The 141,941-nt window shown below is 54.3% G+C and overlaps 1 protein-coding gene across 6 annotated transcripts; it reads right to left on the reverse strand.

The window, feature by feature from the left end:
• Positions 1 to 2,267: 2,267 nt before the first annotated feature.
• DLGAP4 (DLG associated protein 4) lies at positions 2,268 to 70,956 on the reverse strand. 6 transcript variants are annotated; one of them, XM_086622656.1, is made up of 13 exons: positions 70,006 to 70,956; positions 68,534 to 68,704; positions 62,610 to 62,827; positions 59,409 to 59,523; positions 56,424 to 56,474; positions 55,027 to 55,270; positions 52,141 to 52,143; positions 9,202 to 9,563; positions 7,683 to 7,774; positions 6,838 to 7,247; positions 5,039 to 5,130; positions 3,277 to 3,429; positions 2,268 to 2,526 (listed from the first exon to the last, which is right to left on the reverse strand). In XM_086622656.1, the coding sequence occupies exons 1-13, from the start codon at positions 70,954 to 70,956 to the stop codon at positions 2,311 to 2,313; spliced, it is 3,078 nt and encodes a 1,025-aa protein (XP_086478782.1). In that variant the 3' UTR covers positions 2,268 to 2,310. The 6 variants fall into 6 exon arrangements, with proteins under 6 accessions (XP_086478782.1, XP_086478783.1, XP_086478784.1 ...); XM_086622657.1 differs by lacking the exon at positions 56,424 to 56,474; XM_086622658.1 differs by lacking the exons at positions 52,141 to 52,143; positions 68,534 to 68,704 and adding an exon at positions 69,402 to 69,455.
• Positions 70,957 to 141,941: the final 70,985 nt, after the last annotated feature.

Below are 141,941 nucleotides of genomic sequence, written 5' to 3' on the forward strand. Positions count from 1 at the left end.
AGATATATGCTTCTATATTTGCATATCTCTGTACATGTTTTAATATATGTGTGTGTACACGTATCAAAACGTAGGGATTACACACACAGAACCATAAAACTTTGGGTATGAACCAGACAAAAGGCAGGGGAAGGGCCCGCTGCCCCCATGTGCTGCCAGGTGACGCCCTGGGGGAGGCGGAGCTCCCGCCAGCCAATCGCCACAAACCACACACCCAAAGAGGGCGTGACTTCCTGCGCCAGCAGCCTATGAGGTCGCAGCAGGGAGCAGGACTGCCCCCAGCATGCCCTGTCCCACCCTGCGGCCATCTTGCCGAGGTACCAGTGGCCGGCACTGCCGCACGGCACAGCTTCGCGTTCAGCCCAGTACAAACCAGTCCCAGACACCGCCGCCGCGAACAGACAGGCAGAGAGACAGCGGGCGGCCATGACCCCAGACCACGTTTGCTTTATCTGTTATTTCTCACGGGAAGGCAGCCCGCTGTGCGCGCTGCTGTAAGTTCTTCTCCTCTGAGGGGGCAGGAAGGACTCAAGCCCAATGCTGGATTCCAGTTACATCACAGCCAAACTTTGATGGGAACCCAATTCCATGTTTGGGAGTTGACGGTAGGTGGGCAACAACCGCAAAGCGCCTGTGCATGGACAACACGGGACAGCAGACAATGGCCACTCAGACATCATTCAAGATTTCACTTTTATTTGTTTTTTTTTTTGCCTTCTGGATCACCAACACCCTTTTGCTGAAACCTCTCTGGGATTCCACCCCCACGCAAGTAGCACACAATCTCCCAACTCGTCCAAGCAAGTGAAGAAAAAAAACCCAAAACAAACCCCGGTTCAGATCACTCGGGACAGGGCCAAATGCTTATTTTGAGGGGGTGACAAAGAATTCAGTGGTGGCAGTTCTGGCTTCAGGAAGCCAGACTGAAAAGGAGACCTACAAAGGGGAAAATGGGCTAAAAAATATTTAGCGATCCTTCCTCTACCAAGAGAGCAGGGAGATAAGGAAAAAATAAGTCATCTGATTACACACAGGGTATATATTTTTACACACACTTTTACACACATCTAGATATAGTACATGTAAAATATATGCTATACATATGCCCGTTCTCACCCAGGTGCTTTTCATACACCAGCTGCACTGTGCGCACGGGCATGTATACGTGTGTGTGAGTTAAATGTACAGGTACTACTAAGTGTATATGTGCATATGTACACATACATACAGGCAGGCAGCCGACCACCAGCCACCTGTGCCCTCCTCTTTGTACAAAACCCAGTCCTCCCACCCTGCAACACCATTAGTGCTCTCCCCAGCCCTCCCCTTCCCCAGCCCACTTTGAAACAGGTCCCCCAGTGTAGCAGCTTCTTTCTCAACAAGCAAGTCAAGGAAAATAATTTTGTAAAGGGAAGAGGAGAAAAATCAAAGTGAAGCATGTGTGGATCGTGCCCGTAGTTGCTCTGCGGTTCTTCGGCTCCCCTCCTGTGCCTGGAGTAGGGTGCTGCTCCCTCGGGATCAGCCAGCCAAGCGCTGTCCCCTTCCCCCTCTGCCAAATTATTGCACGTTTGCTTCTGGGCTGCGTTTCGACAACTCTGCATTACATTCCACAGACCCTCTCATCCTCTCACTTCGATAAAACAGAGGAATACAAACCCACGGCCCTGCACCCATGCCCACCCATCCTCCCCCCACCCCAGTATCCCCCATCAAAAGGAAAATAAAACAAAAAAAAACCCAAGAAAGGCTGCTTGCTAGCAGAGTGCAACAGTAGTACACGCTGAATGGGTGTTCTCTTCAGGAGCTCTGTGGAAGAGAGGTTATTTCTAACACGGTAAACGAAGCCATGCAAAGGGTGGGAGAAAGGAAGCAGGAGGAAAAAATAAAGGATGAGAAGGAAGAACAGAACTGAGGAGGAGGAAGAACACAGCATGGCAAGTGCTCAAGGCTTCATGTTTTCTTGTCCTCTTCTTGTAAACAAGCTAATAATTCTCATTAGATAGAACAAGTAAAAAGACTGAAGTTCCAAGTCAAGGGGCTGGAGTTTCCAGGAGTCTGTTCAGTCCGTTCAGCAACACCGCAGCCAGTGAGAAAACAAGGGGTATTTTTTCTTTTTTTTTTGTTTGTTTTTTTTTTTAAAATCTTCATTACTTAAAGCTGAGAGAAAAAAACCCAACTCAGGAGCCCTTTTCAAAGATGGCTCATTGTCTCTAGACTGAATAAATCACACTAGTTTAGAGAGAACCTTTTTTTTTTTTTCCTTTTTAATGACTTATAAAAACCACGCGGTTCCTTCCTCTGCCCCTTTGCTCAAAGGCGGGTCTGTGCCTCGGGTACGTAGATCTCGATGCTATCCGCGCTCTCCGTGGCCGAGTTCTGCCGGACAGAGGCAGCCCGCTTGGCTGCCATGAGACGCTTGCGAGCTTCCTGGCGCTGCTTGTCGGAATCAGAGGCTTTGTCCCGGTTCAGTTGGGATTTGGACTTGGCTGGCTTCTTTGGCACTGGAGGGGGTGGTTTCTTCTCTTCCTTTAGGGAGACAGTAAGGAAAAACCCAAACATAAAATAAAAATGCACATACAGGAGCTTGCTCTCTGATATGGTGGGGACTCTTATGGCACGGGGGACTAAGCAATGAGATGGAGTGTCAGGTTCTTTAGCAAGACACTCCTCAAAATCAGCTTCCCCAACTTCTAGAAACGTGCCATTTTGCATTTCATGGTACAGAGGCCTTCTGTGGACTACAGCTTGCAGACTATGTCTGGCCCAGCAATAGGTCAGAGCACAGCACAGGCAGCATGAAGACTGAACTTGATCCAGAACCGCAAGATTTTAATACACCACCCTGCCCAGAGCCATAGTCCTCCTCCCTACCCTCATGTCTAGTCAAGGCAGTGTGGCCTCGGGACACAGCCTGTGCTGCATTTTCTAAAGGTTCCAGTAGGTGTTTTTTGTGCTGCTCAGACACCAAGAACAGTTAAAACCTATTCATACAGTGCTTGTAACACTAGAGGCCTCTGTATGACTGCTTTAAGCATACCCCACTGCTCATCGCTCTGGTCTCTCTCCATCTTCACGCTTTTTCCCCTCGTACAAAATTGTTTCCACTATTTACTCAAGAGGAACAGCCTCAGGGCACTGCAAGGCTGGGAGATTACACTGCACAAGTGCGAGACGGTAGAAGCCCTGGAGATCTTCTGTTTGCAGACAGAAATAGACCTCAGACACCCAAAACATCTGTGAGGTGCTCTGGCCACTCTCAACTTGCCCCACGCTCACCTTTCTCTCCGGTGTCTCTGCCAATTGCCAGCTGTTAGCTTTCAGGTGGTACAGCTCATCAAACTTCATGCTGATGTCTTCAATGGACAGCTGCAGGAGATCCCAAAACCCAGCTAGGTCCTGAGCTGTGGGTCTGGGATTGGCATTAGGGTTCTAGAAAGGAAAGCATGAAAAAAAAACAAACAACCTTTCATAAATAATATACCCTCCTGACAAGCAAAGCAGTCCACACAGCTTTTTTTTTGTTCACCCCTTTTAAGTCTACCTGCCTGATGACTGAACCTTCAAGAACCCACAGGAGACACCAGCCCCAAATACGCAGAGACACAATGCCATAATTTACAGTCAAAATTATTTCTGCAAAGATCAGGAAGCAGAGATCCTGACTGTATCACTCCTAGAAGAGCCTGAAGAAGAATCCTGAAAGATGCTCTCCGTAGCAGAAAGCAATAGCTCCCATTCTCCCCAAAGCTGCCCCTGCTAGGGCTGATCCCACAGCAGTAACCTCCAACTAACAGTCCCCAGCATGTGACTGAGCTAGAACAGTGGTTTCTTACACAGAGATCATGATTTCAGGGTAGGTAATCATGGAAATGGACACTACATGATGCTTTGACCTGGAGAACTTGCACGTCAGCAAACAGTAATCCTCAGAAGCCAATATAGCTTTCGCAAGCAAAATTACTTTGCTACATCCCCCGCAAACAACATGAAAGTACCTGTAATTCTCAGGCTAGGTTGAAACATTTTAAGTAGCTTAAGTTTCTTCCAAGAACAGAATTTTCCCACTTTTGAGACACTGAACTGCCATCATAGGCCTGGCTTGTCTCAGGAAAGCAGGGGATTAGATCTGAGCAAGCCAGCACGAAGCCAAAGGGAGACCTCGGCACAAAGCTCTGTTGAAAGCCTGGCAGCTCGTGGTGCTGCTGCTCATCTCTCAGCTGTGATCCGCCAGAGATCAGCAAGCAGATGCTCAGCACTTCACCCTCTCCTCCTCCTTCCTGAGTTTCACTAAGTTTTTTTTTTTTTTGCAAGTAAAGGGGAATTCACCTCTGAGGAAGTTTGCAAAATCTGTACCACGATAAAGCTTGAGGGGGGAAAATGAAACAGACTCCCATCCATCCCCACGTTAGCCCTGTTCAGCTCTCAGCAAGGCCAAACCCCAGCAGTACATTTTGAAGAGATCCGATTCAACCAGTGCTCTGTGACCAACAAGGGACAACCCTACTGGGACAGTTTCACCATCCACATCATCTACACACAAAGCAAGCATGTTTGGAGACGAACAGTAGACTATTCAAACATGCCCCCCTATTTGGCAAAACCTCAGTGGTTCACCTCAAAAAGCCCTTTAGAAGTAACAAAAAAGGCAGTTTCCAGGACACACAGCAGCACGGCTAATTGGCAACTCAGACCCATAGAGAGACTCAGTGTATTCAGCATGCCCTGATCAGCAGTTCCAGAAAATTCCCCTGTGCTCACGTAAGCACCGAAAGGAATTGCAAACACTCATCCCTGAGCAGAGCACAGCCCAACAACTGCCTGTTCGGACAGGCGGTTGAGGGGATCAGCTTCCCACTGCTCAGCTCCTGTTTTAAATCAGCATTCCTCCATGGAGTGGTGGTCAGGCTGTAGGCTACAGCTGCATTCTCTTTGTTTTTACAGTGATGGTAGCCTGTTAATATCTGATCACATTCCTGTAGTGCTGCTGAAACAGATACATCACTCACTCAGAAACCAGGAGAGAGAGATCCAGACTCACCAAGTTTTGTTCACAGAGGCCGTGGAATTGCTGGAACTTCTGTGACATAAGTAACTGTGCACTGCCCACTGCACTCAGGACTTTTCCTAAGACTATAGGGGAGGAAAAAAGAAAAAAAAACGAAATACCTCAGTTGAACAGATTATTAAATGCAGCAATGAACTTGAGTGTTCCTGGAGCAAAGAAACACTCTTGATTCATTAGAAAAGGAGTTTCAGAGCTCCCCAAGGAATTAACTGCTCTCAGGGAAAGAAGATGTATTGAAACTATAATCGACTTCTCTCCTTACCATCTATTATTGCTCCTTTTAGAGCAGGTCAAAAGCAGGCCAGACTGAACAAATTACATCGGAGCTGGCAGGAAGTCCCTCAACCTGCCTTCAGCCCCTCAGACAAGCCACCAGCACCACCTCAGTGAGCAGATCTGCTGGCACCTGCGTGCAGATCACAACCTGCTCTTCCACTCATGCACGAGGTGAAGGTAGCAAGAGGCAGGAGAACTGTCTCCAATCTCCATTTACCAGAAGGGATTAAAATACCAGCAGCAGGCTAGGGCTTTTAATACCCAGGACATTACGCTGCTCTGAGTGGGTTTTCCAAGAAGCCTCTGGGCATGGCAACATTCCTGCACTCATTAATGGAAAAACACTGTATGGGCTTTTCCCTTCCAACGGCACGGTTGAGAGACCCGCAGTGCACACAACTGCACCCTGAACAGGGACGAACCGATGCCCCTTCTCCTCCCTGGTCTGTTGCTGCGCTTACTGAATCGGTTCCGAATATTTATGGATCTTGGTGGGACAAGTGTAAGCTGGGCTCTCTCCGTACCCATCACGTTCTCGGTTACACAATCTCCTAGGATATCACTCTTAGAGGTCACAGATATAATGCTACACTGGGCTCGGTGCCTTTTCTTGCCAGAGCACTCTTGCTGCAGGCAAAACAAGGGCATCCCCTGGGGCAGGGAGAGCCCTGGCACTGCCTGCCCAGCTTGGCAGCCAGAGCAGCATCTTAGTGCAATGGGATTAGAGATTAGCTCCCCCAAGCCCTAGCAGCGACAGTGAGCTATAACTGAGTCTCACCGTTACTTCACCTTTCTCAGGTATTAAAAAAAAATAAAAATCAGACTCAAAACAAAGATCCTGCCCTCTGCAGCCTTGTCACCCACTTCTGTCACTCTGTACACACCATAGGCCTGATTTTCACTGCAAGAAGCACAGGTTTTGCCAACTCGTTTGAAAATAACGGAACAAGCCCAGTTGGGACCAAACCCAGTAAAACTGAGTGGCCTTGTTTTGCATGTGCTTCTGGTGTATTTAGCACAAATTCAGCGAAGCTTTCCCATATGAAGAAATCTCCTCTTTGCTGTGAAGACAAGCCCACTGGTTCAACAGCTTGAACGAGCTCAGAAGTCAGGTTCGTTCTGCCCCGCTGCCAACTAAACTTTCACCTGCTCACTTGAATGCAAGGGGTGAGGCAGGGAGAAAGCTCCCACAGCCTCCCTGAAAGCAATCCATTTCAGCTTTTAGCAGTTTGGAATGGTCAGAAGCTGCACCATCCCCTGCAAGTCTCATAGGCTGCATCACAGTATTATTTCTTACCCCATCTGCTAGAGGAAGTTACCTTCTCCTTTCCAAAGAAAACACATTCCTTATCCCATAGTCATTTCCATGTTCTGTCTCTGTGGGCTATCAGCAACTTAGCTGCAGAAAGCTGATCCAACACTCAGTTACAGCACTTTCTCGAGGGAGGAGCTGCTGGGCTGCTCCAGTCTAGTGTCCGGAGGCTGACAGCACCTACCTTCTTCAGAGAGATTGTTCTCTTTGGTCTCCTGGTCCATCTGGCGGCACCAGCCTTCTAACCGCTCCGTTTCTGCCTGCAGCAGCTTCAGAAACCAGTACCCGTCCCGCCGGCAGGCTCCTGGCTGCGTGGGCTCTGATGGAGAGGTGGAGGACGTCTCAAGCCAGGGGTCAGGAGGAGGGAGAGAGGAAGGCTCCAGGGCTGGGTCATTGTTTTCTCCATAGGAGAGGTTTCTCTTAATCTGCGAGGGCTTGGCTGGTTGCCTGGTAGTGGCATCAACACCAACAGAGTTGTTGTGCTGGGGGCACTCAGCGAGGCTTCTCTCAGATGATTTACAGCTAGAGTTATTAGGTTCCTGCGTGTCAGAGTCTGTGTCCTGTTTGGAGGACATGCTGCGAGAGTGGCTGTTTCTAGAGAGACCAGAAGCCAACGTTAAACAGCAGAACTCAACCTGGCTGAGGAGTGGAACGCATCTGTTGGTTACAGCCTCCCCCTGCCCACCCGGCCCCTCCTCACACACAAACCCACCCCACGCACTCAGACAGACACGATGAGGCTGCCCGCTTACCGCAACAGGCCGTTCAGACGAGAGGACTGACGCACATCTACAATTACATCTTGTACTTTTTTTAAATTATTTTTTAAATTTCAAACTCCCATTGATTTGGCTGCTTACAGAACAAGTCCTTTCTGCAGCGGGGGTGTGCTGTGGAGGAAGAGCTCTCCATGGGCCCCCATTCAACACCACTCATATTGGAACAAAGACCGGGAGAAGGTCTAAGCGGAAGTGAGGGAAGCACAATTTAAAAGAAATGAAGCTACAAAAGCTTGTGTCATTCACTTACCGCCACTCGTCCTCTACCTGCACCCCGATGGACTGGAATTTGGTGGCTGGTGGAGGAGGCTCCTCTTTTGCCACTGGCTGAAGGCAGTCAACCTTATTAAACAACAAAAATACAGACAAAAACAGACTCAAGAACTTGCTGCTGGAATTCACATTAGTAGACCAGGAGCGCTGCGCACACACGGCATGCCGACACCGTGTGCCAACCGGAGGGTCATCTCAGGGGAGGCACCAGGCCACCGCTCAGGTCTGCCTCCACTCGAGCACCAGGACTGCATCCTGCCGGGCTGCTGCCACGTGTCTGCTCCGAGAGCACTGGGCTCTGCCATCCACCGCTCTGCATGGCTGTGGCACACTGGGAAGGGCAGTGGCCCCAAAGGAGCAGCTGTGCGTGTGGCATCCGACACGGGCAAAGGCCCAGAGATTCAAGAGAGGGCAGTGATTAAGACTGACAGCAAAACCCAGCTTCCTCTCTCCCAGGGACTGACACCCTCCATAACTCTGGATAAGAGGGTTAGAAGGTTTTAGGCAGGAAATCCAGGTCATAGGCAGGTGGCTTGGGAACCAGCTCAGAAATGGAAGGGGAGAGGAAGGCAGCCAGCCTCTCCAATGAGAGTTCTCTTGCCTTGCTGTCCTTTCAGCAGGTGTTTTGCCCCACTAGCCCTGCAGAAAAGCCTTCACTATTATCATGTGTACCTAACTGGGCAGCCAGCCTTACTGTAAAGCCCATGGAGAACTTACTCAGCACACACACACGTGGTGGCTCAAAGCCCAGATCCTGCATTTGGACTTGCCCAAGGGCTCGAATGCCCTGCACCACTGAACCAGCACTTTGGGACAGAACAAGTGCTCGCAGCACTCAGCAGAAACTGGGAAATCTCTCCACAAGAAGAGTGTACAATTGCAGATGACTTAAGCTTTGCTGAAGAAAGCACGGATTTATGGTACTCAATGGGTTCTCATTTGACTATGTAATCAACATCTCATTTCCATCGATTTCCACAGAGTTAAACACTTCCAGCAAGAGACACAGCAACCTGCTGGGAATGGTGGACAGCAAGGAATCGCTCCCTCCTGCCTACAGCCCTGGGACCATTTCGCACCGCAGCAGCCCGTACTACATGGGTGTCAGGTAGTGCCTACCTCTCAGAAGCAAGACCACTTGGCCTCTAGAACCATGACAGACAAGGAGCAGACTGATGTGAAGTAATATATAGCACAGGCTCAGCATACTAGCAGCAGAAGGCCTCTTTAGAGGGACTCACCCAGTTAACATGGTCCCACTGCTTTATGAAACGTTTTAATTTTGTACTAAAAGAACTTAGTCTTTTCTGGTGTGTTATGGAAAGCTTCTGCTGTATTTCACCCCTGGGAACACAGGAAGTTACTCTGACAAGGCAGTTAGTTTCTCTTGCTATTCTAAGGGAGTTCAGAGGCACACCTGGTCACACAAAATGCACACGCTAAACAGATGGGTTAAGGACATTCCTTAGGACAAAGGAGGACAAACTATTCCGTACTTGTATTCCTATAGACGACAGCTTTCTTTTGGGGATATTCTCCACTTTAGGCTCTTCGCTAGTCAGAGTCCCTTTGTCACTTTTCAAAGTTGCATTTTTCTGGGGTAACTCTGGAGTCTCTCTTGCTGGAGTCACGACGCTTCCCCTTGTCACGCTGGGTGTCCTGGTGCTGTCCAAGCTGTCCGAAGAATTGCTGAGTCCCGACTGGCTGGTCACCTCGCTCTTGTGGTCCTGGCTGTCCAGGTAGGTGTCCTGCGCCGATTCAGTGCTGCTCTGCACAGTGACAGAGATGAACGGCTTTGATGTGGTCCGCGGTGGGACAGGAGGTGGAGTCTTTTTATATGCCACTAGGCATGATGAACCTGCAGTAATGGAGGTGGGAAGAATGGAGAATGCAAAAGACAGATTGGGGGGGAGAGAGAGAGATACAGTAAAAGAGAAAGAAAAAGCAGGTCAGTCACAACATCCAAGAGGAGCCTCCAAGTAGAAGCTGGAGGCAGAAATGCAGAAACAGCCTACAGCCAGCAGCTCACACTGCATAACCCAAACCAAAGCATAAGGGGAAGCGGAAGGCAGAGCCAGAGCTAGCTTGCAAAAGAAGTCAAAAGGAATACCATGATATGTGAAAGGCTGGAAATGGAGAAGAGGTATAGAAAAGCCTCCCAAGAATGCTACAGGGTTTGGCAGGTGTAAGCCTCCACGTTGGGGAAATTTTCTTTGGCTAAACCCTATGTTTTAGTGTCCTAGTACAGCCAAGTGTCTCAGCTCTTTGTCCCATCAGTTGACAAGTTTCAGTGTCTGGACCAGGGTGGTGTTTTTTCCTATAAAAACGGAAAGAAGTCATAAAGTTTGTTAGACGCTGATGGTAGGAACAAACATTTGTGAAGTACCTTACAAACCTAGAGCAACATACATCTGGATGGAACAGCCCAAGAGTGGAGAGTGCTGCTCCATGTCCCTAGATCCAACCAGTAGTGAGGCTGACGATGTGTTCCCAGCAGGCACACAGAGCACACGTATCCACACATGTACATATGTGTGGCTGGCCACACGGATCACAGACGAGTACCTGGACACAGACAGCAGCAATGGCCTCACCCTGCTCCCATCTCTGGCTTGACAGGATGGAAGTCCATAAGTGACTATATACGTACATGGAGAATCCTGCAGCAACTGCTCTTCGGCACTCAGACTGCCCAGTTCTTGGCCCCTGGACATACAAGCCCCTGAGGCCAAAGTCCTATTCCAGCTGCTGTTCAGACAGGACAGGCTACGCTGGGCAGGGCATGGCCAGACAAGCACACTGACCAGCTACCTACCTACACACAACTGACCCCATTTACCCCTTACCCCTGTATTCCTCACTCTTGTTCATCCCCAGACCACCAAACCCCCTTTCTTTTCCCACCTTTGGTTCCACCTCTAATATCTCATTAAGTCCTGTGCAATCCTAAACTGCTTTCCCCCTGCACCCCATAACATCTCCCAGCCCTTGCAGCAACCTCCTTAGTCCAAAAGGTGATCTGGAGAGCTGCTCCCCATGGCTTGTGGTGATGGGTGTCACACCTGGACACCAGGGCTGAGGCTCTGCTGGGACAACTCCAGGAGGAGCCTGGACAGGGTGTTCAGTGCTCAGGGGTCCTTGGCTTGGGGTCCCACCCACCACTGTGTGTCCCTGCTTGTCCCCGCTCTGGGCCTGCGATGGGCTGATGGCCTCTGGGATGGACCTGGGAGTAGCCCAGCAGGGCATGATTTGGGTTCCCCCTCCTGCTATTGTCTCTGAGCCCCTTCATGTGCGTACAGAGGAGCTTTATCACACATAACACCACCCCACTCCAAGGCACAGAGAGGCTCACACCACCCTCTCTCCTTGCACAGCACTGCCCAGCCACCCATTTCACCTTCTGGGAAGGCCACACTCCTGGAGTGGGAAAATTAGTGCTGCTGCCAGGTTCCTCCCAAGGGGCTCGCAGGTCTGCGTGGCTGCAGTGTGCTGTGCCCTACAGTCCCACTCCCTGGGAGGGAGCTGCAGGGTCAGGGCTGTTGCAGGGTAACCCTGTGCTGGCCGGGCAGTGCCTGCAGCGATCCCCCTGCTCTCACCTTGGTGTCTGGGCAGTAGTGCACAGTTGTGCTCTGGTGCTGCAGGCTGTGTAGAGAGCTTTGCTGCTCCAGGCTGTGAGCAGATCAGTGCCATCACCATCCCAGGTCACGGAGGGCCAAGGTCAGCCTGCCCAAACTGTACTTTACAAATTAAAAGGAAATGTTTCCCTGCTCCTGGGCTTGCTGAGTCAGCATGTTACCGAAGCATGTTTGCAGGGCAGTCTCTTTCCCACATCATCAATGACAAACCAAGTCCCTGTGAAGTCACTACAGTACAAGGGTGTGGGAAGCTCCGGTGGTGGCAGGGCTGTCACTCTCCTTGGTCTTTGGTCTCCTGCAAAGGGGTTCTCTCCTTCAAACTGAAACCCCATGGACCAGCCTGATCTATGCACCCCTTTCCCCTAGCCCTTGACATGCAGATGTTGACACCAGCACAGACCCCTACACCTCCCAGGCCACCCAACTAACACCACAGAGGACTGTACAAACCTAAACGTGGTTTCTAAGTGTTGTCCTAGTACAGCTCTGATGGCTGCAGGGGCTGTCATTCCCTTGGCTTCCCTGCTCCAGCTTGTATTCTCTGAGTAAAGTTTTGCACCTCGAATTGCAAGCTCCTACCTCCCACTGCACTGCCCAGTCCCACACATCACCTCCCCAAAACGTGCTAGCACAGTGATAAACATATATGCAGATACAGATACAGACCATTTTCATTGAAAAAATACAGATAGACTGTTAACTTCATCATTTCCATCCCCAAAATAGCCACGAGTGTACTAACAAATTTAGCACCGGATTAGAGACCAGTCCTCTTCTGTCAGGAACCCTTTGAGTACTTAGGGACCGCAAGGGCAGCCAGAGGTACCTGCTGCTTCCCAGCAGATGTTTAGATCATTCAGGGCAATCAGACACAACCACTCCTGGCACAGCCCATCACAGGGTGCCTTCCATTCCCTGCAGAACTTTAGCACAATTAACTGAGAAGCATCAAATGGACCCGATCCGAATTGATTACAGGCATGGGCAGGGGTGTTTCAGGTGACACGGGCCTCCTGGCAGCTCCTTTTCCTCCCCAGACAGGTCCCTCTGCTGGCAGCAGAGACTGACAACACTGCCAGGGCACCCAGGACGAGCGTCCCAGCTGCTCCCCAGTCTCTGCTGGGGTCAGAGCCCGTCCTGCACACCCCTGGGAGCTCAGCCGTATTCCCTGTGGGGAAACTGCACAGCTACACCATGTGCCTTACTGACAGTATTTACACGTGTCTCTACTTACACATCCCGATAGTCACCACGTTAACAGGTAAAGTGCCACTTCAGAGAAGGAACTGAAAGGGAGGGGTCACAGGAGGAGGAGATCTGTTTCCAAAAGCGTTTACACGCCCAAAGACACCAAGCAGCACTGTAATGGTGCTGCTGCTACTGGAGAAGTAGGGAGTATGCGCCAAGGTTACCAACCGAGCTGCCTTTCAGCGTGAGTCTGGACAGGAGCTCAGGAAGGCATAAAACCCACCCCAGTTCCCCCAGCCCCCCAGTACACCAAGTCCAGCACAAACTGAGTAGTGTCCTGATGGCCATGAGAGCGGGACCTGTCCTGACCGCTCACCCCAGACCCTTACGCCCCACTTGGAGTGGGGAACTACATAGCTGAAAAATAACCGTGACAGGCTGCTGTATCTGGGGACTGGGTTATTTTTCAGCTTTATCAGTCCCAAGCACTGGCACGTGCCATGTAAACCACTCGGGGCAGCCTGAGCCCACCACTGCCGTGTCTCCAGCCAGGGACAGAACTTATTATGCACTTTAAAATCCACCTACGATAATTTCCTAGAAGGTCAGACACAGGTGCTTCAACTTGTCAGATTTACATGCCAAAACACAGCTGCACATATCCTTTAGCCAATACTTATTCAGTCGTGTAAACAGTGTGCAACTGCACTGCAAGCTCATCACTAACGGATGACTAAAAGGGCACTGGCACTCCCTTCCCACCCAGCAGTCCCACTTCATCACCTTTCTCAGGCAGGGTGGAAGCCCCTGTGCCCAGGACAGCAGCAGGACCTGCTGCAGATGCTCGAGCAGCACCAGCTCAGAAGCGTTCAGCATCTCCAAGCAAGTCAAGCTCACCACTGGGATGTCTCTTTCAGAGGTACCAGATTAGATGGCATCGCACTGCACGATCGCTCTGTCCCCTTCCCTGTGCTCTCTTCTGCTGGACATCCCCAAAAGCCTCCTTAGGTGTAGTGTAGATTTGGTCAAGTTAAAAACTCACCTTCTTACAGATCTTTACCTACTCTTACAGCAGAAATCTTGACTATTGCCTACCCAACACAACATGCTAGATGGGGAAAGCATTGCTCATGTGAGCACAGCTACGAGAGCTTTGCCCCATCACAGAAGACTCCCCCAGCCATACAGCTGAACAGCCTCTTGGCTGTGTGCTGCAACAGCTCATCGGCCACCCGCGCGGGTTCGTGGAGGACGCCGCCAAAGACGGAGGCAGAAGTTCAACCATAGACATCTTTGGCTGTGCATGCACTCATCGCTGCCCTCTGGAGCGAAGCCAGAGATGCAGGCGGCCGGAGCCCTGACAGCCGCAGAGAGAGAAGCCATCGAGCACCCCACGGATGAGGAATGCCCACACAGTCACTCTGCCAGGGCTGTCTGACCAGAAAGCACCATCTCAAACCGCTACAGCAATTTCTAGGCCGAGTCCCACACCCTGTCTTGCACAGCCCATCCCACCAGAGCGGTGTAGGAGCAGCCCGGACAGAGCAATCACAGAAGTACCCCTTGATAAGCTGTGGCTACGCCACCAAAACACAGGACGCTCACGCTGTCTTGTGTTACTGTACCAGGACACTACAGCAGCTATTATCTACGACAAGCAAGAGCCACTCAAATTGGCAGTGCAGAAAGCATGTCTGTACAGCCTTCCAATTAAATACCTTGTGTCCCCACTCCACATGGCCTCTGTTCTTCCCAGGGAGAGTGCCCAGGGCCAGTGCACCAGCTGCCCAGGGTCCCCTGCCACCCAACAGTGGCACCGTCCCCCCAGAGGGCACAGACGGGAGGGGTGCGGTGGTTTTGCTGGCGTGTTTACCAGGAGCACAGCTCAAGTTTCCCAGCTGCTGTTTACACCCCCAGGGCTGTAATGTAATTGGGGAAAGTAAATCAATTGCTATCTGATATCGAACACGGCAGCCAGGCAAAACAAGGGGAGGGCAGCACATCAGCACAGAAAGGCAGTTGTTTCCTGGGGAAGATCAGTGGTGTTCAGGGTCAGTAAGCTAGATCCAAATGCATCCTAACACCCAGCAGCAGACAGCATGAATACTGTTTGTGGTGCTCTGTATACAGGGGGTAACTGCAGCTTCCCCTTGTCTTGTACCTGGGGACCCCTTTGTGCCATCAGCTCAGCCGAAGAGCATCACAGATTTTGCTAGAAGGGAATCACATAATACCAACAAAAAACCACTCCTGTTAATGTACATGTGGTCAAAGGGTTGACTGTGAGCTATAAAAACAAGTTTATGGCTCTAAGAAACACTGCAAATGAAAGAAACAAAGATCAGGACCCTTGAAGAACCAGGGATGCTTTGAGTAGTGTAATTGCAAATTAACCCCACTGAAGCCCTCTGCAACCATAAAACAGGGACTTGTAACAGTGCAGCAAACCCAGAAGCTACACCTTACCTAAAAAGGGTTTCAAAAGCCAAAGTCAGAGCAAGCCCAACTAGAACAGTCTGCCCTTCCCCCTCAACACAACTCTGAACTAAGTTTCAGGCTTTCTTGCATCTGTGGGAAGAGAGAAGACATTGTGGAAGCCAAGAGCATCCCAGTATTTCTGTAGGAGAGGTATGTTAGTGGACCGACCCAGCAGGCAGCATGCCCTCTCAGCTCAGAGGTAACCCCACCAGTTAGGAGCGTTCTAGTTGCTGACTTACCCTCTCCAAAGGGCTACAGCTCAACAGGGTATGAATCTGCTCCCGAGTTGCTGCAGGTCATAGCTTACTGTATTTTAAAATCAGCTTGTGCTATCATGGGGAACTGACAATCCATGTGGGCACTGGAGCAGGTACACATTTGATTCTGCAGCACCATCAGCTAAGTCTGCTTGTGAACATCAGCCACACTCCAAAAAGGTGCAGGAAGAACACGAAAATGTGGAAGTTTTGCTTAAGCTTCCAGCTTTGCAGCACTAGACTCATCCTGCTCATAGGATCTTCCAAGACTTATTTAGGCAAGCTGTTACAATTCACAACTGTGCTGTGGGTGATTGATTTTTGGGGGGAGCGATGCTTGTTTATAGTCCTCCTTGCATAATTATTTTTAGAAAGCAGCATGTTTCCAAATTAGCATCTTCCACATGACATTACCTGCTGCTCTCAGGGTCTTGGGCAATACTCACTAATGTAGCCTTGAGCAGAAGACCTGCGTTTTCAGAGCCTTAGCCTGGAGAGCCCTCCTGACCCCCAAACCAGTTGGGCATGCTGTGATCCTCTCCTTCCAGAGAACTAGGCATTTGCTTCTTGAAACACTAAGTGAAAGCGTCATAAAATAATATTAAATCCAGTGCTGCCTTAAGAGGCCCCTGTTCCAACACCGCCAGGCTGTGCTGACCTGCTCAGCACCTGGCAGCACCGCCAAGATCACAGCCAAGGTATTTGGTTTTAGATTTAAATATCTTAATTGCCCTCAAGTATGCGTCTGGCATGAAGTGCCTGGTTATTTTGCTGCTATTGCTGATTCAATACAGCCTGGTGCTATTTCTAATCACCCCAGTGACTTCGAGGACCCATTCAAGCCATCCTCATTTTTGCTAAATTATCTCAAAGGCTCCAAGCCACAGTCAGTTGTGAAGGCAAGTTAGACCGGCCTCAAACATATTAGGCAGGGCTCAGGCTGCTATCACTTTCCTGCTCCATGCATCCTCCCTTTCTCCATGGGAAGATCTGAAGAAATGACCTCATTTCACCGTGCATAAACCAACATGCTCTGAAATCATCGTTCCTACCAGAAGACAAGCTCGTTTGTCTTTTAAATGAAGCAACCTCATCATCTTGCAGCAAATCAGAACCACCATCAGTTGCATTATCCCCTCGGAGATTTTGGTCGCATGTCTTTGGGCTTGTGTTTGCCACAGGGTCTCACACATGGAAGGAGCTGCATTTAGAGGCAGTTTTCAATAGCAAAGGGAACTGGAACAGCCACATTCCAAGCAGCCTGACCTCTGATTTTCATAAGCTCAAGGAACACTTCAAGGTTGAAACCGTAATGAACTGCAGGATGTTTTATTTGTAGAGTCCAAGTGAAAACGATCCCCAGTTACAATCGCTACTGAAGACAACACAGACCTTTAGTGATTTTTACAGTTCACAGCAATCATTTCAGACCCTATTTTTCTGCTAAAACATAATGCTTCTGTGGCCACAGCACACGGGCCTCCTCAAAGCTGTACTTGACCTGTATAGCAGCTGTTTGAGTACTCTGTAGTTTGAAGGTTAAGATACCTACAGTAGGTAGAGGCATAGATGAAAAACCTCCCCAAATTTTGTTAGTCTATAGGAAAATATTTCCATCCAGACAAGACAGGGAATCCATGTGAAGATGCTGTCTCTTGCTCTGAAAGAATGACTGTCTTCACACTGGAGAAATTTTAAAAGAATTCTTACACTGGTTAAACAAAACCACACTCCTGGAAAGCAGAGTTAAGTAACTGCATTTGTTTAAAGAGACTGTTCATGGATTTGCTATAAACACCTACTCCCTCAGCGCCTTCCCTTCGTTCATCTTAGCAGTACAGAAACATCTCACCTCGATACTATGCAGAAGATGCCAGGCACCCAACAAGGAAATATGCTGCTGACCATGACCAAGCCGGGGAGTCAGGCATGGGCTGCAGACCCTCCTGCCACGCTCCTCACTCCGCCAAGCTGCAGCCTAAACCCCCAACAGCAGCAGGGTCCCCGAGTGAGCAGCTCACCCACCTTACAGTCCAGACTGTGCACAGCCTCCACGGAGGCTGAACGTGCCCATAGAGACCTACAGAGCAACCAGCCCAGTAAAGCCCTTGTGAAGGTCTCAGATAACCAAGAGGAACATTGTCAGCACTTCACCAGCTCCCCACAGCTTTGCTTACTGTACCTCCTGTTTCGTTATAATCACGGAGTCGATACACAAGTCAGGTTGTGCTTGTAAGTCAGACAACAGAGCGTGCTCCAGGCACTCCTCCCAGGCAGCAGCACCAGGGGAAAAGCACCACCACGTTACAGCCCACACAACAGCCCGGCTCCTGCTCCACACATCCAAATCACCTCGAGTAGTTCTGAAGGAGGTCAGTGAAGAAATCCAACCTTACTTTCCCCTTGTTATTGCCCTACTCATCCTCAGCGTTTGGCCCCAGCACAGCTCAGCAGTAGAGCAGCAAGCCCTGCAGTCTGCTTGGGCACGGCTGGAGTGACAGCTGGGACACGGGGACCACCGGCACACCGCTGCCTGTGGGCTGATGCTTCTCCCATCACACAACCAGCTGAAGACAGACGCTTGTTTCCAGGGCAGACAAGAGGCCTTGGGCTCTCTGCTTCCATCCCTCTCCACAGGTGATAGGGCACCCCCTCACACCAGCCTCCTGGACTCCCAACCAGATGCAAGAACATCACAGCAACATCAGAGAGCAGCCAAGGAGGCCATACTGAGGAAAGGTGGGTCTGCAGCAGAGACCAGGAGAGATGAGGGCAGCAGGCTCATCTCTCCCACTGAAGCACCTTGGGGTTATACCCTGAAACCCCATCAAACTGCAGCTGTTCCTACCAGCAGCTATGGAAGATGACCAGACCTCACTTGGAGTTATACCCAAGTCACCTTTCCTGACCCAAACAGCTATAGGAAGTGGGTATTTCCACTTGAAGTGAAGAGCATCAACTCATCTGTGACAGAAGCACATAGAGGGGAGATGTCCTTACTAAGGAGCACCATTCTCCCCATGCAGGCGTACTGGCTTCCTCTGGGAGCACCCACTGTCTGACCCACATTCCTGCTTGACCCATACTCCAGCTCCCTGTTGGTACAGCCTGTAGCAGGTTTGTAGACTACATTTCAGCTATCTGGCCTTTTGTCACAAAAGAAGAAAAGAAGCAACTTCTTAGCTTTAAGAGAAAGACCTGCTTCCCTAAAGCCCCACCACAATCCAGCCAGAGAAGCTAACACAGCCACCACCTCCTCACCACCGACCAGCAAGTGCTTCCATGTTTGCAAGGGCTACAGTATGAAACAAAGATCCCCATGAAGAGGTCTTTGCTTCCCAGCTGGGAAACCACTTGCAAGTGCTGGTCAAGCAAGCACACAGATTAATGTGTTAAAGATTTGTCACCCGTTGGCCCTGTTTGGGTTCAGTACCCACCGTGGTCACTGCACTCTCGCAGCTCTCTAAGGCTGTGCTGGCAGGACAGTGTTTATCACCTATGTACCCATCTGCTACCTGTTAGTAAGAAACAGGGGACTGCCCTGCACTCGCTCGACCACTGCCAAGTACCGTAAGTTCCTGGATATTATTGAAACAAAAGAACTGGACATATCTGCAGGAAAAGGACCTCAAACTCAACGGAGCATCTCAAATGTTACAGTCAGAGAACCCCCCACGATGCAAGTGCAGAAGCAAAGGGCTCTCCTTGAGTATGAGCTGTGAGTTTTTTAGACTAACAATACAGCTTTCATCCAGAAACACACCACAGAATACTCTGTACAACCCTCTGTGTTCTCTGGTCACTCAAGATGGAGATGCCTTTAGGGTGAGCTGTGGTGTTAGTTATCAGCATTGAGTAACTACGCCGGTGAGCAGAGGCCTGCACAGGGCAGGCGAGAGGGCACGGGTGGCACCCGGGACTGCACGGGATTTACCAGCCACTTCTGATGACAGACCATGGCCCTGTACTTGGCGGGGAGTAGAAATGTTTAACCAGTGGAGGAAGGGCTAAGATGGTTGTGATCTCTTTACATGAGGGACTTTGGATTTTCCAATGTAACAGAAGTTTGAGCTTCTTGGAGATGCTCTGATTTGGAATTCGTAGCAATGTTTGAGCAGAGAAATTATAATAAGCACTTACACCCCAAAAACAATTACACTGGGAAGGGCAAGGCAGCTTGGTGATTCTCTTTCCCCCAACCACCCCCCAAAAGCCACTTGTAGGTCACAAATTTAAGAGGCACGAAGCAGAATGCTGAGGTTCAAAAATACGGTATCTTGCGCTGCCAGCCCTCTGACCGATGTGGTCATCTCCCCCTCACCCATGCAGCCGGGAGCACCAGCCTCAGGCACTCCCAAACCCATCTGCAGCAACTATTCCTGGGGTTTCTATTTGTATTAGAAGAGACATCGTAACTTCTCCCCACCCTTTCCAAAGTAATTTTAGGCACAGGTTTTAAAGCAAGTTGGAGCAGTGATAGACAACTCCACCCTGCTCCACAGACACATATCCAGCAAGCTGTCCAACTGTCCTTGGGGACTCGGGCAGGTCTCCAATCCAGCTAGCACAGGGCAGTAGCTTAAAGGAGCATTCCCTTCCTCTCCCTGCCCAAGATGTTAATTCATTAGCAAGAACCAAGATCCCAAACATCAACTGTCCTGCCTCAAGAAGCCACTGGGAAGAGAAAAGCCACGAGCATGGTCCCAGGAGAAGCAGAACTGCAGCCCTGATGGGGTGGAGGTGCCCAATCCCCAGGGCCAGGGCCCCTTGCCTCTTGCCTGTCAGCTCATTGCCCATTTAGTGGTGGCACGCACGTTTTCCCACAAAGGGGATGAAGTGAAGGGAATGGTCCATCAGTTCAGTGTGCCTTTGCTCTTACAGAGTCAAGTTGTGCTTATCCCCTCAACACCCTCACTAACGAGGACTAATGATTAATGAGCTTAACACACCAAGAGATGTGAAGCCATGTGAAGCCGCATAGCTAAAGGGAAGCCAAGCCCACAGAGCCCTGGGATCTCTGCTCATCAGCCATGCTCCTGCAGTCTCCACCGAGACCAGGACCCAGCTCCAGGAGTTAAACTATTGCAGCAGCAGAGTCCCAGCATGTACGTGTCCAGCCAGCTTGTCTTACCCAGGTTGGGCAGCAATGGAGACACTGACCGATTCCTTCTGCCGCTGGATCTTGCCTTGGCCCCAGCAGACCCTGTTGACACAGCTACACTAGCACAACCAAGGCTGCAGAGCCATAAAACCAGCCAAGTCCACTTCCAAGAGCCTACCCAGGGAGGCCTGAAGACAGAGCTGCCTCCTCCCCATGACCACGCACAACCATTCCCCAGCCAAACCCCCAGCAGCACGGAGCAGCGAGCAGAGGCTATTGGAGAAGGGCCAGCATAATCCTAACCCCATGGCAGGTTTTTCCAAGTGTGGAAAGGTCTCGGTGACAGAAGTCCAGCTTGGCTTAGAAGCCTCAGAGACACCATTTCTTCCCATTTGCCTTTGTCCAGGGGATGCAGAAGTAGCAGGTGAGCAAACCCAAGTGTGGGTACCAGTGGTGCCAAGGAGCACCTGTACCAAGCTGAGGGCAGACCCGGCAGGACTCACTGCATCACCCAGCAGCCTGTTCACTGCATGGCTGCACTGACAGCTCCCCCCGAGTCCCCTCCTCACCTTGGCACCCTTTCATCCTCACAGCACCACGCTGGCTCTGATCCAGGCATGAGTCATGGTGGGCACAAGGGGAGGACACAAGTCCCTGGCTGCAGCAGAGTGAGGATCTCCAGGGAGAGCCTGAAGCCTTTCTGTGCTGTACTGGTTTTGACTGGGACAGAGTTAGTTTGTCTTTTGAGCAGCCACAAGAGCTGTGGTTTGGGTTTAGTCTGGGATTTGTTGTGAGCAGAATGTCGATAGTGCACTGATGGTTACAGCTGGTGCTGGGACATCAAGGACTTTTCAGCTTCCCATGTTTTTGCCGGTGTGCAGGAGCACAACAGGCTGGGGGGGCATGGCTGGGGCAAAGGGCCCACAACTGCCCTTATGGTTTGAATTTAGATTTAGGATTGAGGGCCAGATTGGCATTATCATGTAATGTTGTGCCCAGGATATAGACGAGGGTTTGCTGGGAATTTTGACTCTCAAGATTCTCGAGTCCTATCTCCCTCTTGCTCTCTTCTCAGGCCTTTCACTCTTCTGGGATTGCAGTTTTGGGATTTTCTGTTTTTGGGATCACTTGCCAGGACAGGATGGGTGTTGGTCACCAGGTGGTGAGCAATTACACTGTGCTTCACTTGTTTGTATATATTATTATAATTTTATATATAATCATTATTATTACTTTTAATTTTATTTTACTTATTAAATTGTTATCTCAACCCACAAGTCTCCTTCCCTTTTCCCCTTTAATTCTCTTCCCCATTCCCAGGGGGGTGTGCATGGTGTGAGCGAGCAGCTGCACGGTGTTCTGTGGCCAGCTGGGTTAAACCCACATGTGCATACAGCAACATTCCCAGGGGACCCACACTGCTGCCTTTCCTGCCCCTGGAGAAGGCAGGGAAGCCCTGCTGATACATTGCCTACACATCTGGGCCACACAGCAGCCAGTCCTCTCCAGAGGGTCATCAGGAAGGGGCTCTGAACCATCTGTGCCACAGAGGATTTAAAGACAGCAGAGATCTCCATCAGGCCTTGCCATCGGAAGCGAGACGCGACAGACTGGAGCATATGCCACCTCTCAGAGCCCACCCAGGGCACAGCCTTTCCTTCCAGCAGAGCTGGTGTGCAGCTTAGCACACCATTGCTCACAAGGCTCCAGGAGATACGAGGACCACTTCAGCAGTGTATGGACCACAGCTTAGTGATCACATCAGCCAAAAGCTCCTCGGACAGTGAGATAAGCTGCACTGAAAGATGCTGCCACAACAGGAGAGCAACAACCCCTTCTGCTAATGCACCAAAGCATCATCCACTTCATTCGTCCGATCCAGAGAGCTGTGACCAGAGCAGTCTCACCCTGGTGGGGCAAACAAAGCTCAGCTGGCAGCAGCAGCAGCCCCAATCCCCAGCACAAGGGGCTGTCTACTGGACTTTGACCATGCACCAGCTGTCAGTGCAGCACCACGAACACGCAGCGCTCAGGGTAGCTCTAACACCATCGGCCAGGAGACTGGAGAGACAAGACGGATCTGCTAGCAGAACAGGAGAGAGACAGAGCAATCTAGAGATGTGCATTCCAGAGAGTATTTTTCAGGAATAGCCCTTCTTGCAGGCCACGTCCCTCCTTGCTTTTAAATACATACTGTGGCAGTCTCGAAATAACGATTCCTTCACTAAGGGGCGGGGGAGTCCGTTACTGCCGACCGCACACTGCAGCTTTTTGTCCAGGCCAGTTTTGGCTCTGCAGCCCCAAGTGTCTGTATTAGAAAGGCCTTGTGAGGAGCAAGAACTGCACAGGACATCCAAGACCATGGATAACACACAGAGGCAGTGAAGGGAGCACTGGTCTGAACTGGCTGCCCCAGTATTACTGTCACACAGTAGTGACCAGTCTCTCTACTCCTCTCTCTGTTTAAGGCCACTCTTCCTGCAAGTTTATTTTGGGATTATGGCAGCATATGTGAGTTTAGGGCATAGACATAAACCAGACATGAATTAGCCAGTGCCACCAGGTCACAGGCTGCTTCCCTCTCCCTTCCCCACCATGGGTGTTATCCTGCTGCTCTGCAAAGCAGCAAGCTGCACGGACCAGGGTCAGGTGTTTAGAAAAGGGACAACAGAATTCCCGATTTATCCACTACTTTGGCCACTTTTAAGTGCAGTGAGGGTATTAGCGTTAATCTTCAAAGTGTTTAGGAAAGCTAGTTTAATTAGGCAGGCCTTATTAGTTTTTCTCGAAGCTAGCAGCTTCTAGAATATCCTGCAGAAGTAAGTTCCACCAGCTAATTATGCACTGCCTGAAATATCCTTTCCATTTGCCATCACTTTACGCAATGCCACATCACTCGGAGGATGGCACACGCAGATGCTTTTAACTCACTTCTCTGCCACTGCAGAAGTCCAGGGAATCTTCACACACCTCCTCAAAGTCACACCCAGTCAAAAAACACATGGCTAGAAACCCGTAGCACCGCTTGGTAAACCAAGTCTGTTCTTGTCTGTGTCAAAGCCTGACAGCTCAGACTTACTAGTTTAGGATATGCTGACCACCGAAGCCCAAAATCAAGTCATTCCCAAGCATTTCCTCACATGTCAAATGAGACATTGCAAGCTTTCCAGGTACAGGCACCAAGCTGCATCTTGAACACAAAATAAGGGCAAAAACCCCACTACCTCCCCTCTCAGAAAGGGGAATTTGTCCATCCAGCATGGTACAAACAGCACAGTTATTCTGCACCGCTCCCCACACACCTCCCTTTCAGCTCAGTGACCATCCTCTAAGCCCACCAGTATACCCATCCCACTTTTTGTCCAGGACCTTTTTACCATTGCAGGAACACAAAGAGCTCCAGTAGAATCTCACCTGAAGCTTTTGGACAACCAAGTCCACTGACACTAGTTTGGTCCATGGTGCTCGGGGAAGAGCAGGAAGGTGCTGCAAAAACCGCACAGTTGCTGAAGCAATATTTGCATGTTCCCACCAACAGACAGTCCTGGAAGCAGTGTGGATGGGTTACCATTATTTTAAGTGCACCATTTAAACACTGTTCGCAGAAGAGCTGGCCAAGAGGGTGCTGAAAACCCTGATGGCAGCCAGCAGCTTGTCAGCACAGGCTGTGATAACAGGAACAGGGCTGCACTGGTGTGAGCAACAGCCGAGTTCCCCCTAGTATAAGTGGGGTTCCTAGGGGATTGCTTCATCCCCAAGAACAGCAGCAGCCAGCAATTCTCTAGCCTCCAAGATCTAGAAATTGCCACCATTGCTGCTGGAAAACCTCGAGAATTAATTTCTCCATCACTTTATTCAGCATTGAAATTTTCATCATAGTTTTCACTTACTGTATCCAAGTTTTCCCTGATCTACACAGGGAATTGCTGGCATCTACTGTTCTCACTTGCTCACAGGACGAGATTCCAGCTGTTTTAGGCAAGGGCAAGCATTCAGTGATGCCACCAGGAGCAGAGGTGGTTTTGCCAGAACACTCTGAAAAATCCTCCCCACACCCAGATGACTAGGAATTCTTTGTAAGCTAAAAACAAACCACACCCTGTACCCACAGGGCCAGAGAAAGCACATGTGTCAGCAGATGAGGAGACAACAATGCAACGCAGCCTCTGCGCAAGGGAGATGGAGACGCATCCGGCTGCACACACATCTCCCTGCGCTTACCCAGCCTAGGGAAAAAAAACGTAACCTTTAGTCAAGACTGTCTTTCCACTTGGACATTTGCTGTCAGGCAGCCAGCACCCAAGGTCTACATCTTCAAAGGTACAATCATCAAGAGGTTTTAATAGTTAGATGCAATTGAAGCCGTTTCCTCTCTTCAGTATGTGCAAACCAAGATGTGGCAACGTTATGCTAATACTGAAAAATCAAAGTCAAAATTGCTGGGAAACTTCTGTTTGCTGAGGCACAGGACAGGTTTTGCATGTTAGAGAGAGCTATTCCATATTCTAATTCACAATTTAACATGGCATTAGTTGTAAGATTAAAAAAACATCACATGAACAAACACTGAAGAGGCTATAGCAGGTTGGCAGGTTGCTCCCTCTCTTCATTAGCATTAAATTTGACAGTGATTAGCTGCTGCACCAACCAGAACAGGCAACGCTGCAAACCTGTCTGATCCGAAGAGGCAAGGTAAGTCCTTAAGAGCCAGAGCAGGCAATTAAGCAAATATTCCAACCTTCTAATCCTCTTTGGTAGGGTACTAGAAAGCTTTTGAAAGCATAGCTGTTATGGCTGCTTGGATTTCTGAATGCTCCCACACGAACTAACCTACGTACAGCGCAGAGCTGGGCTGACTGTGACTTTCTTCAAGCCAAGCACAGAGTCACGGAGAGAAACGTTGGCGTACGTCCTCGGTGACGCGGCTCACACTGCCCTCCCAGAGACCAAGAGTCCCCAGCTTTGATTTCTTAAGAATTCCAAGTATCACAAGCACGTCCAGAACAATGGTCCCTTCTGCCATCCTCCCAAGGGAGGGGGTATCCGGAGTAAACCCAGCACGTTCTGGAATACTTCATTTCGGGACTCAAGCAGGCTGTTTGACAAAGGAGCCACTGTGCAGGCTCCAGCTCTGGAATGAAAGAGCACAAATCCCAAGGGTGAACTGAGGGCCTTCTCCAAGCACATGTGCGGCTCCAATATCTGTGACCTAAATAGCTTCGAGTCACCAATGAATCTTTAACTTCACAGCTCAGTCTGCTTTTAACTGGAAGCTCCAAAACACCGAGTTCCTGGTTCACAATCCTGAAGAGTCCCTGTAGTCTTTCAAGTTAGGAGCCCAGACCACCACTTTTCAGCCACAACACGGGTAGCAGAAGGTCTGGATTCACACATGCAGTACCTGTTCGCCCACACCCACGGTTGTCTGGTCCTCCAGCTTGCAGAACCTGCTGTAAAGGTACTTTGAAGATCTAAGACTACTAACGAGAAAAGGGACACAAGGGAGAGGCTAGTGAAGAGCCCTGCCACATCCATTTAACAGATTCAGTTTCTAGGCAACAAAACTAAAGGCACTCTTAGTTATGCTGTTCTCATGCCATTTCGTCTGCCACAGCACTCTCAGGACCTGCTCCCTTCTGTCCTCCTGTCTGGAATTCGGTATTTGACATGATGACTCCCTGGCCTTCCAAGGAGGGTTAACAGTAAAACTCAGTCTCCAGCAAAAGCATTAAAAGTTACTGGAGCATCCCCTGCTGCTTTCAGGAACCTGCTCAACTACAGAACAGACTACTTTCCTGCCTTGAAAGCTACGTGCCAGAAGATTTCTTGGCTTCATTTCCCACCTTGCTTATATTTATTCCTGTTTCCAAATGAGTGATCTCCTCTCCCTCCACTCCTTTCAACTTAGCAGTTGTGTGGCTCCAACTACAAAATAAACACCATCCAAATCAACCTCAGAAACCCTAGGTTGTTCTGCAGGACATTCCAAAAAGCTTCCTCCCAGGACTCCACCTGTAAACACTAAATACCAACAAGCAGATGAAGCAGAGCATTCAGCACTGTCACTTTTGCTTCTCCTCATCTGTTGCCCAACACTAAACACAAGAGGTTAGTCTGACGGTGTGGGAAGGAGGTAACAACTACTGATTTAGAGTGGCTTGAGGAAGGTGATGAGAATGAACTTGAGTCAGACTGTTTTGAAGTTATTCCAGCAAGAGACAGTTTACCATAGGCATTTTTGGGAGAAATCACTCCTTGCTGAAGCACAGCTATCCGACCTTCCTGAAAAACAGTGTTCACTTGATCTCCCAGACCTGAATGAGCCTCCAGGAGAGACTGCTGAAAGACACCACTCCAGATATTGTTATAGAATAACCTAAACAGTAAAGTGATGCCATGAAAAAAAAGGAGAATCTGCTGCACACCTAGTTTGACAGAAAACATCAGTCAAGTACAAAAACTAACATAACAGCTACAGTGGGAACAGCCCTGCTCCTTGTATCAGAAGCTTACCAAGTCTGAGGTTCCAAAAAGGAAGTTATGGGGCTGGAGTCACAATCCTACTAAACAGCAGTGCTACAAATGCTTTGCAGAACATGATCAGAGGTTTCAGGAAGCAGGTGTCAGGACTCTTGCTAACCATGTCCATACCCATCTCTTCCCTCCTCCTCCCACCCCTGCCCAAAGCCCGAGCATTCAGGCAGCTGCCACAGCACAGAGGTAAAGACAACTCTAAAGCACACGGACCAACAAGTCCTTCCTGCAAGGGCAGGATGGAGCAAACAAGCTAAAACTGCTCCTTGCAGAGACTTCTTCATGCAACCAAGGACATTGGGGTTTTGGAGAGAACCAGCTCGGACCTTCCAAGTAGCTCCTGGGAGTAAGGAGCTGACCTCGCAGTGGTGTTTGGAGGTGGCCTGACCTCGCTCCCAATGCATACACCGAGGCGAGTACGCCGCCATCAGTTCCTAGTGAAAAAAATCCCACCTCTATGTTTCTCTGAAAATCCCAGCCAAACCAGACACTTTGAAGATTGCCCAAGGCTGGAGTTATTTCTCCACTCGGTCATCTCCCCACAGTTGGCCGGGGAACAATTTTAGGCTTGGAAAGAATTATTGAATTCAAGCAGCCGCTCCCTGTCATGCCAGTTGTCCAACACCAAGACCAGCTGTAGGATGAAATTCATAGTAACAGCAGCTTACGCTTCCGAACGAAATGCCACTCTTTCGATGCGGTGCTTTCCAGGGCAGTCACCAACACAGCTTTTGCCGTGCTGAGCTCAAAGGGATTGCTGAGATCATAGCTCCACTGGCCACCCAGAACTGACTAACACCATGTCAGCTACTCGGGGCTTAGTCCAGCAAGTGCTTTCACCTTAAGTGGCCTTGCAGAACAAGAACCATCAGACAAAAATAACCAAACTGTGATTGTGTAGACACAAACCTAGGGCAGCACTTGGTTTGTGGGGCACAGTAAGTTTGGGGGCAAGGAGAGCTTATGCAGCAGGTCTCCAGCTATCTGTTCCAGGGGTTCATTTGCCAGAAGGACCCTCCATCAGTCAGAGTATGGTGAGATACACCAGGAAACAGTGCATCCAAGAGAGGGGCACTGCTGGGAGTGAGATTGCTCTTGTCACTTCAGTCTGAACCACAGAACTGCACCCAAGTACGGACCCTCAGCACACATGGGCTGCAGTGGTCCCAGCAACACCTGTAAGGGGACAGTGCACTTGAGAGGCTCAGGGTCACTGCTGATGTCTGTGACACCATACTGGAAAACAAACCAATCCAATCCCTTTTTTTGTGTTTTCCTAGAAAGCACTTGCAAGAAAACATTCAGGTTGTTTATGTACCAAAGCCACACTTTCAGAGGAACAGATACCCAGTCAAGTTTTTTGGATCTAGGTCATGCCAGAAGAGTTAAAACAGACATACTAGATACTGATTGAAGATATTTTGTAATCATAGTAAACCACCAAACACCACAAAAGTCCATCCCTCAAGAGAAGAAAGCTGCTCTGAAGTCTCAGCCAGGGTTTAGATAGGTCAGTGGAACAGGATGACTCTACCAGAGGTCTCTTCTGTATGGCTTCTGGCAGCCAGGCAGGAGAAGCACTGTGAACTTGCTGTCAGCAAGAGAATGATGCAGCAGGAACAAGTGCTGTCAAGAAGCTGAAAATGAAGTGCTGAAACTGCTCCCGTCACAGCACAGGTTAAGGGACACCGACAGCACCCGCTGCAGAAATTAAATTGTCCTCCTCAATATACGTAAAGAAACAACTATGTTCTCAGCACAGTATGACAGCAAGAGAAAAAACCTCCTTTATGTCCTCACAGCCTTTCAAAGGGCAAAACCAAGCAGAAGTGCTTTGGAAGACAAATTGATGGTCCTGTGGCAAGCGAAGAGGTGGGACACCACCAAATAAGTGCCTTTAATTTTTCAAGTGTCTGATTTCTATTGTCTTCCAATCACACAAACCAGGTGAAGAGCTGGAAGCTCTCCTGCTTGCTCCAGCTCCGACTATGCGCTAACTTGGTACCTTCTTGGAAACAAGAGGGGCCCAAACGGATGCTGTCTCGCAGCAAACCGTGCCCCGGGCTGCCTCTGGGCCCGCTCCCCAACACGCTGCCTGCAGAGCTGCTGCTCTGCCTGCTCCAACAAGCACCTGAGCACCCGGCTGGACGTGGCCAGCCAACAAGGCTTATCCTCTTGCTGACTTCCAGGGAGGCAAGCGGAGTGTGACCGGGACAGTCCATCCGACACAAGCTGCTGTTCCCCACATGCCAGGGCTAGCGGCTTCACCACGATCATCAGATCAAGAATGAATCCCATCTTCAGACAGGGATGTAAAGCCACTCTGTTTCTATTGCTGTCCCAGACATCCAGAAGGCAGAGGATGCCTAGGAGATGACAGTGCTCAAGCTTCACACCAACAAGCCGAAGTCCGGAGGCAGTGAAAACAACTTTGCATTAAAGCAGTGATAGGAAAAAAAAGTCCAACCCCCTTTCAGCAACAGATTCAGTTCTTCTATTTTTTCTAGCTGTAACCAAGATGCACAGTACAGCTGAGGAAACAAAACAGCAACAAGTTATTTTGGATACTGTTTTGTAAACAGATGCATGGCCAGTTATCTAACCATGGGAACATTAATATGAGTAGGCTCCGAGAGGGAGCTGCAGAGCACTTGCAGGTTATTTAACTGCAAGCTCTGAGCAGCTTGCATCATCTCCATCAGTACATTTCCATGAGTTTGCAACATCAGCAGCTTGTGCTGCAAGGCACCTGGAAGAAGAATTTGTGAAGTGCCATCTCCCTTGGGTACCACGGGACTGTCCCCTCCTGCTCTCTCCACTAACAGACATAACCATGAGGACAGTTAGAGGAGGCATTTCTCCAGCTAACTGCTAACGACATTAATTGAGAAGAGATCTGACTCAACTGCTATAGAGCCTAGTGCAAGCTGGGCCACCTACTCCCTGTAGCAGGGATGCCTTATCCTTGGGGAAAGGGTGTAACAACACAAGTGAGTCACCTTACACATGCAGAGCACGCCACCACTTTGACATAATTTATGCCAGGACAGCCTACTGATTTCAGTATCATCTGTCTGCCCTGGCAGGCTCCATACCAGGGGATCATTACTTTGAGAGCTTTAAAAAGCTGCATACAGCTCGCTCGGGCACCAAAAAGCAGGACATGAAAATAAGGAGTTTGAGCAACATTAAAATTAGAGTCTTCTGTGCAAGTTACCATAGCAAGCACTAGTGTGTACGTGATCCATGGACCAAAGACCACCATGGACACCTGTGAGATGAAAGGAAACTCTGACTACAGGAGCACAGTATTAGATGGGCAGCAACTCAAACTGTGGTCACGCTCCCCACCACAACACGAGTGTTACAGCCAAGGGCCAGCAGCGGAGCTCGGAGCTGGGAACAGAAAAAGCCAGGCTACAGAAGCAGGCCAGAGAGCCAAAGCCCTTCTCCTGCCCCCTTCGCCCTACAGCAGTTCACTGCTCCCCACCACGCTCCGTGCTGAGCAGCTGCAACTCCAGTTATTGCCCATGACCATGCACCAGGGGGTCCCACACAGCCGTGGGACAGCAGCGGCGCAGGGTGCAGGGGGCTGAGGTTCAGTAACATTCAAATAATGAAACAGAGGACAGAAGATCCACATAATTTGTGGTTTCTCTAGGTCAGGAAATCAAGCATGTGGCAATCTGTAGTACAAGTACTAGTATTCTGTTAAATTAAGTACCACCTTTCCCGAGAGCCAGGATTGCATCTAACTGAAATACAGCACACCCTCCAAAACTGCTGTTCAACAGGACACACGTCTCTGGGCCAGCACAGCCTCTCCCCCAGGACTATTCAGTTTGAGTGCCAGTTTTGGAAGTGGTCCCTGTTCAAAATTAAGGGAGAGAGTTCATATGCCATGGCAGTGCAGAAGGAAATGCCTAGACAGGACCATTTCAGGTGTTTTGAATGAGCTGGTAAATTTTGCACAAGAGCATCACTACATCCAAGTTCTGCAGACACTTCAATGTGTATGCACATACACAATTTCAGAAGTAGTCAAGAATGCATTGGGAAGTTGAGTAGTACCACCCAAAAACAACCCTTTGGTTTATTGTCTTAAGGACTCCAGCCTGATTGTCCTCTTTGCTTGCTTCCGCAGTGATCTTGAAGTATGAGCATGATTTAACGGAGATTTTAGCACATATGAATTCACACAATCACTGAAAGCCTCCTGTTCCCAGACTGCTACATTTTTCATCAGGAAGTTACATTCTAGGATGTTCTGTCCTTTGCCTGTCCAGCCAGATTGCAGTAGTAGCCCTCTTCATTACTCCATGTAGCACTCCGAACAGGCAAAAGCAACAACAGCATTTAAAGCTAGAGATGAGTTCTGGCAAATGATCTTGCAGTTCCCAAGTCCAGGATGTTATCAGAGGATGCTCTCAGGAATCTAAGGGGAGAACTGCTTTATGGTTTAACTCAGCAGCCCCTGCCAGAACGAACAAATTTGCCTTAGGCTTTGGTTCTTGCACATGACATGCCAGAAGTTCCAAAACATTAAAGTTTCAGTTATTTAAGACTGCTTTCAGATCTCACATATGCAATGTACATCCTCTGTGCATTAGTATCAGAACAGTCATTAATTTCCTTTAGATACGTATGTGTGAGAGCAATACAGTGCAAAGAGCAATGGCATGGAAAAACAATTGCTTCTGAAGTTTTAAAGCTATCAGTCTGGTTATGGTAGGTGGTAAGTCAGACTCCATGCTGCGACATCCCACTGTCATTTTGAGTGTTCAGCCCCGTTAACGGAGAGGGGAGGTTGAGCTGTTGGCTCCCTGAAGGTGCCACAGAACAAGATGACAAACTGAACCTGAAAGCAAAACAGAAGGCACAACTTGAAATCCAGAGGGAGATTACACTTCAAAAAACCCAAAACCACAACTAAGCATAATTTTCCTTGACATTAAGACGGCCCAGTTGAACCCCTTCTCATCACTGCTAGAGTGCTGCAGACGACTCCGTGCAGCCTAACAAGGCGAGCAACGAGCACTTGCTGCCTCTCAAGGCAAGAAATACAGCCACAACCTCAACACAAAGTTGAGCAACTGCCCTCTAAGGAGCACGTGCAGAGTTGGAATCACAGCACTTGAATTTACTAACTTCCAGTATCTTTGAGAACAGTGGCCCGGATTTTCACGCCAGGCTACCAAGTACCAATTCAGATGTGTTATTAAGCATCCTGCTTTTTGGGAGTATTTATCAATACTACAAAAATTAAATCTCCTAATCAGAGACTCCTTACTAAGGACATTCACTCGTTTTATCAATGAGACTTCACCATAAAGCCAGCTAAGAAATTTATTCATAAATCTCACCGATAAGAAAAAGGAACTCTATCTTTAGTTTTTAGATCCTGGAACATGCAGAAACCATGCAGAGAAACCAGAGTTGCCACACGCACAAGTTCCACTGCAGAACATGCAAATTTCCCCTTCAGCAGATACTGCTGGGCTATTTCCTTCCTACATTTATGACTGTAGCTATGTGAGAATCCTAGCTCTGATCTTCACCACTTAGAGATGCAGGAAAACAGCAACCAAAGGATCCGCCCACAGAGCTGGGAAGTGCAGCCAGCACTTCCCAGCAAGAGAGACTTCCCTGGCAGCCTCCCGACCCTGTTCACTGGACCTCGACGCATTACACAGGGCTCCAAGCGAACACAGCCACGAGCAGCCACACTCCATCAAGAGCAGCGCCGAGTCTGGCATGAATCAGCTGCTGGATGGATGAAGAGGCTCGGAGACCCTCAGGACAAGAGGCCAACTGAACAGCATCCACTGCCCCTTCAAATAAGAAAGGCTGATAGTAGCTTGAAGCCAACTGCAAGGAGAGAGCAGACAATGTAAGACCATAGGTCTGCCCATGTCACAGGTATTTCCTAAACCAGCACAGACAGGCTTCCTCCTGCATACACTCACTCTCCATGAAAACCTCAAAGGACTTGGAAAACCTGGGCAAGGGCTTAAGCACAAGTTGTGGCTTCTGGGGACACTTACTGCAGGAGGTTACACTGCCTCTGCGGCCAGGTGCGCAGGTTTCAAACTCACTCACTATTCACAAGCTTCTTGCAATCTTGCAAACAGGATTAAGCACCAGCCAGTCTTAAACTGACAGTTCAGCTTCCAGCACCGGGAGGAGATCGGATCAAGAAAGGCAACTGACAGTATTATCCAGCTATGCTTCCCTTCTATCTTTAAAGTTTCCCAGTGTTGCACAAATCACAGTGCAGCAAGTCTGCCTAAAATATGCAAATACCACTGACACAGAAGTGATTCACATCCTTGATGTGTGTCACTGCTGGCTACACAAGGAGATCCTTCAGACCAAAAGCAGCCAAGTGCCACCCTTGCCCACTCTGTGCTTGCCCTGCGTACGGCACACACTAGTAAGCAGTGCTCAACGTGAGTGCGAAGAGCCCCGGCTAGAAAAGAACAGGTAAGACTTAAAGAGCAAGTGCATTTTTCTTTAAAGCAAAGGGAAGGACTCTATCTTTTGCCACTCACTGACCAGCAGTTACTTAGAGGTGAAGCAACACCAAGAAAAAAGTCCTACTCCATCATTCTGAAGCACAGCAGCTTAGCTAGATGGGAACTTGAGGCTTCTAGACATTAAGTAACTTCACTTATAGTCATCTACTTATGAGCACCTGTCAGCTCTGCATCATCTACTTTTCTCTCTAAGAGTTTGCTTTGAACACAAGTCCAGATTGTGTTAACCTCCATCCCCGGGTGATGTTTGCAGGAGCTCTGTTTACCTTTGAACAAGCATACACGGTCATTGCTGCTACAGGATCAGGCAGCTCTAGTTTCGCAGTCTTTATCAGAGATCACACACTCGATTTTCGTCTCCAGGTCCTGGCTCGCAGCATGCAATCTGTTGACTTACGATCTGAACAAGCACTTGGTGTCACAACCCTCAACCAACTGCTGCAGAAAGAATGACTGAAACTTCAGTACTGGGAAAGACGCCCAGACAAACTTGTAGCAATTTTCACTACCTTATCTTTCAGGCAGGAACACCATTTCCCTTAATGTCTCATTATTTTGCAGAGTTATTCTGCAAAAATTGTCAGTTCCCGCTCACTCTTCCCTTTTAAGTTTGAATGCTGCTTACCATTCTGTAGGTGACCATCTTCTACAAAGGTATCTTCTAAAACTTGTTTGAATGACAGGTATGTGCCCTTATGTCTAAATTTCAGAGAACTCAGTAGAAGAACCCTGTAATTTGCAGGATATTAGGTTTTGTGTTTCTGTTCCCATCCTCAAGTGCTCAGCCTACCTTGCCTAGCATGTCAGTTTTTCCTTCTGCAAGCACATCATTATAGATGCCAGCCAAGCCAGCCTGAGGGATTCCAGGAACCTGCAAGTACTGAGGGAAGGTGTTTGGCATGGGGGAAGAGGACACCACACAACCAATCACAAGGTTAAAGCACCTGCACTGAAGCCAAGGTGGTCAATGTAGCCCTGCTGTTGGGTGCAGGTAGGAGGCTGCAGGCCAGGAGCAAGGAAACGTGGCGCACTGGCATGTGCATGGCTACAAGAGAGGAGGGGGTCTCTTGCTGCCCGGAGCAGCACAACACTGACCCAGCCTCCCTTTGGCTTTGTAGCAGCAGTCATGGAAGAACCAAGCAGAAAGTAAGCAACACCCAGAGGTTTCTCACTCATGAGAGCTGCTCCTGTTCAACCCATTCTGGAGCTGGACGACCCCATTCCTCACCAGCAAGAGTTACCTGCTAGAAGCAAGAAGGAAAGGAGAAGAGCTTCCAGACTCCCCCAAAGAGGACCATCAATTCAGCCAGGTTCTACATATTTTTGGAAGTCCTGGGTACAAGAGCAGCCTCCACAGCATCTCCTAACAAGCTCACTATACATAATGGCTTATTCAGAACCTGGCAGTGGAGATTATATAGTGGTCACATTATCTGATGTATACCTGGCACTCGAGTCTGCCAAAAGTCATCACTGGCATAAGAACTGAGCAACTGAGAATATCAGATCATGGACTCATCCACAGAATTATCCCCACTTAACCCCTTAGGGCACAAACAAATTTGGGGGATAAGGAACTCCATGCAGAGTCTTATTCTGAAAGAATAGGCCATTTCACAGCAACTTACTCATGTAGTAAAGGAATTTGTTGGGGTTAACTGTGTTTAGACAAGCCCATGACTAAGGACAGAAGGACTAGCTTCCTTCTAGGAAGCAATCTATTCATAGCCTTTAATGGAAATCTCCAAATACTTTGGAATTAGCTGTTTTGCTGTATTAAGGGAAACTTTATCTTACCCTTTCAATAGATGAGGTAGTTTTCTACACAAACTGAAAATTAAAAGCATACTAATAATACAGCTAAACTTACAAATCATGCATAATTTGTAGATGAGCTTTTAACTCATTTCCTGAATGACATCTGTCTGCAAACTGTAGTCCTAAACAATGTCCATCTCAGACCTTTATGTATTCATTTTCTCCTCTACAGTAACTATAGTGCTACAAGTCTTAGGTCAAGTAGCCTTGGTCTGCGTTGCTTCACAGCCCTTGTAGCAATCAGGTCACAGACATGACCAGCATCAGGAGAGAACTCAAAACATTTCCTACCCTCTACAGTTTTAAACCAATGTTGGTTAAAAAGCAGGTTTTAACATCTTAGGCCAGACAGCTAGCTGTTCTAAGACCAATAGCACTGCAAATTAACAGGATTCAAACACAACTGGCCTTTCAGTCACTTTCCCCCTAAACAGGGCATTTATCAAGGTTCCAAGGGAATGGACAAGGTGAAAAACACTTTGTCTTCATGCTATGAGCTGCTCTAGCCTTTCATCTTCAAATCCCAGCAAGTCAGAAGATAAATTAGAAAAAGAAGAGGAGTCTGTCAGAACTGCTGGAAAACAGTTTTGATCCTTTCAGGAAAACAGCCAGAAATTTCTGTCACACTGAAAAACTCAACTTGTTTCAGCTTCCATATTATAGGAAATTTTATCCCTTCTGTCTGAATACAAGGCTGCTTAGAACAAGCAAAGCACAAGGGAGAAGATGTATTACTGCGCTTGCCAAGCAAGTGCCAGCCCCGATAGATTACAACCCAGAGCAGCCTAAGCCAAACTGTGCCAGTGTCGAGTATGAGAGCACCGCCATCTCACCCCAGAGCTCCAGATACACCCCACACACAGGGAAAACCTGAATGCCCCCTCCCTAACATCAGACTAGCACAGCAAAGTTACAGATAACACGCTCCTGGGATAGCTCTGACAAAGCCCTTTTAGCAAAAATGGCAAATAATCAGAAAGCATGAGCTACCTGCTTGCCAGATCAGGGACTGAAGACCATCCTGCCTCCCATTAATTAGAAGGAGAGTAGTTAATATTTGAGCAGGCTGCTACAGCTCAAGACACAGTATGGAGCACACCATGCCATGCTCTCCATCAGAAAATGGACAAAGCCAGGGACAAACGCATGGAAGAGATCGTACAGAGCAGAACGCATCCTGTGCAGTGACAAGTCGTGGCATTTCAGGAAATCAGAAGAAAGTTCCCAGCATTTTGGCAAAGAGCAGAATTAAGCCACGAAAGAAGCCCAGTTCTCTGCTACGTTACCACCTCCACTGAGCTCATACACGAGGGCATACAAGTCAAATCCTGTTGGCTTTCATGATCTCATCACACAGCTCTCAGCAGCCCAGCTCCCCCATTATGTGCTTAAGTATTCCCACAGTGGAAACAGCTGTCTCGGAAGTGCTGGAAAGGCAAGAGATCCCAAAGACTTCCTCAAACTGCCACCCTGGCGACACATCAGCTTTTTCTGACTGATGTCAGAGCTGGACAAGCTCAGTATACCTGTTATCCAGCCACAGGAAGCACTGGGCCCATCACCCTGCGACTGGAATTCAGCCTAGTGGGTGCTCGGGTTTTTAGTGTCACAAATGTTTGTTAACAGGGCTCAAGTGAAGCAGCACAGCAAAAGCTGGAGGTTTTGGGCTTTCTGCCATTTTTTAATTTATTTTAAGTAAGTGAGCTCAACAGCTGACAAGGCAGTGAAGATAGTTTCGAGAAAGTGGTTATATTACACCTCTTCTGCCATGGCTACTGAAAATAATACCACCTTAAAATCGCAGCTGCAATTCAGGCTCATTCCCTGAAACCCATTGAGCTGTTCTGCCTTCTCCTCCCAGCTATTGATTACTGGGGTGGATGGGGTGAGGGGGAATATTAACAACGGCCACTTTTCAGTGATGCCACAGCTTGTGACATCACGATTGTCTCCATGGTGACACAGCAACACAACTGAATCCGAATAGGAGGCCAATTAGAACGAGAAAGCTCTTTTGTGGTTGGAACCATAGTATTTGGCAGAAATAAGAGAAGCTGTTATAGAAAGTACGTCGTTCCAACAATAAAAACCTTGCTTTTAGTTTGCCAGGTGAACCTAAAACCCTCAACCATGGCTAAGTATAACAAAAGCCCTTCTAGATTGGAAAATCCATATCATTAGCTTTTTCCCAGCTCTAAAGAGCATGAGCACAGCCTCGATCACAGAGATCATTCTTCCTCTTCCCTCACGTCAAGTTCTCCTTCCCATTGTAGCCTACCCACATGCTTAGGAGGCTTCTCAGCCCATCACGCTCAAGCAACGCCTGCCGAGTGCCTTTCAACTTGCTACAAATAGCACGCACACGTGTGGGGGACACACACAAAAGAAACCACCCAAGGCCGCCAATCCGTAGTGACTCACGCTAGCTAAGACTCCACCTTCAAGGATGAAGCACACTCAGGATCTGAAATAGATGATATGAACAAAATCTGGACCCTCTAGGTATCCACACTGTGTTGTTTCCAACCTCCCAATCGATACGGTACATACAGGAGCAATCTCTGCTGGTGCAAGTCAAATCGTTACGGTGCTGTCAGGGACACGTTAATCCAAACCGGACACCCTGACTGATCTCCACTCTCCATCCTACAGTGCAAGCTGATCAGGAAGTACTTGCTGCAGTCCCAGAGATAAGCCAAGTGCTGCATGTCTCCAGAGCAACCAGGAGCAACACAAAGCTAGTGGGAAGTGCCCAGGGCAGAGCAGCTGTTTAGAGTGTACCACAAGCAGGTTTTAAGCCTTTGGCACCTCTACTTTGTCTGTAGATTCAGTCCATTAAATACCAGCTACATTCAGGAGTACATTCACAGCATTTTTCTTTTCTCAAACAAGCCTAAAAGCTGCAGCAGTCCATGAATAAGCTTAACTTTCCAAGAAAGCAAGCTTGAAGGTGTAAGCCACAGTATGAAGTCAGGCCACCTGGAGCGAGGAGGGCTGCACTCACAGCAGCTCAAGCACAATGATGCTGAACACGCTTGTGACTTCCACCCAGTTAAAGGGTGACACTGCTCCCCAGAGCTGCAGTGAGCAGACCTATTCTGCTCCCCTCCCGCAGTTCCATGGGGAAGAGAGGCATGTCACTCTTGGCAGGGGAAAGGGCAAGCACATGGTTCCCTGGTACTGGCAAGCTCATGGCATGTGAAGGCTGAGGGGTAATCAGGTTAGCAGCTGTTTTGTGATAAGGGGCACAGCTGCTAAAACACTAAATGAGCCAGCTTAAAAAACATGATGCTGAAAAGCATCACACCATAAGAATTAGCATAAAATAAATTTAACAGGTACCCTCAACAACTGCAGCAGAAGCAGTTCTCAGTCATAACCCATCCACGTGAGAGTCTTTGTACACAACACTGTTACTAGCTTCTCCCTCCGTCTGGTAAAGTTATTTGCATGCAACAGCAGGACTTGAGTTAAGGCAGCGACTAGGGTTCCTGCTAGGATTCACTCGGCCATTAAACATGAGCCATCCTGTGGCGCACATCTGAGAAATGGGACAACGGGGCTCCCTCGAGCCACCATCACCTGTGAACACGGCTGGTTCAAACAGCAGATACACACACTCCTGCACGCTGCCTTCTGCAGGACAGCACCTCAGCAGCTCCAGTTTCCACAAGCTAGAGTTCTACTCTTCAAATATGTTTTGGTTTATTCTTTAGTTCAGTCTGGCCTCAGTGTTCCTGGTACATGAGCTCGTTTACCCAGAACTGTAATCACATCCACCTGCTGTCCCAACACATACCATCACCCACACCCAAAGCATGTTTGTTAACAGACCAAGAACTCGATAAGAGCAGAAAACATGATTTTCTGTATGAAGCAGGCCTTGCAGTACTAGGAGAAAAGACATTTAGCTATAGAAGGGAAAGAAACCTGAGAGAAGCAGAAATAATTACTTTGGAAACAACCAGCCTCTAAAGTTATTTTTAGAGCTGCCTCCTCCAGCACCCAAGATATTCAGAGCCCTTGGAAAAAAATAAATCAAAGGTATGTGCACAAACAGCAGTGACAGAAGAAAGCAGACGGTGCTTCAAAGTTTGCTGCTGTCACAACACCAGCAGCCCAAAAGGCTGGCCCAGTTCTGTCCTTTGACTGGAGGCGGCCTCGTTAGCCCGAGCCCCGCTTTGCTCTACCACAGCGAGCGCCCAGAACTCCACCAGCGCCACTGGAGCGGTGCCACACGCGTGCTGGGGGAAATGGCGAGCGCTGCTCCGCGCCTGGGGCCCGCGGCCGGCCGGCCGTCACGCCGCGGGGCGACGGAACCGGGCACAGCGCCCTACGGAGGGAAACAGCCAGGCGGGCGGGCCGCGGGGTCTCTGCAGCAGTGCTGCCCGGCGGGGGGCGGCCCCGGCCCGGCCCCCGGAGCAAGCCCCGGGCCCGCCGCCCCGGGCCCGGCCGCTTACCTCGCCCTACGGCCTGCTGCAAAGAGCGGCGGCCGCAAAGCGCGGGCGGCGCGGCCCGGGGCTGCCCCCCGCCCCTCCCGGCCCGCTCCGGCACGCGATGCTGCCCGCGGCAGGAGGGGCCCCGCGGGGCAGCCCGGCACCCCCCAGCCGGCCGGGGCCAGGGCGGGCCCCCGGGCAGAGCCACGCAGCATCGGCAGCCACCGAGTCAGCTCCCGAGAGCTCCCGCAGGAGCGGGGCGATCGTCTCCCGATTTATTCACCCGGGAGAGCCCCACTTTGAGGCGCTTCCCACGAGCTCCGGGCATCTCCCAGCTCCAGCCGGCGGCTGTCCCGGGCCCCCCCGCCTGCTCCGAGGAGTTCATCCTCCAGGGCACGGCCTCCCTTTTTAGCTCTTAAGCTGGCAGATGGCTTCAGTCCTGCCGCCGCGCTGACATCGCCCTCCTGAGCACTACGGAAAGGAGCTGGAGCATCTCTCAGATGGAGCAGCCAAAAGCGGGGGATACCTCCCAGCCGATGCCCACATGGTGCCCACGGGGGTCAGGGGAAACACACCCCAGACAACCCCATCCACTGCACACACACGCAGCTCTGCACCACTTGCAACATCATTTGCACCAGCATTTAAACAGGCAGGGCCGAAGACAGATATTCCATATGAGCTTTTTGCTTCCCTTCTCCCAAAGAGCTGATTTCTCCCGTCGGCCTGATTCAGTATTCGACTGGAGCAAGAACGACTCCGGTGAGAGCAGAGAGCCTGCTTTGGCAGCCCCCCCTTAGCAACCCCGAGCATTGTGCAGCACTCATCTCCAGTAAGCACGTTAACAGAGCAGCGATAAAAGCTAATGTGCGGTGTAATACCTCTATTAGCAGCAGCAGCCTCCGGAATGCCCTAGAAGATTGCAGGGTGACAGCGAGATGCAGACATTACAGCCCGGTGCCAAGTGCAAAGGCCAACAGTAGCAGTGCCGTGGCCAAGGCAGCAGACTGCTTCCCAGCATCCAGGATTCTCCTGCTCAAGGCCTTGCTCTTGGCACACTGCAAACTCGAGAGTCCCTGAAACTCAATGCTTTTGAATCAAAGTAGCTACTTTGTCCAGGACCAGAGCTCAGGAGGCACAAGCACTATCCAGTGCCCTTTTCCTTCCAAACGGTCAGAACAAGCAGCTATTCAGGCACCAGGAAAAATTCTCCAGCTCTGTTCTACTAGTACCTGTCTCCCTAGACTCACCTTATCCCCCAGAAAGTCCCAGTCCATGCAGTACAAGGCTGGGCATTACACCAGCTCAGCATTGCCAGGGAGCTTGCTTTGCTCAGAGTAGCAGTGCTAAGAGGCCAAAATTCCCAGCCTGGGACTGCTATTGGAGTGGCAGGTCAGAGAAGAAAACACTGGTAGTCATTCAATAGAGAGCACCAAAACCTGGAAGAGTTCCTGGACAGAAACGTCATGACTCAGAGAGAGACCCAAACACAGGGGTGTTTGGGTCAAGCTGACAGACTGAGAAAAGTCTCAGGAGTCAAACAAGGAAGAGAAGGCTTCCCAACAAAACAGTTACTCAAGTGACCTTCCAGGAGGCAAGGGAGACCAGCTCTACAACAGCGTGCTGGCTCTCGAGCTGCCCTGACACACGCTGTTCTCCACAAGAGCAGCACTGACTCATCTGGCAGCAGCACGGCTCCTAAACAAGCGCCTTCAGAAGAGGGTGCAGGAACCTCCTTGGGGACAACTCCACAGTAGCCTTTGGGACACTTTCTCTAGCTTCAGACATAGATAGCTGTCTCATGTGTAAAAGCCTAAGAGGGATGTAATACCCATGCTTTATCTTCCTAATTTTAACTTTCAGTTTGACACAGCTGTGGATATGCCCACCCTGGGTAGGAAGTTTCAAGCTTGGAGATTCCTCTTGAACACAGCAAATGCCCTGCTGAGGCTCTGCTCAGTTAGATCCTCAACCACTCCCCAAATGTAAAGACCAAAACAAAGCATCCTCAGAAGTTTGGTTAATCTTATGAGAACAACTCGCAATAAAAATTCCCTTTTATCAACTCTTCAGTACCTTTCAGCTTTCATCAAATAGCACCTTGCACTATGACAGTGCATCAGCAGAAAGGTATATGCGACTTCTAATCTTTGCTTTAATTTCAGCTCTGACAGACTCGCACCACAAGTAAGAATTTACCTTTGAAACATTCACCAGTCAAGTTTCTTGGCCAGCTTCAAACTGGAGAGACAACGCAGCAGCTTAAGCTTTGATCTCTTAGAACTAGGTTCAGAAGAAAAGATCATTCCAGTGAAACCTGGATGTCTTAATGAAGAACAGTAAATAAGATACACAAGACTGACAGCCAACATGTCCTTGATGCAAATCCTAGTGCTAATGTTTAAAATTTATGCATCCTTAACGCTGTTCCCCTTTTGAGCACGGCTGTCTGATGCAGCAAGCTACAGCCTGTGAGTGTCTTTTTTTAAAAGACTTCATTTTCGTGGTGTTGCCAGAAGAGCTCACAAATTTAACCCCCAGAGACCCCATGCAGCAGTGAGGATAACCAAGCTCCTGTGGGCATCATCTGCCAAGATGAAGCAGCAGCAGGCAGGCTGCAGTACTCGTGTAGGCACTGGACACCCTTCTTGCATCCCAGTACGTGTATGTGCCCCTCAGTGCCTTTACTGGCAATTTCACAGTGCAAGACCAAGCCCACCACCAAGAACCTCAGAGGGGGAAGGAGAGAATCAGAACTCAGCTGTCATACTTCTCAGTATTTAAATGCCACAAGGAAATTCAGGAAGAGGCCTGGCAGGGCCTAAGTCACAGCCCTGTCCTCTACAGAAGCCGAATGGAATCTCCAGTCCGGGGGGATCATTACTTCCCCCAGACTGTTTGTCACCTATTCTTGACAGCAGCCCAGCAGCCCGCACGGCAGTATGGAGACACTGGTACTGCCCTACCTTATGTTGCCCATAAAAGTAGAGACCAGACTCACATGGGCAGATGTATCTGAGCAGTTACCTCACTGTTTTCAGTGGAAATTGCAAATGCTTTTGAAAAGGTGCCTTTTGGATTTACAAGCCAGATGCTGGCAGAGCAGGGCTAAGGCCCAGGTCAGGACTTCAGCCGTGGGGCTGTTGCTCCCCTTGCCCACTGCTTCTCCAGGGGACAGAAGGCTGACTTAGCGCACCCATCTGCACCACGGGGCCAGCAAATCATTAATTTTGCAAGACAAATTGAAGCAGACAGAATTTCCACTCTCCTCATTAACTAGCCCATCTGCAAATAGTTTAACTTCCACTTGTGTAAAGGCAGCTTATGTCAAACACCCTGGTGTCACTCTGTCCCCCACCTCTCCCTGCCTCCAGGTCACAGGCTGCTGTGGAGACCAGGAGAAGGGAAGGATAAACTCATTCTTTTGTGAGCTCTTCCGGAGGGACCCAAGCTCACCGTTCTCATCCCCAAGCCCTAACGGAACTTTATCCGACAGCCTGAACTCTAATCGCCTTTCAAAGCAAACAGCAATCATACTTAGTATTTTTCCCCTCCCTTTTTAAATCTGCTCTGATAGGAAACACAGTGACAACTTTTCACTGCAGAAATTAAAGTGGGTTTTTCTTGAGCAAGGCCACCCGCCTGCACAGCCTTAATCCTTCCAGCTCACATATGTTACTGTAACTTGCACTGCACCGAATCCAATTATGCCTCCTCAATCCATTAAAAAGTATTTGAGGCTGTTGCGCAGGTTGCACAGAGCAAAAGTATCAGCTGAGGAGACAGAAATAAGCCCTGCTGCACCATGGCTTTGCAGCTTTTCTTCTACAGATAGACATGCAGTGTATTATTAGGAAAATTAAGTGTCACAGTGACTTTTACAGGGTCCTGGGAATAGTTCACTCCAAACTACTTGAGGCTGGACTCAAACAACAGGAAAATCTATACGGGAGACAGAACTGACATACAGTTATTTGGGAGTGCCTGGCAGTTATTAGTTATCCATTAAAAGCTCTTTAAGTTATATTGCTCTGGCAGCACGCACAGCTAAGAATGAGCTCACGGAACAGCAGGTCTCCCATGCATTACACATCAGGCTGGAGCAGCAGAGGAATAACCTTGAGCTAAGCAGTCCGAAGTGTCCACAAACCTAAACTGCACGCACAGATTAAGTATCCAACTACTGACTCACACACAGCTGTGAAGCAAAATGCAAGCTCTCCCCAGCAGCTGACAATGTTTGGCCCTTCAGCTAAGAGGGCTGGGACACCAGCTACAGCCAATCAAGTTCCACAGAGGTACCTGTTGGCCTCGAGTGCTCCATGGTTTACCAAATCCCATCATGTCCTCAGGATTCTCCAGACAGTCAATCCACATAAAAAAGAAATCAAGTTCTTCCGTTATCACCTTGGCTGACAAGGATCTGGCAGGGGCTCCACGGGTTCCTCTCGTCCTTTCACGACTGACACACCGTGTAGTAGTTACAGCCCAGCACTTCAAGGGCCACATTACAGATCCCAGGGCCTTCAGCTACACCAAACCTCTTACACTGCCACTGTGGAAGTGGAACAGAGGTAGCAAGCTATAGATGCAAAAATACCCCAGAGCAGTTTAGCACTTGCACCTTAAAGATGGGCTTTTAGGTTTTCCGTGACTGCAACACATCAGATTAATTCTGCAGATAACCCTCTTCCGAGTATCTGTGTACCACTGCAGAGTATGCACACATAAATTATCTTAATCTGAAAGACAGCAGGCTAGATTTGCTCGCTAGTTAGCCTTACTTTTTTCCCACACATTCAAGAATGTGTAACTTCATAGCACCAAATTCCTGTTGGAAGAGCAATTACCAGCTAAATAATTTGGACCCTCTGGAGTCAAGTCTGCCAATTTACACAAGTTGGCAATCTGGCTTGTTATCATCCCACATGATTGGAATTTATTTTAGGATCCAATGCCACATGCTGTGGGTAGGTTTTTTTTTTTCCCCTTTTCTTCTTTTCCTCCCCCAAGTGGCAAGTCACAGCCTGGGAGTTAGAGATCCTCATTCCATTCCTGTCTCAAACACACATTTCCTACGCAACCTGGGGTCAGAATAAGTAATTTTAGCCCTATCAACAGCATCCTGGAAATAATCCTCCTTTTTGAACCTCTTAATAAAGACTGGGGTAGAAATTAAGAACTACATTTACTTACTGCTCAAAACTAACCGTAACATCCCCACCTTCCAAGGCGGCACACCAAGACCTCAGCTACACCTGCGGGTAAATTCAGAGGTGTCCAGCCTAAACTCTCAGAGAGGGTAGGGCAGCTCAAGGCTGGGGTGCCAACACCAGGTAGCCTCAGCCAGAACCTGCTCTCCCAGGCTCAAAAAGAGACTTTTCAAAGCCTGCTCTGGCCAGGAGGTATCAGCTCACCACGCTGCTCAATGACAGCCTTCAGCAGCGCCGGGCACTGAAGCGCCAGCATTTGTGCCTCACCCAGACAATACCCTTTCTTCTCCAGGGGAGGAAGAACCTAACCACCACCTTAAACAAAAAAAAGGGTCAGTGTCCCCTGGGGGAGAACACATTTAGCGAAGCACCGTTCCATCTCCTCCAGCACCTAGGGACTCCCTAAAGGCCTCAAGCACCGGGCAGGGCACCCAGCCTGACCCACCACGACCCCACTGTGCTTCGGAGGGACGGGGCCGGCGGGGCTCAGCGCTGCCGGGGCTGCACCCAAGCGGTGCCCGCTGCTCTCCCGCTGCGGGCAGCTCCCGGTGAGGGCGGAGGGGAGAAGCGGCCGCCCCACCGGCGCGGGGCCCGGCTCTCCCCGCAGCGAAGGCGGCATGCTGGGGAGGATGGGGCAGCCCCCCGCCCCCTCCCAACCCCGAGGGCAGCGGGAGGCTCCCGCCGCGGCCACGCATCCCCCCCCCCCACGGAGGGTCGAGACGCGCGTGGGAAGCGGAAGCGCCACCTGCGATCCCGGCGGGGCGGCGGGCCCGGCAAAGCGGCGGCAGCAGCAGGCAGGCAGGGCGCGGCACCCCCGCCACGGAGCCATGCAGGGCCCGGCCCGGCCCCCCGCCCGCCCGCCCGCCGCGCCCCGGGCAGTCACTCACATTGCTTGAGGAGCTCCAGACACAAAGCCATGGGAGACACAAAGGAGGGGCGGAGGGGACCGGAGAAACGGGGGGGTGCGCGGGGCGGGGGCTCTCAGCCCGGCCTGGGTCCCGCGGAGGGGAGGACGGGCCGCGCCTCGGCGGGAGGAGGACGGGCCGCGGGCCGGGGCCGCGCCGGCTGCTCCTGCGGCCGCGGGCGGGAGGAGGGAGGAGACGCGCGGAAGCCGCCACCGCACTCACCGCGCCCGCCCGCCGCTCCGGCTGCGCGCCGCGGGCGGGGCCGCGCCTTAAGAGCGTCACCGCCCCGCCCCGCCCCGCCGCGCGCGTCACCGCCCCGCCCCGCCCCGCCCCGCGCAGGCGCGGCCCGGCCCGGCCCCGCCCCCCCCCCCGCCCCGGGGCGCTCCCACGGCGGGGCGCGGGCGCGCGCTCCGGTCGCCGCCTCGCGAGGTGCCGCCGCCCGCGGTCCCCGGTCACTCGCCGGGAACACGGCGACCGGGCACGTCTCGAGCGGTAACCGGGACCCCCGCGACCCGCCCGCCGCAGGCGCCTGCCGGGGGACACGGGGACAGAGGCGGCGGCCGCCGTTCCCGCACCGGAGCTGCTGCGGGGGGCAGGAGCGGGGGAGCCAACCGCTGCGGAACAAAGCGGGCGCCTCTCCCACCCCACGCGGGAGCTTTGTCCCTTTGTCGCGGCCGCGGGAGCCACGGGGACATTTTCTCCGGCGCGGCCCCGTCTGTCACCCGCACGCAAAAGGGAAAGACCGTTTGGCTCCCGCCGCCCCCGGCCCCGTGCGCCGGTGGGACCCCGAGCTGGGCCGTGGGGTGCGGGTGCTGCGGGCGGCGCTCCCGCGGGTGCCGGCCCAGGGCTGCCGCGCTGCCGCCGCGCACCTGCCGCAGGATCGCTCCCGCTGGAGCACCGTGTCGGCGGAGGACGGTCTCCAGTGCCGGGACGAACAAATGGAAAAGAAAACAGTGGGGAAGCGGGTGCTTCCCTGGGTGGGTGTTTCCTGCTGGTCACGTTTTTGCCAGCCGAGCTCCACCCCGATGGGCACAGCGGGTGCTGAGCGGGTGCTGTTGCCGTGTTTGGTGCCTGTGTTTGTGCCTTCCCATTGGGCTGCCAGAGCAGCAACGATGGAGGATGGCCGTGCGGAGGCAAGCAAGGGTGGTACAGCTTGCGGGTGGCAGGGAGAGCCTGCCCGGGCAGAGCCATGCCAGGTTTGGCATCCCTGGGCATGGATGTGCTGGGTGCTGGAACAGCAACCAGTTTATCCCTCCGATCCCGTGTCGAGACATCGGGAGCTGAGCACAAGGCTTGCCCAGCGGCAGGGCGGGGGAGACCCCTGTGAGGCCAGAGCCATGCCACACAGCTGTCTGACACGAGCCAGGGGCAGCGGGTGCCCGCAAGCCCAGTGTGGCATGGACGTTGCCTAACGGTGCTGCCTGCAGAGTGCTTGGCCTCGGGCAGGGCTTGTGGCTTTGCAGGTAGCAGTGTTGCCACGTGGCTCCTGCCAGGAGCACGCGTGTTGCCCCAGCTCCTCACTGTTACCATCAGTCCTCGGATGCTCGGATTTATTTATGACTCACTGGGTTCCCGGTGCTCAGTGGAGAAGGGCTGGTCTGCAGCACGGAGAGATCAAAGCGCCTTGGGGAAACACCGCACGGAGCTCAGCTCACGTCCTGCTGGCTCCGGCGGGCAGGGCTGAGCCACCGCCGCCCTCGTTCAGCGACGGAATCGCTGTGCACGTGCTGCGTCTGCTCTCAGAAATGGAGCAGCAAAGTGGGGCCGAAGGAGCATCTCACCAGAGCCAGCCCTGAGACTTGGGACCTGCAGCCCATGGCCTCTCCCCGCCGCTGCCTACCAAGGAAAACAAGGAAACTTGTTTGCAAATCAACTGCTTCCAGGCTTGGCAGTGGTGAGCAGCTCTGGACCAAGAGCCTCTCATCCACGTGAGCTGTGCAAAGCGCCGAGCTCATGTCTGCCTGAATCCTCAGGAATACCCACGTCGTGGCTCAGTAGATGGAAAAAGTAATGGAAAAGCACGAAGGAGAGGAAAAGCAACCCAGAACAAGAGAAATATGCACAAAGAAATCCTCACCTGCCTGCACTGTCTGAAATCCTGCAAATGCTCAGGCCTGGCGCATTGTCCTTACTAAACCTCATCCAGTCCCGCTGTCCTGGTCCCTGTCAGCCACTGCCGGGCTCCTCCAGCGATGGCACAAGCCCCGTGGGCACGGAGGGAGACACAGAGAGGTGCCGAGCTGCACCCACAGCAGAGACACAAAGCGGCACCTGTGATTGCCTGGCACCAGGGCAGCTCTGTGCTCACCTGGCTGACATGGATGGCAGCAGGGCCAGCGTGCCGGGATGCTACCCGGCCCCTCGGCATAAGAAGGGACCTTAGGTGTCTGCCGTACCTGGCACACTGCTCTCCAGCCAGCACGGCCTCATGGGCAGAGCACTATACCATGTATGAGCTCCCTGCTGCTGCTCTCCAGAGGCTCTGAGCAAGCTGAGGCACCCCTTGGTGCTTCGGTTTCTCCTTCTCTCCCATGAGGATGGCACTACTGACTCCCTTTCCTGCCATCAAGGCTGATAAAAGCAAGCAACAAGAAGGACTTGGCTTTCTGACTGTATTACCAAAGGAAAATGCTGGCAGCTGCCTTTCTTTCTACCCCATTGGAGGTGGGCCGTGCTGGGAGAAAGCAGGCTTGGCCAGGGCCTCGGAGCTGTGTGCAATTCCCAGACTATGGGCAGCCACTTCCACCTCCCCTGTGTCTGCTTGAGACGGCACAGCGTGGCGCGTGGGCTGCAGCTCCTCTCTTCCTGGGGGTCTGGGCAAGTGACATTTCCGTGGGGCTCAAAGCCATGGCAGTCTTTCCTGGGTGCCAGAGGGACACGTGCCCACAGCAGGCAGCAGAAAGAGAGCTTGGAGCACTGGGCGCTGCCGGTAGTAGAGCTGAAACCCGGCAGCAAAGAGCACTGCGCGCAGCTTTGCCGAGACAGAAGGACGGGGATGTTTTGGTTTTCACGGTGGAGTTGGAGAGCAGGGTTGTAGTGACGGTACAGGCTTCCTGGGGAAGAGGGAGCGCTGTCTGGGCACAGGGCTTGGTAGCGGAGTTTCCATAATAACAAAGAAAAGATTAGGGGTGAAAAACCAGCAGGGAAAAATGGAGCAAAACAGCTGTCATAAATTCCTTTGTGTCCTACAGGCATAGGAATAGATCATAGAACATATACCCTTTCTTTCCCTTACAAACAGAGGTGGAGTATGCCACAGAAATCGTTCCTTGGCACACGCGTGCACACGCACACACACGCTCACTCTCTCTCTAATCCCTTTCCTGCTGGTATGTCAGAGAAAGCTATTTCTGGAACGTGAAATCTAGGTCAAAAAGAAGGAGAAAATCTGAAGGGAATGATAACAGTCTCTCTCTTCAAAGGCCATACGGGGTCAGCTCTGGCTGATACGATTAGCAAAGGGGCCGCAGTGGTGCTGCGGCCGCTCGCGCATGGGCTGAGTGCTGTGTCCTGGCCTGGTTTCCTTTTTCCTTTGCCTTCACACCACTACTTTTTCCCCACAAAGAAGAGAAGGCCATGACAGCCGAGAGAGGAGAGGAGCAGAACTTGCCTCCCTACCCAGAGACCAAGTAATCACCGCGCACGGAGGAGGAGGAGGCAGGGTGTCTGTACCCATCTCTCACAAGCAAGCACTACGTGACTTTCCCAGAAGTGTGGAAACTCATCCCACAGTGAACCAACCCTTGGGGATTTGGTCAGCACGAAGCTGCTTTGTGCTGGGACGCTGCACGGAGGTGTGCAGGCACGCTGTCTTCCCTCCACTAAGCACAACCATGTTCCTGCTGCAAGAGCATCAGTGCCAGGGGACCGGGCTGGGCTCTGCCTTCTTCTGGGGCAGAGCATGATTGCCAGCACAGCAACGGTCCTGGGAGCCACCTCTCTAATTTAGTGACGAAAAGAAAAAAAAAGCAATACAAAGAAGACAGAAAGCAGGTTGGAGGCAGAAGGGTGGCTATTCTGTCATGAATTTGGGGAGTATCTCTCCCAGGTAGTGGTCTCATACCCAGCCTGGGCTTGGCAAAGCTCTGGCTTCTAGATGGGCACAACGTGTGTGCAGCCCTGGCAGTTGTTATGAGAGCACTGGTGGCTCTCAAGGACGAGCCTCAATCCTGGCTCTGGTTGGAGTCAAGGTTGGACTGGCCTGAAGGGCTAGAACTTCTCAGGCTCCGTCTGCTCCTGGTGCTGTGATTCCTGTGCTGGGCCGAGGGCCTGCAGCTGGAGCTGCATCACGGGGTCAGCAGAAAGGGAGAAGTGGAGGGTCACTGCCCTCCGGAGCTCACACGCCCAGGGACATCTTAACCATGGGTAAGGCAGGTCAACAGAGAGAGCCCGGTCCTGGAGGAGGAGGCACAGCTGGATTTCCTGGCCTCCCTGGAAGAGATTTGGGCACGGGATAAGGAGCCGGGCACCTGGGCTTTCTGGGAACAGGATACTCTGAGCACAGGTGATGTTACCAGATGGGATAGTGAGGACTGGAAGAGCTCGAGTAGGAGCTGGCTCGGTGAGAGCTTTCCCTGCTGTCACTGGTGCGTTGGGTGAGGCTGGGCTGGGGTCTCCCCTCGGGGGATTCTCACCTCCGTTTGCTGTTTGCTTTCCTGTTTCCCCTGGACGGCAAATATTCAGCTCTGTATCACGAGCAGTCTATTAAGCAAGCAATTCCCAGTGCTGCCTCTAATAAGCAGGAGCTGGGGCTGGGGAGCCCTTTGTAATGCTCAGGAGCCGGCGTGGCTGCCGGCTGAACGCCTGGCAATTAGCTGAATAGGTTTCACTGGGGCTTTTGAGGCTCCCGCTTCCCAAGGCACAAAGCTTTGTTTAAGGTTGATCAAGGGCAGCTCATCATCTGTCTCGCTGGCTGTCAAACGGGAGCTAATTGCCTCGTAACGCGCCAGTGACATAGGCGTTCGTGGGAGGATCTGGCTTGTCAGCGGCGTGACAGCTGTCAAGGCTCTCCCACCCGGCCGTGCCCCCCGCGCAGACCCCGAGACTGGCAGCCCCTGGTGAAACGGAGCTCGCTGCACCTCCTCGTGCCCTCGGCTGGTGGCTGGATCCCTTTGCTTTACGGTTCAACCCCCTGCGCTGCCCTCGAAGAACAAGAAGCCTGCGTCAGCCACGGCGTTGCTGCTGCTGGTGCCTCTTTAGGACGTGTCCCTACAGAGAAGAAACCCAATTCCCCCCTCAGGGACTGGGTACGTGATGGGAACAGTTCCTCTGGGCTGGTGCGTGGATGCTGGTGCAGGAGGGTGTCTGTGGGAAGGGAACGGGCGAGGGCTCTCAGTTGTTTCTCCCCAAAGCCCTGCGTGGTGCAGAGGCCATGAGTGACCATTAGACCTGCAGACAATGGTGCACGTACTTCTTTCTGTTGGTCCAGACTGATGCCATCAAGCTGAGAGGTACCAATCTGCTGCTCGGGAGGCGCCTCTTGTGCAACACCAACCAATTAAAGCCTCAGTGATGCACATTTGCAGGGGGAACCGAGCCCAGGTGGCTGATTAAAGGTGTGACTGCCATCCAGATTTGCCTCCTGCCTTCCCCATCATGCACATGCACAAACACAGATGCTCATCTCGCTCTCCACCTCCTCCATCAAAAAACATTTCCCTCCCCAAGCCCCAGCAGCCAATGCAAAGGGCTGGAGGATGTCCTGGAAATCAGCAGATCTCTGCTGGGTCACATCAGAGAGAGGTGGCAACTAGTCACGTTGAAAGCCCCCTTTTGTGCTATGTCTGCTGTTGCTACACCTGCTGTTAGCCTGGATTTGCAGCAGCGCTGAGCTCAGCACCGTCGTACTTCCAGCAAGGAGCAGGGGTGGGCTTGTGGGGAGTGGGGTGAGCCAGGGTGGGAAGAGGGGGTGACAGAAGCAGATCAGAGAGGGTGGGAGGAAGGAGCGACAGGGCTGAGCAAGCAGCCCGTCCCTCCCAGGGGATCTTTTCCAGTCCCTGCCTCATCCTGTGGACTTTGACTGTGATGACCCCAGACCACTGAAGGGGAGATGCGAGGGCATGGGCATGTCTCTGGGTGGGAAGACCTGGAGCCAGGCATGAAGGCTGCCGGTGCTTCCCTTCCCACTGCCCCCTCTGCCCACTCCTGGGACGAGGTTCCGACCCGGCTCCCATCAACAGCCCCCTCCTGCGCTCCGGCAGCTTTGCCTGCAGCAGATACGCTGCGGTTGCTCTGAACCCCCCCCTAGTGCTGCAGTTTGATGCCAGAGCTCATGCCAAGAGCAGCCTGCCCCACTGGACCTGTCCCCACTGTCCCTGTGGGTGACCGGGTTTACTGCCTGCCTCCGCTCCGCCAGCAGCACTGTACAACCCTGCTGAGATGCCGGACTCCTCCTGCCCACTCTAGTGTCTGCCTGGCATGACGTCCAGGCACCGCCATGTCCGGGAGCACCAAGGAATCACCTTTTCTGACCAGTTCCCAAAACTCTTCCTGGCATGGGACCCCTCAGCTCGTTGTGCCCTGTGTTACAGCGAAGCCTCACCCAGAGCACCAGGGCTGGCCAGGAGCCGAGAAGGACACAGGCTGCCTTAAAGAAAATGATGCAAAAGTGATGCAGATCAAGTGACTTGAAGCATCATGGAAAGGTAAACAGGTTTCTCTTCTGGCAAGGGCCTGCCAACTTCCCTAAGCATCTCTCTGGAGCCTGTTCCCGCCCCCCTGGCGCCCCGGGAGGGCCTCGCACCAGCCGAAACGCTGCAGGGAGAGCAGAGCTGCTCCCCACGCTGCAGCTTCGCACAGAGCTGTCAGCTCTGCTCAGGCCTTCAGGAGCCATTTGCAGAAGCAGTGTCTCCAGAGCAGCGCTCCTTCCTGCCGCCCACAGCCCTCGCACACGTTTCCCAGGAGAGGCACGGACCACTGGGCAGTGGAGCCACTCTGCAGATCGTGCTTTGGTAAAGGCAGCCGCAGGTAGAGCTTGGCTGGACCAAATGCGTCCCAGGGCCAGGGCGGTGCTGGTCTCCGCAGCGAGGAGCCAGCACCAGCTCATTCTTGGACGAGACAGAAACCCAGCTCTTGCATCCCTTTCCTCCTGGGCTTTCCCAGCGCTGCGAGGTCTGAGCAGCCCTTGCCGTTCCTTGCTGTCTTGAGCCAGTGACCTCAATGTCCTGGCAAATTTACATCCTGGGGCAAAGCACTCGCCTTCCTTGCTTCCCCCCGGGTGCTGAACGCACGGGCATTCATGGGAGCCTCCTCCAGCAGCACTGCAGGGGAGCACGGTGGTCCTGCCGGGGAGCATGGCCAGCCCCGACCCAGCCCTGAGGTGCTGGGTGCTCCAGCTGTTGGGGAAGGAAGAGCTTGGCGCATGGGAGAGCCCGCTCCAGCCAGATGTTTGGCGAAGAGACCCACTCTGCCGCGATGCTGGGAGCTGCCTCCCGGGAGGGATGGCCTGGCTGGTGAGAAACGCCAGCTGAGCGGGGCTGCCTGCAGCCTCACCCCTTCTCGGGGGGATGGAGTCAATCCTGACTCACATCGGAGGGAGCGGCCAGGCTCTTGTCCAGTACAGTAATTACTAATCAAAGGAGAAGGGCCTGGAATGAATAATGGCCGGATCCAGCGCCAGCGGAGGCAGGCGGGGCGCCTGGAGCTGGGTGTAACGCTGCCGATCGCTCAGTGCACCGAGGCTGCGACTCTGCTGGGCAAAATCACAAACTCTGTGGGTCTGGAGGGGGCAAATTTGCACCGTTTGCCTTTTCCCCCAGTCCTGATTCCCCAGACCTGTTGCCAGGAGTCCGGCCCTGTGTGGGACCCTACAAAGAAGTTCATGGTGAAGCCCAGCCTTGTCACACTCCATCACTGCGGGATGGAGGCAGATGGCTTCTGCCCTTCCTCCTCCCATCAGCCCCAATTTCTGCCTCTGGCTGAAAAGGCTGCAGAGATCAGGATTATGCTCAGACCCTGGGGAAACTGGTACAGTCTCTGATAGACTGTTTTGTTCCTGAGAGTTTCAGAGAGAGCTCAAACCTGTCAACTGTAGCCTGGATTGGGGTGATAAGAGATGCATAGCAGGGAGGAGGAGGAAGATGGAAGCTATTGACAGCGTAGGGCAGCAGGGCTGCTTGCCTGTGCTGCAGGTTCCCCCTGCACCCGCAGCCCTGCAGGACTTCAGGCAGACAGGGCAGCCAGTGCTCCTGGGCAAGGTGGGTGTCTGGTGGGCTGCTCCCAGCCGTGGCACTAAGGTCTGGGTTTGCCAGCCGTGTCCTGGGCTGCATCCAAAGCAGCGTGGGCAGCAGGTCGAGGGAGGGGGTTCTGCCCCTCTGCTCTGCTCTGCTCTGCTCTCGTGAGACCCCCCTGCAGTGCTGCCTTCAGCTCTGGGGTCCCCAGCATAAGAAGGACATGGAGCTGTCGGAGCAGGTCCAGAGGAGGCCACAAAGATGATCCGAGGGCTGGAGCACCTCTGCTATGGAGACAGGCTGAGAGAGTTGGGGCTGTTCAGCCTGGAGAAGAGAAGGCTCCGGGGAGACCTTCGAGCAGCCTTCCAGTACCTGAAGGGGCTCCAAGAAAGCTGGAGAGGGGCTTTGGACACGGGGTGCAGTGACAGGACACGGGGTGATGGCTTTAAACTGAAAGAGGGGAGATTTCAATTAGATCCAAGGAAGAAATTTTTCCCTCTGAGAGTGGTGAGGCACTGGACCAGGTTGCCCAGAGAAGCTGTGGCTGCCCCATCCCTGGAAGTGTTCAAGGCCAGGTTGGATGGGGCTTTGAGCAACCTGGTCTCTGTAGTGGAGGGTGTCCCTGCCTATGGCAGGGGGGTTGGAACTAGATGATCTTGAAGGTCGCTTCCAATCCAAACCATTCCATGATTCTATGAATTTGGCTTGACTGAGTGAAGACTTCAAGCTCTCCTGTACCTCTGCAGGCCATGTCAGCCGTGCCAGCCCGATCCCAGCAACTAGACCCTGTCTGCTGCTTCAGTGTCCGCATCCGGACACCCAGCCCCAGCCACCCTAGTGGCACGGCTGGCTGCTGGCCTCCCTCTCCAGCTCAGAGCAAGCCCCTATAAGCTCACGAAGGTCTTGGACAACCGTGGCTGGAGATACCGGTATCTGAGGCCAGCGCCTCGTGTGCTGGACACCCCCTAGGCGGTTGGCAGCAGTAACCCCCGTGCCCGCTGGCCTCGCGCCTCTTCCCCTCCGCCTCCCCGCCGCGCACCGCTGGCACTCACTGTTGGTGGGCAGGGTCCTGCTGCCGCTGAGGCTGCCCGCCGGCGGAGGGGAGATGGAGCGGACGGAGCCCGTGTCCTCTTCCTGGGAGCAGCCCGCCTGGATGGCTCGGAGGTAGCTGTGGCTCCGGGAGCGGAAGTAGCTGGGCAGAGGCAGGTCCAGCACCTCCGCGGCGGCCGACTCGGCCTCGCTGTAGGTAGAGTCGCAGACCGCCTCGTACTGCTCCCCCAGCTCCGGCTCTGGCGCCTGCATGGGAGGAGAGGCAGAGCAGGTCACCCCTCCTGCAGGCAGCCCTTTCCCTTCCCTCCCGCTCCTCTCCCTGCAGCCACCCCGCCGCCGCTCCTGCGCGGCCCCGCTTACGGCAGATGAGGTGGGGAGGTGCAGCGGTCAGTGCTGGTGGGGTGCGGGGTGCCTGGGCTCTCTGCTGAGAGCGAGGGAAGAGGGGACCCTCCTTGGAGGCCAGAGGGTCACTGCGTGCGGAGTAGGAGAGACCACCAGAGTGCCTGCCAACACCCCCCAGTCTCTGATGGAGAGGCTGAGAGCGTGTGAGGCTGAGAGCCCTGCCCAGCCTCTGACAGGTCCCCCTGCCCCACCAGCACAGCTGGGAGACCCCAGCCTCAGCTGCGAGATCCTGCTGGGACGGGCGAGCTCTTCGGTGGGGGGAGATGACCTGGCCCTACAGTGGGGTGCAGCATGGAGAGAGAAGGTGGGGAAGTGTGGGCTGGGGGCACAGCCTCCATGCTGACCAGGGACAGGCTGCCTGCGCTGGTTCTGGGTGGCACCATCAGGAACTCATCCTAGCCCCGTCCGTGGAGGGACCAGGAGAGGGCTCAGTGTCAGGCCATGGCGAGGTGTGAGCCCAGCAGGGGCAGCTTCGGTCTCTGCTTCTCCCGCTGCCCCCACCTCCCTCCCACTCATGCCCAGCCCTGCCCTGCTCTCCGGTAGCAGTGGCAGGTCAAACGTGGACATAGGAGAGGCTCGCCTGGGGTAAACCAGAGCCAGCCTAAAGCAGAACGTTCTGAAATATGGATGAGAGGTGCTGAGGTTGGCCCTGTTGCCCACTTTCATCTCTCCTGGCCATTTCTTTGGCCTCAAGAACAGGATTTCTGCCCAGCGTTGGCATTTGAGCTCCACAAGGTTTGGCTCAAAAAGTTCATCTTCTTTCCCTCTAAACCTAATGGTCCCTAACTCCCTGCCGGAGCCAGGGAACCAAGCTCTCCAGCTGTCCTGCAGTGCACAGGTTGGGAGTGCTGCTTTCTTCTCCTCCTCCTCCTCCTCCTGCCGCTGGCCCCAGGCATGGGCTGATCCCGCAGCCTGCCTTGCACCCTGCCATGGGTGTCCAGGCTGACCCAAGAAAGCTCCATGAGGAAGGAAGAGGGAAACACCAGCGGGACGGTACCTGCTCTCCATGGGTAAATATCTGAGGGATAAGTGAGGGGGGTCCAAAGATCTGGAAGAAAGAGTTGGAGAAGGTTAAAGGCCAAGAACGGGGGAGCCCTTCACACAGACAGCCATTGCACAGGGACTGAGGACGAGGGGAGCGGACAGCCCGTCCCCTGGGGCCACTTCAGTACAAACTTCAGAGCTCGTCAGATGCCAAGCAAGATGCTGCACAGGCCCCTCAGACAGTGGCACAAACACGGCACGGCAAAGCTCCACGGGACACCTCCCAGACGGAGAGAAGCTGCTGGTGCATTCAGCCTGCTGTATGCACCATATATAAATATATATACACAGGGCACACTTGGGACACACAATGCTGGCCACCCCTTGGCACACATGAGTTGCCCATGGCTGCTGGACAAGAGCTGGTGTGACTCCCAGTTAGCACATCTGCAAAGCCCCCAGCGCTGGCCAGTGCCTCGCAATGTGGCCAGGAGCAGCCATGGGCCCCCACAGCCTGTGGAGCTGGGGTGGATGGGCAGTCTGAGTGCTCTACATTGAGGACACTGTCCTTCGCCCTGATGAGGTCATGTTGGCCACCTCGCTGCCATCTGCTTTGTCCCTGCACCAGGAAGAAGCCACGCAGAAGCCATACTGCCTTCTCCCCATAGCAAAGCCACGGCACACACTTGGTGTAAGGACAGACGCCCGACAGACACTGAGCTGCCTGCAGGAAGGAATGCTTCTCCTCCTCTTCATCCCTGGTCTGCAGAGCACATCCACCCTATGAGCTCTGCTCTGCGTGAGCTGCCCGAGACAACCCATCTTGGGAAGAATCCAGATTAATAAAGTACCTGAGGGAAGGGGCTTGGCTCTGGGGGCTGGGTCTGGTTCTTCTACACAGGGCACAGCTCAAAGCGTGGATAAGCAGTGTTGGGGGTCACCAGCTGGCTCTCTCTGGCCACTGGTCCCCATGGTGTGACAGGTGGATGCTGACACGCAGAGCTGGTGAACCCCCGACTTCCAGAAGTTTGCAAGGTGGCCATCAGCTGGGACAAAACCAAGCGGGGTGGACTTGCCTTTCAGAGCTGGGGATGCTTCTGGGTGGGAGGACACTAGGGTCTTGCCGGACACACAAGGAAGGTGTTGGAGGTTACACGAAAGTGAGGGCAGGGAGGAACTGCCTCTGGCACTGAATGAAAGGGCAGGTCAGACCTGTGGAGGATCAGACCAGCACACACTGGTGGCTGGACCAGCTCCATCCTGGATCAACAGATATGCAATTTGTGGGAAGCCTCTAAATCCCAACCTGGCTGCGACTGAACTCTCTCTGATTTGGAGGAAAGTGGGCAGAGGGCACGTGATGACGGCAGCCTCACGCTTGAGCGGGTGCTGTGGCAGCCGGCGTGCCCCCAGCATCACAGTGCTACCGGTCTGGGTCTGGGACGTCTGCCTGGGCAGCTCCTGGCACATCGTGGGCTGCTCAGACCCTCCAGTCCAAGACCCTTCCGATGTCTTCATGAGGGTGCTGCACTCAGCTGCTAAGTGGCAGCTTTAGACAGGGAGAGACCACAGACTCAGCCCGCTCGTTATCTTCACACCGAGACCTCGCTTCAGACATGGGTTCACATGCAAAGGACAGGAATGTGATGGTCCTGACCCCTTCTCTGTGCAGTGAGACACCCAGCACATTGCTGCTGATGTACAAGGAACAAGACTGACCACAAGGAACACGTAAGCCTGCGAGCAACACCCTGTGCCCTTCCCCAGAGCTCTCCGCCGCGGGCTCCAGCCGCTCAGTGACAGCAGGAGCAACCAGCCATGGGGCCGGAGAGGCTGGGCTGGGCTGGAGGAGGGCTGGGAGCCTCCCACACCACTCGCCATCCTCCAGCTCTGGTTCCATGGTGATGCCCATCATGCTGCTTTAACCCCTGCCTTGCGCTGCTGCCCTTGATGGTTGCGCACAGACAGAGCGGAGCGGCACAGAAGGGGCACGTGTGTGCACGTGTTCCCACGCAGACACGCGTGAACAGAGGCGGGACACGACAGAGGCCCAGGGTGACAGCGAAATGGCTGGGCGAAGCTTGTGGAGCCATTGCTGCTCCGGGGACCTCTATCTGCGTACCGAAAGGATGGGCCCCCCAGGGCTGAGATAAGCACGAGGGACCCCTGCAAAGGCCTCAGCCTGGCCAGTGAGGCAGCTGGCTTATAGCCACCGGAGCCCCAAGCTGCTCCAGAGCAACCCTAAGGGGAGGCATAGTGTGGGACAGGGAGTTAAACCCAGTTTGCACCAACTGCACCCAGAGGTCGAGGTCAGGGCATGAGCCCACCTCATGGCAAGGGCTTGGCCACCCACCATCAGCACCTCACTGGCATCCTCGGCTTTGTCCTTCTCATGGGGACCAGGAATATTGAAGGGAGACATCCCCAGCCAGCTGGCACGACAATCTCCCAAATGACGGGCACCTTGTTCCTGGGTCCAGCCTGCTGCATGAGGGACAAGGTCCTCGGAGCTAAGCAGGGTTACTGTTCCTGGTGACCCCCTGCAGGGTCCCAGGCTGGACACCACCGTTTGCACAGGTGAAGGTGGCCCAGGCTCTGTACCCACCCCGTGGGCGTGAGGAGCCTGCAGCAGGAGCGAACAGCCTTGCAGGTGGCTTCTGCGTGGTGACATGGTGGGACTCTGTGCTCAGAGCAGCCCTGAACTTCACCCATCGCTGGGAAGCATCACCCCGGGGTACCCTACCTGTGGCCATGGCAGAGCGACTTCAGCTGCACCAGCAGTGCCCAGAGGAGGCGAAGCGAGAGGAAGGGGTGTCTGAAATGAATCGTAATTGAGGAGCTGCCCTTGATACTTCGGTAAAATAGTGTGTGCAGCTCCTGGAGCACAGCCAGTGCCTTATTTTGAAGGAGGAAAAAGATGTTCCTCTCGCCCCTCGGCTGGCCTCCTTTCTCACTGGGGTGTGCCAGTGCAGCGGGGCTCAGCGCTCCAGCATCTCACCTGGTTGATGCAACTGGACTCGTTGACGCTGTCAGAGATCTGGTTGTATTCTTCCTCCCAGGTTGGGAACTTCGGAGGTAGGAGGATCTCGACAGAGTCCAGGCGGTCCAGGCTCCTGTCAGCAGAGAGAGAGAGAGTGTCAGGAGTCTCCCTACGGTGGGGGCACTGCTGAAGCTGCCACCCTGCCAGGAGAGCCAGACCCCCCCGATCATGGCACCCTCTGCCAGGCCCAGGCACACGTGGCAGAACGGAGATGATGCTGGGCACCGAGTCCACCGCTCGGCCCCTGTTGCAGCTCCTGGAGTAGAAGGAAGCACTTTCTCACCTTGCCAGCCCCTGGCTTGAGCTATCGAATCGGTCACACAGGTGCTGGTTTGTGTGGTGGCAGGGGAAGGACAGGGGACAAGACTTTGAGTCCCGCTGCCCCCAGGAATGCCCTGCAGATGCCAGGTTAGTCCAGCTGAGCCCAGGGAGCACATGGGGCCCGTGCCAGCCTCCGAGTCACAGCCCTGGCGACAGACCGGCTCTTGCACAGGCTGATGCTGGGGGCCGGGGTCAGGGAAGCCAGCTCGCCACTGCCTGGACTGGTGGGAAGGGGGTGAGAAATGACTTTGAAATGATATTTCGTGGACTTTGCAATTGGAAACATCTACAAGATTTTTTTTTTTTTTTTTTTTTTTGTGTAGAGGAACCTAGAAGTTTATCTGGAAGAAGCTCAAGGGGAGTCAAGCCTGAATGCCAGTGCTGCAGGAGCCGGGGGGGGGGGGGGGGGGCGGTATTTCCAGAACGCCTTTTGCTCCAGGCTCTGGGAGAAGCACTGTCCCGGTGTCCCAGGGCTCTGCAGCAGGAGAAGAGCAGGGCTGTCACTGAGCCCGACCAGCCAAGACCACAGCTACGGTTTCTGCTGAGACCCAGGCACGCAGGGGCTGGGAGGGATGGGGAACAATGGGAGGGACGTGGGAGGAAGAGGAGGGACATGGGAAGGATGGGGGTCCTCCATTCTTCTGTTCCATCATGAGACCCAGTGTGAAGGGGTCCATGTCACAGCTCAGGTGGGGCACGGTGGAGGCTGCTGTTAGCCACGCCAGCCTGGGCAAGCTGTGGGGACCCTCCCTCTTGAATTGCACATGGTCCCTGCAGAGGACCCTCAGGGTGCTGCTTCCCCTGCGTCCAGCAGAGCTGTGGGTGCAGAGATCTGTCCCTCACCAGCCTGGGGCACAGTGAAGCTGAGGGCAGGTGCGTCCCAACTGGGCGGGAGCCCTGTGTGGCGTGTGGACCTCCAGGAAGGACCATGGCACCTCCTGAGCCTCCATCCCGGGGTGTGATGAGAGTGGGGAGTGGTCTCTTCTGCCAGGGGTGATGGAGGAGATACCCAGATCTCCGGGGACCCACCGCTGGGCGGCCAAGTGCAACGTGGTGCCCCAAGCCCTGGACCACGCGTTTACTGCCTTGTTTCCCTTGGCCTGAGAAGGTTTTGTGCGTGAGCTCACCGCACACCCGTGGTGTGAGCTGGTTGTGTCTCGGGACTGGCAGCATCCCTGCCAGCCCCCCTGTGCCCACTCTGTGGGGCTTCACCCTGCCCTCGTGCCTACCTGTGGGGAAACCGAGTCACAGCGCAGGTGACAGACTTTGAGGTGGCAGAGACCCTCTCACAGGGCCAGATCCTGTCTCACTGCTCTGCGCCTCATCCTGGCGAAGGCTGCAGCTCTCCCCCTCCCGTGGGTCCGGTGCCCCCCAGGGCTGGCGGAGCCCAGGATGGCCCCAGCAGCTCTGCCCAAGGAGACCGAGAATCTCGGCGAGGGCTGGCACGGGGCTATGCCAGGGCACGGTGCCCCCGCTGCTGTGCCGAGGGTGTGCCAGGCTGGCGGGGACCCCCGGAACGCCCCACAGCCTCCAGCGGGCTCCTCGGCGGGGGGAGGCGAGGGGGCGGTCGGCAGATGGCGGCCGTGCTCAGGCTGCGGCGCCGGCTCGGCTGCAGCTCGGGCTGTGCTGAGCCCGCTGCCAGCCCCGGGCATCCCCGGGCAGCCGGGACGGGCACCGCAGCGAGCCACGGCCCTCACGGGAGCGCGGCGCAGCCCCGAAGGGACGGTGAGCCCAAGGTGGGCACAACCTCAGTCTCTCCGCTGGGATATTTTGCTTCGGAGACCACTGGACCCAACTCTGCTCCCCGTGACGTGGATGCGAAGGCAGGGGACAGGGATGGATCCAGAGCGGGCATTTCCAGTGCTCCCCGCAGCTGATTTTGTGACCATCTCGGAGCAGAAGGCAGCATCTGGTCCGCCATCTGAGGCCACGGTGAGGGCTCGCCGCGCTGCCGGCTGCACCCGCGCGCGCTTCTGGCTGCGTCTGCCGGACATCAGCAGCTGGGCCACGGCAGCTCCTGCCTCCTCCTGCCCCTCTGTGCCACTCGCATCGTCCTGAGCCGCAGCATCTGCGACACCGGCACCCCCGTACAGCCCCTGGGTGCCTCGTCCCGGGAAGCGGAGCAGCTGGTGGGGACCCTGCACAGCATCGCTCCCGTCAGGTGGTCCACACAGACCCCGTGCTGCAAGGAGCAGCCTCTTGCCCAGCAAGCTTTTGCTGTGTTCGCCTCGCTCTGCCGTCTGCCTGGCGCAAGCCACTGTGAGTCTTCCTCCCTCAATCCCTGGTCCCAGACCTCTTAGGTTGTCTCTCCTGGCCTCAGGGTATTATCCAGTCCAGCGTGCCAACGGGGCACTTTCAGGCTGGTCCCAGAGTCCCTGGGACACCTGTGGAGCAAACCAGATGGCACAGTCCCAGCAGCCTGTGGGCTGCGTGCCAAGTGTCCCCAGCCATGCTGGCTGAGCATCGCCCACATCTAAATAGCATCATGGGGTTGGGATCTCTGCACTCCCTCGGAGGAGCAGATGCTTAGAGAGGAAATCCACACAGCTCCATCAAAGGAGTGCCCTCCCCATCTCTGAGGGGACAGGGACCTGGAGCAGGCTCCTAACACATGGCTATCTGGAGTGACGAGGATGGAAAGCTCTCTCCAGTCCTCTGCCACGTCTTCTGTCCTGCTTGTCTGCCCCGTGGGCATCTGAGCTGCTGTGCAGGAGCCCTGCTGGGCTCTGATCTCTGTGTGGGGTCTCCATGTTAGTGCTGCTGGCTAGACCCCAAGGACTGCTTCTGGGGTGGCCCCTGGGGACCTGTGCAGAGCTCCTGGAGGAACTCCAGCGTTACCTTTGGGTGGTGCTCTGCTCACTCAGGGACTGTTGGGTGGCCTTGAGGTAACTCTGCCTCCGAGCTGCAGTTTTTGGGGATGGTTTAGGGCTGGTTTCTGAGTCTTCGCTATCGTCATCCCCCATGGCTTTGATGTAACTCCCGCTCCGCATGCGCCGGCACGGGATCTCACTGTCTTTGTCCCGAGACAGCGTGTTGTTCCACTCCCCCTGAGGCACCTGCAAGAGTAAGGAGAACATGAGCAGATGTGAGGGACGGCACCACTGGGACCAGCGGGATCATGGGGACGTGGGGGGACTGGTGCCAAGGACCACCGTTGGACACTCAGCTGGGGTGTAGTGGGAATGGGCAATGCAATTCCTTTCCGACCCTCCCTTACCAGTTCATGCCAGGCAGCCTTATGTTTGATCGCCTCTGTTTTAGCACATCTACCCACAGCCATTTGCCCCACCACCACTGCAGAACACCTTCACACTGGACCATGCTTACACAGTTGATACAAGCTGCGCAATGCCAGACATAACGAGGAGGGAAGAGTCGCACCAGATTTGCGCTGAGCACTGGGACAGGAGCGGCACACGCTTGTTCAACACAAAGCCCACACTCATTTAACATAAAGTGCACATACTGTTCAGGCCAAGGCAATCAAGAGATGTTGTAGACCAGGACCTATGGATCAGGGCCCAGACCTTCACTAGGTCCAACACCCTTTAAGGTTTCTGAGTTGGATGTGACTCTTGGTGGCTTCAGCCAAGTCAAGCCCTCATAAGTCCCTCTGGAGCAGTTTGGACACATAGACCTTGTGCTGGCCTCTGCACAGAGATGAGTAGTGCCTTGTGCAAGAAAAGCACTTCTATCTTCACTGAGATGGCAACTCTGTGATTAATTTAAGGCAGACGTGGTCTCTTTCTCCCTCATTAGGCATGGGTGGGCTGATGTTTTCACTAGACACCTGAAGCACTGAGCAACTGAAGTAACCAACACCACTGCCCGCCTGTCCTGTGAAGGGCTTGTGTAGGTGATTGGAGGCACAGCCGAGGTGCTTGGCCAGCAGCAGAACCAGACATCAGCCCAGGACCCATCAGGACAGGCCAGGAGAAAGATGGGGCTACCTGAGTTGCCAGGAGCAAGCCTTGGTTTTGTGGCTAACTTGGCAGCTGGACTTTGACCCACCCTTGAGCTGAGGAGACGCAGTCAAGGAGAAGCAAGGGAAGACGTGAGGAACGCAGCAATGTGCAAACCACGCAGACACTGGGACGGCTCGAGGGCCCCCCCAGCCTGCTGTGGGGAGCGGGCTGGTTGGGGAGCGCCACGGGAAGCAGCAAAGGCTCTTGGGCTGAGCGATGCTCGTGCTGCTGAGAGCGTCCACGTTGACTCTGCTGGATGGAGCTGTTGGATTTGCTCAGCTCCCCGGGGGGCTGTGGGATTAATCAGCCCGTGTTTACATAGTGCGTTGGGGATGCACAGAGCTGTGCTGCAGCTGTGATGAGCCAGAGCCGTTAAGCGCTGCGTGGTTCCTGTTCCCCTCCTTGTTCACAGCAGGCATGTTCTATGGGAGCCAGAGCCGGGCTGAGGGTGCCGTCTGCTGCTGCTGGGGTGTGACATCTTCAGATCTGCTTCAGATCTGCAGGTAGTGGCTTCTCGTTCTCCCAAGAGGGTCTGGGGTGTGCCAGATGCAGGCTTGATCCTTGCGAAACACCTTAGTTCACTCCAAGGGCTTTCTTCTGCCCAAAGGAGCCAGGGGTTCAGCCCAGGTCCTGCCAGCCTGCTGCTCCTGTGTGTGTTCTGGCGAAGGCAACGGGTGACCCCAATGCTATGCGCAGAACCCAACCAGCCGGTGGGACCCCTTTGGTGATGGGGCTCCCGCTGGGATGTGTGCTCATGAGCCAGTACCCGTATTATCAGTGGGCACGGAACAGAGAGCCAGAGACACTGTGTCACCTGCGTGCGAGATCCGGGTTGGTGACCGACGTGGAGTGAGTCTCACATGTGAGACACAAACCTGGCCAGGCCTCCCTGGCCCTGCTGCTGCTGCTGCAGGTTTTCCCAGCTCTTTCTGCTCTGCCTCCTGCAAGCTTCGTGCTTGGCAACAGCTTCTGGGCTGGCTGCTTGCAAGACTGCCCAGCTCAGGAGCTACTGGGTGTTATCCAGCAGGTTTCTACAAAAGTAGCAGAGAGCCCTTTCTCTCCTGGGTGTGAGTGCTCCCTCTGCCCCAGCCCAGCTGCCCATGCTGGGTGGCCCTGAGGCTGGCTAGGAGGGACCTTGCTGGCTCCAGCTGAGTCCTGCCATGGGAGAAATCCCGCAGGTCGCTGGGGTGGCTGCCTCTGACCTTTGCTAAAGGAGACACGAGCCCTGAGAAGCACTTTTATACCCATTGCCTCGGTGTCAGGTCTGACTTGAGACTGTGTTTTGCTGCCTGCCTTCTCCTCCCGATGAGTCGCAGCCTCCTGCCTGCGAGGGTCCTGGGCCAGCAAGGAGCTGGGGCAAGGGGGCAGTCAGGGCTGGACTCTGCAGCCCCTGGCTAAGGAGGTGAGAGCCTGCTCCCAGCCCGGCATGTCAAGCAGGGGCCAGGGGACTACACAGCCAAGCCCGATGCAGAGGCAAACGCTGTATTTTGGGAGCAGTGGGAGATGCTGGGCTCAGCCCAGTGAGCCCAAGGACAGAGGAAGCATTCAGACCCCAGGCTCTTGCAGCCACTCTACTGCTGCTGCTTGAGGGCAGGGTCTGGGGGTTGCTCAGCTCCATCCTGGCTTGTGCATCTGCCTCCTGGCCTTGGGCACTGTCGGCAAAGCAACACAGTTGGTCTCTGCTGGTGCAGCTTGTCTACAGCAGTGTGAGCCAAGCACCCCACAGCACTGCCTGCCCCGTAGGGACCCTGTCCCTCTCCTAGGAGCGGCCTCCACCAGCTTCCCCGTCGCATTGCGACAGCCCGCTCGTCCTACCTGAGTTGCCTCGTGTCTCCTTTCCCTTGCGTCTTCTCTACGTTGTGCCTTGGCAAGGCAGCAAGAAACAAGGTGCTCTCAAGGCGCTCCATGTTCCAGTTTAGCAGTGTTGAGGGAAAGGGAGATGCTTGGCAGGACACCCTTTGAATCTGGTGGCCCAGTTTGGAGCATGCTCTGCCTCTGTCTGCACACAGAGTCCACAGGGACTCCCACAGCAAGAGCAAGAGCTATGGGAGTCCCTGTGGACTCTGCGTGCAGACAGAGGCAGAGCACAGGACACGTGTTTTAGAAGTGCCACACCTGAAGAGACCAGTAAGTGCCCTTGGGGATCTTCGAAAACAGTGCAGGTACTCGAGGTGCTGTTCAGGATCCTTCAGGGTGCTTCTCTGCGCCTTCAGGCACCCGAGGATGTGAGGAGCCTGTCCCATGGTCTCTGAAGCTCTGCAATGGGGGTGAAAAACCCCCCTTGAAAAGCACCTCCTGTTGTCAAGCGACAGACCTCGATGGTGGCCAGTGCAGCACCTCGATGGCAGCAGCTGAGACCCTGGGCTCTGATCACAGCCCGTGCGTTACAGAAAGTGGAAATGATGGCTGGTGTTGCCTGGCACAGAGAAGCTCAGGAGGTTCCTCACAGGCCATGGAAGTCTTGCTGCTCTTCATGCTGCTCTCCTGGACATTTCTTGGTTCTGCCCATGGTGGTTTGGTTGCAGTGAAAGGGGTGGGAGCAAGAGGATGCCCAAGTCAAGAGCCCTTGTAGGTGGCTGCTGGCACAGAGGGCTTGGGGATGCACCCTGCCAGCAGCTGCCCCGGAGAGGAGTGGACAGCAGAGATGCTCTGCCAGGCTTCAGGGTGCGGATCCTCCTTTCTGCCCGGGCTTGGTCGATGCAGCGCCCCGTGGTGCAGGCATGTGGGATCTGGGCACATGTCCATCCCAGGGAGCTGGGCTCCACCGACACCATCCTGCCACTATCCTGCGTGTTGCACAGCAGCAGTGCCTTCTGCCTCTTCTGCTCTCCATGTCCTGAGCTGAGCGTGGAGGGAAAAGGAAAGAAGGGGCCACACAGAGGTTTCCCCCACCTTAATTCTACCTGGGGCATTCCCCAGTCACCTGGAGCATTAACAGAGGGGAGAGGGGTGGGAAGGGGAAAACTCCAACCCTGGGTGCTGGGCAGGGGCGAAAGAGCTGCACTGCTCCCATCGCTTCGGTGGGGACTGGGGGAAGAGAGACTTGCAGAACAGACAGGGTTTCCATTCGCACATGTGCCAGCTCTGACATGCAGCCCAGCCCCGGCACACACGGACATGCACCGTACATGAACGTCCCTGCCGAGGCACCCGCGGGGCTGGACGCAGCGTGCAGGGATGCACGTGCCATGCAGCCAGGCTCCAATGCGGGTACACCGCTGCTCCCTCCAGGGCCGGATCCCTCGTGGTGTCCCGAGGGCTGCGTGTGGTCTCGGGCACATCCTCAAGAAGGAAAGCTGGAGCCCGGGCTGCCTATGAGCCCTACCTGTCCTTTTGGCAGGTCATCCTTTGGGAAGCACCTAGGCCAAGCTTCCTGCCCCATGGGAACTCCGTGGGGCTGGTGTGAGGGCAGCCAGCATCTGCAGAGTGGCTGGCACTGAGTGGGTCACCCACTCTGGATTCTGAATTTATTTTTGGGGCTACTGGGGGTTAAGGAAGTTTTGGTGTGGTCTGACTATAAGCGAGGTTGGGGAGGCTAGTCTGGATGATGCATCAGGCTAACGGTGCCTGTGGTATGACTCTGTCCCCTGGGAGCCGGGACACTGCCTGTCCCTTCAGTGTGGCCGCTGTATCCACAGTCGTGGGGCTGAGCCCGTGCCTGGGGCAGAAACGTAGCCCAGCCCTGCCTGCTCCCTGCCTGCTCCTCACCACCCCTGCCTGGGGCATCGCTCACTCCAAGGAGCTTCGTGGCCATTGGGATCCTGAACCCTCAGCCTCTTCTCTTGCACCACCAGCCACACGTGGGGCCCATGGGGAGAGGAGAACAGGGGACAGGAGCCCAGCTGCCCTCCCTGGGGACTGTACTCTAAGGACAGTGCTGTGCCACCTTGGGAACCACTCCTGAGAAACCCTCCACCCTGACTGGACAGGGCTGGACCTGGAGCTGGGTGATCATCCACTCTCAGCTCCAATATCTGGGTCTGGAGATGGGCCTGGAAACATTACATGGCTCCCCAATAGTCCCCAATGAGCCCCAAGACTACACAGAGCCTGCAAATGGGGCAGGGGAGGTGAATAGTCTTCAGGGCTTACCCCAGCCTGGAGGCTGGGGGGGTCCCGTTTGCCCCCATCCCACTCCTCCTGCCCTCCCTCAAGCCAGAGGGGCACCTTTCCACCTCTTGGACCCACCAGCCATTTCTGCCTTGCAGCAGCCCTGTCCACAGCAGGGCAGGGCCCGCATGCTCCCAAACACTCCCCGTGGTCCCTCGCCATGGCACAAGCAGGGAACGGGCTCATCCTGCTCCGGGGAGGAGCGGGTGGCAGGCGACATGTGGCCTTGCAAAAGGATGTTTCCCACACACCGGGCTCCAGAGGTGACTTCTCCATCGCCAGCTTAGTCCCCTTCCCGTGTCGAGGAGGGATCTGAATACAATCGCCCCGTCCTAACCCAGGGCCCTGAGCCCTGTGCCCTGCCCTCCAGGGCTCACACCGGGCGTCCGGGGACAAGGTCAGCCCAAGCATCCGTGACCTGTCGGCTTGAGGGGGCACTGAACGTCGTGGGTGCCCGGGGGGTGAGATGCTGCCAGCCGTGGGGGCTGCCCCTGGCACCCAGGATGCTGGTCACACCCCGGCATCCCCCAGTGCCCCTCCAGCCACGCCGACAGCGGCTGCTCCCTACCCAGGCTGCTCCCACTCCAGGTCCGGTGGCACAGGCTGCCGACCCCGTCCGATGGTCCCAGGAGGGTCAGGGCGGGGAGGGAGCTGGGCAAAAGCTTCCCTTCAAAACAAGATCCCTACCTGGCCGCTGCCTGCGTCGGTCGGCCCAGGGCTGAGGGGCTGGTCCCACCGCCGCGGGGGCTCGCTCGGCTGCAGCGGGGCGGCACCCGTGTCCTCCCAGCCGAGCGGTTGGGCTGCCCAGCTGCTGGCCGGGCTCACGCCACCCAGCTGTGCCCACAGCCCTCCGTCAGGCTGTCGAGAAACGGACGCTCATTACATGGGTGGGCAACAACGAGCAGGGCAGTCTCGTACCCCCGGCCGTGGCCAAACCCTGGGAGGTGGGGGGGCTGCGGGGAGTCGCATCCGGCTGTGCTGCCGCACCCAGAGGGGGAACGGTGCCGGTGGGTATTTCCTCTGCAGCTCTTGAACCTCCTAATGCTTAACTGAAAGGAGGGGGGTAAAGAAAAAGAAACCAGGCCGAGAACATTTTTCCCATGACGTTCCTGATGCAATGAGTCCCTCTGAAATTTGATTTGCAGCAAGGTATTGGAAGCAGAGCGTGCTTTGGGAATTCATCGCTCTTTAAAGCCTCTGCGCCCGCTGGCCACAGCCAGGGGAGCCCGTGGCACCTCTGCATTAAGAAAGATGCTGGAGATTTACACACATAGACCAGTTCCCTCCTCCCCCCATCCAGGCCTGGCTTATTTATCTTCATTCCTCTCTCCCGGGCACAATCAGATTTATGTTCTTCAAGTGCCGCTTTTTTTTGAACCCGCCAGTGACTTGGCGCTCTTGATGACGGGGGGTGGTGGCTTCAAACCAGCATTAGCCATGCAGGCTTCTGCCATGCAAGCGGGGTGGCTGGCACTGCCCTCCTGGCCCCACAGCCCTGCCCCGTGGGCAGGTGAGCAGCCAAGGCAGCCGTGCCCCGTGGAGCCGCAAGTCCTACCAGCGCTCCGGGGAAGCTCTGTAGAGCGGGGCTGACTGGGCACGTTGGCACATCCTTGCGATGCGTGGATATAAGGGGTTAAGCGTTAGTTATCACTGGTGACCTTCAGACTGTGGGACAGTGGCGGTTGCTTGGTTGGAGGCCAGGGAGCTGTGTCCGGGTGGGATACGAACCACAGCCCCTCGGCATGCCCAGCTGCCTGGGCACCCGGTGGAAACAGCTACACGTGGGCAGCTGCCTGCTCAAGAGGCCACCCCACCACAGCGTCCTCGGGGTCTGGGTGGGCAGTGGGGCCGTGCTGGGGTCCTGCAGCACATGGGGGTCACAGCAGAGGGTGCTGAGGCTGCGATGTGGGCACAGCGCCTCCTCCCCAGCACAGGGGACCTGGACCCCATCAGCTGTGGGGTTGGAGGTGTGGTCCTGTCCCCAGGTGAATTTAACCCCCCAAGCCCTCTCCTGGCAATGCGACTTGAGGTGGCAGCTGAACCATCTGGAACTGTTTTATGAGGTCTACCAGGCAATAGGGCATCTACCGAGAGAGTGTCCCCTGTCTTCTTGCGCTCTCCCTGCACGGAGCAAGCCATGACCCCCCCGCTGCACCCACCTGCAGGTAGTGGTAAGCCAAGTCTTGATGGCAGGACTTGGATTTCAGCAAGGCTTTATCGATCGTGGCGGAGGCCTTCTGGCACACTTCCCGGGCATGGCTGAGCGTCAGCGTGGACCAGGAGCCCCTCTTAATGTAGTTGGAGTCATTGTTGATGGGGATATTGGTGCAAGGCGTGACCTTGAGGTCGTTATTGCTCTTGGAGGATTTCAGCATGTGCTCGCTGATGGTATTGTAAGCGTGCATGAAATACTTCGGCTGGCTGTGGTCCGGCTGCCGACCCAGCGTCATGAGGCCCATTGGGTTGCGGTAGCTGCAGGTATCGGTGTCTAAGTTGTCATCGGAGCTCCACCAGCCTGATATGTTGGATCTGGTCCTGCGCTTGGGCTCGGAGGTCTTCGCTCGATCTTTGCTCTTGCTCCTCCGGTTCTGCTTGGGGTCATCCGCCCCCTTCTTGCCGTTCACGTTGCCTTTGGTGGGGCCCTCCAGAGACTGGGACTTGGCGAACAGCTTCTGGACGGAGTGGACGAGGTGCCGGATGCGCCCAGGGCTCTCGCTCCGGTGCTTCGCATCGCTCCTCTGAAACTGGAGGGTGCTGAAGCCGTCCCTGTGGATGGGCAGCTGCTTCTCAAACTGGTCAAGGAGGTTTGCAGGCAAGCGGTTGATTTTCGTGGCTTGGGCATGGCTTGGAAAAGGGTTGTCATCTGGGACCTCGAAGTGGGAGTTGTAATGGATGCGGGGGAAAGTGCTGCTGTTGGAGATCTGGTTGTTGAGTGGAAGGAGGCAGTCGCCATGGAGGGTGTTCTGGGCTGGGAATCGGGGTTCCATGGTGAAGGAGTCGGTGGGGCTGAGGAGATAAGGGTTCCTGTCCTGGGGGGCATAAAGAGAGTCTTGAGGGGAGTCCAGGTTATCGGAGAGGTGGCGGCTTCTGTTGTCTCCTAAGCCCTTCATGGTCCCGGTGTTTCCTAGAGCATTGCTTCAGGCTGGTGCGGCAGAGCCCTTGCAGGAGCGCTGACCCTGCTCCCTCACAGACTTCCCTGCACCTGGAGGAAGAGGAGAGACAGTCAGAGCCTGCTGAGAACCTCCTTGGCAGCCTGCTCCTCACCGGGGCATCCTGGCAAGGGCTGTCCCAGCTCTAAAAGCAAATGCCACCAAGATTAAAGGATGAAGGAGAGAAGAAGGATGGGAGAGAGATGACATGGCAGGAGGGGAGAAGAAGGGGCGAGAGAGAAGAGGGTACGGGTGAGGAGGAAGGGCAAGATTCATTCTTTCTAGCTGCAGTTTAAGTGCTTGTGTGTCTGTGTGCTCAACGCAGGCTGCTTAAATAATGCTGCTGCTATTTTTCTGGTCTCTGCACATGTTTATTTAATTGGGTCCCTTCTCCAGGCAGCGTAACAACAGCTAGCAGGGGCGCTGCCAGCAAATCGCTGCTCCTGTCCCATTTGTTCAGGAGGCTGCAGAAAAACCTGCTGTCAAACACCGCACGCGGGCCTTGCCGGAGCCAGGGGAAGTCTGGAGCCGAGCATCCCGTCTTCTGCATTATGCTTCGTGTTTCTGTGGTTACCGGATCTCGGAAGGTGGCTGGCAGCCCTGCTCTGCGTGCTGCATGCAGCTGCGCTAATGTGATATGATGTCAAACGTCTCCTTGTCCAACACACGCCCCGGTTTGTGGCATGTTTTGCCCCGGAGGAAATTGTTTCGGTAGCTACAATGAGAGCAGAGGTGTTTCTGAACACTCGGAGCCTGACCTGAGAAGCTGTTTGCTGCTCAGTTGATCTTTCCTGCGTTGCTGCATCGCTGTGGGGGCAGCTGTGCCACCCACCGAGCCCGTCCCTCACCGTGGTCTTCCTCTGCCACGGCGAGGGGCCGAGGCTGGTCATCTGCGGCCCATTCGGCAGGTACGGGCGTCCCTGCGGGGCGGTGGAAGGGGACAGCCGGACACGGAGGGTCCCCTTAGGGCAGGGGAGCTCCTCACTGAAGGTTTCTCCAGTGCACTTACCCTGTCCAGCTCAGCTCGGAGGGATCCTCATCTGCACTGGGTTATACAGGGAAAAAAAGACAAAACTTTGGGGCTGCTTGAAGAAAATCAATGAACATATAGATGAGTTGAGCTGTCAGTCGATGAGTTGATTTTCCATACCTAAAACCTATTTGAAATCATGTCGTATGTAAACTAATTCTTACGTCCTTTTACCTTTTAGTTTCTTATTTCCTTTTTGTTTGAGCGTCACTTAAAGGCAACTACCAAACACTGAAGCATCCTACAGGTGTAAAAATCCAGAGAATGAGATCCTAGACTACTTTTTCAAAATCCAGGGCCCCCAAAGATGTACATGTAGCTGAACAGCTGCTCCTTGGTGAGATGAAGGGGCTTCTCTGGGAGCTGGGACGACAAGGATCTGCACAGCAGAGCCATTTTCCAACAGCAGGATGATCCAGCATTCCCCAACACGCACTCGGAAGGGAAAATAGCACCTGGACCCTCAGAGCCTCTGGTGAGTTTGCAAGAACCAGTATTTTGGGCTCCTGAGTTCTCCCTATTCAGCCACAAAGTTGACTCCGGTCTCCCCGAGGAGCCTGTCCCGCACGCGGTCTGGTCAGCAAAAGCAGCAAGGACCGAACTGGTGCGGGGAGCGGAGTCGGCAGCCACAGTGGGATGATCGGAATTGACGGACTCATTTTCTTTCCTCACGCAGGGAAAAATGCATGAATGATGAAAAGCAGCTGGGGCTTTACATAATTGTTTGGAAGCACAAAAAAAAAAAAAAAAAAGTGCAATGTCTTCCACAGCTCGGCTGGTTTTAAAAAGTCTCCATCCAACTCTGTCGCTCCCGGCGGGCTGGCAAAGTAAAGCTGGACTTTTCAAAGCAGTGGTTTGCAGACAGCAGGCGAGCGCAGCCCCGCTCCGGCACGGAGACTCCCCTCCCGCGAGTCCTGCTCCCAGGGCGTCCTGCCCCGCGGGGCACTCGGCCAAGCGCACTTGTAGCCCCCCCAGCACTCACATGAGCCCGCATGGCTCCTGTCCCCGCGGGTCCTGTGGCCCCCCACGAGGCTGGCTCCATCCCATCCTGCCTCTCCTGAAACCCACCTGGAGAAGCCGTACGGCCCCATGGGGTGGGTTGTCTTGAACTGCTGCTCACCTGAGCCCTGCAGCTGCTCCAGCTGCCTTCGCCTACAACCTGGTGCCCTGGGCATGGCATTCTGTGGTGCAGGAGAGACGATTTGGCCATCAGGCCTCTCCACCACATGGACAGTGCCCATGTGTTTTGGGGATGAGGCTGTTATGCTGGCTTGAGCTGGAACTTGAGGAACTCTGGTACCAAACTTGCCCTTCTTGCCAAAACACCCAAGGCAACATTATCCTCAACTGGTGTCCAGCTGCTCACGGTCCCCATGGGTGCCATCCTTTTCCCGTTGTGCTCTTCAGCAGCTCAGTGCATCAGCCTCTCTGGAGTCCCTTGCCCATGGGACAGCATCCGTGTGAGCTGGTGGAGCAGCAGTGGGTGCTGACTGGGGAAGTGCCACAAAGAGAGACTCATGGATGTGTCGGACAGCCCTGCTCCCGCTGTGTGCAAGCTGGCATCAGCACAGTGGTTGAAGAGCGTTGACAAAAAAGCCCTGGGAGATGTTCTCAAAGGAAACTCTCTGGATAGAAGAGAAGGATGGGGTGCAGAAGGACAGGCTCCAGACTGAGCCATCTCTCTGGTCCTTTAAATTCCAGATGGCCATGAATGGGCAAACACAATCCTGCCCGATTTGGAGGGGAAGCCCTGCAGGTAGCGGGGAGCCCAAATCCTCCCTGAACACCACCCTGATCTGCTCAGGCTCAGCTCTGCCTGCCGTGGCCTCCCTCTCCCATCCTTCCACGCCCCAGCTCCAGACTCCCAGCCAGGTCCTTCGCTCAGGCTCAGCCACCTGAGGCTGTCCCGGCTCTGATGGACGCTGTGATTCTTCTGTCACATCACGCTACAGGAGTCAGACCGTCCCTATGGAGACAACACAGCGCTGATTTGATTATAATGGGATGTCTCTGGATATTGACAGTAAATACATCTTTTTCTACAAAGGGCAATCAATATTGGGAACAGAAAGCTCCCAGGCACTCCTGAGAGAGACTTCAGCCCCGCGACTGCTTCGCCATAAAGCACATCGGCATCACTGGTTTTGTGTTCACCGGGCTCCAGAACAAAGTAAAACTGCCTTAGGACTCCAAATAAATAGGGAAATGAAACGAAATGTAATAAATGAAATGAAAAGAAATGAAATGCAATGAAAACCCGGTGTGCAAGGGAGGAGCGGGGCTGGACTGGCTCCGGCTGGCTCATGGAGCAGAGGGGCAGGGGGATGAGCGAGAAGGGAGGAAAAGTGGGGTTTGTGGGCGGCTGGAGGGGCAGGAGCGGGAGAGATGGGAAGGCAGGGGAGGGCTGGGAGCTCCCTCTCTCCCAGGCTGGTGTGCTCTTGCCAAGGGTGGACATCTGCTTCTATAAGACATAGTCTATTGCTTCCTTTTCCCCCCACGGGCCAACAGGTCCCGGCCCTCCTGCCCACCCCGGGCAGCCCTTTGCTTGGTGCCAGCTGCGGTGCGAGTATTGGCCTTACTGCTGGGCCCTGTGGGGTCAGGTCTGGGGGGCAGCCAGGGCTCCCCCAGCCTGTGGTGCCCACCATGCTGTGTTTCCTGTGTCCTCTGTCAGCTGGTTTCCCTTTAAGACGGATTAAACTGTTTTCATTACATTTCAATTACTCCCTGCAATCCTTGGCACTTTCTTGAGAAGTGGGGTCAGGGAAAGGGAAAAACCCCATGAGCCTCTTCCCCTCCGTCTTTTTAATTTGGAAGGATGAAAAAGCTTGAAATTAAATCTCCCCAAATCCATGATCTCGCAGCTCGCCCAGTGGGTGAGGGCTGTGTCCCAGGACAGCTGCCTGGTGCCCCTGCTGCGTCCCCCCGCCCCAGGTCAGGCACCACAGCATGGAGGTGGATGGCCCCCGAGCACAGGGAGGGCACCCAGAGGGGTCGGCAGGAAAAGACCCTGATTAGCAGATGGTCATAGCAGGGGCCACCAGGTGTGGAGAGGATGCACCTCTGTGCCCAGGGGAAGGGGCTGGTTTTGCTGCATGGCCCCATTAGCTTCCTTCCAAGGTCCTGCACACGGGTTGGGGCAATCCCAGGCACAAGTACAGGCTGGGTGGAGAATGGATCAAGAGCAGCCCTGAGGAGAAGGACTTGGGGGGTGTTGGTTGATCAGAAGCTCAACATGAGCCGGCAACGTGTGCTGGCAGCCCAGAAAGCCAACCGTATCCTGGGCTGCATCCAAAGCAGCGTGGGCAGCAGGGCGAGGGAGGGGATTCTGCCCCTCTGCTCTGCTCTCCTGAGACCCCCCTGCAGCGCTGCATTCAGCTCTGGGGTCCCCAACATCAGAAGGACATGGAGCTGTTGGAGTGGGGCCAGAGGAGGCCACGAAGATGATCTGAGGGCTGGAGCACCTCTGCTATGGAGGCAGGCTGAGAGAGTTGGGGCTGTTCAGCCTGGAGAAGAGAAGGCTCTGGGGAGACCTTCTAGCACCTTCCAGTACCTAAAGGGTCTGCAAGAAAGCTGGAGAGGGGCTTTGGACAAGGACGTGTAGTGACAGGACATGGGGCAATGGCTTTAAACTGAAAGGGGAGATTTCGATTGGATCTAAGGGAGAAATTCTTCCCTCTGAGGGTGGTGAGGCACTGGCAGAGGCTGCCCAGAGAAGCTGTGGCTGCCCCATCCCTGGAAGTGTTCAAGGCCAGGTTGGATGAGGCTTTGAGCAACATGATGTAGTGGAATGTGTCACTGGTCGTGGCAGGGGGGTTGGAACTAGATCATCTTTAAAGTCCTCTCCAACCCAAGCCATTTTATGATTGTATGATTCCCCTCAGCTTGTGTTATATCAGAGTTGCCCTTCCTCTTCCCGGTGGCTTTGCTGATGCTCAGAGGTCTCTGAGACGCAGTGGATGACCTGACCTGATTTATGGCAATTTTGTGCATCCCAAATCACTCTGAACCCCAGCTGGAGTCACCTTGCTCACGGCACGGTTCACAACAGTGGCGCTGGAACTGCCTGTTTGCGGGCTCAGATCGGCTGCACTGAGTTCACGTACAGCAGCACCTCCTGCGAAACGCATCTGCAGCTCCAGACACCTCGAATCGTGCAGGAGATGTTGGCCTTGCCAGAAGAAGCATCCTGCTCAGCAGGAACCCGCCTCGTCCCCTGGCTGACCGCTGCCGGCGTGTCCCTCCTGTAGGACCCACAGCTGCTGCGCACGTCTACTGTGAGCGGGAGATGAGGCCGGTCTGGGGGCTGCCGGAGCTGGTAGGAGATGGTTCTCTCCACCCCAGGAAGACTGAATCACATCTTCATTGTGAGCTGAAAAGCCTCCATTGTTGTAAGAGACACTTCAGTGACTGCAAATATTTGCTTTTCTGTCTCTTTTTAACAGCAAAGAGATTAGACTGGCCCGGACTCCGGGCAGAGCAGGAGGTAGCCGCAAGGAGCTGAACGGAGAAGAGGAGACATCTGCAATGCAGTGTAGATCCTAGCAAAGCAATGGTTTCCTAGCTGTCCATCCTGTCCTTGCTGTCATGTGCATGCCCAGCTTATGGCTGTCCATCCATCCATCCTTCCATCCTTCCAGCCAGGCAGTGTTTGGTGAGTCCTTAAAATAACGGTTTGTAACTCCTGGCAGAAAGCATGAGCAAGAAGTCTGTGAAAATGTCACCCAGGGCAGAATTCGGAGGAGCTGTCCTGGAGACGTCTGTCTGTCTTTGCAATCCTGTAAAGCTCTGAAGTTTCCATCCGGGATCTTTCTGGCAGCAGCTCCAGCCTGTGATGTCTTGTCCTGTTTACCCTGCACATGGAGAACAGATCTCCTTCCTCCTTTCCACCTTTGGAGACTAGCTCCGTGTTCCCTTGGAAATGCTCCACCAGGCTATGCACTGTGTCCTCGAGAGGATGGCTGCCCAGGAAACACCATCTCCATCTCCCCACAGTAGTTCCTCCCCTGTTGCAGTGACATGGTGACATGGTGAGGGCAGCAGCCAGAGGACCACTGCTCCACAGAGGCTGCTCCTGGCCTGTTCTGAACAGGCTCGAGCCCCAAGACACAAAATGATGAAGCCTGGGAGACCCCTGTGCTCGTGGGAGGGCAGAGCACCTCCTGCAACCCAACCATGTCAGGGACCACCGGCTTTGGTCAGCTTCTGTGCTGGGGCTCTGCACCTCAAGGGACTTGGGCAAACAGCTGCCGCTGCCCTGTGCCTCCTTTTTAACTTCTGGGGTGGAGGTGGGTACCCTTTTGCTCATGTCTCTGGGTTCCCGTGGGCCAAATTCCTGACTTAAATTCTGCCAACTCACCTTAAAACAGCTTATACTGAGGGCCTGGAGGAGACAGGGCAGAAGACATGGCCAACCCTCTGCCCTCTCTCAGCCAGGAGGGCACCAGAGGAGGGACTGCAGCACTGTGCCCTGCCAGCCTCACCTCGCCTCGCTGCCTTCTTCAGCCCATTCCCGGGATTTCACTTTGCAATTACCTGGTGTGAACACGCCTGACGCACGGCAGAGGTGGCTGGTGCCGGGGTCACCAGGCAGGGCTCGCTCCTTCCCACCGAGCCTGGGAGGGGACAGGGCGCTCCGAGAGCACCCCAACGCCCACCTGGATTTCTGCTGCTTGTGCAGCATGTTGGGGCTGCAGCGTGGGGGCAAACACAGGTCTGTGGATTGCGTGTGTGTGTGTGTCCGTGCGCTGCTGCCAGTGCTGTGCATGATGGAGACCCAGGAGCGGGGGATCAGGCTCGCTCTGCCAGGCGTTGGAGGTTGCAGGCTGTGTGCTGCCTCCCTCCCTCTTACCCTGCCCTTGGCACACATCTCCCACGCAAGAAGTCCATGTCCTCTCCCTGGCCGCCCTCCTCTGCAGATGACCACAGCTGCCCCGAATGAGTGGTGCCTTGATCCAGATATGGGCACTTGAAGAGCTCTTCTTTTGCCCCAAAATCACAGCTGAAAGCATCATTCCTCCTTTCCCTTGCTTCCCTCTCCTCTCTGCCTCCCCCTCACAGCTCAGCCATAGATTTCCTGCTATTCCCACTGGCAGAGCTTTCCAACAGCTTCTAAATTTATTCCCTATGGAAACACCAAAGCTGCTGCCCCCATGCTGCATGCCAGCCCAGCAGCCTTCGTCCTTGCTAAATGGCAGGAGGGACCTACCACCCCCCGGGAGAGCTCAGCTCTCTCATCCTAACCTCTGTCATGTCCCAGCTGAAGAACATAATGCGCCACAAAATCACTGCACCTGTGCAAAACCCTGGGCACCAGACACACAGCCAGACCTGGGGCCAGGTGGTGCCAGCAAGAAGCCAGAGACCCTCTCACCGCGCTTCTTGGCTGGCATTTATGTGACAATCACAGAGTCGTTGAGGTTGGAAGGCATCTCTGGAGGTGACAACCTGCAAAGCAGGATTCAACTGAACAGAACTGGTTGGGGAGGGACACGTACTACTGGAGACCATTTCAGTGCTGCTCAGCAGCTTCAAGTAGAAGCATCAGGAGAAGCGGCAGCCTGTACAAGGGGACTGCTCGGGGCATGAGTGCCCCAGAAGGAAGAATCTCTGGTCCTGATGGGGCTGCAGACACCCTTTGGAGGCAACTAGTCCTGCCCTCTGCTCTTCCAGGGCTCCACGTACCATCATCTCCCACGCAAACCTCAGCGCAGCCATCCAAGCTGGCTGCAAACACATGGGTGGCTTTTATATATAGAAACGCAGCAGCATGCTAATAACGAGCTGGGTAAGGAATAAACGATTCGCAACCTGCAGAGGCAAAATGACTCCTCTCACCCCGCTGCAAGAAGCTTAAAAAATTGTATACGGTGGTGTAGGTGACGTCGCTCTGCCTACACGCCTGGATCCAAACGTTCCCTGAATTAGCAGGAGCCCTTCGTGTGGCATTCAGCGAGGGGGGCCGCCGGCTGCCAGGGCGTTGCATTAATGATGATTCAAAGAGTTCAGAATCTAATCGCAGGGGATAAAAATAGCCGCCTTCTACTTAGAACATTTCATTATACAACAGATCTTCCTCCAGCCTCCTTCTGCCGCTCGCTTCTCCCCGGAAGGTTTCCCACTGCCGGGGAGCTTCATCCGTGGGGCAGAGTGGGCACTGAGGTCTGAGCAGTAGCCAACGCTGCCCGTCCTGGGCTGCTGGGAAGACCTTAAGCCAGGGTCTCCCGAGAAGAACCCGTGTGGTTAATGTCACCTGGACTTTCCCACTGACACATGTGACAGCATCACTGGGAGAACCGAGGCACATCCACCCTTTGGCCCTCACTCTCCGTACAGCAATGGAACGGAGACGGGGATTTCCAGGGAGTCCTGTGCCTGTCAGCGTGCAGCGCTGATTCCTCAGTGCTGAGTCCTGTGTCACCGGTGGAAGGATCTCCTCACATCTCACTTCACGTGTCAATCAGTGGTTTGAGCCATTTTAATCAGAAATCTGCATCCAGCTCCCGAGGCCTCAGCTGAGTAGTGCCCTGCAGCTCTGGGAGCCCCTGTGCACACGTATAGTCTCCTGCTTGTTCTCCAGGCAAAGAGATGTCTCTGCTGGGACTGCCAGCTGATGCCCACTGGGGTGATGGGGAGGGATGGGGTCTGACTGGAGCCATCCCAAAACAGATAAAGATTTTCTTCCTTATACGCTCTAGATACTACTACTTTTATTTTGGTAGCAGCCCAACTGAATGTTGTGAAATCAATGGCTGCAATATGACAAAGATTTTTGACTTCAGGTGTTGACTAAGCTGCAGGAGCAGATGATCTCGAGAGAGACAGAGAACTTATTTTCATGCAAATGTCACTGGTAATATAACCAACTTTCAAGGGAACAAAACCCCAGAAACTTTACAATCTATTTGTATAGCCTTAAATAGAAGTTTCTCAAAGTTTGTCAGAAGATGAGACCTGCTCTGAAGAAGGAAATGCAAAGCATTAAGTAGGTCAAATGAGCCAAATGAAGGCAAGATAGGAAAGGGAGAGATTTTAGGAAGAAAGCAGGAGAGTTGATGAGATGGAGGGGAAGGACCAGGGCAGTGAGAAGGGTCACTGTCCTTTGAAACTGCCCTGCAGTCTGTTCTTTTTCAGGGCACCCAGGGCACACGCTGGTGACAATGTGGTGCATGTTCCAGCTTGTCTGGAAGAGCTGCTAATGAGACCATTTGAGACCAAAACTGGTTTGTTCTGGTCAGTGCTGTTGAAAGGGCCTGGGGGGTTGTGCGTGTGCTTGCAAAGCCCTCCGTGGAGTGAGTAGAGGATGAAAAGCACTGAACATGCCTGCCCTCGACCTTGCTTATGCTGTGACTCCCAGGGATGGAGGTTGTCCACGTTTGCACTGGAAACTTGTGCCACAGAAGGCAAGAGGTCGCTCTGTGCCACCACCGTGCCCCAAACCGCCAGACGGCTCCTCCTGTCCCACTGTGCTTCCAGGGCGAGCAGCGGCCCCGGGACTGGGTACTGAGGACTAAGGGGTGAGGATGAGGAGGTGGGGTAGCTGTGGGGCAGGGACAGGCTGCTTGCCCTGGAGGTTTGTGGCACAGTAGCTACAGGGTGCTCCCAACGACGATGGCTGTGGCTGCTGCGCCACTGGGTCTCTGTAGCTTTGCAAGGATGTTGCTTTGCTCCAGGACAGTCGTTCCTGTTGCCTAAGTGTCCAGATGAAGCTAGGGGGGCCCTGCCCACGCTTGGGGTGCAGGATGGAGATGCTCTCGGGCAGCGGATGTGCTCAGTGCCTGAGCCAAAGCATCTCATGTTGCCTGAAGGTCCTGGGACACGGGGCAGCAGGTGGGGAAAACCCATCAGCTCCCTCTGCCATGCTGTCCAGAGAACAGCCCAAGACCCGTCTGCAGCCTCCCGCGTGCTCAAAGCGGCGGGAGCACTTCCTTTGTCTCAAACTAGGTCAGCGCGGAGGCACGGCGTTACTATGGCGATCGGTACTGGATTTCATAACTTTATTGTAGTGACGGGCGCCTTGCAGGATGCACTACTGATGGCGGGAGGGATGTCGCCGGGACACCCCGGCTCCCCATCCCCAGCCTCCCACTCCCTCCTGCTCTGCTCCACGAGCACACGGCTGTCTGCCTGTCTCGTCCCGTCCCCTCCCCGGCTGTTCCTGTAGAGCCCCGCAGCCACCCCTGGGCCATACTGTACCTCTCACAGCTTGTTGGGCTTGGGGACTAGGCCAGGTTCAGCATCCTGTGCACCTCGTGTCCCGCCGGGCTCCAGAGCTGTCCCTCATGAAGACCTGCCAGGCAGAGAGAAGAGGGAAAATGTCCTCAGGTCACAAAGAGCAGCGTGACGTCATCGTGCCAAACGTCCCCGGCCATAACCCCGGCGCTGTAAGGACACAACAACTCTGATGGACACCCGGGTTGTCTTCACTGAGTCCTAGCAAAGGCACACGGCAAATGCCAGGAAGTGTCCAGCGCAAAGAGGCAGAGGCAATACCCACGGAGGGGGGGACGATGCGGATGTGGGTCCCGTGTCCCTCTGTGTTGCACAGGGACTGAAAGGATGGACTGGAAATCAGCTTGGTGGGGAGGAGAACATGGAGAACACCTGGGCTCCTCGCTCAGGGGCAAGCCCCTTTGTGGGAAAGCACTCTTTGACTTTCCTTCCCTTGTTTCCTTGTCATGAAACAATCCCTCAGGTAGCCCCCTTGCTGCCTGTAGCTGTATTTTTGTCTCTTGGCCATGCCAGGAGCTCACTGTCCTGAGCTGGGCTGGTTCTGCAGCCCTCTGTGCTTCATCTTCTGGGCTGCTCGCCCTGCTCTGAGCCCTGGGAGAGCAGAGTCTGGTGAGGCAGGAGGGACAATCCTGGGGACGAACCCCCTGAGCGAGGTGGCAGATGGCACCTTTGGGGTGCCCTAGCCAAGCACCTGCCAAAACCTGCCTCTTGCTCTCACCTACCAACGCTGGTCAGTGAACTTTTGCTTGAGCAGCTCACACCCTAAAACTTCCATCTGGTCACTGGGTGCTACCGTGTCGCAGCTAAAATGTTGTGCTGGTTCCTTCACTGCCATTGACCATTGGCTACGCTGCAATCAACCCAAAAAAATGCTCCCTGTATGAAAAGTGAAATAAATAAATATAGGGGGAAAACCCCAATGTTTCTTTATGTCCTCAAAATCCTACGCATCACAACAGAGACAATAACCTGCATTACTTTGTCAGTGAGATTAAATATTATTTGGGGTTTAAATCAATTAATTTCCAAGGCAGGCATGTGTTTATGCATGGACGTGTTCTCTTCTGCACTGAGACGATGCAGGCACAGGGCTGGGACAATCTGGGGAATTCAGCCCTTTGTTGCTGAGAAGCAAGGGGTGGGAATGGCACGGTGATGCAAAGTGAGTGGTCAGCCTTCTCATAAAGGATAGATGGACACTGCGGTGCCCATGAGATCCTGCTCTCACCCTGCCACCACCCCAAGAGGGATTTTCTCCCCAGGTTAACTCATGCCTGGCAGGGGGGTGTTTACAGGCCAGCAATGTGTGCCTGGGTTATGACAGAGGCACCATGTTTCCCTCCAAACATGCTCAACGGCCCTTATTGTAATCTGTCCCAAGGAAGCAAAGACCTGACAGACGGACAGAGACACTGCAGGTAGAGAATAAGAGGACTTGGTGTTCAAGAGGCATTCAGAGACTCTCACAGAATCACAGAATGGTTTGGGTTGGAAGGGACCTTCAAGATCATCTAGTTCCAACCCCCCTGCCATGGGCAGGGACACCTTCCACTACACCAGGTTGCTCAAAGCCTCATCCAACCTGGCCTTGAACACTTCCAGGGATGGGGCAGCCACAGCTTCTCTGAGAAACCTGGTCCAGTGCCTCAGCACTCTCAGAGGGAAGAATTTCTTCCTTAGATCTAATCTAAATCTCCCCTCTTCCAGTTCAGAGCCATTGCCCCGTGTCCTGTCACTACACACCCATGTCCAAAGCCCCTCTCCAGCTTTCTTGTAGCCCCTTTAGGTACTGCAAGGCTGCTAGAAGGTCTCCCTGGAGCCTTCTCTTCTCCAGGCTGAACAGCCCCAACTCTCTCAGCCTGTCTCCATAGCAGAGGTGCTTCAGCCCTTGGGTCATCTTGGTGGCCTCCTCTGGACCTGCTCCAACAGCTCCATGCAGTTCTGATGTTCGGGACTCCAGAGCTGAATGCAGCACTGCAGGGGGGTCTCAGGAGAGCAGAGGGACAGAATCGTAGACATCCCAACAGACAGAAGAATGGAAAGCATAGAAAGATCAGAAGACTGCCCTCCTAAATCCGGTACAAACCCTCTCTACCTTCCCACTATCTCTGTGTCATTTGTACCTCAACAACGCAGAGGAAACAGTTAAAGGAAAGGCAGTTGCCCTGGGAAAGCCAAGCAGGAGACAGCTGTGGTTTAGAGAGGATACCCATGTCTGTCCCTAGAGCTCACCTGTCTTCTACACCAAAACACTTGTTTTTTGAGTTTCTTGCTGCTGATGGGCACCCAGCTGTGAAAACCAGAGACAGACGCTCTATCCAGGAGGTGCAGCAAACATGCTTCCACCATGCCAAGGAGGCCTGTGTTTTGGAGGCATCAGCTCTTGAAGACAAGGGACGGTTCCACATGCCAAACTTGGACATTCCCGACCTCAGAGATGTCAATGAGGTTGCAGGTGCTGCCAATAGGCCACTGCTCCCAGCACTAAATATAATGGTGTGTGAACGTGACAAGACCGGGTATGATGGGTCTGGGTGCTGCAGATGGCCGTGCAGCATTGCGTTGACACCATCCAACCCTTGCACACCTCTCTCCACATGAAAAGTGAGTTTCAGCCACTTGTGAGCTGAGTCACGTCTGAGCTGGTGATCCAGATGTGAGGAGCCTGTGACAGCTGTTAGCACAGCCAGTATCCATGGCCAGTGCTACCTGCAGCCATCCACAGCAGCAGCACCCATCTGCCCAGGACCCAGCAGCAAAGCTATTGCCCTCCTGCTCTCGTGGTTTAGCCCGGCCGGCAACTAAATGCCATGCAGCCGCGCGCTCCCCCATCCCCATTCCCTGGGGATGGGGAATAGAATGAAAGGGGAAAAGGGAAAGAGACCCATGGGTTGAGATAAGAGCAATTTAATACTGTTACTACTAATAAAATGATAAGTATATACAAGCAAGTGATGCACAGTGTCATTGCTCACCACTCCTTGACCGAGGCCCATCCTGTCCCGGACTAACGATCCCAAAACAGATAAGTCCCAACACCGCAATCCCGGACGAGTGAAAGGCCCGAACAGGAGAGCGAGAGACAGCACTCCGAGAGCGAGAGCCCTGGAAGAGCAAAAGCCCTTTTTTCCAGTTAACCCTCATCTTTATACTGTGCATGACACTGCATGATGCGGAATACTTCACTGGCCAATCTGGCCCTCAATCCTAAGTCTAAGTTCAAATCACAAAGGCAGTTGAGGGCCCTTTGTCCCAGCCATGCCCCCCCAGCCTGTTGTGCTCCTGCACACCGGCAAAAACACGGGAAGCTGGAAGGTCCTTGATGTCCCAGCACCAGCTGTAACCATCAGTGCACTATCGACATTCTGCTCACAACAAATCCCAGACTAAACCCAAACCACAGCCCTTGTGGCTGCCCAAAAGACAAACTAACTCTGTCCCAGTCAAAACCAGGACACCTGCTGTAATGCCACTAGCACTGTTAGGAAGGGTAACGCTATGTGTCACTAGAGCCACTAACGTCCATCAGGAAAATCACCAGCATCTCCTAGCAATGCTCTCAGCACCCATCCTGGGTGCTCCAGTACCCACCACAGGTGCCCAGCATCCTGCATCGCCCCAGCAGCTACTTGTGCTGGAAGTTGTCTCTTCAGTGCTGCCGTCACCCATCACGTCTGTGTCTGTCACCAGTGCTCCCATGGTATCCCAGAGTGCCTCTAGCAACAGTGCCCATCCTGGGACCCCTTGGCACAGGGTGGTTCTGAGGGGCAGGAGGAGCCGTGCCTGGGCTCCACGCCCCCCCCCCATCCAGCGGATTTCTCAAAGTAAAAGATGCCATTGAAGCTCTGGAGGAAGAAACATTTTTGTCTGTAATAGAGCTTTTGTCTTTGCATGCCACTGTTGCACTGAGAAAGCAGTGCTCTGTAATTACCTTTAATTAATCTCAGCATCAACGCCCCAAGGAAATGCAAATGAATGGCTGTGCCACCAGCACAACTGTGTTACGTTAACCACCAGCGATCCACCTCCACCGTCCCCCTCTCTTGCCCATTCTCAGGAGCAGCTCGCTCACGTCATGGCTGCGGTGCGGAGCGGGTGGGACAGAAGACGATGCGTGGAAGGACACACATCGCCGTGATGTAACCTCAGGTGAGTGGTTTGGAGACTGAGGGGAATGGTGGGGAGCAGGGGGCAAGCTGGGGTCCCTGAGCTTCCAGGTGACAAAGAGGCAGGATGCTCGAGGAAGCTGCCGAGGGTCCTGCCAGGGTGGTCTGCATGCTCCCGTGCTGCTGTTTGCTCCGGGCTGTCCTGCTCATGAACTGATCTCCCTTCCCTGCATGAGTCCAGACGCTTTTGGTGACCCAGGCCCTCAGATGCTCTGCAGTCAGACCTCACTGGGGAATGAGGGTGTGATTATTGCTTCTCTGAGCCTTGGTCTAGGAGAGGAGGGCCACAACCTGCCCTTCTTGTAGCCCACGTGGTTGTGTTGGCCTTGAAGTGTGGCTGGAGAACCTTGAAGCGCCTGATCCGCCGTTCACGATCGCTGTCATTGCCACCTCAGAGATGACTGCAGCTAAGGGACAGAAACAGGCAACTCTGAACAAAGGATCCCACTGCCTGCCGGCGTCTCCAGATGGAGCTGGTGAGGGTTTCAGTCACAACCAAGCAGTGGAAGGCACAGCCACTCCTGGGGCCACAACCTGAGCAGAGCAAGACAAGCAGAGCACTCATGGTAGGCATTCCTGGGAAGGTGCAGATGGTGCTGGGATTTAGTTTTAGTGAAAATCCCTTGAAATGTTACACGCTCAAAAAGCGGCATTTTGGGCTGTGTCTGTGTGAGGAAGAGAGGTCCCTCCTGGCCGGTCCCTCCCCTGCTGCAGGGACTTTCTGCTTCCCTTCCAAACTGGAAAGAGCCTCAGCAAACTGCCCATGTCTGCTTCTTGTTAAACTTGGGAAGAAATAAAGTCCTCATGTCAGGGGACCATCAAAGTGACCTGCTGGGGTTTCTCTGTTTTGCAGCTGGCCTCGGGTCAGATCCAGAGCTCTGGTAGGGGAGGAAGGCTGTGAGCCCCAGTGAAGACCCTGCAAGCATGTCTACAGGGATGGAAGGGATGAGCAGGGATGGAAGGGATGAGTGGGTCGAGCACAGGGGCGGTAAGAAATGGGTGAAGAGTGCAGCCAGGCATGCGGGCTCCCAGTGATGGTGAGCACTATCGAAGATGATGTTCCATGTTCTCCTCCTCCTGCTACCATCCCTAACTCAAGTTCTTTCTAATACTTACATTTATAGACTGTAAATTCAGGTCTAAGTCATTACGAACCTCTGACCTGCTCTCCTCTATGAAATAGGCCATGGCATCATTCTGTGCAAATCCAGCAACGGGAATAATGAAAATAAATATGTGTGTGTTCTTGTAGCTCTAATCTCATAGCCATTCCTCTGGATAAAACAAATACACTGAGCTCCTTTGGGTCTCCCAGAAAGAATTAAATTTCGTATGAAGGATGCTCATGGCCTGATTTGAGAGCTCACATTCAAGAAAGGAAAAAAGGATGCTCTGGAGAGCATGGATGAGGTATGGCTGTTCCAAAGTGAAGAGATTTGTAGCCAGTATTAAGATTCTTCTGAAGGAGGTACGAATGGAAAAATACGTGTGTGAAAGCACTGGGGAAACAATCAAGCAAAGGTGGGAAGAGCAGCAAAGTCCTGCTGAGCCGTGAGGAACACGTTTCGCTCTCTGAGCCCAGAGGCTTTGCTCTGCAAAGGCCCCTGCGCTGATGACTTGTCAGCAGAAGAGTCGTGTTCGGGTCACGGGAGGAGGGAAACGAGGTTACAGCACGTTGCACGTTCCTTGCTCCCCCAACAGGAAGGTTCCCGGGACGCAAAGACCATGTGCACTAATCCCGCCTGAGGTTTATGGAAGTTGAAGTACGCAAGAGGCTGAGGCAAAAGATCCACCCATCATGACCGCTGACTCCGAGAGGGTGTAAAAGGCCAATCCAAAACCCACAGTGTTGCAAACTAAGAGGAACCTCAGGGACGTAGCGGGGACCCAACAGCAGCACTCATCTTTAATTTTGTACACAGGTGAACCTGGCAAGACCTCCTGGACATAAGCCTTGGAGCTTGTGAGTACATGAAGGAGAAAGACTTCGGTGAGAATGAGTTTGAGTGACCGAAATCTGTTTCATTTGAAAGAAATACCACCCTCCCTTCTGGTCAGATCTTACATCAAATTTTGTTTCATCAATTTACTAAATTAAATATCCTTCCTCGAGGCCCAGACCACACTGGGTGTCCCCAAGTCTGGGTAGCACCTCACAGGTAAGAGCTCCCAGGCATCTGGAAGGCCACGGTGGGGCAGGACATGCTGGAGGCTCTGCTGGGTTCCTGCGTGCCTCTGCAGTGCCCAGCTGGCAGTGTGAGGGTGTGAGCTGGCAGGGTCCGGTGTGGTGCAGTGGTCCAGGAGATGCTGTTCATGATGGAAGACCTTCCTCTGAGGGCATGGCGGCAAGGAGGGTGTGGGACAGACCCAGTAGGATACAAAACATGAAGGAGAAGGGCAAGCGGGAGGGACTGAGGAGCCTTCGTTAGCATGACATTATGATGGTGTGAATAAAACTGGTCCAGACAGCAAGGGACTTGAAGAGAAGAAATTCTTTAATTGCCGTCACATGGATGCCAGGGAGCCTGGATAATGCCCTGCTCATGTATGGACACGGATTCGACCTAGTTGTGCTTCCAAAATCTGGCTGAGTCACATAATTGGGGTGTTAAAATCAGCAAATGTTAAAACCAGCACCTTTAGGGAGGAACGAGGGCGCAAAGAGGAACACGGAAGGTCAGGGCGGGCAAGGGCAGCTTTTGGAGTCACGTCTACCTGTAAAGCTTACGGATCTGTGTCCTAGCAGAGGAAGCAGAAGGTGCAGAACGTACGGGGCCTTCCACAACTCACCAGCTCATCCTGGTGGGCCTGGCAGCGGCTCTGCAGGCGTCTTTGTGATGGACATGGAAAAGAGGTTGCTTCTTATGAGGAACTTCAAGGGAGAGACTTGCACTGAGAACTGTATCCCAGTATCACCCCAAGATGGACTCGAGTGACATGGTGGCTAAGAGGCTGGACATGAGACATCTGCACAAAACGATGGTTCAAATGAGGCTCTGTATTGATCAGTGAAGGACAGGGCAATAGAAGCAGGGGCTGTGTGTGGCATGGACAGCATCTCACTAGAAAAGAGGTCCTTTTCTGGCAGCTCGGTATCTGGGAAGATGTTGATAAACTGGAGATGGTTTAGAGAAGAGCCACCAGGACTGCACAATGTGGCTTAGACACATTGGGAGACACCAGGAACACAAGCAACCCAGCTGCAGACCACCAGCCCCTCAAAGGCTGATGACAGAGGGCTCTTCAGCACCGCAGCTCCACGTGCATCCCGGGACAGGCAGCTGAAGGTGGTTCAGTCTAGACCAGAGCAAAGAAAGGTTTTATTTTCAACAAACAAGAGCAATTGGCCATTAAAGGAAGGATGCTCTGCTGAGTGTAGCAGTGCTGTCTTCATCATGGGCAAAAGTTCAAGTCACCTGGGAGGTTTTTCCCAAGATGTTTAGTTCAAACGTGGTTCTGAGACCTGAAGGATAAACAAATTCAGGGATTTCTTTCTTGACTGCTATCACCTTTCCAAAAGTGACGGTACTGCTGGTTTGGGGCACTGTGATGAATGGCACACGTGCACAAGTTCAAGGCCCCTGATTTCATGTCTTCCAGGAGACAGGCCAGATTTACGGCTTTATTTTTTTTTCTTAGAAACAGCACTGGCAGTACCACAGACACAGAACAGCACCAGTCATCCCAGTACCACTCAGTGCCATGGACAGGAGGGAGCAAATGCCCGACCCTCTATCGGGCCAGGTACGGCAGCAGGGAACTCCTCTGCTCCAGCCCAGTTGCAGTGGGAGGTCTGGGATCTCCCTGCCCATCGCTCCTCGGATGGGCTCCCTGCTTGAGGACGCAGCCCACAGCGTGGCAGGAAGGCTGTGCAGGGCTGGGAAGAGCACGGCTGCAGGTACAGCTGGGCTCAGGGTGCAGGAGGAGGAACATTGGCTGCGCTTGCCTGGCCTGTTGGCTCTCTCCTGGGAGCCTGGCACTGCCCCAGGTGACCGCTGCTGACCTGCCCATCCTCCAGACAGCACCTCAATGCCAGTGGTAGGCTCTCAGCCCTTCTCATGTGGTGGATGCTTTCCCGTGATAGTTTCCACTTTTCCTACAGGTTTTTTCCTCCCCTAAAGCCTGAGTTGAGACCAGGGGAGAGAGTGTCCGGCCCTACAGGAGAACATCACTGGTGATGCTCTGGCATCTGGACAGCATCGCTTCCAAGAAACTTGATGTTCCTTCCAAGCTACCACCTGACTGACCTGCAAGGAAGGTGTGAACAGTAACATCAGGGAAACAAGCAGCTGCCTCTGGCCCCTTGCTGATGGACCAGGCTGAGAAAGGGATCTGCATGAGCTCCTCACCAGTGTGGCAAGACCAGGCTCGAGCCAGGGGAGAGAGGATGAGGTGAAACCCCTCGGGGGGCTGCAGGGAAGGCTTAGGGCACCGCAGACTTGCTGGCTACAGCCCAAGCCTCGGCAGGACATGGACTGCAGTGGTGGCCGTGCACTCCGAAGAGGTTTTCTAAGAAGGTTATGAGTGACTTAATGGCTTTAAACTGAAAAAGGATAGACTTTGATTAGATCTAAGGAAGAAATTTTTTACATTGAGGGTGGTGAGGCACTGGCACAGGTTGCCCAGAGAAGTTGCGGCTGCTTCATCCCTGGCAGTGTTCAAGGCCAGGTTAGATGAGGCTTTGAGCAACCTGGTGTAGTGGAGGGTGTCCCTGCCCATGGCAGGGGGGTTGGGACTAGATGATCTTTGAGGTCCCTTCCAACCCAAACCATTCCATGATTCTATGATTCTATGACTGTGGAAAGGACAGAGGCACATTGACGCAAAGCCAAAGAAGAGCAGATTGCCCTGTGCCTACAGCTGCGCTTACACTCAGCCACGGGTTGGCACATGCTCCCTGTCACTGATGGCTCTTGTTTTAACCTTCGGCCACTCACACGAAGCCAGAGGTCACAGAGTTTGACCGCGCAGGTGGGACAGCCAGCCAGAGCTGAAATGTGGTTACAGAGTGCCGAGAAGGCCAGAGAACCTGGCTAGGAGCCACCTCCTCTGCTGCCCAGCCTGTCCCAGCCCATGGCTCCGCAGTGTCCGTTCTCCCTGCTCCCCTCGCCCAGGGAACCGAGGGGGCTTTCCTGGCTGGGGTCTGAAGGGATTTCCAGCTGCAAAGTGCCCGTGTCCTGACTGCACTCACTGAGCCCCACGGGAGGCAGACCCACCCTCCCGTGGCGAAGGAGACCCGAATGATCCGTCCTTGCCACTGCTCCTTGCTCCCCCTCCCTGACACGGCTCATCTGCTCAGCCTAACACGAGATAAAAAGCAGCATCTCCATCTGGGGCTGAACACAACCTGATATGGCCTCTCAAAATCTCAGCAAAAACTCCCTAAACTGGGGCTGCCACACACCACTCGTGTCAGAAAGCCCCACACTTGTGTAGCTTCTGCTGAGACACCCTCAGCCTTGTCCCTTCACTGGCTCTGGCAACCCCCTGTGCTGTTGAGTGCTCTGGCAAAGCTCCTGGCACAACATCTGGCAAAATACCCATCACCTAACTGGGTGTCACCAAGGCAGGAACACTGGGACCTTCCTGGGGTGGGACTCTGCTCTGTGCTTCTCGGCTGAGCTCTGCTCCGATGTGGCCACCAGCTGCATCTTTACAAGAGATGGAAAAGATGAAGAGCATTGAGAAGCTGTCTGGGGCAAACCCAAGCAAGGGCAGACCACAATGGTGGTAGAAGAGAACAGCCAGCCCGGAGTGAGCGGGGGGCATGTGTGTGGGCATAGACCCCCTGCCTGTGGTGCTGCTCGGGTCGCCTGGTTGGGAGTGGATCGCGGTGCGTTTGACCTGCCTGGCCCACGGCCCGCGATGCTCGCCGTGCTGTGCCATGCCATGCCACACTGCGCTGCCCGCTGTCACACTGACAGCCGCCGCTGGCACTGCCTCGCGGTCCATCGATGTGCCACGGCTGCGCGGGACGCACTGGGCTGGTGGCTGCAGGTTGGCACTGGATGAGAGGATGTGCTGCGCCGATCAGGGCTGCTTCGCGTGCCCGCCGCTGCTGAGCAGCCGGGTCCTCTCCGTGGTGTGGATGATGCTGTCGCTCCGAGAGCAAGGAGAGCTCTGCAGGTGCCTGCCTTTAACAAGAACAAGTAATTTCCTTTCAGTCCTTTAATCAGTCACTTTTAATTAGCGCACCAATTGTTTTTTCTTTAGCAAACAGCTCTTTCAAGAAGGGTTTTCGCTGCAGCTACTGGGTTGGGAAAACACCGTTCCCAGAAGGGGCTGTGTCTCAGTTCTTCGCAGGAGGTTCCTCCCATGGAGGCTGTAGGACTGGGCTCACGTGCGGAGCATGGCATAGGTCCTCTTCGTCCCTGGCCCACACCAGCAGAGAAGCCACTTGCTGCTCTCAGACTTCGGGTGGCTGGAAAACAGGTGGTCACTCCAACCCAGGATGACTCTTTTCCTGACTCCGGTAGTGTTCAGCCACAACTGGCTGTTGCCTTCTTGTACGTTGAAATTGGAGAAGATGTGCCCTTCATCAGTGGCCTGTGCCTGGCTTTGCAGTTCACCTCCCAGGCTGCCTGAGCTGGGCAGGACAACTTGCACAGAGCTTTGAGCATCTCACAGAGGTAATGGAAGCCCAAGGAGGGGTTACGTGTGTGCTGCTGGGATGGAGGCGTTCCTGGAGGTGCCCCATGCTGGTGATATCCTGGAAATTTCATTTTCCAGAGAACCTAAATACTGGCTTTCCCTTCCTGTAGGCAGAGACATTCTCTTCAGCAACATCCCTTTCAGCCTTTTTTTTTTGACTTTTGAAACTTCCTCAGCTTTGTGCTTCTGGTATCTTGTGGCAACGAGTTCCACAGGTGAATTTTGCCCATGGAAAAAGGATCCCACCTTGACCACTTTCCATGATGCTTTGTACTTGTGTAAGGGAGAAGAGGAGCCAAAGCAGTAGTTCCCGTCTTTGGGCTGTGCAGTTTCCCAGATCTCAGCCCCATGAGTGCCCCTCTATTTCTTCCCCTGTGAATTTTTTGGGCCAAAACAAAGTGCTGCTGCTCAGCCATGAGCCTCCCGACACTGTGCAGGTGCCCTGGGCGGGATGGGCTCAGCACCATCCCACACTGCGGGGCAAGACCGACTGTGGGCACTCCTGCCTCTACCGCTGATACCCCCTGTGGAAAAATAACCAAAAATAGGGGGAATGGAAGAACACCGTTCCCCAAAGTTCAGCTCAAGAGCTGTAATATTAAAGCAGCTTTGAGGCGAGACACAGTTGCTGCTCCCAGGAACAGAATGTGGTTGGCATGGACAAGGCCTGCCCTGGCCAAACAGAACATCCTTGGAATGGGGAGCAGAGTGATACGAAGGTACCACGGCTCATCCCTGTTACCAGGGATAGAGAATGGCTGGCAAAGGGAACCGCACAGCTGGCAAGGAAGATGGATCACAACTGTTGCCTCAACAATGGTGGTGAACGGAGTTAGGATGCCAAGACCTAGCCAGGCATTTACCTGGGCAATTTGGGCATGTTAATGTTTAACTGGTTGCAAAATTCTTGTCCTTTAGATGAACTTTGCTCACTATAATATCATTAGAAAACCAAAACACGCCTCCATTCCAAAAGCTACCCACCTCTGGGCTGCGACCAGCCCCCACTGAGCATGTGCCCTGAAATTCTTCTAGTTTACACCTTTAAAATAAAACGAGGAAAATTTACACCAATCCTGACAAAGGTACGTATGACTACAGTCACTCAAGCTCCACCTGAAAGTAAAAAACACTATAAAAATGGCTAAAGAGAAGGGGCTGTTGGGGGAAGGTCTCCATCAGAATGTCTGGGATCGGTCGACGGGCTGGACCTCTCTTGTTCCCCCACAGGGACACCCGTTGGGTGAGAAGAGCTCTGTGTTACGGGCGCTTAGTTACTAACACCTTGCAGCTAGTGACAATCACCACTGATGGTTTTTGTTTTCACAGTCAGACCCTATCACCAGCTGTCTTCGAATCTGTATCCTGCCACGAGCACAAGTAATAAAATTTGTCATCTGTAAACATCAGTATCCGGAAACTTCACCAACTGGTACCGGGGATATGAGGGATTTGGCCCAGTGCGCTGCCCGTGAGGGTCCCTGGATAGGTCAGACGAACACCCTCCAACTCAGTGGGCTGCCCAGAGGGATTTGTCCCAGTGATGCTGCCAGCATGAGCTGGACGGACTGGTCAAATTGTGAAGGGTTCGAGAAAACCCCCCTTCTCCTTAACCGGGGTGTGGCAGGCGGGTCGGGTACAAGGGTCTCATCTGTCTTGGGAAGCTGGTAGGCTGGTCAAATTGAGAAGGGCTTGAGGTAGTCCTTCTCTCTGTCCTCTATCGACCCAACATCGTGTCTTAACGTGACACCCGCTCTGTCACCCGCGTGCTCTCTGAGTGCTGCTGCGTGGTGAGAAGTGATCATCCATCAGCCCCTTCCAATAAAACCAGTGCTGCCCTCCTAGAAGTCACTACATTCTCCAACCGCAGTTCCCTGCACACCTCTGTTAAGGTGACTGTGTCACCTCTGCTCTGGCCTAATATCCTGCAACCTCTGCCCTGGGGAGCGATGGAACTGGGACACATGGTGCTCAGATACGAGGTCTGGTTCCAAGCCATAACAATACGTTGGGTGAAGGGAATGAGCTGTGCACTGCCGCATACTGCCAGAGAGTCGTTCACTTGCCACTTCTGTCTCAGGCTAAGCCAAACCCCTGTGTCCCAACACATTCCGATGGGCAGGCATTTTGGGGCACACGGAGGTATCGGATCCAGCCTGCAGCAAGGGAGGGTATAATGCAACCAAGGTAAAATGATGGAAAAGCAAAATTGGAGTGGAAGTGAAATATATGTTCCCTGGTGAGAGGTAGAACAGAAGAGTTTGTGGTGAGCGTGGCACCACTGCTTGGCATAGGGTTTACGGTAGGGTAGGGCCAAGCCTCGTCCTGTGGGAAGGAAAGTGTTGAGTTGGGGACATTGCGATGAAGGACATCGTGTCCCAGGCCATGCTCCTTTGCCGTGCCCTGGGTGCCTGGGGTAGGGCAGGGACCAGGCAGCTTAGGGCTGGGGCAGCAACCAGCAGAAGAGAAAGTTGCTCCGGACGAGGCTGTTTCCCTGCAGCTCTGCCATGATCCTGCACAAGCGGTGTGACGTGGCATGACCAGGACCTTCTCTGTGCAAACCTCTGTGCCATGGGCTCCACACGCCTGTGCTAGGCTCCAGCCCTGGTCTTCACAGCATGAGCACAGTCAAGCTGGGTTTGAGGTCTACCTCGCATCCAGCCTCTTTGGAGGAGCTCATGGGACATGTCCTTCCTTTCTCCAGTGAGGGTCACCTCGTCCACAGGAGCTTTGAGAAGGGAAGGTCACGCTGCAGATGGTAGAGCTTCCAGAGACCGGGGTGGGGGAGCTGCATACACAGAAATTTTTCAGTTTCTGGCTAATCTTAGGAAATTCTGAGTTGCTTCTTTCAGTCTTTCCTGCAATTAAATTTTTATTTCATTTTCTCAAGGAATCGGCATAAGAAAAGTGTTTTGAGGTCAGCATGACCATTTCTTTGGGGTCTATAATTTTGGGTGGGTTTGAGTTTTTTAAATTGTTCAATCTCTTTGCTGTAAAATACCACTTTTTCTTTAAAATGTATCAAACCAGCATTTTCAGATTAAAAACTGACCGCTGTGTGGTCCCTCTCACGGAGACATGGTGGTGGCCTCAGCTGCAGAGCCATGTCCCCTCCGTGGTTCAAGGGCAGGTACTGCCGCGGTGCCTTGGACACCAGCCGTGCACTTGGCCGCTGGTGGCTGTAGGTCGTTTGGCCCCAGGATCAATTCAAATACCCAGGTGCTCCTTCCCCACCTCAACTCCACGTCGTTGAACTCCTCCTGAGACGCTCCTACATCCATATTCAACATCCAGCTATTGGGGCAGACGCTGCCAGCCCTGAGCCAGAAGTTTTGCTTTCGTTTTCATTTGTATAATGAAGATGTGCAAACCTCAGCCTACACTTCCTTTGGGTGGGCTTTTCCCTTTCCCCTCAGAGGACCTCTGGCTCTTGCTCCCTTCCTCTCCAGAGTGAGGGGAACCTTGCTTTATCTCTCTGAGGGGACCTCCAGCCACTTTCCTTCTCCTGGCCCAGAGTGGGATGTCCAGGCTGTCCTGGCTTCCTATGAGTCACCAGCAAATCTCAGCTTCCTGCTGCAGGGTCCTGGCACCAGAGCCCTAATTACAGGGCAAGACTAGCGGAAACGAGCTTATTATTTACAAGGCTAATGAAAATTAATCATGCCTCCCCCTCCCTTTCTTGTGGGAACAGTCATCTCAAAGAAAGCGGATTATAAAAGCATCACGGGCGACCGCTGCGCTGTTTTTTTGGCACTAACCGGGAGATCGCGCGTGGGCTGCGGGCTTTGTTTACAGGTCACCCAAAACTGAAGGGTTAAGAGTACCTCAAGGGGAATGGTTCTCCCCCCTCCCCATGAAGACCTCCCCCCCACTGCTGGCCAAGGCTGCTGGCTGAGACGGAGCAGATGGAGCCCGGAGCCCCAGCGCTGAGCTGGACAGGCTGGAAAGCCCTTTGGTGTTTTTCCAGGCAGCTGCTGTTTCTCCCCTAGCCTGGACCCCTTTGGCATCATCTGTCTTCTTGCAAACAAGGAGCAGTGAGGGGCGAGGGCTGGTCCCAGGGCTTGCAGCCCACCCAGCCCCACAGATGGGGCAGTTCCCCAGGGTGGCCCAGCAGAGCCCCGTTAGGTCCATGCAGGTCTCGAGCATGGTGTGCGAAGCCAGGTGGGGGAAATGTGTCAAGGAGCCGTTTGTGTTGCACAGGTCTGGAAAAACGGAGCATCCAGTATGAACCGGAGCCACTGGTTCTGTTGAGTGCGAAAACCCATCACCCTCACTCAAGCCATCACTGTCACTCAGGGGAAACTGAAGCATGGGATAGGGAAGGTCAGTGATGGAGACCGGGAGAGACCTGCAGTCTTTTGAACCCTGCCCAGTGACAGCTCCTGTGGTGCCTGCTGTGGGAAGAGCTCCCAGGAAGGCAGTGCTGCATGCCCTGAGTGCTGAGCTGAGCCCAGTGCTGCCCTCTCTGCCCCCCATGCTGACTACATCCCCCCTTTTCCAGGGTTAAAGATCTCCACACCCATGAGCAGCCTCCCTCTCCCCAGAGTTGTGCAGGCTGGGAACGGGAGGAAGACGAGGAAGTAGCACTGGGAGGCCACTCCAGGCCACTCCCAGACAGTTTTAGGGTTGATGGCTTGGATGAAGATCCGGGTTGGAGGGAGATGAGGACCAGGCTCCAGAGCCAGGCTGGAGAGATGCTTCCTGCCAGGCCTGCCTGGGCATCCCCAAGGGAGCGCTGCGTGGAGGAGCCTACCCCATCGCATTGCGGGCCACCGCAGTCATTAACCGCTGCTCTGGAGAAGACAGGAAATGAGCAGGAGGTCAATTTTCAATTTCCCAGATGTGTATAACCGGTTTCTAGCAAGCAGCCCGGAAAATAAATCTCCATCAGTCTAGTTACGGCTTAATTAACATCGCTAGCTACAACATGTATTCCCAGCCCAGACAAAGCCGGAGCTCATCCACTATTGATGTACAACGAGACGGAGCTGGGGCTAGGGCATGGCTGGTGGGAATTCTCTAGCCTGAAATTTCAGTCCTTCAGCCCAACATGCTGGACTTGTCCTACTTGGGTAGGGAAATTCCCTTGTATTGCTCTGGGACGGGAATAGCTGCTGTGATCCTCCCCAGAACTGGGGGAGTTTGGGGGCAGCTGGCATGGATGACTGAAAGAAATCAGATTAAACAAGTGGAGTTTGTTTCCCTTTTTCATAGTTTGGAATAAAGAAGAGGGCTCTGTGGGTGAAACACAAAACACTTTTCTGCGCTACCATTTCACACAAGAAAATCTCATTCTTTCCATGAGAAAATCATGCTCAGATTTCCATAAGAAAATGTGGTTTTGGGAAGTGAAGAACGTTGGCCATTCCAGACAGAGATTTTGCTAAAAATTATAATAAGCATCCTGGCACTGTCATGGAAAATGGCCACCGTGTCCAAAAGCAGAGTTTTAACAAGACCCAACCACACTCAGAAAACATCTGTCCCAGAAGTGTCCACTCTCGTTCCAGCCCTCCTGACCACCGCATCAGACCCAAACCACCCCTTAGGAGCGGGAGCCCAGAGAACAGCGTTGTCCTACGTTTTGGGCACATGCTATCTCTAGCTCCTGGGAAGGGGCCCACTTGGCAGAAATACCTTGGACCAGCTCTCCCGACGTGCCAGTCAAAAAGTGAGGGGGTCATGTCTCCTACTCAGCCCTTCATCCTCGTCTGTGCTGCATGGGTTTTACGAGAAAGGCAGGCTTAGAGCAAAACCAAACCTCTTGAGCTGGAGAACCAAGGAAGAACCAGGAGACCAGACTGACCAGTAGAGCGGGGAGGCTGGGACGTGGAAACCCATCCTGGATGGTGGTAAGACCCCCAGTGACAGAGAGACCTCTTGGATGGGACATTCACGGTGGGACAAGGATGGCTTGTTCCCTGATGGGAATGCTAGTGGGAGGTTCCCTTGGTTTTGGGAGAATCAGAGCCATGTGAGGCTATCTGCAGTAGGACATTGACTCCCTGCTTGCCTGAGAAATGTCAAATGCCCTCCTGGCCTGAGTCATCGGGGAGGGTTCTCCTTGCCCTCTGTGCCCAAAGGGTGGATGTCTCCACTGAGCCAGTTTGTAGCAAACTTGCTGGGAGTGAATGAGCCAGGGTCTGTGCCAGGGGGCCGTGCTGTGATCCCCCTACCCACCCAATCCAGAGACATCCCAGGCACAGTTCCCACCCAGTGAGCTAGCCTAAGCTGGTGGCAACCTACCAGGGCTATGGCATGTGGTTGTGTGCCCAAACCCCGCCCCAGAGCTGAACCCTGCTGCTTTCTTCAGCTGGCCACCTTCTCTCTGCTCTTTGATTGACTCCCCATTGGTGATTTCGGCTCACATGCTGTCTCCTCGCCCTGGTGTGCTGCGAGAGGTAGCGCTATCCCCACGCCACCAGGTGACCCAGCCAAGGAACGGCACAGCGGCTGTCGGTGCTAGCCCCCGGGAAAAAGGAAGAAGACAAGATGAAAGAATCCATTTCTCCTCCTATCATCATCCCGCTTGGCACTTATCTTCAAAGCACTGCACAAACATTAACTAATTAATCCTCCCAACACTCCTGGGAGGAAGAGACATATTAACATGACTCTTTATTTTAGATGCCTGGTAAACACAAAGGATGGATGGGCCAGGAGATGCCAGACAGGCAAATCGGGCAGGTCACCCCAGTTACTCTGTTCTTCCTGTTGAACATTGCGGGGTCTGTGAGTCAGTGGATCTGTCCCCGGCAATTAGTCCGTGTGCTCAGGAGTTGGAGGGCGGACGGAAGCGGAGGAGGTGGGGCGGAGGGCAGAACAGGGAATGTTGTAGAAATACAGGAGAGAGAGGAAAGCTACAGCAGAAAGGGAGGAAGAAGATGAGCCCTGTTGTTTGCACAGACAGAGACAGACCACCGAAATGGTGAATGCCGCGGGATGGGGAGTGGGGAGCTCAGCAGTTCCCATGGAAGAAAAGGCAAAGGAAGGGGACCTGCAGGAGCGCATGCAAAGGACATCCCTGAGAGCTGCCCTGGAGAGGACCGAGGTGGAACCATAGAACCACAGAATAGTTTGGGTTGGAAGGGATCTTCAAAGATCCTCTAGTTCCAACCCCCCTGCCATGGGCAGGGACACCTTCCACTACACCAGCTTGCCCAAAGCCTCATCCAACCTGGCCTTGAACACTTCCAGGGATGGCGCAGCCACAGCTTCTCTGGGCAACCTGTGCCAGTGCCTCACCACCCTCAGTGTAAAAAATTTCTTCCTTAGATCCCATCGAAATCTCCCCTCTTTCAGTTTAAAGCCATTGCCTCTTGTCCTGTCACTACATGCCCTTGTCAAAAGGAAGCCAAGGTTGATGCTTTGTCACCAAAAGACCCTCTCTCCTCAGCCTGCACTGCCTGACCTTCAGAGTCATCCAGCGACTTCCCTCTTTCCCTGGAAAACACGCGCTGCCAGAGCAGACGGATGCTGGTGTTTGCTGAAGCACACCAGAACGGCATTGCGCAGCCGCGAGCACAGGGTCTCTTTGGGCTCTTCACTTGGAGGACCCCCTCACCCACGGAGCTCACCCCAGGGGTGCCTGGCACCCCCAGAAGCTCTTCCTGCAGTGGGAGAGGTCAAGGGGGCAGGTGAACACCCAGAAACCAGGAAAAAAGAGCTAAGAAGTGCTAAAAATAACATTTTTAAAAGCACCCTGGGAAGTCAAAACAATTTTATTTGGGCCCAAGCAAGAGCTTTCAATTCCAGTTTTGAGGAAATTTTATAAATATCATAAAATTAGACTAAAATGGCAGGAAACTCTGCAGGAAAGCAGCATCCTGGAGGAAAGTATTGAGATAAAGCATTTTGACTTCAGAATAAAATGGATTTTGACCCGCTCGGTTTGGCAGGTGAGTTGCCCAGAAGATCTAAAAAAACAAAAGATGCTTCCCTCCCCCCGCCCCTACTTAAAAGATTTGGGATGAAAAATTCCACTTCTCACAGCTCTGCTGCCTGATGCAACACGGGGGGAACCTTCAGTCCCTGCCCGAATCGTAGGGTGACAGCGAGGGTCCCCAAGCTGAGGCGAGGGGAGCCCGTTCCCGCGGCTGGCAGGGACCCGCAGCCGGCTCTTGCCAAGGCAGCGTGGCAGAGCTGGTGAGCGAACGTCGCAGGAGCAACTGGCTGTCCAGTGGGGACTGGGGCTGGCAAGCCCTGGCTCACCTGCAGCTCCGCAGCCCGTGTGGGCAGACGGGCTGGTGTTAGATCTTTGGGCTCCGACAAAGAGACGCAGCATTGCTCCCTCTGGCCAGCAGCGAGGGTGCGAGGGTTGGGAGAGGAGCCAGTCACTGGTGGGTGGTGGGACATGGAAGCATGGGCCAGGCCTCTCCAACATCTATGGCAGATTGGTGTTTGGCACATCTTGGGGAACCTGCCAAGTCCCCAAGCCCTCTCCATGGCTGATGAATGCTGAGGTGAGCCTCCTGGTTCTTCTAGTCCCTTCTGCCATGCGTGGCTTCAAGAGTGAACCCACCCATGCTGTCAGCGCTGTCTCTTCTGGCATTTTGTATCGAACATCCTAACTACAGCACAATACTTAATAATGATAATAATAATAATAGCAATTATCTTTACTTCTGCAGTTTATTATTGCCACTCTGAATTCACACAGCAAAAACAAAACATGGCCTCTGTGTCTAAGATCTGAAGACCCAGTGGGAGCAGAGGGACTGTTTCTGCTCCCACACCTGGGCCCATGGGACCCGGGCTGGAGGATCATAGAATCATAGACTCGTAGAATCATGAAGGTTGGAAAGGACCTCTAAGACCATCAAGTCCAACCATCAACCCAATACCACCATGCCCACTAAACCATCTCCTTAAGTGCTACACCTACACATTTTTTGAACACTTCCAGGCATGGTGACTCCACCACTTCCCTGGGCAACCTGTTCCAATGCTTGACCACTCTTTCAGTAAAGAAATTTTTCCTAATATCCAATCTAAACCTTCCCTGGCACAACTTGAGGCCGTTTCCTCTCATCCCATACCTTGTTACTTGGGAAAAGACACCAACACCCACCTGGGCTACAACCTCCTTTCAGGCAGCTGTAGAGAGCGAGAAGGTCTCCCCTCAGCCTCCTTTTCTCCAGGCTAAACAGCCCCAGGTCCCTCAGCCACTCCTCATAAGACTTGGGCTCCAGACCCTTCGCCACCTTCATAGCCCTTCTCTGGACACACTCCAGCACCTCCATGTCTGTCTTGCAGCGAGGGGCCCCAAACCGAACACGGTATTCCAGGTGCCGCCTCACCAGTGCCAAGGACAGGGGCACGAGCACTTCCCTGGTCCTGCTGGCCACGCTTTTTCTGATACAAGCCAGGATGCTGTTGGCCTTCTTGGCCACCTGGGCACACTGCCAGCTCATGTCCAGCCACTGCCAACCAGCACTCCCAGGGCTTTTCCTGCCGAGCAGCTTTCCAGCCGCGTTCCCGCCAGCCTGTAGCGGTGCGTGGGGTCGTTGGGACCCCAGTGCAGGACCCGGCTCTGGGCCTTGTTGACCCTCAGACAATTGGCCTTGGCTCATTGATCCAAGCTGTCCAGATCCCTCTGCAGCCTTCCTACCCTCGAGCAGATCAACACTCCTGCCCAGCTCGTGCTGTCTGCAGACTCACTTAGGGAGCACTCGATCCCCTCATCCGGATCATTGACAAAGATATTAAACCAGACCGGCCCAGAACTGAGCCCTGGGGAACACCACTTGGGACCAGCCACCAACTGGATTTAACTCCATCCACCACAGCTCTGGGCTCGGCCATCCAGCCAGGTTTTTACCCAGCGAAGAGTGATGCTGCCCATCTGCACCTGCAATAAGCCCACAGCCTGGGTTGGGCCAGGATGTTCTACGAAGAAGCCATCATACCCTTAGCTATGGCCATGTTCAGCCTCACCTCCTAACCCCCAGGCTCTGGCAGTCCTCTGCAATTCTCCTGAGCCACTTGGACCAAACATCCTGTCTGTAATTTCTGACCATGACACTCTTTGTCCTGCCTGGAACATAATAAATAGATCGACCATCTTAATTCTCGCTCTGGAAAACAACTTCTGCCTGCAATTTCTTAGTGTCCCATCTGAAACATGGAGCCCAGAAGGAAATGCAGCTGCTTTAGCAGTGATTTGGAGAGGCCTGGCACGGGCAGGGAGCCCTCTCTCCATGTGTTACATGTTGCAGGGAGAGCTGTAAGGAGCCCCGGGCGCAGCGAGCCCTGCTCTCCCTGCAGCACCTCCCCACAGTGCTGATCTCGGCTTTTGCCTGAATTTCCAGCTTGAACATCCCCAAACTTTGCACCATTTCTTGTGTCCTTGAGCTGAACTCTGCCTTTCTTCTCCACTCCAGCGTTTACCCAGTAATACATCAACACGCAGCTGTCACATCCCCTTTCTTTCAACGGTCCGAACAAGCCTGACATCCTCGGGATTTGCAGGTTGACTCTGCTCCCTTGGGATCGGCCTCGCTGGGATTTTGCATTTAATGCTTCCTCTACCTTCATCCCTAAATCCAGGATCCCGCTCCCGCGTCCCATGAAGTGTGACCTGCGCTCAGCGCTCCTTGCAGCCGGCTGTTAGAAAGGACATTGGCCGCAACCACCGCTCCGTGCCAAGCGACGCGGATCCATCTGCGGAGCTGTGCCATGTTTGCCCCTGGGGCTGGCGGGGGACCGGGCCACCAGCCGACAGCCGGTGTGGCTCCCTGTTCCTCTGTGCCCAGCCTCCTGGGCTTCTCCATCCTAACTATTCCAGGGATCCCCGGGGATCTGGGATCTCCAAAGTCAAGCCAAGGTCCTGCTGTTTTCTCGGGAGTCGAGTTCAACTGGGCCAGTCTGATTGCATCGTGGAGAGACTTGCCTGCTGTGCCTGAAATTAGAGCTGCTAAATTTTTAAACACAGCAGCATACGAAGGCCAAAAACGGAGACGAGAGGCTCTTCCCAGTCGTCTGCCCACAGGTCTGGGAAGACACAGTCCATCTGCATAAGACCTTACAGTCTCTTCACAGAGTTTTTCTGGAGATGGCTACATTGGGGAGGCTCAACTCGATAAGGCTGGAGAAGACTTGCCCCAGAGCAGGCTGTGCTTTGGGGCAGACCTGGACCCATCTCATACAGACACAGATGCATTTAGTAGAATAGTATGGTTTTTTTTCTGGTCCCTCTGCATACAGGGACAGATTCCAGTATAATTATAGAATCATAGAATCACAGAACGGTTTGGGTTGGAAGGGACCTTCAAGATCATCCAGCTCCAACCCCTCTGCCATGGTTGCTCCAACTACACTACACTACACTACTACTACATGGTTCCTCCACTACACCAGGTTGCTCAAAGCCCCATCCAATCTGGCCTTGAACACTTCCAGGGATGGGGCAGCCACAACTTCTCTGAGCAACCTGGTCCAGTGCCTCACCACCCTCCTTGGAAAAAATCAATTCCTTTTCCTCCAAGGGCCCCTGCACCAATCAAGCACTAATTGAAGGTTTTGGGTCAGCTGCCACTAGCCCAGAGACACCTCGCTCTTTTGCTGTCTTTCCTACCACAGCCCCAGATCCGATTGCCTCCAGCTCTCCCTGCCCGGAGTGCTCTGCCCCATCACGGGACTGTGCAAAGACTTGGCTACGGAGGTGAGACCCGTGGGCACGGGACCTCATCACCCTGTCTTGCCTTTGCCTCTGCTTGAGCCAGTGACAGAGATCAGCTCCTTGCCACTCCGACTTGGAGGGGCCAGAGGGTGAAAAGGGGAGGGAAGTCACTGAATTTGTGGGATAGACTGCATTCCGCAAGCTGAGCTGACTGCTCTCACTGCTCCAGGCAGACCTGATCCATAGTTCAACAACCAAAGTGAGGACAAAAACCGACAAGGACTCTGTTCACCTGGGATGGGCAGGGAGCTTGAAGAAATCTGAGGGGTCCTGAAAGTCACTTTTCTCGTTGGAAATCTCCAGATGGGGCTCTTCAGATTAGAGAGTTGGACCAAACATGTCATTTGGGGATGACACCAGAACCCCTAACAAGAAACTCCCCATGGTCAGAGTACCTGGGCTTAGGTTTTGGATCTCTGGGGGCTCGCTGTGTCTCCCTCCACTTGCCAGGGAAAGGCAAGTCCTGTTGTCCCCAGAGAGTGGGACAAAGCAGCAACAGCCAGTGCAGGGGCCCTCCTGGTAGAAATGCTGGCCAGATGTCCAACAGCCCCAAAGCAGCACTGAGCGATGTCTCGACATTGCTTACTGCCTCTTTACACCCTTCACCCCTCCATCAGTTTCCCCAGGCTCCGCAGGGCTTTTCTTGTAAGGAGGTAGAGGCAGAGGGGTGTGAGGGGTGTGAGGCAGAGGGTGAGCTCGCTCAGCCCTGCTCTCCCACCACATCCGTGCCCAGAAACTGCAGGATCCTACTGCAGTTGAACTCCTTCCTGCTCCCACCTGCCCACCCATGGGTGCGTCACCCACCTATGCTTTCTCCCTACGTCCTCTGGCACCTGCGCTCTCCGGCCGCGACTCTCCGAGTGCCTGATTGGCCCACTGTGTTCATGTGAATGTCATTTGTTGTTACAGTAAAAACAACAAAAAAGCAGCATTCCTGGCCGTGACGATGACCATGGCCATGACCACTACCATGGCTGTGATGACTAGAGTGGCCGTGATGACTAGAGTGTCCATGATGACTACCATGGCAGTGATGAATACAGTGGCTGTGACAACTACCGTGACCGTGATGACTACAGTGGCCATGATGAATACAGTGGCCGTGACGACTACCATGGCCGTGATGACTACCACAGGAGCCTGTGCACTGTTGGTGTGTCGGCAGCCCATGTCGGTGCGGGCTGCAGCTCTCGCTCCCGCTCTCCATGCGTGTTTTGGTGACTGCAGCACGGGCTGGGGCAGCCTGAGCCTGCAGCACGGTGAGGAGCCATCCTGCACCCCACAGGCACGCAGCGCAGCCAGGGATGGAGAAAGAAGAGTGACAGCGGCAGAAAGGGTGGGAACCACAGACCTAATGAAGAGGCACCTTCTAGAGCAAATCTCTGGGGGGGACGCTATAGGGCTACGGTACGCCTCACTGCAAGCAGCGGGAAGGGGCTCTGTCCTGTGCCAGCCTTGTGCTCTGCAGAGGGGCACAAAGTTCCCCGTGGTTTACCTGGCCACGTCCCCACCATCCCCATGCCACAACCCAGTCCCGAACCGTAGTCAGACGTTGGTGCCCAGCTCCACCAGCCCAGCGCCTGCACTCATCCCCGTGCTGCCCTGGTGCCGGACAGAGGATTCCAGCAGGACCCATCCAGCGTCCAGCAACAGACATCACCCATCCAGAGCCACACATACCTAGGAGGGTCCGTCCTCTTCCTTCTCCCCGGCCGCAGCCCTCCCGCTCCCCTCGGCGGCTCGGCGGTTGCTACGGAAGGACCGTTGCCAGGAGATGAGGAGCTGGATCTGCTGGATCCTCGCAGCGGGCATCCTGCCCGGCCCCGCCGGCCGTGGGCCACCACCGGCATCGGGCGAGTGCGGCAGGGGCGGCACTCATTGCCACCAGCTCCTGCCAGGAGTGGTAATGAGTGCTGCCCTGCACAGAGCATGCGAACACACGTTGGCAACAGCCAAAGGAGCGACAGAGATGGGGAGCGCCGCGCTGCAGGCCATCCCCCCCTCCCATTGTTGCCTGGATGGCAGGAAAATGTTATGGCCGACTCGGTGCCGGTGACGCGCGTCGCTGTGTGTTGCAAAGGCGGGTGTCTGCTGTCCTGCCAAACCTCTGCCTTAACTCGAGAGCTGCCGCGTGGCTCCGCGCCGGCACAGCACGCTCTTTTCTCTGCGCAGGTACCGCTCTGGCTCACTTAGAGCTGGGCTGTCGGCTTGCTTCGCCCCTGTTGGCCAGCACTGGGAAAAACCCTGATGCGAGTGATCATAGAATCATAGAATGGTTTGGGTTGGAAGGGACCTTCAAGATCATCCAGTTCCAACCCCCCTGCCATGGGCAGAGACACCTTCCACTAGACCAGGTCCACCAACAACCTGGTTCATGAACCCCCTTGTTGGCTCCCCAGCAGAGATGACAGCAAATTTGGGAGGCTGAGGAAAGGCCATGGTTCTGCAGCGGAAAAGGATCTGAGCAGTGCCTACATCAGGAGAGCAACCTGGAGAGGGGACACCAGCAGACCTTTGTGCTTTGGGAACAGCACACCCTGGGACGAGCACTGGTCCACAGGCCTGGCATGGTGGCCCCAGCCTGCTAGCACTCAGCCTGGCACGCTGCTCTGGTTTGGGCATGGGGGTACAGCCACCCACCAGGTACAGCGGGAGCAGCTCCCATGGGAAAGCCGTCACTCTGGGCTACAGATGTCATGAATGCCTCAGAAAGGACCACATCTGACATGGTCGCCTTCAGCTTTAAAAATCTCATTCTGGGTCATTTATTGCCTCATTTTTCTGAGATATAAAACCGGACAGGACAGGCGGGCAGCTGCGCCGGGCTTGTGTGCCCCGCAGACATCTGTGAGCGGGGCCAGAGCAGCTGCCACCCGCTGACACCCCGCATGAACATCACATCGGCCCCTACCAGCTCCCCGGGAATTAATGCCGTGCGAGAGCCAAGGAGCCGGTGGGAACAGCAGCCAGGGGCCGGCCGGCACCAGGGCTGCGGCAGGGACCCAGCACCTGGAAGCAGCTCGCGAGGACTTTCCTTCCCCACCGGTGAAGGAGACCTGGCTGAGCCCAGGCTCGGAGAGCCGGGCTGTGGGATGCAGGAGGGACTGCGACTGTCCTGCCACGCACGCAGCTCCTTAGGGAGCAGTGCCCCTCCACACCCTACACCGCTGATGTCCGTGGTCCCGGGAACAACTCCCTGCCGCAGCCCAGAGCGAGGAGACCGCCGCTGGGTATACCACAGGGAATATACGTAACCCCTCCTGCTCAGCCTGTCCCAGGAGGTCGGTGGGATGACTCTTCTTTGGGCATCATCTCAGGAGAGCGATTCTTGTGGATACTGGATGGTGGCTCAGGTTCACCCACTTGAGGCAGAGGGTCCCTGGCAGCGCTGCTCCCCAGGGCTTTGCTACGCTGGCTTTAAATATCCTGCACCCCTCCAGAGCTCCCAGGGCATTGGAGTCTCAGGAGCTGGTTGCAGAGCCATCTCCTCCACCCAGGCTAAATCTGCCCCTGGGGTCTGGGGGCTCAGACTTTCCATCACTGCAGAGCGTTTCCAACATGCCGTGCCTTGGGCACAGGGCACCTGCTCCTGAGCGTGGCACTGGCACGAACCACGTGCCTACACGCCTGGCAGTGATCGCTCTGAGCCAGGAGATCAGGCAGGGATTAAGCGAGGCCCTCAGCCAAAGCGCAGGAGAGCTCCAAAAGCGCACACTGGGTAATATTAACAGATCTGCGGAGAGAAACACTCGTCGGTCCCAAAGAAACGCAGAGAACGAGACAAAGGGATTATCGGAAGCAGTCCTGGGCTCCCCGCGAACAGGGCAGGGACGACACACGCTCACCAAGACAAACCTGTGACACAAACTCCTTGCAGAAGGAGATTACAAACCACCAAAGCCCTTTTACCCGAAATTTACAGCAGATGTGTCTCAAATCCCCCCAGTGCTGCCAGCAGAACTGGGACGCACGGCTACAATTTACACTGCTCTCATAAGCAACTCCTTGAGCGTCCAACTCCCACCAGCGCTACAGCCCCTCACGTCTCTCCTCCAGAAAAACTGGAAAGAAGAAAACCCAGCAGCAAATACCTTTTTCACTTGCAAAATCCATCCCCAGCCCTGACCGAAGGCAGGAGCCTCTCAGGCAGCCATGGCTGCACGCGCTGCAGTGCCATGTCACGCTTCCGCGGGAATTTCCCAAAACTTTTCCCCCAACTCAGAGCTCAGCAGCCAATTTATTCCTTCGCAAATGCCAGCAGCGCCCGGTCAACTCGTGTGAATTTCTCAGCTCACCGTGTTCGCTCCAGGCTTCGCGCGCTGCGGCGCTGGGAGCCGCGGGCTCCCGTGAAAACCCATCCCGTGGCTCCCGGCGCCGCAGGGCGTGAAGTAGCAAAGCTCTGGCCGTGTGATCACAGCCGTACGCCGGCACGCAGGATAGCTTGAGAAAGCTGAAAGAAGTAAATCTCAGCACGCGGTGGTTTCGAAGTGTCCAATCTGCGGCGTTCTAGAAAGCTGAACGTGACATCTGAGCATCCAACACTGACGGTGTCAGTCTCCCATGTACGGAAACAGAAGGTGCTTCCAAACCCACCTCGGTCCCTCCCTGCAGACCTCTCCCCAGCTCCTCTGGCCTCCCCTGGGGCCATGGGCTGAGCTGTGCCAGGGATGGTGGAGGAAGCCAGGGCTAAGGGTGCTGGCATGACCGATCCCTGGGGGTGTGCCGGGGGGCTCAGGGACCCCCCACTCTTTCCAGATGTGCCTCTCACTGCAGAAAATGGAGGGAGCCATGGGCGGCTTATGTGAGTCAGCCCTGACCTGAGTGTCCTCAGTGATGGATCCAACTGGTCACCTCGGCCAGCATGGGCAGCACTTGCCATCAGCATCCCTCCTGCAGCCACCCAGAGTTCCCAGGAGAAGGAGGAGCAAGGAAATGGGAGACAAACCCACTGAGAAGACCCCTGGATGCTCAGGGGACAGCGACAGGCTGGGGACAAACGGGATTGCAGAGGAGGAGCGGGGGACACGCTGGAGCACAAACGCTCATCGTGGGTGCCGATACCTCTCATTTTGGGCCATCTGGTCTTTTTGATGAGGTGGACGCTGGAAGATCAGACCTTCTTCCAGCGATGTTTCCAGCCTTGGGCTCCGGAGATCCTCCTCTCTGAATCCCTGTTAAGTCACTTAAACCTCCTGGTGCCTTAGTTCCCCATCCGTAGCGCAAGGCTCATGAGATTCCCGCTGTCTCCCTTACCAGGATGGCATCTCAGCCGTTTGGGACTGGAAAAGTCTCTGAACATAAATTTGTGTCCAGCTGCCGCAGCGGGGCCCTGGGCTCGTTAGGGACTAATGAGATCACTTGTGCTGCATCTAGAGAGGAGAAATGTGCTGCGGGTGCCTGTTCCCGTGCGCGGGGTCGGGGGTTTGGCTGGGATGGCACAACCTGTGCTCCCTGGCTGCCGCGTCATTCCGTGTAACCAGCGTGGCGGTCTCAGCTCAGGCGTTCGCAGACACCGATTTATCTGGTGCTGTTATTTGACAACAGGCTCTTTGCTAAGGGGTCAGGACGGGTCACAAACAACCTTCACGGACGGGGCTGCTGCGGGGCTCGTGTGTTCACGCGTATTTACGCCGCACGGAAGCGCGACACCTCAAATGAGAGATACGCTCACCTAGAGCTGTGATGAACGTCCTTCGTTTGCACCTCCCCTGCCGCGTCCCTGAGCCCGTCCTCCAGGGGTGGCTGCGTAAGGATGACGCAAATTAACAGAGCGACCGGGGGAATGAGGCGGTGCTGCCCTCAGCTGACCCCCGCGGACCCCTAAACCATCACACCTTTGCCGCTGTGGCGACCTCCCCATGGGGGTCCAGCAGCAGAAACCCTCCAGAGAGGTGAGCACAGCGACGGGGATGAAGGGCTTCCTGGGGTGGGGGAATCTGCGGATTGCGCCAGGGAATTTGGGGGTTGCACAATAATTGGTACAGGATGGTTGGGAGAAGGGTCAAAGGGAGGGATCCAGGTAGGACTGGCGGGGAACACGCACACAGTCTGTCCTGCCTGCCTGTTTTCCAGTGGTGCATCCTTGTGTGTGCATGCGAGCCAGACTGGCTACTGAACCTCAGGGCAGAGTAGCCACGGAGTGCAACAGGCAGTGCTGGAGTCACATCCCGGAGAGGCTGAGGAGCTGGATACCAAGGAGACTCGTGGTTTTATTTTCCCCTGAGCCGTGAGCCCCAGGAGTGGGATGGGGCTGTTCATGCAACGTGTACCCCCTCCATGGGCACTGCCCCCCTGCCTGCAAGGTGTGTGCCCAGCGGGACCAGGGCTCAGTCTGGCTGCTGGCAGGACCTGGCCATGGAGGTAGAAAGTGATTCCTTATCTCGACCAGATCCCCAGGACCTTCACTTCCCAGGATTTGAAGGGAACAGTCCTGGCCAAGGACGTGCTTCGAAATAACATCTGGGCCAGGCCAGGCTGAGGAGCCTGTTAATTGCTTGGTTGCTCTGTGGTTTGCCTGCGTGCTGCACCTGGATGAGCACAGCTCGAGAGCGTCAGCGGGAAGGTTGCAGCTGGGAGCAGGTCTGGCATTAAGAGCTCCGGAAGCGTGCCAGGAGAGCTGCTGCTTGGCACCTGAAGCTGTGTTAAGAGTAAGACGATAATATATTGAGCCCTACCTAGTCCTGTCTTTGAAACTATTTATCATCAGGGCCAGCTGGTTAAGTGTAATGTGCTGCCGGGCAGGATGAGCCGACTTATCATCAGAAACATGCCCGGAGATGAGACAACATCAGGATGCCATGGAACACCACCCTAAAACAGCTTCTGACTGTCTCCTGCTTGCACCTCTGCACCAGCGCTGTCCCTGCAGGAGCTGACATGGCCATCCCACCCCATTCCACTATTGTGGCCATCCCACCCCATTCCACTATCGGGGGATTTTCCTTCTCAGCTCTCCCATGGGGCAGGGATGCTCCCCCTGGGCTTTACGCGGGGTTAGCAGCAGGCACTCATTGAGGATTCTGCGAGAAGCATCTGATGGACTTGGGAGGGCAAATTCATGCTCCTGTACCCAAGTCCAGCCTGTGGGACTGCAGTGTCCCAGGGTCAGTGTTCTGCTGGTGGCTGGAGGGGCTGGGAGGGGGAGAGCTGGTGCTGCTCCATGTGCTCCGGCCATTCCGTAGGGTCCTGGGTGCCTCTGCTTGCACCTGCCAACTGCTCAGGGAGCACGATTTACCGCTGACCTCTCAACAGCTGTTTGTGTGCACGGCGCGAGAAGCCAGAGAGTTTCTCCTGAACGGACTGTGGCATGGCAGGGAGGTTACCTTACCCTCACCTGCTCTGCAGCAGCAAACCCCAAGAGCCCTTTCGATCCACAGATCTCAAAGTGCTTCTGAGCCCTTTAGAAGGGACACCGGGACATGGTGGTTTGCTCTTTCCAGACCTGCTACAGCCCGGGCTCCTGCCGAAAACTCCCACACTGCACTTGGAGACTAGGGCTGGTGGGGGGTGCAGGCGAAGGCAAGTGTTTTGGCTGTGGCACTTGTTAATGTAGCTCCTCTGGGGAGACATGGTCAGCAGAGATCGATCAGCAGAAACACACAGAACAAACACAACTCTGCACGACGAGCACCAGAGCCACCCACTCATACCGCTTGTGGATGTGCACGGTCTATCTCCAGGACATGGGACAGACCGTGCCGTGCCCTCCTCGTTCACCCCATGACTGCATCCCACTCTAAAAACATCGCTTGACCCATTGGAAGGCATGTTTGGAAGCATTTTTTTGCCACTAAGAGGATAAAACAGTTTTTCGGCAGGGAGGCCACGTGATCATCAGAGCTCCCTGTTCTCCTCCAGCTCAGAGAGGTACCGGGGAGCAGAACCAGGCGGGGGAAGGAAAAGTGCTGGGCAGAAACGGGATGTTTGTGCTGTCAGCTGCCTCGGCTTCCCGTCCATCTGTGATTATCTAAGAACAGCTGTTAGCGTCATGCATGGCCAAAAAAAGGAGTCGGAAGCACAAGGAGTGTGGAAGGGTGCAAGGGGCAGACACTGTTGCTTCCTCCCTCCTCCTCGGGCAGCGGCAGCTGCAGCAAATCCCTTACAGTTTTGAGGGCCCTCGCTGGATGTCACCGAGATGCCCCATGAGCTGAAGGGTCTTTTGAAGATGCTGATGTTGGAAGTGGAGATGGTGAAGTGACAGGGCCAAGGAAGTTGAGCCCAGTGGAAGCCCATGAGCGTCTTTCCTGGCCAGGGAACACTGCATGCCTCTGTGAACCCAGCTCAACAACGTTGGCATGGTCCTGCCGTGGGGCTCAGCACTGGCTGGGAGCCCCACGGCCCCTGCTCAGGCTCCTCACTACTCCAGAGACGCTGGTCCCAGCTTCAACTTAGCAAGCTGGGACCCAGGGGCATTTAGCTGGCTCTAGGCTTGGTGTCACCATGACTCAGGAGCTAGTGGGACCCCAATTAGTACATTGAACCTTCCTTGGCTTTGAGATGTCTCCGCAGGGCGCAGCCACGAGGCAGCAGACCAGACACTCTCTGCGTAACCCTCAAGCTCTGACCTCTGGTGCTGACCAAGCCTCTGCCTTCGTGGGGGCTGAAGGTGCTCAGCATCCCTCGGAACGTGCCTCGAGGCCTCTCCTGCACTTGACCAATTGCCCAGACTGGGAGCAGGGTTTGAATTTTCCAACCTGGCCCCTGGAAGGCAGAGGCATGACGGCCTCTGCAGCCGCAGCTCTGCCAGACGGGGCATCCCGGGGGAAGCTGCCTCTTGTGCCCGTGCTGCATCAGAGGAGGCAGGAGGCTGAAGACTCCAGGACAGGTGAAATCTGAGTCCATGACAGTAAACAACCTCCCAAATAACAACAAAGCCCCAGGCTCCAAGAGCTCTGCTGGTGTCCTAGGTGTGCAAAAGAACCCCGCGGAAAGGCAGCAGCCAGCCCGAGCAGGGTTTAATTTGCTGCTGACGATCCAAACCGTAATTACGTTACCAGGTACCTGGGTTTTCATTAAGGTCCCATCCAGATGTTACTTTGCTGGAGCTGACACAGACACGCTCATTCGTCTTCACCACAGAAGCACGCACGCTCCCCGCCATCTCCCCAGTGACCTGCCGCAGTGCCGGCCCTGTGCCCCTTTGCGCAGCTGCCATCGCTGGCACCCGCAGGGTCCCTTATTCCCCGAGATGGGCACATGGATCCAGGAGAGAGGTTCTCTGCAGTCACTGCCATCAGCCTCGCCTCTGTCTAGCCCTGCCATCAGTCCTGTCCCTGCCATCATCCCTGGCACTGCCATCATCCCTGTCCCTGTCATCATCCCCGGCACTGCCATCATCCCTGTCCCTGCCATCATCCCCGGCACTGCCATCATCCCTGTCCCTGCCACCATCCCCAGCACTGCCATCATCCCTGTCCCTGCCATCATCCCCAGCACTGCCATCATCCCTGTCCCTGCCATCATCCCCAGCACTGCCATCATCCCTGTCCCTGCCATCATCCCCAGCACTGCCATCATTCCCAGCACTGCCATCATCCCTGTCCCTGCCACCATCCCCAGCTCTGCCACCAGCTGCTCCAGCCCCGGCAGCAGGGGCCGGGCAGGGCATTTCACTTCCCTGCAGACAAAGCCTGGCACGTCTGGGCTAGTTTTGTGGGTGAGCCATGGGGCTAAGCTGAGGAGGGGCCACGATGCCCTCCCCTCATCCCGGGGCCCAGGCAGCCTCATGCCATCACCCATCCCCTTCTCCCTGCCAGGGCTGGGGATGTGGCCCAGTTCAGGGTGTCCCTGGCCGCTCACTGCAGACGAGAGCGAGCGCAATGCAAACAGAGGCGCTGGCACAGGCTGTGGGGAGGGAGGCTGGGGCTCGTTCTGCTCCCGCGGTTCCAACGCTGTCATGGCATGGGGTGGACTCCAGCCTGCCAGCGGCAGAACTTACCTGGCCGGCTGGTAGGTGGGTGATGCAGGTGGTCCCTCGACCTCATTTGAGAATCGAGGGAGCAGCGTCCCAGGCAGCATGGGCTCCCTTGCTCTGCCGGGCACTGGGAGCAGGAGCGGGATGGCAGCTGGGCAACACCATGGCGAGGCTGGGGAAGGTGGGAAGCCACAGACCGAGCACCAAGCCTCGTACAGAAACGCACTATCAGCCAGTGCTAAATAACCCCTCACTCCTAATTTGCTTAATAAAAGCCTCTTCCTATAGAAAATACTTTTCCGGCAGCAAATGTCACTGGGTCCCTGTCAAAGCGCCCGACCGCTGGGAAGGGCCGTGCAGGCAGGAGGCTGGTGCCCGGGCTGAGCCAACGCAGCCGCAGAGCGCTCCCAGCAGCTCTCCGGCATGGGGCGGCCAGCTTGAGAGTCAGGAACAGAGTCAGGCCCCGGATGACAGATCCCTGGCTCAGATCCCTCGCCTGGATGCAGCGGTAGTTCTTCTTCTCTCCGCCATCGTTTAATCTACTGCAGTGGAGGAGGGACTCGGCGGCGCCGGGGCATGGGACGTGCTCACAGCATCGCTGCGGTGTGGCACTGATCCGGCACCCCTGCGAGCCACGTGCTCCTCCCCACCCTTGGAGCGGCGCTCAGCTGGGCCCCTCGCACCGGGATCGTCAGCCGCGCGCCGTACTGTCACCGCGGCGTTGACGTTGGGGCGATGAACATCACTGCTGCTGTTGTGCCACCATGGATCGCAGGAATCCTGATCCTGTCCTGGCATGGCATGAGTGGGTCAAACAGGAAAAGCCCCTCCAGCCACCTCAGATCCAACACCCTCCTGAAGCTGTGCGTTCGACCCACTGGGGTTTGGCCACCAGCACAAATTTTCCCACAGTTGATGATTCCTCTCCAAGTCCCACTTAGCTGGTCCTGAGGCCACTCTCTCCTCATTACGTCTGGTTTGCTTCATCACTGGGTGCAACGGGTGCCCATCAACGGTGCTGAGATCCACGTGGGCTCCGCTGGGCCTCCCTTTGTGGACCAGAAGCAAGAGCTCACTTCAAGATGTTTAATACCCAGTTTCACCTCTGTCTCCCACCCTGTGTCTTCCTTCCGTGACAGAGCTGCTCCTTTGCCTGCCGGAGGGCACAGCTGGCTGCGGCACTGGCTGCCCTGCACAGTCAAAGACTTTCACCTTGGATTTGGCAGAACTTGGCCAAAAAGTCTGGTGTGGGTTCAGATCCTCTGGAAGCAGTGTGGGAATACAGTGCAGTTAGCAGACTGAAGTGGAGATTTCAGCAACCTGGAAGGGGACAGACCGTAGGCCTGAAGACGGCACGGACGGCACGCTCCGGGAATCAAGGTCACTTTGTGAGTCACATTGTACCTTGTACAAAGTTTTATCTGGGAATGTAGTCATAGAATCACAGATTCATAGAATGGTTTGGGTTGGAAGGGACCTTCCAGATCATCTAGTTCCAACCCCCCTGCCATGGGCAGGGACACCTTCCACTACACCAGGTTGCCCAAAGCCCCATCCAACCTGGCCTTGAACACTTCCAGGGATGGGGCAGCCACAGCTTCTCTGGGCGACCTGGTCCAGTGCCTCACCACCCTCAATATAAAAAATTTCTTCCTTCTATCTAATCGAAATCTCCCCTCTTTCAGTTCAAAGCCACTGGCCCTTGTCCTGTCACTACATGCCCTTGTCCAAAGTCCCATTTTTTGGAGTACTTAGCAGTACTCTACTAACTCACAGCAGTAGGGCTTGTGTAAGGAAGAGGAATCAAGCTCGTGCTGCATGAGTTGCAGCAGGGGCTGCTGGAGGGTCAGGTCCTCAGGTACTGAGAGAGCTGCAAAAGACACCACCACACGCACTTGCTTTCTACGAGGCAGCTGCCAACGCTTTTAGCTGCCCCGTCCATCTTGTCGGAGCAGCAGGCAGGGCACGGAGCCTGGCAGGGGTCCTGGCCCTGCTGGATCGGGGACCAGCCGTTCTGTCCCCATGCGTACACTGGGAAGCTGGCAGGACGTGCCTGCCCGGGACTCTGGCGTGTGCGCTGCTGCACACCGAGAGTACAGGTTATGTGTTTGTCTGGCGAAAGCAGGGACCCTGGAAGGACTTTCTGAGCCTAAAAGCTGTTGGCTCATCACCATTACCCGCCAGGGCCAGCCTGCCTGCTGGGGCTCCAGCCAGGGAATGGCAGGTGAGTGACTTAGTGGCACTGCTCTGCTGCTGACAGCTGGATTCTGCTACTAAGAAGAGCTTCTTTAATAAAAGGTGCTGTCATAAATATTGGTTGATTTGTATCTCCCCCAGCTTGATCCCCTGACTGGGCTGAGGGAGCCCACACCGTCGGCAGGATGGGGCAGGGCCAGCTCCCTCTGGGCTCCTCTGTGTCACAACTAGCTGGTGGAAGTGGGACAGGCTTTCCACCGCGCCTGCGGGAACCGCTGCCGTTGGTCTCCAGCGCTCTCCAACTGGTTTGGTTTTTCATCCCTGGGTCCCAGCTCTCAGGGCAAAGCCAGCTCAAGTCAGGACTCCCTCGGGGCAGAACGCAGCACGCCACATCCCACGTAGCAGCCAGAGGAGATGCTGGGGCACCACTGGTGAATCATTCCTACAGCCTGAGATAGCTGCTGTGGGGGTCTCCTGAAGTAACACGGATGACGACGGTTCTCCTGGGTGGCCGAGGGGCTCCTTCGCTGTGGCTCCCCAGCCCCTGCAGACAGCTGTCAGCTCCAGCTCGCTGCTCGGCTGCGTCCGGGACTGTATCCAACCTCATGCCTGAGGGTCCTGTCTGCTGAGCCATCTCCAGGATGCCACGTTGTTCCTGCCAGCTCCACGGGTCAAAGCGTGTTCGGAGTCACCTTCTTGAGATGTGCTGGGACCAGATTGAGCCGAGAAGGCATGCACTCTGCAGCTCCAGGGGTGAGTGCTGCCCAAGGCTTGCAAACCTCTGATCCTGTACCAGGAGCAGCTCCAGGGACATCTGCTGACATTCAGAACCACGGGCTCAGATGCACGAGGTCTAAATTTGCATAGAGTTTGCAGCAGGGAGCTCAGAGGCTTCTATTTATTTTTACAAATGGGAAGAAAAAAACCCCCTTGATTTAACTGTACTCTGTCTGCGTTCACAGTGGCAACCAACCAACCGACTTGCTCCTTGGCCCTGAACACGCCTTCTTCCAGTGACCAGCTCAGCTGGCCCAAAAACGTACCCCTGGTTGTTCCATTAAGAGTCAACCTTACTGGAAGTTGACTTCCAGTGTGAGGAGAAGCGAGCGTGGCAGCAGGTGCCAGCTGTGCGGCATCACGCCGGCGTTGGCTCCGTGGGGCTGGGGTCGCCGGCTCTGCCCTCTTCGGCAGAGCTTTACCCCGCCAGGCAGGAGGATGCTGTTTGGGTAGCGGTGCAGCACAGGGATGCTACAGTAGCATCTCTTCAGACCTAAAAATAACTGCCGCTCCGGTTCCGCCACACACGCCGCACCTTCTCCCAGCGCCAGACCTGCTAATTGCTCACACAATCCAAGCGACTGTGAAGAGGAGACGGCAAACAGGTGTGAACACCCCGTAGCGAAGATGAAGCAGCTGAGCTCTCGCAGAAGCCCTGCGTTGTCTTGTCGGTGAAGAACTGCCCCTGCGGGGCTCACAACCCCCAAGCTGCTGCTGCTGCTGCTCGAGATTTGGCAACGCTCACACCGACAGCTACCGAGACACCCCGGTGCCCCCAGACCGGCTTGCGAACGCCATTAGCCTCCTCTGCCCAACCATGGCCAGCCTTCCCGCTCGGTGCTGGAGCTTTGCTCAGTCTCTGGCTTGACCTTCCTCTTCAGAGCCCTAGCTGGTGGCATTTGTTGTAGAATCATAGAATGGTTTGGGTTGGAAGGCACCTCAAAGATCATCTAGTTCCAACCCCCGGAAGGGTCCTTTGCAATAACCAACTGGATGGGCTGCGGAACAGAGCCGTTGTCCAGCCATGCCTCATGCTACAGCAGCATGAGCCGTTGTCCAGCCATGCCTCATGCTACTGCAAGGGCTGGTTGTGCCCAGGAGCCAGCTCATACCGTGGCACCGGGTCCCAGGCATGCTCAGCCCCCAGCCCCGTGGGTGGCTGAAGGCTGGGCATGGGGATGGGGGGTGTGACAGTGTCTCTGCAGACGGCGCGTGCTGTATTTACTGGGTTTTGCCATTAGGACAATGCTCCGCCGTGTTGGAATAAATGGGGTGTGCCACTGTTGTAGATTACCAAACAGCGTTAAATTACACAGCTAATCAACTCCTGCTTCAGCAACCCAGAAAATGCACTATTTTTGTGTTGCTGTCTATGGGTAGCGATTTCATTCCAGGTAATTTCTCCCAGGGACTTGGCCTCCTCAGCTCTCCTACACAAATCCACCTAGAAATCCCATCGGTAAGACCCAGAGATCTTTGTGGCCATAGATCCTTCAGCAAATGGCCCACTCAACCTTTGCCCTAGGCTGTGTGTGCATCAGCAGCAGCAAGGGAAATGATTAATAAGAAGAAAGGAGCCACTGTAGCTTGTGATTTCTCACAGTGTTTCACCCCAAAAGACGATGAAGGACAAGACCATAATCTGGAAGCTCTTGGGGAGATACATAAGTAGTAAACAGTAAAGGAAACAGTCACCTATGACCTTCACAAGACCTCTTTCCTCAGCAGTTTCTTGACAGACTCGAGCTCAATTCTTCCATTTTGGGCACTGTAAAATATAAGTGCTAACTGAGAAGCGAGAGAAAGAGACCTGGCAACACGGCAAATCACTGTTCTCCAGCAAACACGTCAGTCTGGTTGGTCTAAGTATGCTGAGCACTGCCGGGCAACAGCTCGTGAGTAACTGAGCTTGGCCACCTCACTGATTTGGTCTTGAATGGGCACAAAGTAGTCATCTGCTCCTCACCGAGTGCTCCCAGAGGCACCAGCAGCCCAGGGCTGCCCACATACTGACCCTGCCCGGTGGCTCTGAGCCCCATGGGTTGCCATTAGGAGTGAAAATAACCCTCTCCATGGCAAGAAACGTTCTATTTATGATTTCTGCAGAGCTTTTGCAGCTGCTGGCAGAGGCAGGGAGACAGTAGTGAGGCACTGGACCAGGTTGCCCAGAGGAGTTGTGGCTGCCCCATCCCTGGAAGTGTTCATCCCAGGTTGGATGAGGCTTTGAGCAACCTGGTATAGTGGAAGGTGTCCCTGCCCACGGCAGGGGGACTGGAACGAGATGATCTGGAAGGTCCCTTCCAACCCAACCCATTCCATGACTCTATGACACAGAGAGACACGTAGAAAGGCACCGACTGCTCGTGTCTGACAAAGCTCCCTGCCTGCCCGTGGGCTGTTGCAGCATTTGGGCCCACAGTCAGAGGTGGACTGAAACCTGGCAGGCAAAGGGGTGACAAGCTGGACTTGGGTTCAAGACTGCCTCCTCCATCGCAGCCTTACTGCAGCTGCGCGCCTGTCTGACCAAAGGCAGACATTGGCTTATTTGGCATTATCAATCCTGCAGTTTGTGAGTTGTGCAGTCAGCTTTGCTTCTGTACACAAGATGAATCTCCAAAACATGCCTCCCATGATCTGTTTGCTTGTCCTAGTCCCTGGGAATTTAAATGCAGCCACCTGCAGACGTCTTCTCAAGAGGTCCTACTTCTCTGCGTGTTTCCAGCGAAGCACAGAGCGCTGTGCCTTCCTCCCCCAGCTCGCTTTAACGCCTCCATAATTTGTCTCTGCAAGACCACAGCTGCTCCTGGGCTGGGCAGGTCACTGGGGCTTTGAAGCCACGGGGGCAGGAGGAACATCAGCTGGTGTGCCGACAAAAAAGGTTACCGCATCCGCTGCCGTTTTGCTGAAAGTCTACAACGCAGAGGGGCAAACGTGAGATGAGAGAGGGACATGGCCGAGGTGGACATTTTGCTCAACGGAGAAAAGACAGAGGGAATAGATGCTCGGTCATTCCAGAAATGTTATTTCCCGTATCTGCAGCTTAAAACCAGCATGGAGCTTTACACGACGGGGCTGTGTTCAGTGCCTGGCACAGACCAGGCATCTGGGGGCTGTCGCAGGCTGCTGTTTGCTCGGTGGGGTGAGCAGGCTGACTCCTGGAAGCTGTCGAGTTCCCAAAGCTCCCTGCGGTCCATTAGGTCAGCAGCGTCTCAGCAGCGACGAGCATCTGGCGCAGGGGAGATCTTCAAATTAGCGAGTGGTCAGACACTCTTCTTGCCGTCCTCCTGTGCTCCCAGAGCGCTGTCATGACTCACAATGCTATATATATATTTCTACATATAAATTTGGAATCAAAGACCCATCAAGTCATTAAAAATCTGCTTTTCCTGCATGGCCCCAAGTTTGCTGGTGCTCCTGCTGCTCTCACGTGTGCACGGGGAGGAGGAGCATTTTCCCAGCCCTGGAGGAGGAAGATTGTGATTTCATAGAATCATAGAATCACAGAATGGTTAGAGTTGGAAGGGACCTCAAAGATCATCTAGTCCCAAACCCCTGCCATGGACAGGGACACCTTCCACTACACCAGGTTGCTCAAAGTCTCATCCAACCTGGCCTTCAACACTTCCAGGGATGGGGCAGCCATAGCTTCTTTGGGCAACCTGTTCCAGTGCCTCACCACCCTCAGAGGGAAGAATTTCTCCCTTAGATCTAATTTAAATCTCCCCTCTTTCAGTTTAAAGCCATTGCCCCTTGTCTTATGACTATAAACCCTTGTCTTATGACTATAAACCCTTCTTCCAAGAAGAATGACAGATTTGTGAGAACTTGTGATAGCCTGGGGGACAGGGTGGTACTCAGAGCCCTACCAGGAGTGGCCGCTGCAGGTGACTTGGACAGGATGGAAGGGAGGTTGCCTGAATGCAGGCTGGACACCTTCCACCCCACCGTCTCGCCCTCTGCCACCTCCGGCTCCAAGAGGGAATGGGACCTCTCACCCCCTCTGAGGACACAGCCTGGCAGGTGGGTCTCCGGATGAAGTGTCATCCTGTGGTCTGACCGCTGTCCTGACCTGTCCTGACTAGCTATTTATGAAAATGAGTTTCGTAGCTCAGTGGCGCTCCGGGAGGTAAGTGCTCTGAGAGATGCTCCTCCTGCCCCTGCATTGTGTCTGGGATATATTCACACGTTGTCTGCAGTGCAGGCAGGTGAATGGTTTCCGAAGCAGCCGCTTTATCTGCAGGTTTGATGGACAGCTGAACTTCTAAGGCCTTGAGAACAGCCTGGTGGATCACAGTGCTGGATCACCTCCGTGGGTCAGACCGGGGGGTTGTCAGCTTTTAATCTATTCTGGTCACCACTCAATCCGCCAAGCACAACCCAGGAGGTCCTGATGCCCCTCCACCGCCGTGGAGCACACGGACTCAGCGTCTTGCAGGATCGTTCTGTCAGAGGTGAAATTTTACTCCTCTGCCCGAGACAAAAAAAAATTTAGAAAAACCTCAACTCTTTTCCCTACTAGTTGGGTCTCCCATTACAGAACTAGAAATAACAGCAATCTTTCTGCTCCCATAAGATCTCACAGGAACTCTTTAAGTTGACAGGGAAACCATACCTAAAATGACCTCAGTACCTCTCTTCAGGTGCCAAGCTGGTGGGCCCTCAGAAACATCTTCCCAACAGAAAAGAAGTGCTGAGCATTCGTTTCTCTTTTCGTTGGGTTAATATCCTGAGTGCCCACTGAAAGGAACAGCTTACATTCTATTTTAACACCTTATTTTGAAGTTAAAAATATTAATTTTAACACCTTATTTTGAAGTTAAAAATGGGCCGAGCTTCCCCCATTTTAGTCATTAATGGTATTCATTTTCATAGACCCTTGGATCAATAGTCAATGGACAGCCCTGCAAATGTCTTGGCCATCTTTGTGGGAGATGAGGTTTTCTGAACTGATAAACACGCAAAAGGAGGAAAAGAAAGAGAAAGAAGTAAAAAGAAAGAAGAACTCTGTGAGCAACAGGAAGGCGGTGTTCTAGTTATACATAATATATTATCCTACCACATGCCATTTGTCTTCTGACATATGCTGCTGTAGCACACGGCATATGCATCAAGGAAGGAAAGTAGGGAAAGGCTGAGTTCCTGCAGGTTACGGCTTCTGGTGGGGCTGTTACTGTTTCATGACTGCAACACCTTGCAAGGACCTTCTTCTTCACCACACTGTGCAAACACGGTCAGAAGCTGTTCCTGCTCCAGAGGCCAATTCCTGCCTGGGATGCAGCAGTCGGGCACATGTTGAAGTGTGTGTTAAAGCGTGTGTCTAAGTGGCTTTAAACGGGTGCTGTCGTATTGGGGTTTAAGCAGGTGATACCTAAGACTGTGCACCTAAGGGCTTTGCCGAAGATGACCTGCAGAAGGAAGGGACTAAATGGGAAAAAGTGGGAAGTAGGAGAGATGTGGGGCTGCACCGGGATCGCCGTGTAAGCGACAGGGCTGTTCACAGCCTATCCAAACCGAAATCCCAACTGAACTCAAAGAGCAAACCCCAGTAGCCCACCTGCTAACTCCGCAGCTCCCCAGTCAGATAAATGGAGCTGCCTCCGACTCGTGACACTTGTGCTCGGCAGACCGTGTCCCCACAGACACCTCTGGCAGATGAAAGACAGCTCAGTCCCTCTGGGATGACACTGCACAAACACCCTTGGCTACCCACATTGCTCCTTACGCCACGCAACTCACATTCGTCATCATCACTGTTGTCGTTTCAGGCTTTTTCCTTTCGCTGAATCGTTGTGCGGAGGCTGCCTCCGCAAGCCCTCCGCCACGAGGTGGCCACGGAGGGACCCCGGCTCTTCCCGAGGAAGCTCTTCCAGGAGGATCTCGGGAGCGCTGTTCTCGCCGCCGCGCTCAGCGCATTCATGTCCCAGCTCCCGGCGCTGCTGGGGACCAGCATCACGAGGCTTGTTTGTTTCCCAGCGTGTTATTCACTGACTTCATTTTCCAGCCAAGGGAGCTTTACAAATAACCAGAAGAAAGGCTGAATGGGATGGCACGGGATGATTAACCAGGGTTTTCAAAGACGGGCCAGCAGTCTGCGTCGCCGGCAGCACCAGCACCTCGTAAACAACCGGCTGCATCACACATCCGATCCTCCGGCGGATGGCGGGGACGTTCCTGCGGCCGTTTGCCCTGGAGTAGATCAGTCAGCAATGATTATCTGCACTATCCGACGGCACAAAGAAGCTGTGTTTTCACAAACTCTCCTTTTTTGTTGCCATCGTTGTCGTCGTTGTCAAGTTTTTCATCTCCTTACAGTAGAGACTCCCAGGTTTATTCCTGCTCTCTGAACGCGTTGCCACGACAGTTGGGACTCGATGCTTGTTATAATCTTTCTGGACTATAAAAAAACAAGTCATGTCTTTCGATAGCATATGGTTCTCCCCTTACAACAGACACCAGAACTTTCAATTAAGTTTCTGGAAGCAGCGCTGAAACACGCATGACTCATTTCAAAAGTGCACTAACAAGTGAAATGATCCCATTTTTTGCCAGATCTCTGCTCGTCAGGAAACAAACAGTAGCTGATGTCTTTCTTTCTTTATACAGTGACGAAAACAACACCCTTCTCCGTTGACACTGTGCTCGGGTAGAAATCGTCCGGCTAAATAATATAATATTTGATAATAGTCCTGCCAGCACGGAGCTGACTCATTTAATGTAATGTGCTGCTCCCTGAAGATTGCTTTTCGGCACAGCAAACAATTAGCTACTTCATTCATCCCAGCTTGAGAATGGTAGATAGTTCCAGGACCACGGGTACTCTCCTAACGGGAGTTGATTTATCAACAATCAGAGCTGATGCTCCTGTAATTAATCTCATGCTATTTCCACACACATTTATCCCTCCACCGACACGCCGCTCCCAGTTCCCAATCATTTAACATGGAAATCACTCTGATTTCCAGTCAGTGACATGGAAACGACCAGGCAAGATGAAGCTGTGATTGATGGGCTCTGCGCTCCCGCACCCCTTTGACACCACCCGTCGCTCCCGCGGGGCAGCACAGCGGTGGCCCAGCCCCAGCTCGCAGTGGCCGCGGGCTGGCGGAGCACTGCTACAGTGATGCTATGCACTCCCAAGCCAGTATCCACGTGCACCAGCCCATGGATGCACATCAGCTTCCTCCCATGGCCAACCTCACGGAGCAGCCGGATCAGCCCAACGTGCCCGGGGGGAGCAAACCCCGCATCCCTCCATCTCTAGGTCTTGACGAGGATGGTTCCTCGCCCCCGATGCGGCTGGGGAAGCGGGTACCAGAGGGAAGATTATTTGCCCGAGGTCATGTGGTGAGCCAAAAAGTTGTGGGATCCAGCAGGAGCTGGGATTCCCAGCAAGAGGTGGTAGGAGCTGGAAGCGGAAGCAATTCCTAACCCCCCAGCACAGCTGCCTGCCGCTCCGCTCTGACTCCTCGCTGTTATTATTTCTCTGACTCAGCAATCCCACGGGGCAGCCGAGGCTTTGGGCTGCTGCCCCCGACCCCTGCGGATGGGGCAGGCACCGCGTCCCCCCTCCGCGATCTGCTTCCCGGCTGGTTTCGGCATTGTGAACCCCCGGATCATCCACCCCCCGATGTGCCGCTCCTTTCAGACACCGTTCAGGGACACGTTAGACACTCGTATTCTGTGCATCACCAGGGGAAAATGGCAGATTCCTGGCAGTGAGTGACTCTTAATCTCACATCCTTACAAAAGAGGTGGCTCCGGGGAGTTTTTCCCCTCTAGACTTGGGCTTCAACTGGAGATTTATTTTATTCTGTGTTCATTGCTATAATTATTGCCAGTGTGAAGACGATGACCTCAGCACCCAGACAATCGAATATAGCAATGAGTTCATCATCAGCATCCTTGTAATTACTGCCCAAATACGTGCCATGGAAACCAGGAGAGAGGGGAGATGCCCAGGTAGGGATGGGAGCCGCCACCTCCAGTGCACTCGGAGGTCAGGACTGCGTGGGTCAGGCTGGCTGTAAGGATCCATCCTGCTGCCATGGAGTGCTGGCCGTGCTGGGAAAGGGTAAGCACGCCCACGCAGTTGCCATCACTGCCAAGCCCTGTCCCCACGGACGTGCTGCCACACAGGACGGAGCAGGGATGCCACAGTGTCACATCCCCACGGGCACCACGAGGCTGACAGCACAGAGATGCACCCCTGTGTATCCATCTGTACAGCCCAGGGACTGCGCGAGACGCCGTGGGGAGACAGCCTGAGCCTCGCTGGGGATGCGGGAGGTCTGCTCTGGCTCTAGGTCGCTTCGCAGATGGCTCTGGCTCATTGCCCGTTCCTGCTCTGCTCTCTCTGGAGTAGCTCCACCAGCTCTTCTTTGCAAGGACAGATATCCATGCTTCCCCTTGGCCAGCCTGTGCTGCAGGCAAGAGCAGGTGCTCCAGCACCCCCCCAGCTGTGTGGCCCAGACATCCCAGTTTCCAGCACAGGCAGATGGTTTTTAACGTGCCTCACTCTTGACTTTGACTTTGCTCCCATTTACCAATGCTGACGACCTTCAGGGAACAGAAGCCTGGACAGATACCAACCGTTTGTGCTTCCATGTTTCCCAGTGCGCCACAGCCCTCAGGGCTGGGACCGATGTGCCCTGGCCTTGGTGACATCAGTGCCAGGCTCCCCCAGCAGCAATCCACTGGCTTGGCAGGGACATGGGGCAGGGGGCACCTCGCTTCAAGGGTTCCTGGGGCAGTTTTCCAGTTGTTGCTGTCACCCTTGCCTGTACCAGTGACTCAGTCCTGACGACTGAGTCAAGACAGTTCATTATTTCTTTGTAAGAGTTGGGGATATCTCCTTGCAAGCCATGCCCAGTCATGTCCCAAGCAGGTTCAGCCTTCAGCTCCCTCGTCCCAGAGCCAACACAACCCTCCTGGAGCTCAGTAACTGGGACAAGGACCTTCTGCCTGACCCATTGTCTGCCCCCCTTCACTCTCAGCCTCCTAATATTTTCACAAGTGCCTCCAGGAAGGTGCTGCCACTGCAGTAGAGGCAAGGCGACGTGTTTCTACAGCGTGCGCTGGCCAAGGCAGAGCATCTGGTGTTGAGAGACTACATGTAGTTGCTCCTATTAAATACCAGGTGAAGAGCTTTGGCCAAAAATGAGGGAGGGGAGGTTCAATTTGAAAAGCATTTATTGTTTTTAAGTGACTACTTTTGTGGCAGGTGTGCTGGAACAGCCACTCTTCTCTTTTTCAACATTAAATGCGTTGTTTGGAAACCACGAGGTTTTGGGCTTTGATATTGAAACCTCACAAACGAAAAGAAAATGAGCATGAGCAGAAGGAGCAGATAGTGCCCAGGGGCATGAGGGTCTTCAGTTTCCACCAAATGAAACACATCCGAGAGGTGTTTTTGGTTATTATTTGGTTGAGAAATGTCAGTTCCCACTCCGCCTCCCAGAACCACCCCAGGAAATCTTGGATCCACCTCATCTGTCTGAGGGCAGCACTGGAATGGGCTGTCCACCCAACCCCAACGGATCAGGACCCTTCTAAATGTGCTTAATTGAAGCAGTTGAACGCATTCAGTACTGCTCCTGTATCTCTTGGTGAGCACAGCACCTACTGCCCATTTCTGGATTCATCCCCTGAAGCACAAATAACTCAACCTCCAGCCAGAAAAAGCTTACAGAAGATGCTGAATTTGCCGGAAGGTGTGTTTCCCTGGCCGTTAACGGGGCTACTCACGTACGTAAGGAAAGGCGGTGGTTAAGAGCTCATCTGGGGCAGGGCGAGCGCTCGGCTGGTGGTGGGGCTTGAGGCTCAGTGCTCGGCTGGAGCAGAGCGGAGCCAAGAGGAGAAGCCACACCACACTGCTGCTGCTTTGACCCAGACACAGGCTGACTGTCGCATCATAGAATCATAGAAGGGTTTGGGTTCAAAGGGACCTTAAGGCCATCTAGTTCCAATCCCCCTGCCATGGGCAGGGACACCCTCCACTACACCAGGTTGCCCAAAGCCTCATCCAACCTGGCCTTGAACACTTCCAGGGATGGGGCAGCCACAACTTCTCTGGGCAACCTGGTCCAGTGCCTCACCACCCTCAGAGGGAAGAATTTCTTCCTTAGATCTAATCTAAATCTCCCCTCTTTCAGTTTAAAGCCATTGCCCCGTGTCCTGTCACTACACACCCTTGTCCAAAGCCCCTCTCCAGCTTTCTTGTAGCCCCTTTAGGTATTGGAAGGCTGCTAGAAGGTCTCCCTGGAGCCTTCTCTTCTCCAGGCTCAACAACCCCAACTCTCTCAGCCTGTCTTCATAGGAGAAGCGCTCCAGCCCCCAGTTCATCCTCGTGGCCTCTCTGGACTCGGCATATGCCGGCAAAGCCCTGCTCACCCCATCCTGCACATCAGAAATACTGACCATTAGTGCTGGATAAACGGGAAGGAACCACTATCAGCTCAGAGACGATTCCCAGACCACAGCAGAGACAGAATTAACCAGCTTATTACTATTATTTAATGCCCGTATTGTGAGAACAGATGAATAATCCGTTTGCGAGGCTCTGCGCGCAAGGCTGTTACAAAGCCTAATTCATTAGCGCTTGTAAAGCGACTTGAACTCGCGAGATGAAAGGTGCCCTCGGAGTGCCAAGAACTATTACGGCTCCAGTACTGCGGATGTTTAATAAAGATATCGAACGACTCCTCTGAGCCAGCACAGTGCTGTTTAACTTCTTTATGGCTGTTTTTACAAGCGCTATCCTAGACAGTCAAAAAAATAAAAAGTCGTGAGAAAAAAGCACAAATACCACCCTGGGGCACAGGGCTGAAGGCGGCTGCCAATGTCCCTCCCCGCAGAGGGTAGAGGCACCACCGCCTGCCTCCGCCGTGGATGGAGTGGAGGACGCTGAGGTAACCCAGCCAACGGACCAGGGCGACAGCTCCGCTGCGCTCAGCATCTACTCGCCACCTGCCAGTGGCTGCCGGCTTTAGGGGTCTGTCACCAACCTCACCATGGTGATGGAGAGCTGTGACAGCTCTGGGGGCATCATTGGATGGAGGCTGAGAGGGGGCGAGTGGGGAGAGAGGAAGATGAGGGTGGGAGGTGGGGGCTGGTTTGCCTGCAGACTCCTAACCAAGCTGGCCTTGCTTGCTCTCCAGGCCGTTAAGTCTGGCCAATGCGCAGGGACGTGACGGTGGGGGGATCATCCACCTGCCCTGCCATCCTCCCACCCACAGCAGCCCGCTCTTGCCCCAAATGACGCACAATCTGATGACGGGGTGAGTGGAAGATGCTTGATTTTGCTCCAGTGTGCTCCACCTGCCATGCTGGGAGTTGGGTCCCACTGTGCCCACCCAGCTCAGCTCTACCTGTCCACTGAGGATGTTGGTGAAGATGGCTTCCCCCATGGAGGGAGCAATGGGGCTGGTGCCTATGGGGCTCCCAGGGCCTCAGGAACACAGGGCAGTTGAGTGACTTCCCAGCAGAAGTGCTCCTGTCCCAGTTTGTCTCCTCCGGACCCCTCCTGGCTCACTCGCTGCCAACACGGCCGCTTCTAGTCCTCCTGCTCTCCTCGCTGGTGAGCACATCCATGCCAGCTGACACGCTCTCCTTCCCTGTGCGCCAGGCAGACTTTCATGGACTCCTTCAGCGGAGATTTCGTGACAATGTCATTTCTCTGCACAGTGCAGGCACTTGCTCCATGACAAAACCGTTAGAGCTGAGCAGGACTCGGCCAAGCTCTGGCACCATGGACTGTGCTCGCCCTCTTTGGAAAGCCTGCTTCCTTCACCTTCACCTTCCTGCAGCTCATTTACCAGGTAAGAAGCTGTGGTCACGAGTCTGCAGAAAATCCTTCCCTGCCTTAGCAGGGTGGGAAGATCTTTCCCTCTCTGAAGTCCCACCTCTGGCATCTCTAATTGCTGCTGCGTTTCCCATAAACTGTAATGAAATGTCTTTGAAAAAAAAGGCTTTCTAAGATTTCTCACTTGGAGGAGAGTAGAAAGTGCCGACAAAGCACGCCGAGCCGAGCGCGCCGTCGTGCCGCAAGCACAAGCTCCAAACGATCAGGAAAGAAGTGACTCCTTTCATCCAGGGAAAAATGAACCCTCCGAAGAGAAAGCATCGACCTTCTCACCTGCCTTCCTCTCCTTCTTCTTCAAGTGTTGCTACAAGCAGTGAAACTCCCTCATTATCTCCAACAGCAGCTTTCCCAAATTGCTCCATAAGGCACGTGGAGCGCAGCGAGTGTGCGGGCCAGAGCTCGGCGGCTGCATGGTTTGGCACGTCGGGGAGTCCGAGAGTGGGGGGACGAGCCGTGGCCTTGCCACAAGTGGAGTAAAGGACTCATCGTTGGCTTTAATTATTCCAAAGCCTCTTTACTTGGAGGAAAATAAAATGTTTATCAGAGACTCGTGGCTTTGGCAAAGGAGATTAAACTCAGATTAAATTTTTAGATGCCTGTAAAATTTAATTGGCATTAGTGTAGGGCAGTTTCTGAAAACTAAAAGGGATTTTCTGACCTCTCCTATGAAGTTGGGCTGAAAGAGTTGGGGTGTCGTGGGTTAGGCTGACCCTCCCACACAGCCGGACACTCCCCCTCCCCACCCCCAGGGATGAGGGAGAGAATTAAAGGATAAACGGGAAACCCGTGGGTTGAGATAAGAACAATTTAATACAGATGATTTAATACACAGGGTAGATGCTCACCACCCCCTCGTATGCGAAGCCCGTCTCGTCCTGAAGCTGCAATCCCGGACAAACGCGAGGCCCCGAAATAGAGAGGGGGGGAGAGAGGGGGAGAGAGAGAGAGAGAGAGAGAGAGAGAGAGTACTCCGAGAGTGGGAGTACTGGGAGAGAGACGGGGGAAAAGGCAATAGAGCAACAGCGCAGCAAGCGCGAAAGAGCAAAAGTGGCGAAAGAGCCAAAGCGCCAAAGCCCGTCTGTCCGGCTGCCCCTCACTGTTATACTGGGCATGGCGCTGCGTGATATGGAATGCTGATTGGCCAGGTTGGCCTCAATCTTAAGTTCCACCACAAATCACAAGGGGAATCGTGTCCCCCCTGTCCCGGCTATGCTCCCCCCTTATCCCGCCGTGCTTCTGCACTCCGGCACACTGAAAAGTCCTTGGAGTCTCACGTCCAACCACAAACACCAGCTTGCTGTCAGCATTCTTCTCAGAGCCAGCCTCTGAGTGAAACCAAAACACGGAGCTCTTCTAGCTGCTAAAAAGAAGAGCTAACACGGTCCCAGCTAAAACCAGGACATGGGGCTGTTCAGCCTGGAGAAGAGAAGGCTCCGGGGAGACCTTCCAGCACCTTCCAGTACCTAAAGGGGCTACAAGAAAGCTGGAGGGGCTTTGGACAAGGGCATGTAGTGACAGGACACGGGGCAGTGGCTTTAAACTGAAAGAGGGGAGATTTCGATTGGATAGAAGGAGGAAATTTTTTACGATGTTTAGGCACTGGACCAGGTTGCCCAGAAAAGTTGTGGGTGCCCCATCCCTGGAAGTGTTCAAGGCCAGGTTGGATGAGGCTTTGAGCAACCTGGTGTAGTGGAAGATGTCCCTGCCCATGGCAGGGGGGTTGGAACTAGATGGTCTTGAAGGTCCCTTCCAACCCAAACCACTCCATGATTCTATGACTCTATGACTGGTGCTAGCCTGATCTGTGGAGAGCTGCCCCTTTCCAGCATCCTCAGTGTTGCCCAGGGACAAACCTGTGCTGGTATCCCCGTCCCACCAGCCTCCCATCCTCATCTGACAGCACCAACCACCTTAGATCCAGCAATGCTGCCAGCAGAAACAGCCCTTTCACCGAGTCCTAGGAGAACTTGGCAACGATGACACAGACGGGCACCAGAGTGGGCTGATCTTCTTGGGAGAAAGTGGAGCTGGTCAGCACTGGCTGCTCATGCCTGACTTGAGCGGGTCTGGGATTCAGACCCAGCTGCAATGCCCGTCTCCTGTTGCCGGATCGAGATGGCAGATCCTCACAGCTGCTCAACAGGTGCCTTTGAAGGAGCCTGATCCTGGCAGACACCTCTAACTTCCCTGAGTTTTTTGCATGGACACCACCTCTGCAGCCTTGATTTTGTGATGGCAAATAACTGCCCTCTCCTACTCCCTGTTAACTACAGAATCCCCAAGTTTTAGCCCAGCTCGGCCCCTGCCATGGCAGTGCCCTTCTCGAACAAGCTGCCCAGGACGACATACACCCTGGGACAGCCAGACTCCGTCCAGACAGCTGGAAAACGCAGCGCACCAGGACGGCGTCTGTGCCTCCGAGGCGGGGAGACAAGCAAGGTGCACCCCCAGCAACTGTGCACACCAGGGGAGAAGCTCGAGGAGGGGCGTGTATCAGATTATAATGGCTAAACTGCTAATTATCCTTCGCCAGTCTTGTGGAAAATCTGTTCTCTCTCTCCCGGGCAGAGCCAGACGCGCTCTTGCTCGCTCACTTTTTAAAGCGATGCTTCGTATCCGAATAAAAGCGAAGGATGATCCAATTGCACTATTCAAAGAGACAGAGACCATTTGTCCTGCTTAGGGATTTTCCCTTCAGGCAGCAGTTTCATCCATGCTGTGTTTGCCGGGCTGCACTCCGTGGACTCCCCGGCCTCAGTTTCCCCTGCCGGTATGATTTAGCACTCAGCACAGGCGGGAATCGAGCCATCTCGGCTTCTGCTCCTTGCTCTTGTGCCGTACTTCTCCTGTTGGCACCGACAGCTCTGCACGAGCTTAGGAAACAAGATTTCACTTCGCTCTTCTCCCTGGAGCAGAAAGTCACAAGTGCCAAGGAAAGAAATCTCGAGAGGTTGAACCACAACCTTGAAATGCCAAGAGCTGGATTGAGCTCTGGCACGGCAGGAATGACCCGGCAGCCTTCCTTCCGCGAGAAACTCCTGCCACCGAGATCAGAATCAAGCGGATGAGCTGTAAAACTTATCAGTCTCTCCTCCTCGCTGTCCTCTGCTCCTGCACCGGCTCTTAGGTTTCCAAACCTACACGTGCTACCCTAATTCTCTGCCTCCCCCAGCGCGCCTGCCTTTCCAGTAATTTAATGGTTTCCTTTTTCAGCCAACCTTGTCAACGCCGAGAGCGGGTCTTTCATTTCAGGATTAATCTCCCCAACTGCACTCTTCCCAAAGGCTTACACAGACATTAAAGAGGTAACTCTTTGCTTTCCGGCCAGCAGAAAACCTCTCTGGCATCACCGGACTGAATTAAACAGAGACATCAAAAGAAGCCGTCAAATGCGACGTGACCACGTGCAAGTCAGAGCAGCACCGAGGCAGAGCGCAGACCCTGGCTGTGTTATGGTGGATTTAAAGGAGGACAAATCCCATGGAGATTTTCCTCTTCAAGGGAAAACGGGATGAAAGGATGAGGGTTCACACAGTCCTGAACACGCAGGATGCCACCAGGCAAGAGCCAGGCAGGGCTGAGAGGCGACAAGCGCTTGCTGCCCACGCAGCAACTGTGGTGCGTTTCCCACCCGAGACCCCAGACCTGACCCCCCCCCAACACCAGTGGGTCCCAGCTGGGCCCGGAATTCAGCGCTGGCTCATGGGACAAGCACAGGCAGGAGCCGTGGTGTGCTTGGTGTCCCAGAGCAGAGCTGAGGTGGGCAAGGGCAGGTCCTGCGGGGCTCATGGGGACCCTACGAGTGTTTACTGGCCACAGTGGGGATGTGGCCCACTCCCACGCACGTGCTTCACTCGCACTCAGCTCAACGCAACTCTCCGAGTATTATCACGCTCGATTCCCTTCCTGAATCGGGGCCACGCTCCGATCCATCACCTGTGGGCAGGGTAGATGTGCACCGCGAAGCTGCCGTGACTCCATAAAGCAGACTACCTTGCTGTAAAATGTGAACTTACGTGACTATAAATCAGGCAGGCTCTGATGCACAAGGTTGCTATGACAGGGATACTTCAGAGTGTTTCAGTTAATTAGTACTTAATTATCTTTAATGCCACGAAAAACTCTACAAGCCGTACGAGTGGGTCTGTACGTCGTCACTGGCGGGTCCCCGCCTGTTGAGGCAGCTCATCCCAGCTGCCTTTTGCTTAAAGGGAAGCTGCAAAGTGAAATGCATTATTAACTCGACCTCTATCATCCTTTCATCACGCCTCACGAGATGCTTTTTAATATCAAGCCTTCCGAGATGAAACACATGGAGATGCCAGGGATGAAAGAGAGACTGTAACGTGGTGGCATTTCTGGGAATGCCTGAGATCACCGAAAGCTGGAGGGGACACGGTGTGATGGGGGGCACTGCCTGCAAGAGCCCCGGGAACCGCAGGGTGCTCAGCGCTTGGGCAGTAGAACCCAGCCCCTTGCCCTGGGCTGGGGGGGTGGTCTCCAGCTGTCCCTGCCAGGCTGAAGCTGGGGAGGTGCAGGCAGGACCATTGGTGCTTGGAGATGGGCAATCGGAGCCTTCTCAGAGCACTGGCACCTCATCGGGGGGTGTGATGGGGCGGGATTCTCCGAACAGGAGGGTTGCTCCCAGCCGGAGCCTGACAGTGTCAGGTTGAGGCTCCCACTTTTCAGACTCCTGCTGCACTTGCAGAAGCCCCATGCCCTCCCCATGCCTCGCTGCCCCTGGGAGGGACTGAAGCCTGCGGCATTCATGCAGAGCCTGGCACAGCCAGAGGCATTTGACACTGCAGCAAGAACCCACCAGCCCTTGGAGGAGAGGTTATAATCATAGAATAATAGAATGGTTTGGGTTGGAAGCGACCTTCAAGATCATCTAGTCCCAACCCCCCTGCCATGGGCAGGGACACCTTCCACTACACCAGGTTGCCCAAAGCCCCATCCAACCTGGCCTTGAACACTGCCAGGGATGGGGCAGCCACAGCTTCTCTGGGCAACCTGTGCCAGTGCCTCACCACCCTCAGTGTAAAAAATTTCCTCCTTATCTCTAATCGAAATCTCCCCTCTTTCAGTTTAAAGGCATTGCCCCTTGTTCTGTCACTACACGTCCTTGTCCAAAGATCACCAGTAAGCAACACGGGCAAAGGAGGCTTGAAGGATATTAAAGGATGGAGCGATCCTCCCCAGTCCTACGCAGACCTCCAACACCATCATCCCAGAAGATGTCCTGCAGGCCACAACCAAGAGTGAGCCCCAGCTGGCATACGGAGGGAGAGGTCAGGAGAAGAGCCAAGAAGAGATCAAGGGAGAAGAACAAACTCCTTCAGGAGGAAGTACAGCAACATGGCAGCTGCAAACCCACTGGCTGCCAGCTTGGCACGACTCATCCCCCTGCTCTCTGTAACAGCACCCTGAGCCCCGGGGCAGCTCGCTGCACCCCAGCAAGCCAGCTGCCCCCCAGAAATAGATCTGCATGAACATACAGCCTGACAAAATACAAGAACAAAACCTAAACACGGCAGCAGGAATTACGGAAACTCCTTTGGTTAATGGGAACTCCCAAATTCACAACGGTTTCTCCCAAGGGGTCACTCTGTGACCACACCTTACCACGGCGGAGTGGGAGAGGCGGTGGGAGCCAGGCTCTCTGCTAGGCGGGCACAAAAACCCGGCCAGCATTGCTCTGGGGCACCCCGTTCGCACCCATCACTCCATTAGCTCAATGGCAAAAAGCAGCAACAGCTGGAAAATCTCATTTTCTGGGGGAAAATATAAATAAAACAGAATGTAGCTGCAGTGTGAATGAGTTTATCCTCTGTCAGGCACTTGTTACCGCTCTGGCACGGCCCCTGTCACCCCGCAGCGGGTAGGTGACGTTAACACGTCCGTTCTTCTGCCACGGCCAAGCGCCCGCAGAAGATAACGGCACCGAGCGCTGCCACCGCACGCAGGTGTCCGAAGTAGAGAGCACAAGTATTTAATCGCGGTCGTTTCCCATGATGGGTTCATTGCCAGGCCAAGGACAAACCAACGCTCTGCTGGCCTCTCTAGACCACGTCTCCTGCAAGCTGCATTCCAAGAAAACCGATGATCAGAATTTGTAGCAATAGGGTTGACCATCCCACCTCCCCCATGCTCCCCAGATTGTGCCCTTGGCCACCAAACCAGGTGTGTCCGGTGGGACGGAGAAGCCTCTGTTGTGCCCAAGGTGGGATGGTCCCAGGGTGCCAGCAGTGGGGCACCAGGCACACAAGCTGGGCGAGTGCTCGGATGAGGGGCTACCACAAGCCAAGGGGCAGAGGAGCATCTGGTGGCCCCCGAGGCAAGAGGGCAGGCAGGGAGATGCAGGCAGGATTTCCCCATGGCTGTGCACCAAGACGGGCACTCAGCGTTCGCACCAAGACCCTTCCAGCCGGGAACAAGGACAGGCAGTGCGGGGACAAGTGAGCACATGGCTACGGAGCACTCACGGACCAGTGTCGGAAGCACCCGGGTGCAGACGTGGCACTGAGTTGTCAGCCCGCTGAAAGGCAGCTTGTCTGCAGGTGTGAGCCTACAACGATCCTCCACTGGACAAAACAGGTCCTAATCCTATTTTTACGCCGTGGTAGTAAATGTGCCCTACGACACCCAGCGTGGCTTTTACAGGGCGAGAGCCACGGCCCACAGAAAAGGGAAAAACCACCCTGAGCACAGCAGCCAAATGGATACGGGAACTGGAGAGGGTGAGTTATGGGCAGAAACTAAGGGAATTTAATTTGGATAGCCTAGAAAGATGACGCCTGAGGGGGAACATGACAACACTATATAAATATCTAAAGGGCAGTTGTACGAAGAAGAGGGAAAAAAAGTGACGCATGCACCAGCCGTGGGAGTGCTGTGATGGACCAACGAAGGGAACGGTTTCCCGAGGGAGCGCAGCGGCTGTCACAGCATGGTGGGCAGAGAGCAGAACAGTGTGCCCGCAGCCTGCGCGTGGTTTCCAGCCACGGCCGGAGCAAGGAGGATGGGGAAGGAGCAGCAAGGGAGGCGTTGGTGGCCCTTACGCGGGATGGGCACGGCTGCAGGCACTGGCAGGGTCGGGGTGGCCCCTTCCCCTGCACACACTGGCCGGTGGCCCGGCACAGCAGGGCTGTGTTGGCACAGGGCGCGGGCACTTTTTCTGCGGGATCGGGTGGCACAGATCTCCCACCTGGCTCTCGGTGGCCGGGCAGAGCCAGGTCTCTCCCGTACTCTTTGCTATCTCAGCTTCCCAAAGGATGCCTGAGGATCCAGGCATCCAAACCCCCATCCTTTCTAACACAGCTCGCCCAGAGCCTCCCCAGAAAATTTCAGCCTCAGGCTGACCCACTTCTGCCTGCGCCAGTGGGAAACTCATCCAGGCAGCCCCAGGCTGGGGTCTCTTTTTGGGTGTCCTTGGAGCAGACGATGAAGACGACATTCTCGTTTGAGAAGAACACAACCACCGCAGTGGTCCCCAAACAGAGAAAGGAGCGGAGTACGCTGATCTCTATGTTCCTGCCCCTTTCCCCCACTCTTCCTTGCAAATTTGAGTTGCTTTTTACAATCACATTTGCTGCTGCTTCTTCTTCTTCTTCAAAAAAAAAGATTTTCTCTCTGCCGTTGCCATGTGAAAAACCCACACAAACAACAGGAAAAACTGGCTACCTCTACGCAGAACCCAGCCCAGCGACTGCAGAGCGACTGTCACACAGGCAGCAGCCTAAAAAAACAGGGAGAAAAATAGATTTTTTCCCTTCAGCCCTTTCAGACACATGACTCGGAGACTTATTATAGTAATAACAGGCAAAAGATTTTTTTTTTTTTCTCAGAGGAGAGGCCAGTCTCCATTTGCTTCTTCCTTACGTTGATGAAAACCCTTCACCAATTCAAAGGGGGCAGGTTCTGCTTTCGGTTGCCCTCGTTTCAAGCTGAGCAGCCGTTGGGTACCCAACCTCCCAGCATAAGGAATCCCTCCGATTTGGCTCCCTACTGCGAGGGAAGCCCACGCCATGGGGCAGAGCCTTCGTGAGATGGCGTTCAGTTCAACTTGCCATCAATTGCTCTCTACCTATTACGGCTAATTTGCTTGGCCGGGAGCCCGGAGCACTCTTTACGAGCCACCAGTTTACCAAACAATGCGGTGCAAAACACAGAAGTCGTCTGTGCTGGCACAGGCAGCTCTCCTGCCCCAGCCAGCTGCTTGGGGAACAAATGGGTAAGGTCTCACCATCTCCATCCACTGCCCTCCCCAGCCATGGTGGGAGGCAGGAGCTCGAGCAGAAGATGAGTGTTTTGGGTGGTTGTCCTTGTATTCGCTTAGATCCGAAGGGTTTAAAGCAAGACCATGTTGGGATCTGCATGTTTTCAAGCACATCTGTAGTTACCCAAGTTACTAGGAGTAGGTGAGATGCTGATACTCCATTGAAGCACAGAGCCCTTACATTCCCACCCAGCCAGCTGTGGGTTGTCATGGAGACTACATCTGTCACCCATTTGTTCACAGGCCTCTTAAATAACCCAGGTTAGCCAGACCTTTCCTGTTTCGCTGTGTGCCCATCCCACATTTTGCTTTCCCCACTTTTCTTTTACACCCATACGGTGGGTGATTCCTGCTGGAGGGGCTGCCGGGCAGGTACCAGGGTTTGTCCGAGCCAGCCCTCCTCCCTCCTGACCTCGCGCTGGAGGGGACCCAGGGAGATTTGTGCCTGGAAGGTACCTCAGCCCTGGTGGGCTTGAAGCAGGTATGGGCATTGGCCCAGGAGCAGAGATATCCTATGCTGAAGTTATCCTGATTCATTCCAATGCCTGTTCTGCATTTCCATCACTGATCAGGACCAGACCCATGCCCAGCACTGCGACAGCCGAAACCAAAGTCATTCCAGCCTAGACTAATCCCCTCCCCATCTGAGACTTTATGTGATGGTCTCCGGATGGATTCTTCCTGCATCTTCTGCCTAGAGCTCAACGACTGTGACCCACCAGCTCCTCTGTTGTGCCATATCCACGGTGTGGACATGGGCAGAATCCTCACCGAGGTGCTGGATTTGAAGGGTGCTCAGCTCAGGTGGCCCTGGCAAGTCAGGAGGTGCCCTGTTCACTGCTATGGACCTGCCTCACCAGAGTAGCCTTCCTTATTTTCTGACACAGTCACAGAGCTGCTTGGGCTCTCGGCTGCCCCGGCCTCCCTGCTGGGACAGGAGCCAAGTAAGGGTGGCACAGGAGAGCGTTTGGTGTCGCTGGCTCCATGCTCTGTCTCACAGAGGGACGACAGAGGTTAAACTCATGACATCTCTAAAGTGCAGCAACCCAGGGAGACAGAGGAAGCCTGATGCCCGGCACCCAGGGCTGCCACAGAGAAGGCCAGTGGCCTTCCCACGAGTGGATGCCACTTGCTGTGTGACCCTGAGTCAGTCTCAGCTATCCATGATTTCCTTAGCATGCCTCAGTTTCCCTTTTTCCCTGCTGAACGGCCATGCAGGAGGACTGCCAAGCTCACTTTGCTCATCCCTGGCTGGCCTCTAAAGCCCCGGGCCAGGAGGTGCTACTGTACTCTGCATCCCGCAAAACAATAGCCTTAGGCTGACTATTTCCAGCAGCCGGCGAAGGGGGAGAACATCCCAATGCCTGGGCAAGGCGGACGATTTATCGCCTGATGCTAAAAAGAACAATGGTGACAGAAAAGAGATTGCAGGGCAAGCATCGCTCTCCGTTTAATGCTGCTGGATCTGCTGTAGCAGAGCAGCGGAAGGAGCAGGCTGCGAGCACGTGTGCGCTTCCCAGGGCCGTCCTCAGGCACCTTCGGTTTGGTGACTCAGAGCCGTGTCCCTGTCCTGTCCTTCCTCTCCAGCCTGCGCAGGGATGGAGCCAGAGGCACGAGCTCGCACCCCGCTGCCAAAGCGAAACCGGGGCCGTTCAGCATGTTCCTCCGAGCCCTTACAGACTCACAGCCTCGAGCAAATGAGCAGGGGTTTTGCAAAGGGTGCTCCAGAGGGTGTAAGCTGGCATGGGAAAATGAGGTACCTTTCGCTCTGGAATCTGATCCACAGAGTGGGGGGAATGACAGGACACGGGGTAATGGCTTTAAACTGAAAGAGGGGAGATTTCGATTAGATAGAAGGAAGAAATTCTTCCCTCGGAGGGTGATGAGGCACTGGACCAGGTTTCTCAGAGAAGCTGTGGCTGCCCCATCCCTGGAAGTGTTCAAGGCCAGGCTGGATGAGGCTTTGAGCAACCTGGTGTAGTGGAGGGTGTCCCTGCCCGTGGCAGGGGGGTTGGAACTAGATGATCTTGAATGTCACTTCCAGACCAAACCGTTCCATGATTCTATGATTTCCTTCCTTTATTTCCTCCCCTCACCCCCTTCATGGCTCCAGGACCCTCTGCCAGCTGGGCACTCATCACCACATGTCCTGCCCCATTGTGTCCCCAAGGCCAGCCCAGCCCTTGCTGTTCCCAGAGACCAAGCAAAGCTGAGCGCGGAGAGTGGAGTGGTAAAGGGATTGCTGAGCTGTGGCCGGGAGGATCTGTTCGGACGTCTAATTAGATGGCAGCACACCCCGAACGGCAAAGCTACAGCCCTGTCAGCCCCTCGAGACGTCGGTCCGTGCCCGGATTGCTGTCTGATTCTGATCTACATAATTCACCATAATCTTTAAAACTGACTCAGCCGGGGCGTCTCAGCGCACAGCTCGCTGGATTTAATCCACCACTCCAGCGGCGCTAACGAAGCCAATGGCGGAGGCAGAGGAGGAACACATGTATAGCTGCGAGGCAGAGATAAAGCATTAATCCGACCATATGCTCTCGACTTGCTTTACTCTTCCACCCTCACCCCAACGCCCTTTCGCAGCACTGGGGGAGGCCAAAACCAGGAAGACAGAGGGAGGGAGGGAGATCGTTCCCTTGGAGGGGTGGCCGCGTGCGTTGGCACCTCTGTGAAATAGCCATGGGCAGGGCAGGGTGCAGGGGGCCGGGAGGCCAAGTGGGAAAAGGGATGCTGGGTGAGGGGAGGGAACGGCTCCCGGTCGGAGATGTGGCACTGGGTCTAGACACAACCCCTCCAGTCCAACCTACCACGCTGGGACAGGCCGACATGATATGAAATCTCGCGTACGTCCAGCGTCCTGGTAACACTCCCCTTCAAACATCCCGCCACCCGCCTGGCGCTGCCCCTTCCTGTCATCATCAGTGATGCTCCCCGGGAGGACTGTTTTCAGAGGGCAAAGAGTTTGGAGGAGTGTGGGTGTTCTGCTAGTGAGCAAGGGGAAGGAGACTGCCCTGCATCTCCTGGGATGCTGGCAGCATGAATCCAAGCATCCCCAGTGACTTCTTATAGAATCATGGAACGGTTTGGGCTGGAAGGAACCTTCAAGACCATCCAGTTCCAACCCCCCTGCCATGGGCAGGGACACCTTCCACTACACCAGGTTGCTCAAAGCTTCATCCAGCCTGGCCTTGAACACTTCCAGGGATGGGGCATCTACAACTTCTCTGGGCAACCTGGTCCAGTGCCTCATCACCCTCAGAGGGAAGAATTTCTTCCTTACAGCTAATCGAAATCTCCCCTCTTTCAGTTTAAAGCCATTGCCCCGTGTCCTGTCACTACATGCCCTTGTCCAAAGCCCCTCTCCAGCTTTCCTGTAGCCCCTTTAGGTACTGGAAGGCTGCTAGAAGGTCTCCCCAGAGACTTCTCTTCTCCAGGCTGAACAGCCCCAACACTCTCAGCCTGTCTCCAGAGCAGAGGTGCTCCAGCCCTTGGATCATCTTCGTGGCCTCCTCTAGACCCATTCCAACAGCTCCATGTCCTTCTGATGTTGGGGACCCCAGAGATGAATGCAGCACTGCAGGGGCGGGGCTGACGAGAGCAGATTAGAAGGGGACAACCCCCTCCCTCGCCCTGCTGCCCACGCTGCTTTGGATACAGCCCGGGACACGGTTGGCTTTCTGGGCTGCCAGCGCACAGTGCCGGCTCATGGTGAGCTTCTCATCAACCCTCCGTGCTGGGAAGAGAGGGGCTCGGGAGAGCTGGGCACACAGCTACCGCCCAGCCGGGAATGGCCTCCTCTGCTTTAGAGGTTGAAAAGGGCCTTGATCCACCAGCCAGTAACCAAATCGCTTGTGCCCTCCAGCCCTTGAAGCCTGGCCAGGTCATTGCCATCGCGGCCGCAGGACGCAAACGCTGCCATTGCTGCCTCCCAGATCCGTCAGCTGGGAAAGGTGGTCCGCAGAGGCAAAGGCGTTTCGAGCCCAAATTAGCCACGCTGGGCTCAATCTGAGATTTTGACAGCAGATGCCAAATTTATTTCCAAACGCACTCTGGAAATGTCACCGTGCTGGTCGGAAGGAATCGGGTACATGCTCCCTTTTAAATAGAACCAAGCATATGGGAGGAGGATGATTAGATTGCTTCCAAGCTGCCAAATTTCTTTGCTGCAGCTAAAAACCTTCCCCAAAATGTCCCAGCCCACAGTGTTTCTGAGCACTGAATCCTGTGCCGACACTTTTCCATTGACAGTTGTGCTCTAAGCAAGAAAACACCTCCCTCCAGCCAGTCCCAGGTGATCCCAGCTTGCCAAAGGCTGGGGGGTCTCCTGCCTCCCCTCCTGCAGCCCTGCCCTGGGGAGGGGGCCAAGTTCCCATACCCCTTTTACTCCGCCGAAAATCAACGATCCCAGACCATCCCCTCTCCTCTCTCATCTCCAGCGCAGCACCTGCCTGTTCAGGGCAGAGCATCTCGAGGAGGAACCATCTCCCTGCCAGGGGCTGGCTGGTGTGTGTGCCCCCAACCGCAGCCATGCTGAGCCACCACTGCTACATCCCAGCTCACCCAGAAACCCAGCACCCACCGGGACAGAGGGCCAAAAGCAGCCTGGCATGTTTGCAAACCCAGAGGGGAGCAGTGAAAGCCCCTTTAGCCCCCGGAGGATGAAGCCCCCGGACTCCAGTGCTCCCAGTTGCCGGCACTGGGTCCCTCTCAAGCCACACTGTGACTCTTCCAAGGTGGCAGCGCAGCGGGACAGCTCAGGAAAAAGAAGTGCTCCCTCTGCTCCCACTGCCCAGAGATGGGATTCAGGCCCTGCGTCAGGCTGAGGATCGGGGAACGAGGGTGGGAGACGAGATGGCGATGAGCTCTGGGGCTTGTCAGTGCCGCAAAAGTGATGCCTGGCCCGCCTGGGCTCAGGGCACCTGGAGCCAAAAAACTATGGCATTTTCGCTGCAGATGGTCCCCAGGTTCAGCCTGAGTTTGGGGGGATGCAACGTACGGCACCACAGCCCGCGTTTTCCAGGATGGAGGTAGAGTCAGCAGCCCCAAGCACAAAGCAGCAGCACCCATGGGACCCCCCCAAACCTTTCCTGTCCCAGCTGAGAGACCGAGAAGGGCACAAACAGCAGCTCTGCCAGGCAGAAGGTTTCCTTCTCTCTGCAGG

The sequence above is a fragment of the Tauraco erythrolophus genome, chromosome 18, assembly GCF_009769465.1.
Source record: "Tauraco erythrolophus isolate bTauEry1 chromosome 18, bTauEry1.pri, whole genome shotgun sequence".
Taxonomy (NCBI): domain Eukaryota; kingdom Metazoa; phylum Chordata; class Aves; order Musophagiformes; family Musophagidae; genus Tauraco; species Tauraco erythrolophus.

Bases quoted from the DNA above. Each gene is read 5' to 3' on its own strand.
- DLGAP4 (XM_086622656.1), bottom strand. From the start codon at position 70,956: ATGAAGGGCTTAGGAGACAACAGAAGCCGCCACCTCTCCGATAACCTG. The intron at 56,475-59,408 runs GTGAGATGCTGG...TCTTTCTTCCAG, and splicing joins AGTCCAGTTGCATCAACCAG to ATCTTTGGACCCCCCTCACT. The intron at 7,775-9,201 runs GTACGGAATAGT...TTGTTTAATAAG, and splicing joins TGTCGTCTATAGGAATACAA to GTTGACTGCCTTCAGCCAGT.